The sequence below is a fragment of the Solanum lycopersicum genome, chromosome 5, assembly GCF_036512215.1.
Source record: "Solanum lycopersicum chromosome 5, SLM_r2.1".
In the NCBI taxonomy this organism is placed as follows: domain Eukaryota; kingdom Viridiplantae; phylum Streptophyta; class Magnoliopsida; order Solanales; family Solanaceae; genus Solanum; species Solanum lycopersicum.
The window spans coordinates 52757933-52902111 of record NC_090804.1 but is presented as its reverse complement, the minus strand read 5'-3'; positions in this window follow the sequence as shown (position 1 = coordinate 52902111).

The following is a 144179-nucleotide window of genomic DNA, read 5'->3' as shown; positions in this document are numbered from 1 at the left end:
TTAAAGCATCTATGTCTTCGTAAGGGTCAACTTATTAGAAAGAAGTTGTCAATAGTGAGATTGAATCAATTTAAACAATCACACTTGGGAATTGACTGATCTTCCTCCAGGGAATAAACCTTTAGGATCAAAATGGATCTTTAAAAGGAAAAAGAAACCTGATGGGACTTTTGATAAATATAAGGCTAGAATGGTAGTCAAAGGGAACAAAAAAAAGGAAGGTCTGGACTACTTTGACACATACACTCCAGTAACAAGGATAACATCAATTAGGATCTTAATAGCACTAGCAGCAGTGCATGATCTTAAAATCCACCAAATGGATGCAAAGACAACCTTCTTAAATGGAGAGTTAAATATAAGGCTAGAATGGTAGTCAAAGGGAACAAAAAAAAGGAAGGTCTGGACTACTTTGACACATACACTCCAGTAACAAGGATAACATCAATTAGGATCTTTATAGCACTAGCAGCAGTGCATGATCTTAAAATCCACCAAATGGATGCAAAGACAACCTTCTTAAATGGAGAGTTAGAGGAAGAAATTTACATGGAGCAACCTGAAGGGTTTATACTTCCTGATAAAGAAAAGAAAGTGTGCAAACTTGTGAAGTCATTTTATAAACTCAAGCAGGCACCCAAACAATGGCATGCTAAATTTGATCAAATAATGTTGGCAAATGGATTCAGGTTTAACGAATGTGATAAATGTTCTTACATTAAAAATGTTATGAATCATGAAGTCATTGTTTGTTTGTATGTTGATGATATATTAATAATGAGTAACGAAATTGATGATATAAAGGCTACTAAGCGCATGTTGTCCAGCAAGTTCGATATGAAAGACTTAGGAGTTGCTGATTTGATCTTAGGGGTCAGGATTATCAAAACTCCCCAGGGACTAGCATTATCTCAATCTCATTACAATGAAAAAGTATTGGATAAGTTCAATTACTTGAATTTCAATGTAGTCAAAATTCCAATTGATTTAAGTTGTACATTTATAAAGAATGAAGGTCAAAGTGACTCTCAATTGGAATATGCCAGAGTGTTGGGAAGTTTGATGTATATTATGAATTGCACGCGACCAGATATAACATGTGCTATTAGAGAACTGAGTCGGTATACTAGTTATCCGAATCAAACTCACTAGATGGCTATGAAACATGTGTTGGGTTATCTAAAATGGACACAACACTATGCTTAGCATTAAAATAAATATCCTGCTGTGATTGAAGGATATAGTGATGCAAATTGGATCACCGGGTCAAATGATGTAAAATCCACGAGTGGTTATGTATTCATACTTGGTGGAGGAGCTGTCTCTTGGAAATCATCCAAACAGACATGTATTGCTCGCTCCACAATGGAATCTAAATTCATTGCTTTGGATAAGGCTGGTGAAGAAGCGGAATGGATCCGGAATTTCCTAGAGGATATTTCATTCTGTCCCAAACCTATTGGACCAATTTGCATACATTGCGATAGTCAAGCAGCAATAGGTAGTGTAGGGAGCGTTATGTACAACGAGAAGTCTCATCATATACGACGTAGAAATAACACCATAAGACAACTGCTCTCTAGTGGAATTATCACAATTGACTATGTAAAGTCAAGCGATAATGTGTCAGATCTTCAAACGAAAGGCCTAGTGAGAGAGGCAGTTGAAAGATCATCTAAGCGAATGAGTTTGCGGCTTAGGACAAGTCAGCATGACGGTAACTCTATCTAGCAGACTGGAGATCCCAAGAACTAGATTCAAGGAGAAAAACAAAGTTGTGGCTAATGGTTTGACATTGTCAATTAACTCAATTCATTCTAATGATGAAGACAATGTTAAGGAAAAGGTTAAGACTTTAAGTCTTGTTAATGAGGTAATAAAGCCTAAATTTTTTAATGATTTGCTAAGTTTGGTTGATTTGAACAAATAGTGTATCTACGAGATGACACGGTTAGAAATCACCTATGTGAGTGTGAAGTGGAAGCCGCTTCAAAGAGAATTTTATGTAGAAAGCCTATTCTTTATACACTCATGAAACCAGGCGGTGTTCATGGCTGAAACGAACACAACCGTAAGAATCATAAACAGTAAAGGGTTAATTGTGTGACATATGGTTGTCTAGGTATACAGCAAAGTTCGACGGTTCAAATATATCACATCAACCGATTGACCGAGTATATCCGACATATGTTCACTACAAAAAGTCCAAAGGGAAACCTACTTATCCAGTTGCAATTAATCCTTGATTGTAAAGTACACTATTGTCCGTGAATTCCTATATTATAACTATTCCCCATCAATGTGGGGGATTGTTGGGTATGTAGCAAAAAATCATGGGAAATAGAGGGAAGGAGAGGAATTTGAAAAGTTTAGAACTTGAAAGGTTGGGACTTGAAAAGTCCTCTAATGCTTTAATGAAAAAGGCAATAGTCCCTCATCGGTAATGGAAATGAAAATAGGAGAGTTTAAATAAATAAACACTCCTATTAATTGTTAAAAGGGTTGGAAAGAAGGACCCCCCTCGCGCCGTCGTCGTCGCTCGCTCGCTTCAGCTACGGCTATGGCTACGACTTTGATAAAAGAAGTTAACCGAAATGTTTTCAACTTTTTAGTTAACCTGACCCGACTCGGATCCGCGCGCATGACCCGTTTTAAATTCCGTTATATTTAAAAAATTCCAGCCACTGTTCTGAAAGGTTGCAACCTTCAGGAACAGTCAATACCATTTGAAAGTTTGCAACCTTTCATTAATGGTTGTTTCAATTCTGAAAGGGTGGCAACCTTTCAGAATATATTCTTCTTGGCTATAAATACCATTCAGTCTTCAGAATATTTCCTAACGAATTTTCTGATCTTCCTTCTTCTTAAAAACACATATTTCTTTGTGTACTTTCCTGCTGTTGATTGATTAGCTGGCAGTAGAGTTTTTTTGTATCTATACTCTACTGATTAAGATCATTTTACCCTGGGAGGTTATATTCCAAATCAAACCTCGGATACTAGAGGGGAATAATTTTGTTAAGGGGACACTGTGAATTCAGTGGACTTGATTTTCTTCCTAAATTATCAAAAAGAGTATTCCCGATTTTGGTAAGTTTTACAGATTCATTTATTTTTTACAAATAAATTTTTGTTCATCTTATTTACTGGTTCTAAAAATCTCAGTAACATCGTGTTTTTGAATGATTTATTACAACCAGTAATTCTTGATTTTCATAACACAGATTGGCAACAGTCTGAATGCTCGAATGGTAGCTATTTTTATAAGAGAATTCATGAAGAGCAAGGTGATAATCCTAACTACCCTTGAAATTGATCACACAATCTCTCATCATGTCCTCTAAGAAGTGCGGGGTACACTCTACCTGACCATCAGTCTGTGGAGGAAATGTTTGCTAAGGTTAACCTGAGTACAATGACCTTTCTGAAATGACTTCAAAAAATGAGAGGTAAACTAAGGACCTCTATCTGAAATGATGGACAAAGAAACACTATGTAAAGTGACTATCTCATTGCATGGCTCCCTTTGGGTGATAGAGTTTGGCGTGGTCCTCCACCGAATTTGTAGTCTTAACTACCTAAAAACGTGAAGAATTAGTAACTCTATCCACTATCACCCAAAGGGAGCCATGCAATCTGCGAGTATGAGCTAAACTTGTGATGAAATCCATGTTGATCACTTCCCATATCCAATTAGGAATTTCGATATCTTGAGTCATACCTCCTAGTTTCTGATGTTGTACTTTGACTTGCTGATAATTGGGAACTTAGTGTAATGACCCGTAAGGTAATTTTTGTAAATTATAAATATTCATTTAACTAGAGTGAATTAATTAATGGTTAATTATTAAATAGTTAAATTTAGGTAAAGCTTAATGGATTAGGCTTTTAATTTTGTTTGATACCACTTGTACATATAGGAAAATAAATTATTAGGGTTGAGAATTTGGGATCATAATTAAAGAAAAGCAAAGAAAAGAAAAAGGGTTTGGACTTACCTGCGCTAGCGGGGAACGGAGTATAAAGGGACTGACTTACGTTCAGGTAACATTACCAAATTCCTTAATTATGCGATTGAATATATGCATTGACATAAGTTGTAGATATATCTATTATCATTATTATTATTATAATGAGTGGAAAAAAGTAAGAAACGAAATCACATTGCATACTTCATTAAATTCTCATATATAAATATATTTGTAAGTTAGCAGTGGTAGAGAATTTGTAATCATGTGATCATTACAGCCAAAACATGGCCATGTAATCATGACAACCAATAGAGGCATTCATCTAGACTTTTAAAAGTTGTAATTCGGCAATAATAAAAGAGATTAAGGCTTAAGTTTGGTTTTCACAATTTTTCTTATAATTATCAGGTTATAATTCAAGTTTTGATATATTGAGATATATATTTAATCATAAGGTGTATTGTATTATATGAATACAATAGAAATTATTTTATTTGGAGAAATTAAGACTAAATCCTAGACTTGAAATTTGGGGAATATCGAAGGAATTGACATATTAATTGGCCTCAAGATTAGGAACTAAATTATGTGTTTGAGTGAGTTCTAGAGATTCTAGACTAGGAACATAGTAATATGGGTGTTGTTATTCTTAAATTTATATTGTGGTCATTTATTTACACAGATTTCTTGACTTGGAATCTCAATGCAAAGGGAAGACTCAAGCCCCAAAGTGATTATTTTATTGGATAAGGCAAATGGATTTCTAAACCCCTGTTAAGCATAAGGAATTCGTGCATTTCTTTGAGTGATATTTGAGAATGATTTGAAGGATTTCTTGCTTATTTGTTGATGTTGTACTACAGTTTGTATTATTTGGAATTGTGCCCAATTATCAAAATGGTTATCTCCTCATTAGTCGTTTGAGCATGTCATTTTCATTGATTTTGACACATAGTGGTGCTAAATGGTACGCAATAAAAGAATATACCATTTGGAAGATGTACCGCGCGCCGCGATGGATAAAATTCTTCAAACGAATTATCACACATTGTGATGGTTACAATTATCGAGGATCGTATCGCACGCCACGATGGATGCATGGCTAAATGTCCCCTATGGGTCCCGGACTGAGAGACAACAGGTGTGTATCATTAGGTCAGACATTCATCGCTATACTTGAAATTGTATTTCATTATATTGCACTTCTTTATTAGTGGTGAACTTGATCTTCTGTGTTACTGATCTTGTGAGTGTCTTTCTGTAGACCCTATGAATGATGAATATTGAGCCTGTAGTTGAAGATGTTCAATTTTAGAGTGTAGTTGTTGAGGATATTAAATTGTTAAAGTGTTATTGCTGAGGATATGAAACTGCTAGTGTGTAGTCGCTGAGTATATGAAATTGTTAGAGTATTGTTGTTGAGGATATGAATTTGTTGGAGTGTTGTTGTTGAGGATATAAAATTATTAGAGTGTTGTATAGGATATGAAATAGTTTTAGTAAATTTGTTGAGTATATGAAATTTTTAGAGTGTTATTGTTGAGCTATGCGTTTTTTAAACTGTGAACAATTAGGTTATACTCATTTATGCATGATCTAGAATGGAGGTTCGAATAGGGTGTAAGGAGTACACGTATTATGTTCCCTTAGCTTGTGTTTAGAGTTTTGCTTGTTGCGTACTGTGTGGTTTGGTACTCACCCCTTGCTTTTACATGTTTTTGTAGGTTATAAGCCCGGATCTTCATGATACCTTCTATTCTTTTTGTTTCCAAGGCTTTCTATGGAGATTTTAAGGTAGTTGTTGTCATCTCAAAAAACCTTCTTAATCATGTTTATGGTTTTATTTACACTTGATAGACAATGTCTTTTCAGATTTGCATATTTTCTTTCAATTCTAGTATTTACATTTCAGGCTTGTGCATATGACAACTTAGTTTTGGGGATTAAATTAAGTTGACTTGTTTTCATAATAGAAACTATTATTGGACTTTTATTCTATTTCTGCACTTCGTTAGATGTCAGGTTTTATGCTGACTTTTCTTGGTTTAATAAGACGAATGACATCACGCTCATTTTTGGATTCTGACAAACTGGTATTAGAGCCCAGGTTCATAGGTCTCATGTGTATAATATTCGAGTTTACATAGAGTCTCAAGGAGATGTAAAAAAATGTCTGTACTTATATCTAAGAGACTATAAAGACTATTAGAAAACATTCTTTTGTTCATTTCTTCTCATCGTGTGTGGTTACCTTTTCATTGTACTGAGTTATTTCATAATCTATTGACAGATGAAGAGGATTAGAGCTAAGGTTACATCTGGTAGAGGGGAGGCACTTGATGAGATAGATGTTGAGGCCCTACCTAAGGGTAGAGGTAAAGCCCTAGATAGAGGTTATGCTCGTGGGACTTCACTAGCAAGAGGTCATGGACTTGGAGCCGCACCACTTAGAGGACGGTCTAGAGAGTTCTCTCCAGAGTTTTAGAATGAGGACATATAAGATAATATTCTTCTAGAGCCTGCGCTCACACCTTTGCCTTCAAGATACATTATTAAGGGAGCTAGGTGTTCTTGAGAGCTTTAGTTAGGGTGGTGGTGCGACTTCCATATCACATGACTCTTAGACTAGAGATGGGGCTCAGATACAACAACAAAATCAAGCTCTAGTTATTTATGATGCGGATCACACTGTAAAGAATGATGTTGCACGAGTAGTTGGGGATCAAGATTCCCCAATGTTTGTCTTGACAGAGGATGACTAGCATAGGTATGAGAGATTTTGAAAGATTGGCCCACCTCCGTTTCAGGGTGGGAAGAGTGAGGACGCTCATCAGTTTCTAACTACATGTCGAGAGTTGCTAGAGGTTGTTGGATTAGCTGAGTCACATGGTGTTCGATATGCTACACTCCAGCTTCGTGGGCCAGATAGAGAATGGTGGAGGACTTATTCAGGGACTTTGCCATTTGGATCTCCTCTAACGATTTTGGAGAAGTTTTTCATTGTCTTCCATGTTCGTTTTATCCCTTGGAGTGTGAGAGAGGACATTTGTTTACGGTTTGAGAATCTTAGACAGGACATCTTATTTGTTAAAGAGTATGAGACGCATTTTTTCCAGTTGTTTAGGCATGCTTTAGCCATTATCACAAACGAGACAGAGGGGGTTCATATATTTTTGAATGACTTACTTTCTCTATCAGATCGGCTGTTCTTAGAGCATCTAGAGAAGGGGCTTTTTTCAGTCCATTGTAAGCACCTCAAAAGAGGTGAAATCGATGGAGAGAGAGGAGTTTAGGGACCCTATGAGGTCCCGTACATCAGGTTAGTTTCATGGTGCCTCATCTTGAGGCAATGGATCAGATAGAGGGAGTGGTCAGTTCACCATCGGGCACCCGTTCACGCAACTATGTAAATTATGAGAGTTTTCAGATATCTCAAGTTTTGTATGGCTCGGGTCATAGCTCGTACGGTTCACAACTACGACCTATTAGGTGAGGCAATTATAGTGCGTTTTTAGGGTCTGTACAATAGCTCCTAGGTATGTCTCTTTAGTTGTGGAGATCCTGATCAGATGATCCGACATAATACTTCTCAGAGGGGTCGTGGTGAGACCCAACCTAATTCATTACTTTAGACCATACCACTAGTACCACAAGGTAAAGGTTGTGGTAGTGTTCAGTTAGGTAGAGGTGGTAGAGTTTCTAGTAGTGGTGTTGCAGGTCACCATAGTGGGGTTAGAGGTATCACCCAAGGTGAAGGTGGTCAAGGGGACACTGTTATGCTTTTCTGGGGAGACCTGAGGCGGAGACCTCTAATGTTGTTATTACAGGCATCATCCAGCATGCCATCAACCTGCATCTATATTATTTGATCAAGGGTCTACATTCTCTTATGTGTCTACCTATTTTGCTGCTGAATTTGATATGATATGTTATCGCATGACTGTACCTATTCGTGTTTCTACACCCGTGAGTGATCCCTTAGTGGTGGATCTAGTGTATCAATCTGGTCTTTTTTTTCCTCGGATAGGTATGACACTTGGGGTAGACTTAATCATTCAGGGGATGGTAGACTTTGATGTTATCTTAGATATGAATTGGCTTTGTCATTATCATGTTGTCCTTGATTGTAATGCTTGAACTGTGACTTTAGTAATACCTGATGTTCCGAGGGTTGAGTTGAAGGGTGTTAGTGGTTCTTATCCTAGCAATGTCATCTCTTTTATCCATGCTCAGAGATCTATAGAGAGAGGATGTTTGTCCTACTCAAATTTTATTAAGGATACTAGTGTAGAATCACCTTCCATGGACTTTGTTCTCATGGTTCAGGAGTTTCCCGATGTATTCTCTTTTGATCTTCCAAGTGTTCCTCCCAATAAGGCTATTGATTTTGCTATTTATTTGGAGCCTGGAACTAAACCTATTTCTATCCCTCCCTACAATATGCCTCTTGCATAGTTGAATGATTGAAAGGATAAGTTGCTGGATTTATTGAGTAAAAGTTTTATTCTTCCCTGTGTGTCACTTTGGGGTGCCCCTTTATTGTTCTTAAGAAGAAGGACAAGACAGGACTCCTTTGCGAATTGGGCCAGACATCAAATGATTATCTCCTCATGAGTCGTTTGACCATGTCATTTTCATTGATTCTGAGACATAGTGGTGATAAGTGTTATGTGATAAGAGGATGTATTACATTTCAAGGGATGTATTATGCCCAACGATGGATACTATATTTGAAGGGACGTATCACATGTCGCAATGGTTACTATTTCGAGGATCGTATCGCGCGCCGTGATGGATCCATTGAGAATTTTTCCCCCATGGGTCCGGAACTGAGAGATAACGAGTGTGTATTATTAGGTTAGACATGCATCGCTAATTTGACATTGCATTTCATTATGTTGCACTTTTTTATTATTGGTGAACTTGATCTTGTGTGTTACTGATCTTGTGAGTACCTTTTTGTAGAACTTGTGACTGATGAATTTTGAGCTTTTTGTTAAAGATATGCAATTGTTCGAGTATAGTTGTTGAGGATGTAAAATTGTTAGAGTGTTGTTGTTGAGAATATGAAACGTTTTAAAGTGTAGTTGTTGAATATATGGAATTCTTAGAGTATTGTTGTTGAGGATGTGAAACTGCTAAGTGTTGTTGTTGAGGATATGAAATTGTTAGAGTGTTGTTGTTGAGATATGTGTTTTGTAAACTGTGAACTGTTAGATTGGACTGATTTTATACACGATGTAGCGTGGAGGTTCTGATAGGATGTAAGGAGTATGTGTGTTCTGTTCCCTTAGCTTTTGTGTAGATATTTTATTGTTGGGTACCGTGTGGTTTGGTACTCACCCCTTGCTTCTACAAATTTTCATAGGTTATGAGCCTAGATCATCTTGATGTCTTATATTCTCTTTATTTCCGAGGCTTTCTGTGGAGATTTTGAGGTAGTTGTTTTTATCTCAACAAACCTTCTTACTTCTGTTTATAGTTTTATTTTTACTTGGAAGACAATGTCATTTGAAACTTGCGTATTTTATTTCAATTCTAGTATTTACATTAGAGGCTTGCGCACGTAACAACCTGGTTTTGGGAATTGAATTAAGCTGACTTGATTTCATAATAGAAATTATTATTGGAATTTAGTTTTATTTCCGCACTTTTGTATATGTTGGGTTTTAGGCTGACTTGTCTTGGTGGAGTAAGACGAGTTTCAGCACGTAAACTTTTGGGTCGGAACACATAGACACAAAATCCACTATATCCCTTTTCGTACAATTCGATTAATAGACTTTCCGCATATCATGGTACATAGTAGTGGCTCCTAGATGAATAGCATATCTGGAGTTATGGGCTTCTACAAGAATTTTTTGTCTCAACTCACCTCGAAACAAATAAACAACCCTAATAGTGAAGCACACAATCTCTCCCTTGGTAGAAAACCTCAACCCTCTCTCTAATAAATTGTATCCTTCAGTTGAATAAATATCATATCACTATCTTGCTTTTCCTTGACCTCCACTACCAAAAGACGATTTTGACCCATTCTAACCCTTTACACACCTACTTAATATGATTATAAGGCGAACTCCCTAGCGAGTAAGCGTGTGAGCATCCTTCTCTAGATCTTTTCTTTCTTCCTCAACATTTGGTACACTACCCATAGATAGTCTGTTAAGTACTTAGAATCTTCTTCTACTACTTTGTCCTTACCAGGATTGTAATGCACACTCATATAGTAGTCTTATAGAAACTCAAGCCATCGCCTTTGGGGAAGATTCAACTCTTTCTAGGTGAAAAAATATTGAAGGTTCTTATGGTGTGTGAATACATCTACATGAACACCATACAAGTAATGTCTCCATGTCTTAAGTTCAAACACCATTGCTACAAGCTTGAGGTCATGAGTTGGATAGTTCTTCTCATTCACTTTAAGCTTAGCCTGAAAACAAAATCGTGAGGTGTCGGTTCCGGTTCCGATCTGTATAGGTTTCTTCATAGTTTGCTTAGTTCCGGTTCCAGTCCTCATCCGTCCTAGTTTGGTCTGGTTTAACAAATTTTTTTGCTTAAGGTAAACTAGCCGTTGGGTAACGGGTTATGGGTCCCACCAACGGATGTTTCACCACCATTACTCCTCAATATATCCCCTACTCCCCCTAGCTTTATAATACCCCAATGTTTTAAAAGCTACATTTTTATCCCTTTTTATACCTATAAATAACGCAAATCATTCATTATTTTCCCTCATAAAATATTATCCTTTCAAGTATCAAATTTCACTCAAGTCTCTACTCTCTAATCTCTTATTCTCGTTAAAATTACAAACTTTTTCTTTAGAAATTGGATTTGGAGCTTTTATTATACACGTCTACTTTTTTAAGTACACGTTTGGTATTCTTTTCAAATTCCATCTCACTTTTTTTTATTTTGTTATTTATTTTTTTGCATTATTTATTTATTTTGTTAGTTAATATTTGTTTCCCTTACTTTTTCGTATCAAATATTATTTACTCACTTTTGATATTTGAATATGAATTCCGATAAAAATATTATTGAAAAAGCTAAAAAAGACATTGTTTAAAAGGTTTATAATATATTTAACTTGAATTCATTTACTAATAAAAAAAAGTTGTAGTTCTTCTAAATCTAACATAAAAATCTAGTACATTAAGAAATAATAAGAACGATTATACGTATGTTACTGAAACTGTTTTTGCTACTTATTGTAATAGTGGATTAGATCCTTATTATGATTTTTAACAAAGAAGGTTTGGTAATTTTGATGGGGAATTACTGGAAGATGATGAACAAGATAAAGTTAATGATTATATAGATAGTCTTGATAATAGTGTTGAAGAATGTGATGATGCTGAAAGTGAGTCACTAACGGCTACTAGTCCATCGGCTAACGCTCCATTTCATTGTCCTGCTCCCGTTCCCCCGTAAATTTTAAAAATAAGGTAGAACGCACACAAAAATTAGTTGTGTGGCAATTTATGACTCAGAATGAAGATAAAACACAAGCTATTTGCAATAAATGTAAACATAGAATGAATTATAAAACTGTAGAAAAATGGGGTTGGACGGAACATTTGAGTAATCATTTGATGTCATGTTGTTTAAATGAATTTTTCATTGCTGAAGTTGTAGCCGAAGCTAAAAAAATTGTACCACCCTTCCTGAAACTGTAGGAGTAGGTGACTCTAATATAGTTCAAACACAATTAAATATGTCTAATGTTTTTGTCTGTAGTATACAACAGTCAAATAATAGAGAAAAACATCTTGAACAATTAGCTAAAATAATTGTGGTTATAGGTTTGCCATTTAGTTTTGCTAAAAATCTCAGTTTTATTCATCACATTCAAATTTTATATAATCCACATTTTAAATTTTTTGCTAGTAATATAATTAATAAGGCTATCTTTGAATATTAGGCTCAATATTTTAAATATCTTCGTTGTTTATTTGCCTATAATATTTGTAAAATAGCTATTACTTCTTATATGGACCGTAGTGTAGATGGTAATGATTATTTCACTAATGTTGCACATTGGATTGATGAAAATTGGAGTTTGCAAAAAACAATTTTAGGTGATAAATGTTGTGAATTGCAAAAATTCGGAAGTTATATAGATCATACAATTATAAATGTTTTACAAAATATGAAATTTGTGAAAAAAAAACTAATGTCACCTTAGATAATGCTTCTAGTAATACATCTGATGTTGAAATGCTTAAACCGTCACTTTGCCCTGTTTATATTGATGGTTTTCATATTAGATGTGTTAAACAAATATATAATTTAATTGGTGGATATGGTATACAAATGTATAATGATGGTTGCATAAAAGTTGAAAGTGCATTTCATTTTATTTTTAAATATCAAGTGAAGTCTAGAGGTAGAGAATTTGAAAATCGTTGTTATGAATTAAACCTTCCACCTAGAAAAATTCCAAAGTCGGTGTGTACTAGATGGAATTCATTATATGAAATGATTGAGTCGCTTATGAATATAGGAAACATTTACAAATGGTTTGGAATGCTTATAATTCAAATATGACATAAAGACTTGATGAATATGATTGGAATGACATAAAAGAACTGATAGAATTCTTAAAAGTTTTTTATTTAACCACAAAAAAAGCTGCATTTTATTATCAAACGATTTTCTCTATTTTACCTAATGTCTGTGTTATTTCTAGTAATTTGTTAAAATTAAAAAATAGACCCAAATTTGTAGCACGATCCATAAATGGATGTGAAGGTACTCGTCTTATCCACCAAGACAAGCCATCCTGAAAATCAACCATTACAATGAAATGCGAAAATTTCATAATAAATTCAAAAACACCCCATAAATCTGGTTGTCACGTGTACAAGTCTCTAAAGTATTGTAATTGATTTAAAATAAAACACTATTCTCAAATGAACTTGTTTCTAGAATAGAACAAGATCAAAACTAAGGAGAAAGAAAATCCGGTGAGACGACAAATAACTACCTCATAAATCTCCAAGAAGTCTTAGAAAAGAAGAGAATGACAAGTACCAAACAAATTCAGGCTCGTAATCTACAAAAACAAATTATAGTAGAAAGGGGTGAGTAACAAACCACATGATACTCAGCCAGTACACCTATACGGGTACTCCTACCAGCCCAACCGAACCTCCACAACTACAACCTGCATAAAAATCATTCCAACCTAACAACTCACAGTTTACATAGCACATAACTCAAAAACAACACTTAGACAAATTACATATCTTCAACAACACCGCTTTGACAAATTACATATCCTCAACAAAAACACTTTAACAAATTACATATTCTCAACAAAAACACTTTAAAAAATTACATATCCTCAACAGAAAGGTCAGTATTAATCAACCACAAGTTCCACAAAAAGGCATTCACAAGATCAACAAAACACAATATCAAGTTCACTAATGATTAGTATGTGCAATGGAATGCAATATCAAGTATAATGATGCATGTCATGCCTAGTGATACACACCCATTGTATCCCGGTCCGGGACCCATGGGGGACATATCTATCCATGCATCCATTGTGGCGTGCGATATGACCTGCGATAATAGGAACCATTGCGGCGCGCGATAGGTCCCTCGATATATAGAATCCATCCTCCCTCTAAATAAATTATCCATCGCAGCGCGAGATACGACCCTCGAAATGGTACATCCTCTTTAATTTCTCATTATTTCTCAATGCACATAACACTTGTCACAACCATATCTCTAAACAACACAAATGACATGTTCAAAAAAATGACGAGGAGATGACCAATTTCATAACAGTGCACGATTCACAACAACATCAACAATGATTCAACAAGCCTTTCAAACAATTATCCATTATCAAAATGTCACACACAAGCAATTATTCACATTGATTTTTATTACCCTTTGTTTTCATTACTAGAATTAATCAATGTGGATAAGTCAAACCATCACCAAGTCCACTACTCTCAAACTTATGCCAAAAGGAAATATACGCATTCCATACACTTAACAAGAGTTTAGAAATCCACTTGCCTCAATTAGTTGAAAAATCAATTTGGGACTTGAGTCTTCCCTTTTTGTTGAACTTCCAACTCAAACTATTCAAATAAATGACCACGATAAGATTTCAAATCTAACAATACACATGTTATAATGTGTCTAGCCTTTACTCAAAAATTCACTCTAATGAATAATAAAGTTTCTAAATATTGATTCCAACGAATAGGTCAAATCTCATATTTTTTAATTCCAAATTTAGTATTAATTTTATTCAAACAATATAATCTAATATTTAATTACTTATATCAATATATAAATACTTGAATAAGAACATGATAACAAAATTATAATATTCAAATGGAAGCCACTGCTCTACCACCGAAAATCACATCGCAAGAGGAAAAGAAGAAAAACTCAAGAGGACATATCATTCTAGACATTTATAATCATAACCCTTGATCATCTAAATTATTCAAGGTCTTGTCATCATTGCATAATTATTAAATTTCAATTTACTTGCCAACAATTATACTAAAATAACCTATTACATCATTCTACCCGAGGTTATTAGGAATTCACTTTTCATTCTTTCCTAACTAATCAATATAATAATGTATATTTCACATCCTATAACAACTATTATATATGCAGAATCAAAAGGTTTTTACCTGAAGCGTGAAGTGGATCCACTCAACGCCAGCCGCAGCGAAGTTTCTTCCTTCTTTTTACTTTCTTTTCTAAATTAATTATGTATTAAAAGTAATAAACCCCTAACTTATTTTAATAAATATAGTTTTAAAGCTATAGGGTGTTAAATAAATCATGATATTGGCCCAATAACAACTAATTAAATAAATAAATTCTTTAATATATACCCATCAATCAGATAGTCGAGTTATCAAATTATACCAAATTTTCAAATCAATTCTATCAGCTTATTAGAAATCACTCCAAGCCACAATCGAAAGAGATAAAATGATAAGTTTACAAAAACACCTACCGGGTCATTACAATTTGAAGCATATATTTTGAAAATGATTGAAAAAATTTAAAAATATTTTATTCCTATTCCTTAAATTTATTTAACTGCTTATTTGGTAAACCCATATTACAAAGATTTAGGTGCATATCAAATGGTAGATAAAATATATTTTAATTCGGTATTGATATTGAAGATGAAGATGATGAAATACCTAATTGTCAACATGTTAAATCTAGTACTAAAATTGAAGCTAGAAAATTGTATGACTTGTAATCTAGTATTAAAATTGAAGCTAGAAATGTATGACTTGTATAATCTAATATAAGTAATATACTACGTAATGAAGAACCTCAAAGTTCTAGGTCTAAATATAATCATGAAGATGATATTGATGATATGTTAGATCTTATCTTGATCTTTCTGATAATGGTTGAAATGATTTTGACACATATATTAAGTAAATTAGAGAACCTACTTTTGATAATGTATAATGGCGGAGCAATCGATCAAAGGGATTTTCAATACTTCAACCGTTTTCTCGAGATGTGTTAGCTATTCAAGGGTCTTCAGTGGCTTTGGGAGGCGCTATTACTGCAACAATATTTCCAATTGAAGAGAATTGACATTCATTAGCAGGAGATAGCTTGGAGATATTAGTAGTATATAGAGTTTGATTAATGGAGAGAGAAGGAGTTATGGTTGTCCACCTTTACTGACCAAATTTGAAAGTGACGTTAATGAAATAATGCAAGAGTGTAGTTATGACGACATTGATTCAATGGAGAATATCTAATGAACTAATTCCCGGGCATGTTACTAGAGAAATGCTAAATGATTTAAGAAATGATTTGTTTGGTAGCATGACCTATTAAATTAAATATCTATTAGTATGAGTATGATAATTCGAGGTCTAATTTAAACAAAACTCTTCCTAGAATGTGGATGTGTAGATTAGATCTTTTAATACTCTACTAATTTTTTGTAACACAAATTGTACTAGTGTTGGATTAATATTATTAAAAGTTTATAGGATATTCGGCATAGTTTTTTCTATAGTTGTCTTGAATTTAAATATTTCAAACTTAAATTTGTGTGATATTTAAACTGTTATATTTTTATTATGTTTTAAATTTTGGAATTTTATTTTTTCAAACTTTTAAAGTGTGAAAGCAAAACTTTTATGCTTTTAAAGTTTGAAATTTAAATTTTCAAGCTTTTAAAGTGTGAAATTTAAACTTTGATACTCTTAAAGATAGACATTTAAATTTTCAAACTTTTAAATTGTGAAATTTAATATTTTATACTTTTGAAGTTTGAAAGATTGAAATATAAATTTTTATACCTGTCCGAGATGGCCATTTATATATTTTTCCGGAACTACCGATACGGTTCTGCTGCATTGATATCAATTTCGTGCCATTTCTGCTCTGTCCAGGACCGGTTGTCCGGGTTTCGGTATCGTTGCCAGACGTACCTTAAGTTATATATATTAATAAGTTATAACCTTACCATTCTTCATCAACACACAATCTATGAAAACTCTAGAGTCATTGAAATAGATCACACAACCGGTTGCACCTCCGTTAGAGTCAATATAGGAGTTGTAGTGAACCTAGTTTTCAGTTTTGCTAATCTCTTCTTACAAGAATCTGACCACTGAAACATATCATTTTTGAGTCAACATAGTCAACGAGAGGCTATGGATGAAAATCATTCCATGAACCTTTCATAATAACCTGCTAGACCCAAGAAACTTTTGATATCTATAGGAAAGGTAGGTCTGAAACATTATTTTACTGCTTCAATTTTCTGAGAATCTACTAGGATCCCTTCGCGAGACACAATGTGATCAAGGAAAGAAGAAAATTTAAACCATAACTCACATTTGCTAAACTTAGACAATAACTAGCTGTTTTTGAGAGTTTGCAAAACAACCCTAAAATGATTCATATGTTCTTCCTCATTCCTAGAGTGAATGAAAATATTATCAATAAAGACGATAACAAACAAGTCCAAGTATTGCTTAAACACTTTGTTCATCATGTCCATGAGAGTTGCATGAGCATTGATTAGTCCAAATGACATAACTGCGAGTTCATAAACACCATACTGAAATCTTAAGGTTGTCTTTGGAATGTCACAATATCTAATTTTGAGTTGATGATAACACGATTTGAGGTCTATATTTGAAAAATGACTATCACCTTGAAGTTGGTCAAACAAGTCATCAATCGTTCAGATGGTATAATTTTTGTTTATTGTGACCTTGTACATCTGACTATAGTCAATGCACACTATGAGAGAACTCTCTTTCTTTTTTACGAAAAACATTGGTGAACCCGAGATGAAATACTAAGTCGGACGAAGCCCTTAGCTAGAAGGACTTTAAATTCCTTAATCTCGTCCAGGACAATACTATTAGGAGGAATAGATATAGGTCAGGTATTTAGAAGAAGATCAATTCCCTAGTCGATTTACCTTTTGGGAGAAACTCTAGGAAGATTTTCAGGAAACACTTCTGGGAACTTTTTCAGTAGAAGAACTGACTCAAGAGTTGGGGTTTTGGAGCTTGAATCCTTAACTTTAAAAAAATAATAGAGATATCGCTTTGATATTAACTTTATGTCCATAAGGTACGAAATGAATTCACATATAGACAATAATATACTACCCTTCCATTCAAAAATTGGTTCATTTGGAAATTGAAAATGAATAATGCTAGTTCTACAATCGACTAAGGCATGACATGAATGTTAAAAATTCATTCCTATTATAACATCAAATTCTACCATTCATAAGTCTGCAAGATCTTCTGAGGTGACTTTTTAGGAGATCGTGACTTGGCAATTTCTGTATACTCATATAGTTTTAACTTAGTCACTAACTGGAGTAGAGACTAAGAAACGTTCTGAGAGAGTTTTTTTGACTAACATTGAACTTGATTGTTATTTGTGGAATGAAAAAGGAAAGAGTAGCATAAACATCAAGGTCAAAGACTCGTAACATACTAGTGACTACATCAAGCGATTCTTCCTTATCCTAGCGAGCCTGTAGAGCATATAACCAATTTTGGCACTGACCGCCACATGTACCAGATGATTTAACCTATTGAGTCGGGCAACCTGTTGGTGCTGCTGAAGTAATGTACAAAGATCTATTATTACTTCCTCCTTGACCCTGTTTAGAAGAAGAATCTCAATAGCTAACTAGACTGCCCACAGCCGAAGAAACCTTCTTTCCTTGCTAGGCATTGACCTGGAGGGTTCTTGTCATACTTACGACTTGTTGGGTAGGTTTTGGGCCCTGGAATTAGCAACAATGTGATGAGCATACCTTTATAATTGGGTGAACTTGAGCCCACACTCATGGACTATCATGCTACCTTGATTTAAGTTCCTAAACTCCTGATCTTTTGCTTTCCTTAGCTATTTAAGAAGAAGCTATTCGTAAAAGTTTCACCTAAGCAATCTCAAGTGATTGGAGTTGCATCAGTATCCCTGTTCTAATTCCAGCCACATCCTTAGATTAATAAGATGCTAACTGAACCAAATCATTCCTAGTTACCTAAATCACATCACAGATCTTCTTGACATCATTTATGAAGTTTTGGGAATCCTCACCAATCTTCCATCCTAAGAACTCAGGTGAATTCATCCTAACAAAATTTTTCACTCTAGATGCAGCTGACCCAACATTAGAGTTTGTTGGAATGGGAACCCTTAGATTCTTAAAGTTGGCAACACTCTGAGCCAACATTTGAATGGCGTTCCGAAATATAGCATTTTGAAACTTCATGATATGGGACTAGAGGAACTACGTTTGCGCTCCTGACATTCATATTTCTGAAATTAGATCTACGATGAGACATGATCTGAAATGTAGGAGGTCGAGTCAGGAATGAGTAATGAGTTCATAGCTTATGCATAATAAAACACTTTGTAGCCTCTCTCTCATTAAATTTGGTGCACTTCACACCTATGAAATGGAATCTACTTAGTGCAACTTTTTTGAAATCCTAGGACACATAAACCTAAGACTCTAATACAAAAATTTGTAACATCCCGAGGCTACCCCCAAGACGCTGACACAATACCTAGGATCAAGAGTGACCCCAGGCTAACCTTGTAGTCATAAAATGCATACTATGATAACAAAGCTAATGCGAAAGCTTAATCAAATATCATACTTAAAAAAGTAATGGGGAGTACACATAAGCTGAATATATAAAATATGAGAGTTTAATACAAAATAAATATCAAACTCAAACATTAACTTGAATCTAACTATGTCTAAAAATGTACTCTAACTAACTAAAAGTGTTGGGACAAGCCTTAAGTAAATCTAGCAAAATTGAAACTAAAAGATCGGAAAAAAAATAACATAACTATTGTCCTCGAAGAATGATGGCTCACCACTAGTGCTTCTAAACTAATGATCGACAATCGATGTAAGTGTGATATGGAAGTTGAGAACCTGGACATGCATCACGAGAAAATATAGTGTAGAGTATGCGTGAGTATCTGAAAGGTACTAAGCATGTTGATATAGTAAAACAGAAAAGTAACATTACTTATAGATCAAAAAAACAATAACTGATATGAACATGATAAAGAGAAGTAAATATACTGAACATGAACTAAAAGAATGCATTAACCAAGTTTATAACATGCTGAGACTGAATATTGTACTAATAACACAGTCAATGTAAAAGATTTTGATTGAATCATACGAGCTACTAATGACTGACATAAAACTACATGAGATAAATGTAGAGTCTTGTATATATGCCCTATTGAGAGGACACAATATACCCTGCCAAAGGTATATAAGCATGAATCTTATAGGACTTACAACCTATGGAGGAAGGTAGTTCTATGACTAGGGGCTGATTGACCCTAGTCCACTCGGTATTAATCTATTCCCAATTAATCATGTAAATAAGCAACACTATGACTGAAATGATTTAATACTGGATAGCTCAAAATACAAACATGCAGACTAAGAATGCAATAATTATACTAATATTGTGACATTCGTAAACTGAGGCATGTATGTGTATTTATGAATTTACCTGACTAGATACACATTTGATGAACTATTGAACTACATAGATATGGTTTTAAATTCCTTGCAAAGAATTAAGGAACAACATGATAATTTTATTTGGATCATACTAACAACTGAACTCGAACAAGTTCAAACATTCAAAAAACCCTAGGTCTACAAAATATCAAGGGAATCAAGAAACTAACTTAAATATAGGGACCTAATGGGTGAAATAAATCCACTAGTGAAATACCACGTACATGATTACAAATTCCATGAATAAACGTTTTGATTTCAGGGCTGGAACTTATTGAACCTTGTGACGTTCTTGAACTAGGTTTGGTCGCCTTTTTCTGCTCTTTATGCTCCATGTTTCCATATTTTGATGACAGATCTAACTTAGGTAAGTTCAAGTTATATTTTTATGCTAAAACTTACAAAAACCACTCAGTTTAGAGCTTAAACATCGTAGTTTAGGTGCCGACCAATAGGCAAAATACTGAAAGATCCCTAACATAAATAATGTCGGGGTCACCGACGGACAAGACTAACAAACCACTTGTCGACTGGTGGTCCATGCTGGTCGACCTTCAATGAAATTGAAGCTGGATTTTGAGAGTCTAATACACTGACACGGATCACGGTCCATGACCTGACCTACGTTCCATGGGTTATGTCGTGAATCAACACTTAGAGGGAGTTTTGGGTTGAGTCTTGGGAGGGGTTGCATATATGAACCACTGACCACTAGCACGAACTGTGGGTCACCCTATTGGCCATTAGTGGCAACCGAAGTTTGCACCTGCAATTTTTGGAAATCCACATTGAGGCTTGTTTTCAGATATAGGGTATTACAAGTTTTCTAATATATTTTGGTCAAAATAGTGAGGTGTCTCGTAATGATTGGATTTGGAGCTGGTTTTTGCTTGAAAGGAGAAGGAGGAGTAGGTAAAAATGGAGTGTTGGGGTCTTTTGTTGATAGAATCACTCGATTCCAGAGGAACTTCGGTAACTGTGGTATATAATGAACAATTAAAGAATATAAAAATCTATAAATTACATGTTTAAAATTTTTATCCACCACACTTTGACAATTTCACTTAATGAACAAGTTATTTAACATAGATGCATTTATATTTTAGTATACAAAGAGACACGACAAAAACATTTAAAAAATATTAAAAATTGTGCAACTCTTCATTTCTTAATTTTTTATGATGAACATTTTTAAATTTAGATGAAGATAACTCAACAAATTATTAGAGTATTTTTTCATGTATATGTTAAATGGTGATTGGATGAAAGAGATACTTAATTATTAATATAATATGGTATAAGATGTAAAACAATGAGATTAAACACATATAAAATTTGAGCAACTTCACAACATTGAAATAAAGTATTATATAATCATAAAAATCAAATTATACATTAAAAAATAAATGTTACCTCTAGCGAAAATTCAATTCATGAAAGAAAACAATTCCAATAAAGAATCACAAACTCGAAATCACAAAATCAAAGATCGAACACAACCTTTATTTGAGAGTGATAAAATATAAAGTGGGTGGTGATTTTTATTTTTCTTGTCCGATTTCAAAAATATTATGGTGTTCGTCACATCCACGGAGCACCCCTTAGATGTAACCGGTATCGTCGTCCTCATCGAGGACTAAGACTAACCTCTTAGCTTACATCATTATATTCATAGGTTAAAACACGGAAAATTTTAAAACATTTCTATATCTCTCTTGATGTTTAAATAGATTTCTCGCGTACACATAATATATATTCATACCGAGTATGCATAGACCCTTCGTATAAGAAGATTATATAATCATCTACTTTTATTGCACATAGATATATAAGATACATAACATAGTCTTAAACGGATGTATCATCTCATAACCATATAAAACAAGAGTATATGAATTGGGCATATCCCATACATCAATGTAATAGAGCCACATATAGGCTATACAATCTTTAGCACTCAAATGGAAAGGAAAGAACTAGAAGTCTTATAACTAGAACAACATCAAAAGCTTGATAGTGGTATTGCCCTCGGAAAGTAAGGACCTACCCAACTTGGATGAGTAAAAATTCCAAGTCTTACTTCAAAGTCGTCTAAAAAAGCCCTTCAACGACGGGAACCTAAAATGTTGGGGAAAAGGAAGAAAATGGGGTTCGTACACCATTTGTACTAAGTGTGAGACCATACGCACATACATCATAAAATAATGCAAAAGAGGGACATTTCAATAAAGTAAGAAATTTACTTTGAAAATCCTTATGCACATTCAAGAATAATTACAAGTCATTAATGCATATTCATCAACTCAAAACCATGTTCGTCATACTAAGTATAGCCAAGTCCACTATGCATACCAACATAATAAAACATATAATCAAGAAACTTTTATCATGAAGTTATAACATTGACAAGCATTAATAAAAGTTCATTACAAGATAATAAAAGATAGACAATTACTCATGAACCCTCATTAAGTCCACTAGTGCAATGACTAAGCAAATCCCCATAATCATACTCATTCAAGTAAATCCAATTACAACCAGAAGCAATGTCCAACTTCACATAGCATATCATTAAGAGTACATATCATCACACCTTAGGAATGGAGACCAAACATATATTAATAAGTGAATTCAACATTATAAGGTGCCATCAACATGTAAAATCAGCATATACATATAATTTACATATATAATTAGCATATACATACATAAGAACATCCTCCTAAGACTCCCTTCAAGTCTACCTAGTGCAATGTATAGGTAGAGTCTCATACCCCTACCTAGACTAAGCTAAACCCCTTAGGTCATCCTAGTTAGAGTTCATTCCTTTTGTTCATTTTATATTTAGGTAACATCTTTCTTTAACCGACATATACCACATATGCTAATCTGGAATGCGGTGTCATGGAACCTTACAACGAAGGAAGGTGGACTACTTGCAAAGGTAGTACCAAAACATGAACTTAATTTCTACGTGGATCCACTAGCTAGTATTCCTATAGGGAAAACATAGTTCAAGTATTAGGAGATATAGTTACGACCCTTTTTATGCTACATGCATAAGTCTCCTATATCATGAGTACATTAGTGATCATACCTTCCGAATGTGGGAAGGGACACTCGTCTCTCTAATTAACTCGGTGCTTAGCTAGAGTCCCTTTTGAAATGTATTGAATGCCTTTATTAGCATCATAACTTAATGTAGGTCATCGGGTATATACCTTATATAATCATCATCATAGCTCAATAAGAATTGCATGAGTATTTTCCTTTAATTTTAAATAATACATGTGAGGTTAGTAAAACTACATAATCATTCATGATAAGGCACATCGGTAAGTTATCACCATCCTTATACCATTTACATCATAACCAACAACTCAAAATACATAGTTCAAGACATTTCAATTCAACATCATACCAACCCTATCAATCTTAATATAAGTTATATTTCAATATAATATCATCATTTAATCAAAAGTTACCATAATTGATGTAAAGAATAAATATCACAAGACTTACTCAATCTCCTTCACAATGTCATCATCAAGGTCTTATCATCAACCATCCAAAAACCAAAAATGGTATAATATCATCACACAATAGAAATCAACATAATAGATGGGTCAACTGAATCATTATACAACAATTCATCATTAGTTCATAGCCTAGAATTTGAGACTTAGATCACGTTCATAATCTACTTCACAACTTAGGTCAATTACTTAAGAAATAGCGTAATTGGATTACATTATATCACAATATTATCATAAATAGCATTATAACAACATAGGTTAGTAATTTACACACTAACCGAGCAAATTGAGTCAACAATATACAATTCAATTCAAGATCAGAACCTATGATGAATAGGTCATCCTCCACAATTGAGACCAATATATCAATAAGTAGTATAATTGAATCATAATTCATGTTAATCTACTAATAATGTCCAAAAAAAATTATAAAAAAAGAAATTCACAAGATCAATTTCGTATTGGAAGAAAACCCACTTCAATTTCATACTTTTGAAATCAATTTGATGGAACTCTTTGGAGAAAGAAGTCCCAAAGGTGATGGGAACTCCACAACTTGTTGATTGATGAAGTTTGATGGAGAAACTTGATACTTTGAATCCCTATAATTAACCTCTGTCTTGATCTTCAATGGGGTTTCTTTGGATGAGACAAAGAAGAGAGAAGGAAGAGTAATTTGGTTTTGGGAATTATGAGGGCATATGTTAGTTTAATTAGGTTAGGGTTTTTATATAGGTCATTAAACAAATTAATTAGATATACTTTAAACCCTACCTAATTAAATATTTACATAATTAATTAATTTGTCTAACTTAAATAAATGCAACAAAAACAGTTATCACAGACGAAACCCTGACCCACGCCCCGTTTGTCAATCGACGACCAAGGGACTAGCCATCTTGTTGGTTCGTAGTTTGTGCATATAGAGCTGTAAAAATGACCCTTTTTCCAAATTGACTATGTGTCCATCGAAGGTTGACATAGACTCCCCATTGATTGGACCACGCCTCCTTAGTGGCCTTCGTCTGTGGACACTATCTCTTCACAGATTCTGCCACAAATTGCAAGGGTCCTCCTTAAGGGCCCTTGGTTGGTCCTTGGGGCGTCGTACCCAGACGTTCTGACTATAAACTAACTCTAATTCAGGTTAGACACCTTACCACCAAATTTCATCAGTTTCCAACTCTAAACTTAGTCAAATAGGCTAAGGCACACTAGCACCTCGTTGAACTAGTTTTCGAACGTCATAGACGTTCTTTGACGTTTGGATTCTAACATTATCTTAATGAATTATATTCATTATTTTTTACCTTAAAATAGTGACACAACCCTTAGACACTCTTGTTAGGATCTAGAACATGCCTTAGACTTTTATAGCATTAAAGTATTTTTGGATCCTTTGTTTTTCTTCTTTTTCAGTTTTATCATTGTTCAATTGATTTGTATTACTAACTATATGTGAACTACTTATTAAATTAATTGTTGAAGATTTATAACAAATATTTTGTGTTATTAGACATAATATAAGATGTTAAGATAATTTTAATTCAAGTGGATATATTTTTCCTACATTTGTTAGACTAGGACAATCATTTAAAAAATCACAAAGAACCAACAACTGAAAAAAAATGGAAAAAAAAATTATTAAAATTTAATTTCTAAACTATCCGCACAACGCGCAGGCATGACTACTAGTTTATACATAAAAATAATATTTATGTACAAAAAATGGTGTAAGACCATAAGTTCAATCACAAGTACGTGTCTACAGTTGTATGTTGATATTCATTTCCTAACATATTCATATTATTTTAATACAAGTTCATGTTGAAATTCATTGTTATCGGAAGTGTATAACTTTGTATGACTTAATTGTAAATAAATCATTACTCTTTATTGTAGAGGTACTTTTTTTTTCTTTTAATTATTTGTCAATGTTCATAATCTTAACATCATTTTTCTTCTCTTATATTATCTCTTGGTATTTTTGTAGAAGTTCTACTACAAGTTCTAAAGAATCAATGGAACGATATTTTTTTTTAACTGTGAATTTTTTTTCAATGTCAATACTTTATTATTTAAGAGGGATCATTAGCAACACTTTCAATATTTAGTAAAAATGTCAAAATTTTAGTTTGTTATGTAACTTATTTATGTTTTTATTATTTGTTTTTTTTAAAAGAAATACAATTTTTATATAACAAATCGGATGAATTTAGGGGAGAGAATTATTTTTAAAAAGGAACAAATGCTTATAAGTCTCTTTAGTTATTTTATCAAAATACACCAACATTCATCTCTTTCTTTTTCTTTCACCGTGTTCTAAAAAACACACCTTTCAAAATTGTTCTAAAAAAATTGATATCCAATTTTCTTAATCTTTTTTGTTTAGAAAAACTTTTATTTACCATAAATTATCATATTTGTGGCAGATTATTCTTCTAAGGCATCATTTTAAAATTTTGAATTTATAATTTATTATAAAAAAATGCCTAAAATTTTATGAATCTATTTGGCTATCATCGTTTTCTTTTTCAAGTTAATGTGTGATCGTATCACCTTTTAGGAAATTTTTCAGTATTCAGAATACAATACTCATGTATTAATTATAGGTATTCATCTGTATTATAAATGTTTTTTATATTGCTTGTTTGTATTTAAATATCATTTTGTATATCAAATAGTTTGTATTTAGATTTGATTTTGTATTCGTCTTAGTGGTATACCATAAAATTTTATATTTATATTTGATTTTGTATTCATGCTGAACTATAAATAGCCAAAATACAGTTTATTTGTATATTTAGTATATAAGTATTCAACCTAATTGCAACAATCAAATAGATTTTATATTTTATTTTGCTCATTATATATCTTACCAACTAGTTATCATTGATTTCGTATTCATTAACAATTTTTAAATAATAAAAATTCAAGTTTGTATTTTGATGGTTGATATAACGTGGTTTCAAGGTATTATTAATACTTTTTCCTTAAGTTTAGTGTGTCTAAAAGCCTTTTTGTGCTAATTTTTTTATAAGTTTCTCTTCGTTTTGCAGGAAATCTGTCCAAAGATGAATGCGGAGATTTTGAGCGAAGAAATGTAGAAGAGACCACCTACGGAGCTTATGACGGTCCGCCGTGCTTGTGAAGGTCCGTATGTGGCAGCGTAATGCAGCTGCTGAAGGAAGATGGGGAAGTCTGACCAAGTGTAGGATTACGAAGCTTGTAACGATCCGTCTTGCAGGTTCGTCGTGAAGTTCAGAGAAGTGATCCCAGTACCCAGATTACAAGAGTTAAAGTGTTTTAGAACGAAGACCCTCGACGGACCGTTATGCCTATGACGGTCCGTCATACTTGCCGTCGAGGGGAATTAAGAGAGCAGCAGAAGAAATTGCACAAGTGTGGGATGACGGAGTCCATGACGTTCCGTTGTGACCACGACGGTCCGTCGCGAGGTCCGTCGACCCACCCGCGTTTTGGCAGATTTCCAGCAATTAGAATCCTTGTTTAATTAGGTTTTTATTTTTTTATAAATAGTTCGAAAAACCTCGTTTTTGAGGTTAGACTCGGTATTGTTAGGCTCCATATTATTAGACTTTTGGATTGTTGGATTGTGGGAATTTTTGATTGTTGATTAGTGTTAGATTTTGAGATTCTTACAAGTGATTTTTGGTGATTAATCAAGTAAATTTTCGGACTTTATTCTTTCACATTGAAGTAAGTACATGAATTCTTATTTAATATATTTGAATATTGTGTTTATGGCTATGAGTAACTAAACTACATAACTAGGGTTGTGGGAACCATAGGCAAATAATGAGATAAACCCTAACTAAAATAACAATTCTAGAATAGTGTGTTGCATGTACTAATAGTTCTTTCGTTTAGAGGTCTTTTTAACGGATGGCCAACGTTAGAACTCGCCTTAATGCTACTTACCGGACCAAGGAGGTAGATAATAGAAAAAGAATTATTAACATAGATTTAGTGTATTCTATCTAATAGGCTAGTGTTGATTTGTACGAGGTATTAACTTAGTCAAATATCAAATATGATGCTTAATATGAGGTAAGGATAAGGGTTAGGATAGCAACACACGTAGCCCGACCAAGGTGCTGAGTGAGATTTTCTAGATGCCGAACCAAGGATTTAGAAATAGATAACTTATCACTTTGCATTCAAGATACTAGGAAAGAATTGTTATAGTTAGAGTTATCAAGTTATGAACCTGTGGGGAACACGTAAACCCTAGTTACTTTGATTAATTGATTAAAACAAAACATTAAAAGCTGTCAAGTGTCTCTTTCAAGTTCGTTATTTATTTTCACTTATTTAGAGATAGAAACCCCCCTATTTATGTTTTTACTTTCCTAGGAAGTTATTGACCAAACAATAGTAATAATAGGTTGAAGTTAAGTCTAGACTATTTTCCTCGTGGGAATAATCCCAACCTCACTAGTTGGGTTATTTACTTGACACGACCACTTTACTTCTTATTTGGGAAGTAGGTTTGAGCGTATCAAATTTTGGCGCCGCTTTCGGGGAACCTGACCCTCCAGCTTGCTAATTGACAACGCTTTGCGCCACAGGTTTGCTTCACCTACCACTCTAATATCTAGATTTTTTTTATGCATTTGAGACAATTGCATGCTTTTTTGTTGGGGATGGGGTAAATGGAAAGTGAGTGTTAGGGTGAAGTCTGAGTAGCCCAACTCACTATCCTCTTTTGCGGTTTTCTTGCCTGTGTTCTTTTTCCCTAAAAGACTAATTACTTTTTCTGTTGAACCTACATGTTTATATCTTTTGTATATAGTTTAACTCTGAAGTATGATGGCTAAAATGATATCCTGATAAAACTTGAAAATGTTGCATGACTACGCATAGTAACTGATAATTGTGTGGCTCTAAGCATGAAATAGAGTTACACCATTGCATTACCCTAAGTCTTCAATTCGAACTAGGTGTCTCATAATCTGGTATAGTGATGAGATGTCAAGTGAGTGTGAGGAAATCTGAATAGTCCACTATTGGTACTGAGCTAGAACTTGCCTTGTTAGTCCTGCTAAAAGTAAGCTGTAACAGACAATTAGGAAAGGATCATAGACATTTATTCAAGATAGCCCATTTTTAGCATAAATAAAAGAAACCAAATGAAAGTTATCATTCTTTGATCCAAATAATCTGAGCTTAAAATTAGACCTTCTTTTCCACCCCAACAGATCTTTTCTTGGAACAATATGTTTGCCGTGGTCCCTCCTTGGACATGTTCACCTCAGCTTATGTCAAAAGCATAAGTTGAGGGTGGCTAATACATAAAAAACCTTCGTTATGGACCTGAACCAACTTTGGGTATCGTGTACCTTGACTCATGGCAAAGCCATGAGTTGAGGGTGGCTGTTTTGAGGAATGGTCTGGAAAGTGGGGTTGAAAGAACAAAGAGAGAGAAAGAACAAAAGTAAAGTGACTCAAGAACTCGTTTAAAGAAAAGTAAAGAAAAACAGAAATATACAAGAATTACAAAAAAAAAAGAAAAAGAAAAGAGTCACTTACACAAATGAAGAAAGAAGGGAAAATAGTAGGGTGAAAGAATAAGAGAAACTGGGCGAGAGAAAATGATAGAAAGTGGAAGGTTTAGCCGAAATGTCAAGTAGGGCAAAAAGTCACTAAAGTATACCTAAATATACCCTACCTGACCCTAAGCCTTTGTTACTAGCTAAGAAAGTCCTATCGTGATCCTAAGGGTTGTATAGCGAACTCAAGGCAGTGAAAATAAAGGCAAGCTTATGGGAATAGGTATGAATGAGTGTGACTTTGTTTTGAGAGAGAGTATTGAAAAGTAATCCTTATACTCAAATTGAAATCATTGTGTGAAAAAGGGGGATTTTGTTTTAAAGTGAGGACACTAGTTGCAATACCGGAATTGTTAGCACCTCGGTGAAAAATTGAAGAGGATAGGCGTTAGTACAGGGTGAGACTGTGTCATGTTCTGATCCAACAAAATTCAAGCCTAATAGTGATAGCATGCGTAGATTTGATGAGATTAATCGGGATTGATAGCCAAATGATTGCAAAGGATAAAACATGGATACTACTGTACAAAGATTGTGTAGTGAGTCATAGTGCATCTGTAATGACCCGGATCCGAAAAGATCATTTTTGATAATTTTTAATTGTCATTTAACTAAATTAATTAATGTCGGGTAATTTATTTATTTTTAATAATAATAGGCCAAGTTTGAAATATTTAAATAGGTTATTAGAAAGTGTTACTTTTAATAGGTTATTAGAAAGTGTTACTTTTAATACATATATAATTTTAAAAATGGAAAAGGAATTAATTAAATAAATTAATAAAATAATAAAAAGAAAAGGGGCAAAGTGCCCTAGGCTATTAAAAATCCGCATGGCTTAAAGAAACAGAAAGAAAGGAACGATCTGGAAAAAAAATACGCAGGTAAGAAAAGAAAAGAAAGGGAGAAAAGAAAAAGAAAAAGGAGGAGACACAACGATATATTTATCTCGAGATATCAAGGTAATTATTCTTATCCTTTCTATTAAATTTTTGAGTAACTAGGAATAGATTTTTAGGTTAAAACGTGTATAATTTATACTAATATGTGAACTTGGGGTTATAAATGTGTATAAGTATTATGGTTCAATTATTGGACAATAATTAGTCCTGATCATTGGACAATGATTACTCCAAGATTAGGATTATTAATAGTGGAACGATAAATATGAATTTGAACATTGAAAATAAGTGGTTTCAGCAAATAGTTTTGTAGTCCGCCATTGGTGTGTTGGGCAGTTAGTTTCGGCTTTAATTATTTTCATTTGATTATCATATTAGGATTCAAGTTTTGATATATTGAGATATGTGTTAAATAGTGGGTGCATTATGATATATAAAAATCATTATAATTATGTTATTCGGAGAATTAAGATTTAACCCTAAACTTGAAATTTAGAAAATATGAGATTTGATCAATTGGTTGGAATAAAAATTTAGAAATTTTATTATAAATTTGGATGAGTTTTGGGTGTAAGCTACAGATATAGCAATATGAATGTTGTTAGTTTCGAAATCATATCGTGGTTATTTATTTGAATAGATTTTATTGGTTTGGAAGTCAACCAAAAGTGGAAGGCTCAAGTTTAGGAGTCATTGTTCGACTATTTGAGGCAAGTGGATTTCTAAACTCTTGTTAAGTATATGAAATGTGTGTATGTCCTTGTGGTATATGTTGGGAGTAACGGGATTGGTGATGGGTTGACTTGTCCACATTGATTAATTCTAATGATGAAAAGAATGGGGATAACAAAAGGCATTGTGATTAATTGTTTATGTGTGTTGTGTTGAGAAAGGGTTGAAGGCTTGTTGAATCATTGTTTATGTAACTTCATGTTTTTGTGGTTGTGAACTGTGCGATGTTCTGATAATGGTCATCTCCTTATTATATGTGTGAACTTGTCATCTGCATTATTCTGAGGCATTGGTTGTGGGAAGTGTTATGTGCATTGAGAAATAATGGGTACTTAAGAGGATGTACCATTTCGAGGGACGTATCGCGCGCCGCGATGGATACTATATTTCGAGGGACGTATCGCGCGCTGCGATGGTTACTATTATCGAGGGTCGTGTCGTGCGCCGCGACAGATGCATAGACAGATATGTCCCCCATGGGTCCCGGACAGAGAGACAGCGGGTGTGTATCACTAGGTCAGACATGAATCATTATACTTGTCATTGCATTCCATTACATTGCACATACTTATCATTAGTGAACTTGATATTGTGTTTTGCTGATGTAGTGATTGCCTTTTTGCGGAACTTGTGATTGTTGAATACTGAGCTTGTTATTGAGGATATATAATTTGTTGAAGTGTTGTTGTTGAGGATATGTAATTTGTTGAAGTGTTGTTGTTGAGGATATGTGATTTGTTGAAGTGTATTATTGAGGATATGTAAATTTTTGGAAGTGTTGCTATTGAGGATATCTAATTTGTTTAAGTCTTGATGTTGAGGATATATAATTTGTAAAGTGTTGTTGTGGAGGATATGTAATTTGTTAAAGTGTTGTTGTGGAGGATATATAATTTGTCTAAATGTTTTTGTTGAGTTACGTTCTATGTAAACTGTGAGTTGTTAGGTTTGGCTGATGTTTATGTAGGTTGTAGTTGTGGAGGTTCGGTTGGGGGTGGTAGGAGTACCCGTATTTCATCCCCTTATCTTGTGTTTAGTGGTTTACTTGCTGAGTACCGTGTGGTTTGGTACTCACCCCTTGCTTCTACAAATTTTTGTAGGTTACTAGCCCGGACTTTATGATATATTCTCTTCTTTTCCGAGGCTTCCTGGAGATTTTGTGAGGTAGTTGTTGGTCATCTCAGCATCCCTCCTTACTCTTGTTTATGATTTTGTTCTACTCTAGAAACAATATCATATGAGACTTATATTTTCTTTTGATCCGATTGTAATACTTTAGACGCTTGTACACGTGACAACCAGGTTTTGGGGTATAATGTAAGTTGATAGTAATTTTTCCGCATTTTTATTGTAATAGTTGAGTTTTAGGCTTACTTGTCTTGGTGGGATAAGACGAGTGCCATCACGTCCATTTTTGGGTCGTGACAAAATGGTATCAGAGCCCCAGGTTCATAGGTCTCACGTGTGTACAAGTTGAGTCTAAATAGTGTCTCGAGGATCGGTACGGAGACATCTGTACTTATCTTCGAGAGGCTATAGTGACTTTTAGGAAGAATCTTCACTTCTTGGATCTCTATCGTGCGTACTTGATTCCGTTTTGATTCTTATCGCTTCACTACATTTACTCTCATTTATGTTATGACTCGTGCGTAGTTCCACGTATTAATAATTGGTGTGTCGTGTATTGGCTGGATGTTAATTAAATCTGGTATTAAGGTGGAAATGATATATTTATGAAAATAATGTGTGATCATATTTGAAGGGGTTGAGTAAGGTTAGTTACCATAGTAAAAGAAATAGTACTTATGTGGTATAAACAATATCTGAAGTGGTTCGACAATAAGAAGTTAAATGTTCAAAGAGTTGGCTAGATAATGAATAGTGTCACTTGAAAAATACCATTGATATATTTGTCATAACATTAATGGGTTGCTTAGCGAATGATGTTGCATCAATTAAAGTCAGAATCTCTTTTGTGGTTCCATAGATTGAGTGTATACCAAAGAAAGTCATGATATGACTATTACAATGGTACTGATAGGTACATGTCTAGATATATGGAATGTGTTACTTTTGTTATCGACATGTCCTACGAAAGAATATATATAGCTTGGCTAGATATGGAACGAATTTGATATTATTTTAAAGCTATTAGATAGGTAGAAATGTGTAACCTATTTGGATATGATCCTCGGTAGGTATGATATGTTCTAGTGGTGGATGTAACGGACTTTCACGATGTGGTACTAGTGGTATATGAAAAACAGATATGTCAATTGTTAAACATGAATACTAACTACATAAGGAGTTATAAGTTGTATCACATGCTCATATAATGAGATTCGATGTTAAATTCATATTTGGGAAACCAAGTAGTTACTATGGACACTTGAGTTAAGCATTTTTATAAGAAAGCTTTTTGTGGTGGATCGTTGATACGATATTAATGTGTTGAGTTGAGAAGTGTATTTCAAAATGTCTTAATATGGACCGATGATTTCATTTTAATGTCCAAGGAAATAAATATATATCAAATTGACAAGCTTATAGGTAAAAGAAGTCTCAAGATATACTTCTGTGAAGGTAATTGAAGATTTTTGTACGGAAGTGCACATGAGATTGAGTTAGTTTGATTTTGATTGGTATAACTAGATTTAAGGTGTCATATTGGTGAAATGGTTGACTTCGTGGTGATGAACCGAGTTAATTGGGCATAATGGTAGTAAGAGTTCGTGATGGATTGTGAATAAGATGCAATTGTATGATAAGAATGGTTTGTTAAATAAGTATTGTATTACAATGATGACTTATGACTATCTATGTTTATGATTTTTTTTATTGATTAGTAGTTTGATTCTTGGAAAGTAGTATGAGGTGTTGGGGCACCACTCAAATTGAATTGAAATGAGCTATAGCCTTAACAGAATGAATCAATGATAGCGTATATAACCTTCAGGAGGAGGCAAGAATAAGGATATTTACTCAGATTGTAAGGGTCAAAGATGTATCTTTAGAGGAATTTGGAGAATTGGATTACAATAAATGATGTGTGAAAGATTATATATGGTTATGTCGAGGTAGATTGTTCAGAATGTGATAGGTAACAAATGGATGTTAAATAGTGTGGACCTACAATTTTACATGGTTAATGAGGATCGGAGGGGATTAAAAGTACTTTGTTGATGAGACAAAATAGATTGTTATAACGTGTTAATGGTGAGTAGAGGTTATGAGATTATAGTATACATAAATATTGGAGTGATCAAGGGTTTCTTGGAGTTATTGCATGAGGTAAATGATGGTGGTTGAAAATGGTATGTGAAAGTTTAGGTGAAGTTGACATTAAGTGTGACTTAATTATTTTACCCTGATGGATAAATATAGATTTGAAATTAGTGTTATCGGTTTTGGGTGTGACTTATATCTATCATGCTATGCTTAAATGGAAAGAGAAAGCGCCATAATTTGAAATTTTTTTTAGAGGCGATAATGTGTGCGCTAAGAAGACCTGATACTAGTGGTGGTTTGAGACTAAGGTAAATGGATGGTGTTGTTATGATGTTTGTTAGCATTAAGAGTGTTGGCTTTAGTGGAGCCTTGTGAGAGTATGTGAAGTTTGATACGTCGAATATGTGTAAGATTATAATAGATATCAGACTGGTTGGTTTTGGATGGCTAAAAATTAAGGGATGTAGTAAGATGAATGGAAATATTCAATATGGATATTATGGAAGAAGTATTTAGTTTTATTCGACCTTGGTTCTATACATCTTTATGTGATTACCTTCTTCATTTTAAACATGGTTTAGAGTATGATTCAATACATATACTCATGTGTATTTCACAACTACGGGTGAACCCCTAGTGGTGGATCGGATGTACCGATCCTCTTATGTCCTCTCGACAGAGTAGGATCCTTTGGCGGACTTAGTAATTTCAATTATGGAATATTCGGAGTTGTTTAGAATAGTTGAAGTATATTAGAGGTTGTACATTTGAAGTGTATCGCTTGTTGGGTGTTTACTTAATCTTATTTTTCTTCGGGTTGCATAAGTTTGATTTTCCATGATGACTACCCGATGTCTAAAGATCAAATTTTTATTATAACTTAAGTTGTAGAGAGGTTGTGTTGTGAGAAGAGAATCATAATAAGACCGGTAACAATTTGTGCATTGAGAGTGTGTGGTAGTGGGTTCATGTTCACTTTTTGTTCATATTCAGTATTGATTTAGAAGGTTATCTTAGTTATGTCAGGAAAAAAAATTCATCATGGTGGTTGTGTTAAGGTCCAATGGGTTTTAGTTTTAATTGGATTCATGAGTTAATTGTGGCTTGATAGTCTCTCTTGATTTATAGATTTTCCAAAGTTTGATTCAAAGGCTCAGTTCTAAGTACTCTATCTTGATGGAATGGTCTTAAGGAGGAGCGCACTTGGAGATATGAACACCAACTAGTAGATCATAATTCAAGCTTTTGATAATGTCAATTATTCTTTCTTCTTCTTCCTTATGTTCGGGGAATAACATGATTTTTAGTGGTGGATAATGTAATGACCCGGATCTGAAAAGATCATTTTTGATCATTTTTAATTGTCATTTAACTAAATTAATTAATGTCGGGTAATTTATTTATTTTTAATAATAATAGGCCAAGTTTGAAATATTTAAATAGGTTATTAGAAAGTGTTACTTTTAATACATATATAATTTAGAAAAATGGAAAAGGAATTAATTAAATAAATTAATAAAATAATAAAAAAAAAGGGGCAAAGTGCCCTAGGCTATTAAAAATCCGCATGGCTTAAAGAAACAGAAAGAAAGGAACGATCTGGAAAAAAAAATACGCAGGTAAGAAAAGAAAAGAAAGGGAGAAAAGAAAAAGAAAAAGGAGGAGAAACAACGATATTTTTATCTCAAGATATCAAGGTAATTATTCTTATCCTTTCTATTAAATTTTTGAGTAACTAGGAATAGATTTTTAGGTTAAAACGTGTATAATTTATATTAATATGTGAACTTGGGGTTATAAATGTGTATAAGTATTATGGTTCAATCATTGGACAATGATTAGTCCTAATCATTGGACAATGATTACTCCAAGATTAGGATTATTAATAGTGGAACGATAAATATGAATTTGAACATTGAAAATAAGTGGTTTCAGCAAATAGTTTTGTAGTCCGCCATTGGTGTGTTGGGCAGTTAGTTTCGGCTTTAATTATTTTCATTTGAGTATCATATAAGGATTCAAGTTTTGATATATTGAGATATGTGTTAAATAGTGGGTGCATTATGATATATAAAAATCATTATAATTATGTTATTCGGAGAATTAAGATTTAACCCTAAACTTGAAATTTAGAAAATATGAGATTTTATCAATTGGTTGGAATAAAAATTTAGAAATTTTATTATAAATTTGGATGAGTTTTGGGTGTAAGCTAGAGATATAGCAATATGAATGTTGTTAGTTTCGAAATCATATCGTGGTTATTTATTTGAATAGATTTTATTGGTTTGGAAGTCAACCAAAAGAGGAAGGCTCAAGTTTAGGAGTCATTGTTCGACTATTTGAGGCAAGTGGATTTCTAAACTCTTGTTAAGTGTATGAAATGTGTGTATGTCCTTGTGGTATAGGTTGGAAGTAACGGGATTGGTGATGGGTTGACTTGTCCACATTGATTAATTCTAATGATGAAAAGAATGGGGATAACAAAAGGCATTGTGATTAATTGTTTATGTGTGTTGTGTTGAGAAAGGGTTGAAGGCTTGTTGAATCAAATTTTATGTAACTTCATGTTTTTGTGGTTGTGAACTGTGCGATGTTATGAAAATGGTCATCTCCTTATTATATGTGTGAACTTGTCATCTGCATTATTGTGAGGCATTGGTTGTGGCAAGTGTTATGTGCATTGAGAAATAATGGGTACTTAAGAGGATGTACCATTTCGAGGGACGTATCGCGCGCCGCGATGGATAGTATCTTTCAAGGGACGTATCGCGCGCCGCGATAGTTACTATTATCGAGGGTCGTGTCGTGCGCCGCGACAGATGCATGGACAGATATGTCCCCCATGGGTCCCGGACTGAGAGACAGCGGGTGTGTATCACTAGGTCAGACATGCATCATTATACTTGACATTGCATTCCATTACATTGCACATACTTATCATTACTGAAATTGATATTGTGTTTTGCTGATCTAGTGATTGCCTTTTTGCGAAACTTGTGATTGTTGAATACTGAGCTTGTTATTGAGGATATATAAGTTGTTGAAGTGTTGTTGTTGAGGATATGTGATTTGTTAAAGTGTTGTTGTTGAGGATATGTGATTTGTTGAAGTGTGTTATTGAGGATATGTAAATTTTTGGAAGTGTTGCTATTGAGGATATCTAATTTGTTTAAGTCTTGATGTTGAGGATATATAATTTGTAAAGCATTGTTGTGGAGGATATGTAATTTGTTAAAGTGTTGTTGTGGAGGATATGTAATTTGTCTAAATGTTTATATTGAGTTACGTTCTATGTAAACTGTGAGTTGTTAGGTTGGGCTGATGTTTATGTAGGTTGTATTTGTGGAGGTTCGGTTGGGGGTGGTAGGAGTACCCGTATTTCATCCCCTTAGCTTGTGTTTAGAGGTTTACTTGCTGAGTACCGTGTGGTTTGGTACTCACCCCTTGCTTCTACAAATTTTTGTAGGTTACTAGCCCGGACTTTATGATATATTCTCTTCTTTTCCGAGGCTTCCTGGAGATTTTGTGAGGTAGTTGTTGGTCATCTCAGCATCCCTCCTTACTCTTGTTTATGATTTTGTTCTACTCTAGAAACAATATCATATGAGACTTATATTTTCTTTTGATCCGATTGTAATACTTTAGACGCTTGTACACGTGACAACCATGTTTTGGGGTATAATGTAAGTTGATAGTAAATTTTCCGCATTTTTATTGTAATAGTTGAGTTTTAGGCTTACTTGTCTTGGTGGGGTAAGACGAGTGTCATCACGTCCATTTTTGGGTCGTGACAGCATCGCTTGAGACTAAACAACGAATTTAAGTTGAGGGTGTTGATATACCGTGGTTTCACGGTATTATTAATACTTCTTCCTTAAGTTTAGTGTGTCCAAAAGCCTTTTTGTGCTAATTTTTATAAAAGTTTCTCTTTGTTTTGCAGGAAATCTGTCCAAAGCTAAATGCGTAGATTTTGAGCGAAGAAATGCAGAAGAGACCACCTACGGAGCTTATGATGGTCCGTCGTGCTTGTGACGGTCCGTAGGTGGCAGCGTAGTGCAGCTGCTGAAGGAACATGAGGAAGTCTGACCAAGTGTGGGATTACGAAGCTTGTGACTGTCCGTCTTGCAGGTTCGTCGTGAAGTTCAGAGAAGTGATCCCAGTACCCAAATTCCAAGAGTTAAAGTGTTTTAGAACGAAGACCCTCGACGGACCGTTGTGCCTATGACGGTCCGTCATACTTGCCGTCAAGGGGAATTAAGAGAGAAGCAGAAGAAATTGCACAAGTATGGGACGACGGTGTCCATGACGGTCCGTTATGACCACAACGGTCCGTCGCGAGGTCCATTTACCTAGTCGCGTTTTGGCAGATTTCCAGCAATTACAATCCTTGTTTAATTTGGTTTTTATTTTTTATAAATAGTTCAAAAAACCTCGTTTTTGAGGTTAGACTCGATATTGTTAGTCTTTATATTATTAGACTTTTGGATTGTTTTATTGTGGGAATATTTTATTGTTGATTAGTGTTAGATTTTGAGATTCTCACAAGTGATTTTTGGTGAGTACTCAAGCAAATTTTCGGAATTTATTCTTTCTCATTGAAGTAAGTACATGAATTCTTATTTAATATATTTGAATATAGTGTTTATGTCTATGAGTAACTAAACTTCATAACTAGGGTTGTGGGAACCATAGGCAAATAATGAGATAAACCCTAACTAAAATAACAATTCTAGAATAGTGTCTTGCATGTATTAATAATTCTTTCGTTTAGATGTCTTTTTAACGGGTGGCCAAGGTTAGAACTTGCCTTAATGCTACTTACCGGACCTAGGAGGTAGATAATAGGAAAAAAATTATTAACATAGATTTATTGTATACTATCTAATAGGCTAGTATTGATTGGTACGAGGTAATAACTTAGTCATATATCGAACTCGATGCTTAATATGAGGTAAGGATAAGGGTTAGGATAGCAACACACATAGCCGGACCAAGGTGCGGAGTGAGATTTTCTAGATGTCGGACCAAGGATTTAGAAATACATAACTTATCACTTTGCATGCAAGATACTAGGAAAGAGTTGTTATAGTTATAGTTATCAAGTTATGAACCTGTGGGGAACACGTAAACCCTAGTTACTTTTGATTAATTGATTAAAACCCAACATTAAAAGCTGTCAAATGTCTCTTTCAAGAAACCCCCCTTTTTATGTTTTTACTTTCCAAGGAAGTCATTGACCAAACAATAACAAAAATTTTAAATAACAAAAATTCATTCACAATATTAAATAACAAAAATTCAAGTTTTTATTTTGATTATCACTTTGTATTTCATCTTAATTTGAATACCAAATGGTATACCATGGGGTTTTATGTTGTTTAAAATTTTCAAGTGAAATTTGTATCGTATTCCATCTCAAGTTGACTTACAGTAAATTTGGATGACTTTATTATTACGTACAGTTCATAATTTTATGTCCTCACAATTTATATTTCAATTACATATTAACGTAATTACACATAAAATTATTTTTAAAGAAGTTCATCTGAGTAGATTTTAAATAATATTATATTTAAAAAGTTTAAAAAGTAAGAATAAAAAACTAAGGAAATTCAAAATTGATCAACATTTTCAGATTTATGTTCAAAAAAATCTAACTAAACAACTCATATACATAGTCCATCAGTTCTTTCACCTTAAAGCTCACGATATTCAGCTCTACTCTACTCTTCTAGTCCAATGGTTTTTCCGCATTTTCTTGATGCACTACAAATTTAAATATTGTGACATTTTGACACAAAGTGAGAATGAAATACTTGTACAATGTAATTATTCATTTGCAACATGACAATAATATCTTGCATAATTGATTTAAAAAGAACTAAGTTAATTAAAATTTAGAATATAAAAAGATGAACCATAATGGATATAAAATATTTCATATAATATATACAAACTAATTTACGATACATATTGAATACTATTAATTTTGGATATTAATTGACTGAAAACATGAAAGATAATTTAAACTAAATAAAATATTAAACAACTACATAATGAATAAAGCACAATTCTCCGAGGATACAACTATTTTGGGATACATAATGAAGCTAATAGAATTAAATGCAATCTTCTTCATCATTAATTCATGATATGTAATGTATCTAAAAGCATGACTACTTAAAATAGAGTTTCTAAAAAGTTCAAATCTTAAAACAAATCTTTTGAAGTAAAAAAAAAACATTATGCAAGCCAAAAATGAATATAATTATTGGTTAGATACAAAACATGATAGAAAATATAAAATTGTTTATCTCCGTTCAACTTATGCATAAAAACTAAATATGCAAAACAAATTTGACTACAAAAACAAAACATTCAAGATATTTTCAAATACCTTTGTGAAAAAACTAAATACTAAATGTTAATGTAAGATCTACTAAATCTTAAATATAAAAACAAAAAACAAAAACAATTATTTAAAATACTAAAAATCTGAAATAGATAAATATTTGATGAGTATGTCAAAAAAATCACATAAAAATAAAAAAAATGACGGAAAATTCGTAATACATACAATCCAAAATTCAACATAATTTCTATTTAGAAATTAAAATCTCATGAAATCTCAAAAAATAAATGTTGACTTCAAAAATACCTTTATTAATTGATAGATTTCTTGAATTAATTGATAGATTTGAACAAATTTGTATAACTAGAATAATGAGTTCATGTTCAACAATGAGGGAGAGAATAATGATAAGAATTTGATGGAAAAATGAATAAGAGAAAATGTGAATGATGGGGATGGTGAAAAATGAAAAGTTTATGAAACAGAGAAAAACTTAAACACGTCAAAGATGGAAAAAAATTAATGGTATTAAAGTCTAGAAAGAAGTGTAAATGGGTAGTGGATGTAGAATTTGATCCAATGTTGGAGTATCTTGAGAAATAAAATTTGAATACACATTATTTTTTTAAATATTGACATTTTTGCATTTTTAATAATTATCTTAAAGTGTACATATTTTTACTAATTAAGTTAGTGATTGTGACTAATATGCTAATTTTACCTATAGGGGATAAATAATAAGGAGAAAACGGTAAATTTAAAAGACAGGGTACACATTCTTTAATAGTTCCAGCAAATCTAGCTAGCTATTAATCACACATGCATACAAGAATTCAGAAATATTATAGAGTTATCAACAATAGAAAAATGGCATCATTAATACATACAAAGCATGTACCCCAAACATAACGATAAAACCTAAATGTATTAAGTTACATCACTCACATGAGAATCCAAAAGCTAGGATACGAAAAAGAATGAAAGGGGAGCAACATACACATGCATAAAAGTATTCCCTTAGAAGGGGGTCATTACAATTGATTTAATAAAGTTATTCCAAATATTAAGATAAAAACATAGCATATAAGTCAGATAAGAATTTAGAAAGTAGGATCTAAACATGAAAGGAATGGGAGCACCAAACATATATACATAACATTATGCCCTTAGAAGGGATTCATTAAGTGTATGCGAATCTATATTAGCACACAAAAACTTTCACCAAAGAGTTATAGGTGCAACGTCATCTTTAACATTCAATCATGGAGGTCAACACAAAATCAATTGACACATTACAAAGATAGGTCAGATCTAAATGGGGTAAGAAGCCTAAGCAAGAATAAGGAAGATTAACTTGTGGTCACTTTGGGAACTTCTAAGAGCTACCTTCATGAAGTCCAAGCATCGATGGAAAGCACATTACCTCCAAATCAAAGGCAGAAGAAGGTCAAATTGCAAGAAATGCGCAAGAAAGGAAGAATACTTACCTCTCAGTAGTTAATGTTCTTGTGTGTGGAGTAGATGACAGATAAGAAGAGGTACAAGACAAAAACAAACTACAAAAAGAGACGGCGAAATGTGTGGTTCTAGCGGCCGTTGGAAGGAAACTTCTCAAAGACAAGACTGAAAAGTAAAATGAGAAAAAGGCGAATGTTGTCTGATTATTTTCCTTATTATACGTAGAGGGTTCATTGTAGGCTGACTCCATTTTTCTGTTTTTTACATTTTTTTTAATTTTTTGGACCGATTGAATAGGTTAATATGTATTATAATGAATAAAAACAACCCACCATGACACAAAAATTTTGGAAAAAAAAATTCCAAAACATCAACATATATAAAGGAAAATAAGACAAATAAAAATAATTGTAATATGAATTTAAAATGACTTTATTAATCTTGGAAATATTATAAATGTACTTCAAACTAAGTAAAGTAATTCTAGAGGATAACACAATGAAATATATTAATATTTTCTAATCAAGTAAAGTCGTTTTACAAGATAATTCTACGATATTGTCACAACCCAAGTCTACACCCTGGACGTGACCGAGACTCGAAGACCATTGTTGGTCCCCAAACGAACTCTCATCCTAGATGGATTGGAAGACTAACTTAAGCATACAAAAAACTAAAATTGAAATGATCAACTTTGAATAAAATAAAAGTATTCCACTAGCCATAAAACAAGTAACTTTAGTGATTAAAACATTTAATAAAATCAATGATTAATACATAATCCTCAACTATACTAACTATTTATGAAGCTTCTAACTGATAAAGATGGAAATCGTGGAAAGACCTATGACCTCCTAGCAAAACTAAAAAGTAAATGAAATCCTCCGAATTAAAGGAGGCTCACCATAGCTAACTTAAACTCTGAGATGTATCAACAAAGCTCCTATTGATGATCCTTTATACCTTTGTCTGCATCAATAAAGCATAACATAAGTTTGATACTTGAACAAAAGATGGAAACATACTTAACTCTTCTCAAACTTGATACTGAAGAAATACTAAAGAATACTCAAGAATAAAATACTCCACTCCAAGATTAAATACTGAACTCAAATTTATCATACTCGACTATGGATACTTAACTCAATATACATAACTTTTGAAACTTAACTGCACTCATTGTGATATAAAGTAGTTTAAAACATGTGCAATATAAGGAAAAGTTGTTTAAAAATATGATGTTAACTAAAGATAATAATGTCATAAAAAAAATATGATGTTCCTTCTCAAAGTCCACTAGTGCAACGCATGAATGAAGTCCCATACCCCCCATTCATATTGTAACACCCCATAGAAAAAACAGACCAAATATTAGTTTTTTAGAAAAATTTGCAGGTGCTATCAACAGTGGCATGGACGGACTGTATCCTAAACCACGGTACATCCTGCACAACAATTTATAGGATCAGAAACACCAAAAAATTTCAGCCTAGAAAAATTTGTTAAGTCATGGACGACGAACGGACTTACGGTCCGTAGGCCGTGACCGTCGAACAAGACTCCCTTCAACCACTCTCAGACAAGAGCTATGGATGACCAACATGGTTCGTAGGTTGAAAATTTACAGCCAGTTAAGGGGAAATGCAGCTGGGTAAACTTAAAATGATCATAATTCTTAGCACACATTTAATTAGGTATACCATGACCTAACCATAAATACATAATTGAATTATTTTTCCATAGCCACCGACCTTGCAAAAATCAGACGTCAGAGTATAATGTTATGACCATTTTAGTAAAGGCCTGTCGAAAAGGTCCTCAAGACGGACCCAACGACGGGGTGTCGGGCGCAAAACGGAACGTCAGCGCTGGCCGTCGTAAGGCCCGACCGTAACCTTCCCAATGGTCTTTTTGACCTTTCCTGCTCTGTTTAAACCTTAAGTTACGTCATTTCGACTCTAAATCATCAGATTTTAGTTAGTTTAAGCCTAGAAAAATGATTAAAACATATCTAAGTCAAATCATTAAATCAACACTTAGAAAATTAGAAGCAAGATGATACACTCAAACATACTTCTCAAATAAGTAGTAAAGCGGTCGTGTCAAGTAAATAACCCAACTAGTGAGGTTATTTCAACCCCACTTTCCAGAGCATTCCTCATAATAACCACCCTAAACTCATGGCTTTGCCATGAGTCAAAGTACACAATACCCAAAGTTGGTTCAGGGCCATAAAAAGGTTGTTTACTGCATTAGCCATCCTCAACTTATGCTTTTGGCATAAGTTGAGGTGCACATGTCCATGGAGGGACCAGGGCCAACACACTATTCCCAGCAAAGATCAGTTGGGATGAAAAAGAAATGTCTAATTTAAGCTCAAATCATTTGGATCAAAGAAGGATAAATTTCATTTTGTTTTCTTTTATTAAGGCTTAAAATGGGCTATATTGAATAAGAGCCTATGATCCTTTCCTAATTGTCTATTACAACTTATTTTTTAGCAGGAATAACCAGGCAAGTTCTAGCTCAGTACAAACAGTTGACTATTCAAATCTTCCTCAAACTCACTTGGCATCTCATCAGTCTACCAGATTATCATACACCTAATTCAAATTTTAGACTTAGGGTTATGCAGAGGTGTACCTCTATGTCATGCTTAGAGCCACACATTTATCAATTACTATGCCTAGTCACACATCATTTTCCATTTTATCAGGATATCATATTAGCCATCATGCTCCAGAATTAAACTATGTACACAAGATATAGACATGCCGGTTCAACTGAAAAAGTAATCAGTCTCTTTGGGAAAAAGAACACAGGCAAGAAAACCCCAAAAGAGGATAGTGAATTGGACTACTTAGACTTCACCCTAGCACTCACTTTCAATTTACCCCACCACCAACAAAAAGACATGCAATTGTCCCCAAGCATAAAAAAATTTAAATATTAGAGTGCTAGGTAAAGCAAAATTGAGGTGCAAAGCACCAACGATCAGCAAGCTGGTGGGTCCGATTCCCCGGAACGGACTACCTCTGTAATCTGGACACCCTCAGTGGTGTCCTCAGCATCAAAAACACTATCAGCAGTTCCTCTCACTATCTCCACAGTTCTGGAGCTAGACGCCCCAATAACTAACTCTTTTGCTCTCATTTGACACGCCTCCTCATCAGCAAGCGAGGCTCTACTCGCAACCTCCATCTCACGGCGCTCCTTCTTTCGTGTTCGTGCCTCATCCTCCTCTCGACCCCTACGCCTCTTGGCATGCTCTTGAAGGGGAGTTGGTGGAATCTCTGAAGTGGCTAATATGGCCGTCATCACTGTGTCTTCAGCAAGCTCTACAGAAGGGGCCTTAGACTCCAGCACCCTAGCCTCTAAGATCATATCAATAACTGTGCGAAGACTGTCGATTGCAGCCTGAAGGGTCGACACATCCACCAGAGAGGCTGGTAGGGCTAGCACTCGCAACTCAAAAGTGTCCAAGCGCTGATGTACCTCAACGATCTTCCACTCAGTGTGCTGGACATTCTCCGCTCCAAACGCTATTTTGCCTCGGTAATAGACCTTTGCATCCAAAGCTTGATATAATGCAGAAGTGTAGCCATTTGTGCCTCTAATTTCTAAACCCTAGCAAGCGGGACCAGAGCGGGTAAAGGGGCTGAGCGAGAGGAGCTCGGGGGAGTGCTACTACCTGGGATAGACTCGACTAGGGTAGTGTCAGTTGAAGCCGGCTGCGTAGCCGTGCAGGCCTGTGCTACCGTATCAGCAAGATTGTCACAAAGTGGAGGCAGCTTTTGACGGGGCCCTCTACGTGGAGCCATCTCATTGGCCTCATCACTGATGAGGCCGATATCAACAATGCCCAGAGGGGTCTTGAGGTGATCAACATGCCATATAGGCACACCTGCGGACCTGCATAGAGAAAATATGATGCACGGGAATGGGTAAGTAGTTGTGACCATAAAAGACATCTCGTGCATGACCGCCTGTAGAAGCCACGCAAAATCCACCTCGAACTCGGCTATCATCGCCGCCATCAGTACTGCTCGGTCCCATGTGACTATATTATTAGATTCTATGGGGGAAAGGCAGTGGCGGACAATCAACCACAAAAAATTCACCGTGAAAGTCAGGTTGTCTTTCTTGATGGACCCCTACGACTGAGTCGCCCAGTCGGCACCCTCTCCATCAATGGACAAGTGCATGGCCATCCACCACTTGGTGGTCTCTCTCAGCGATGGATCACGCAGAAATTGGCCATCTCTGACAATCTGCCATCGGTAGTTAAACTCGGCAGTGAGAGGGTCCGATTAGCATCAACATTCTCGTTATGCAGAAACCGGAGGATAGCAGGCAGGGAGATATCAACCGGAATGCCACGTACTCGAACCTGCTCCACTGGGCCTGTTTGGCCGGGGCAGCCAGCTTGTCAATCGTCGATTAAAGAGTCACTACGTAGGATGCGTAGACCTCTCGGACCAGCACTTCATTATAACCTCCAAACGGACGTGCTGTCCACTCCAGTCGATGTCTGGTGAAGAGATTGTGGATCTCAGGCATCGTCGGGAGACTTACCATATGAACCCGCCACTCCAATGTAAGTGTCTGATTCATAACTCCTTTGTCATTCAGGAACTTTGCATTGGAATGGACTTGAAATTGCCCGTCGACACACCACCGGTTGGGCTGGTCGGTAACCGGGAAGAGAGCACGAGCTGGTGAACCGGGTGTGAATTCCGAACTGTCAGCCTCATAAGATGAGGTCGACGCTTCAACTGTGGCGGGTGTGAGAACCTCAATAGATCCGTAGGCTTCGTCTGACCACGAAACTCTTAAGGAGCCTGACGCTCCTTCTTCATTAATGGCTGACCTAGAAGGTGTGCCGGTCAGTGTGCGCTCCTCATGAGATTGGAAGGCAGTTAATACGCCAGACGCCCCCTTTTTTGTTGTAGCTCTGGCAGCACGTGCAGCACGGGATAGGGTGGAAGTGCCTAGGGGCACGTACTCGGGGTCACGCTCATCATCAGAGCCAATGACCAGGCGGGAAGACGGGGCGATAGACTTCGATCGCTCGCGTGCCAAGACTCGATCTTATTTTGGTGCCATAGTAGATAGTACTTGTAAAGGATCAATATTAGTACTAGAAGGGGAAAACAAGACAAGCAAAACCACACAAAATAAATAAAACAAATTAAAATAAAGTGAGATTTCTATAGTAACAGTGAAACCCGACGGGCCAGGTGACGACTCGTCGTGACTATGACAGACCGTCATGGGGTCCGTCGTGTCTTACTTAGACTTTGTTTATATGGAGAACCCTGAACGAGAGTCTCTTACAAGTATGAAGGCATGTACAGGACGGACCGTCACAGGTATGACGGTCCGTCGTAGGTTTCCGTCAGAGGACACTTGAAAAAAATTATGGAGACCCTTAGGAGAGGGGTTTCTGAAAATCATAATGGTCATGCAGGACGGACCGTGGTATCCTTTTTGAGTCAATTTAGTCAACAGAGAGGCTATGGATGAAAATCTTTCCATGAACCTTCTGTAATAACCTGCTAGACCCTAGAAACTTTTGATATCTATAGGAAAGGTAGGTCTGAAACATTATTTTACTGCTTCAATTTTCTTAGAATCTACTAGGATCCCTTCGCTAGACACAATGTGATCAAGGAAAGAAGCGAATTTAAACCATAACTCACATTTTCTAAACTTAGACAATAAGTAGCTGTTTTTGAGAGTTTGCAAAACAACTCTCAAATGATTCACATGTTCTTCCTCATTCCTAGAGTAAATGAAGATAATATCAATAAAGACGATAACAAATAAGTCTAAGTATTGCTTAAACACTCTGTTCATCATGTCCATGAGAGTTACATGAGCATTGATTAGTCCAAATGACATAACTGCGAGTTCATAATGACCATACTGAAATCTGAAGGTTGTCTTTGGAATGTCACAATCTCTAACTTTTAGTTGATGATAACATAATTTGAGGTCTATATTTGAAAAATGACTATCACCCTGAAGTTGGTCAAACAAGTCATCAATCTTTCAGATGGTATAATTTTTGTTTATTGTGACCTTGTACATCTTACTATAGTCAATGCATACTATGAGAGAACTATCTTTCTTTTTTACGAAAAACATTGGTGAACCCGCGATGAAATACTAAGTCGGACGAAGCCTTTAGCTAGAAGGTCACTCAATTCCTTAATCTCGGCCAGGATAATTTTATTAGGAGGAATAGAGATAGGTCAGGTATTTAGAAGAAGATCAATTCCCAAGTCGATTTACCTTTCGGGAGAATCTCTAGGAAGATTTTTAGGAAACACTTCTAGGAACTCATTCAATACAAGAACTGACTCAAGAGTTGGGGTTTTGGAGCTTGAATCCTTAACTTGAACAAAATAATAGAGATATCGCTTTGATATTATCCTTATGTCTATAAGGTAAGAAATGAATTAGCATATAGGGACTAATATACTACCCTTCCATTCAAAAATTGGTTCATTTGGAAACTGAAAATGAATAATGCTAGTTCTACAATTGACTAAGGCATGACATGAATGTAAGAAATTCATTCCTATTATAACATCAAATTCTACCATTCGTAAGTCTGCAAGATCTTTTGAGGTGACTTTTAAGGAGATCGTGATAGGGCAATTTCTGAATACTCATATAGTTTTATCTTAGTCACCGACTGGAGTAGAGACTGAAAAAGGTTTTGAGAGAGTTTTTGGACAAACATTGAACTTGATTGTTATTTATAGAATGAAAAAGGAAAGAGTATCATAAACATCAAGGTCAAAGACGCTTTACGTACTAGTGACTACGTCAAGAGATTCTTCCTTATCCTAGCAAGCCTGTAGAGCATACAACCAATTTTAGCACTCACCGCACAATGTACCAGATGATTTACCTTACTGAGTAGGGCGACCTATTGGTGTTACTGAAGTAATGTACAAAGATCTATTATTACTACCTCCTTGACCCTGTTTAGAAGAAGAATCTCAATTGCTAACTAGACTGACCACAGCTAAAGAAACCTTCTTTCCTTGCGAGGCATTCACCTGGAGGGTTCTTGCCAAATTTACGACTAGTTGGGTAGGTTTTGGTGCCTGAAACACCTTTCTTAGACTTAGGGCCTCATGCCTTACCTTTATGATCAAGTATGAACTTGAAGAATGAAACACTAGCTCATGAAGGTGCTGGAGCTTAAAGTTTTTGTTGACCCAAAGAGAGATTTCCTACACCCTATTTTAGTTGAGCATACTCATAGTCCCAATCCTAGCCTTTTTGTTCTCCTTACCCTGCTCCCTAGGCTTATCTCCCTCATGCTACTGAGCATGAGTAATGAACCTATAGATGTTCATATTTTCTAGCAGCATAGAATTTCTTCACTCTATTTTCACCGAGTTTTACACTCCATAAAGAAACTTGATCATTTGGTTCCTGGAATAAGCAACCATGTGATGAGCATACCTTTATAATTGGGTGAACTTGAGCCCACACTCATGGACTATCATGCTACCTTAATTTAAGTTCCTAAACTCTTGATCTTTTGCTTTCCTTTGCTATATTAAGAAGAACCTATTCATAAAATTTTCACCTAACCAATCAAAGTTATTGGACTTGCATCAGTATCCCTGTTCTCTTTCCAGCCACATGCTTAGGTTAATAAGATGCTAATTGAACCCGATCATTCCTAGTTACCTAAATCACTTCAAAGATCTTCTTGACATCATTTATGAAGTTTTGGGAATCCTCACCAATCTTCTATCGTAAGAACTCAGGCGAATTATTCCTAACAAAATTTTTCACTCTAGATGCAGCTGACCCAATATTAGAGTTTGTTCAAATCGGAACCCGTATATTCTTACAGTTGGCCACACTCTGAGCCAACACTTGAACGGCGTTCCGAAACATAGCATTTGAAACTTCATGATATGGGACTAGAGGATCTACGTTTGCGTTCCTGACATTCATATTTTTGAAATTATATCTACGATGAGACATGATCTGAAATGTAGGAGGTCGAGTCATGAAAGAGTAATTAGTTCATAGATTATGCATGATAAAACACTTTTTAGCCTCTCTCTCATTAAATCTGGTGCACTTCACACCTATGAAATGGACTCTACTTAGTGTAACTTTTTGGACATCCTAGGACACATAAACCTAAGACTCTAATACAAAAGTTTGTAACATCCCGAGGCCACCCCCAAGACGCTGACACAATACCTAGGATCAAGAATTACCCCAAGCTAACGTTGTAGTCATAACAAGCATACTATCATAAGAAAGCTAATGCAAAAGCATAATCAAATATCATACTTATAAAAGTAATGGGGAGTACACATAAGCTGAATATATAAAATATGAGAGTTTAATACAAAAGAAATATCAAACTCAAACATTAACTTGAATCTAACTCTGTCTAAAAATGGTCTCTAACTAAATAAAAGTGTTGGGACAAGCCTTAACTGAATCTAGCAATACTGAAACTTAAAAATTTAAAAAAACAAAAAATAACATAACTATTGTCCTCGAAGAATGATGGCTCACCACTAGTGCTGCCAAACTAATGATCGAGAATCGATGTAAGCGTCATATTGAAGTTGAGAACCTGGACCTGTATCACGAGAATATATAGTGTAGAGTATGCGTGAGTATCTGAAAGGTACTAAGCATGTAGATATAGTAAAACAGAAAAGTAACATTACTGATATATCAAGAAAACAATAAATGATCTGAACATTATAAAGAGAAATAAATATACTGAACATGAACTAAAAGAATGCATTAACCAAGTTTATAACATGCTGAGACTGAATATTGTACTAATAACACGGTCAATGTAAAAGATTTTGATTCAATTATACGAGCTACTAATGACTGACATAAAACTACATGAGATAAATGTAGAGTCTTATATATATGCCCTATCGAGAGGACACAATATACCCTGCCAAACCTATAAAAGCTTTTATCTTCTAGGACTTACAACCTATAGAGGAAGGTAGTTCTAGGACTCGAGGCTGATTGACCCTAGTCCACTCGGTATTAATCTATTCCCAATTAATTATGTAAATAAGCAAAACTATGACTGAAATGATTTAATACTGGATAGCTCAAAATAAAAACATGCAGACTAAGAATGCAATAATTATACTAATATTGTGACATTCGTAAACTGAAGCATATATGTGTATATATGAATTTACCTGACTAGATACATATTTGATGAACTACTGAACTACATAGATATGGTTTTAAATTCTTTGCGTAGAATTAAGCAACAACATGATAATTTTCTTTGGATCATACTAACAACTGAACACCAACAATTTCAAACATTCAAATAACCCTAGGTCTACAAAATATCAAGGGAATCAAGAAACTAACTTAAATATAGGGACCTAATGGGTGAAATAAATCCACTAGTTAAATACCACGTACATGATTACAAATTCCATGAATAAACCTTTTGATTTCTGGGCTGGAACTAATGGAACCTTGGTACGTTCTTGAACTAGGTTTGGTCGCCTTTTTCTTCTCTTTACGCTCCAAGTTTCTATATTTTGATGACAGACCTAACTTAGGTAAGTTCAAGTTATATTTTTAAGCTAAAACTAACAAAACCACGTAGTTTAGAGCTTAAACATCGTAGTTTAGGTGCCGACCAATAGGGAAAATATTGAAAGATCCCTGACATAAATAATGTCGGGGTAACCGACGGACAAGACTAACAAACCATTTGTCGACTGGCGATCCATACTGGTCGACCTTCAATCAAAATTAAAGCTGGATTTTGAGGGTCTTGTACACTGACACGGATCACGGTCCATGACCTGACCTACGTTCCATGGGTTATGTTGTGAATCAACACTTAGAGGGAGTTTTTGGTTGAGTCTAGGGAGGGGTTGCATATATGAACAACTGACCACTAGCACGAACCGCGGGTCACCCTACTCTACATTAGTGGCAACCGAAATTTGCACCTGCAATTTCTTGAAATCCACATTGAGGTTTGTTTTCAGATATAGGGTACTACAAGCTTTCTAATGTATTTTGGTCAAAAGAGTGAGGAGTCTTGTAGTGATTGGATTTGGAGCTGGTTTTTGCTGGAAAGGAGAAGGAGGAGTAGGTAAGAATGGAGTGTTGGGGTCTTTTGTTGATAGAATCACTGGATTCCAGAGGAACTCCAGTAATTGTGGGATATAATGAACAATTAAAGGATATAAAAATCTATAAATTATATCTTTAAAATTTTTATCCACCACACTTTGACAATTTGACTTAATGAACAAGTTATTCAACATAGATGCATTTATATTTTAGTATATAAAGAGACATGACAAAAACATTTTAAAAATAATAAAAATTTTGCAACTCTTCATTTCTTAAATTTTTATGATGAACATTTTTAAATTTATATGGTAAATGGTGATTGGATGAAAGAGATACTTAATTATTAATAGAATATGGTATAAGATGAAAAACAATGAGATTAAACACACAAAAAATTTGAGCAACAACATTGATATCAAGTACTATATAATCATAAAAATCAAATTAAACATTAAAAAATGAATGTTAACTCTAGAGAAAATTCAATTCATGAAAGAAAACAATTCCAATAAAGAATCACAAACTCGAAATAACAAATCAAAGATCGAACACAACCTTTATTTGCGAGTGATAAAATATAAAGTGGGTGGTGATTTTTCTCTTTCTTGTCCGCGTTAAAAAATAGTATGGTGTTTGTCACGTCCAGGGAGCACCCCTTAGATGTAACCGGTGTAGTCGTCCTCATCGAGGACTAAGACTAACCTCTTAGCTTACATCATTACATTCATAGGTTAAAACACGGAAAATTTTATAACATTTCTGTATCTCTCTTGATGCATAGACCCTTCGTATAAGAAGATTGTATAATCGTCTACTTTTATTGCACTTAGATATATAAGATACTGAACATAGACTTAAACGAATGTATCATCTCATAACCATATAAAACAAGAGTATATCAATTGGGCATATCCCATACATCAATGTAATCGAGCCACATATAGGCTATACAATCTTTAGCACTCAAATAGAAAGGAAAGAACTAGAAGTCTTATAACTAGAACAACATCAAAAGCTTGATAGTGGCATTGCCCTCGGAAAGTGAGGACCTACCCAACTTGGATGAGTGAGAATTCCAAGTCTTACTTCAAAGTCGTCTCAAAAAGCCTTTAAACGACAGGAACCTAAAATGTTGGGGAAAAGGAAGAAAATGGAGTTCGCACACCATTTGTACTAAGTGTGAGACCATACGCACATACATCATAAAATCATGTAAAAGAGGGACATTTCAATAAAGTAAGAAATTTACTTTGAAAATCCTTATACACATTCAATAATAAATACAAGTCATTAATGCATATTCATCAAGTCAAAACCATGTTCGTCATACTAAGTATAGCCTAGTTCACTATGCATACCAACATAATAAAACATATAATCAAGAAACTTTTATCATCAAGTTATAACATTGACAAGCATTTATAAAAGTTCATTACAACATAATAAAAGAAAGACAATTACTCATGAACCCTCATTAAGTCCACTAGTGCAATAACTAAGCAAAGCCCCATAATCATACTCATTCAAGTAAATCCAATTACAACCAGAACTAATGTCCAACTTCACATAGCATATCATTAAGAGTACATATCATCACACCTTGGGAATGGAGACCAAACATATATTAGTAAGTGAATTCAACATTATAAGGTGCCATCAACATGTAAAATCATCATATACATATAATTTACATATCTAATTAGCATATACATACATAAGAACATCCTCCTAAGACTCCCTTCAAGTCTAACTAGTGCATTGTATAGGTAGAGTCTCATACCCCTACCTAGACTAAGCTAAACCCCTTAGGTCATCCTAGTTAGAGTTCATTCCTTTTGTTCATTTTATATTTCGGTAACATCTTTCCTTAACCGACATATATCACATATACTAATGTGGAATGCGGTGTCATGGAACCTTACAACGAAGGAAAGTGGACTACTTGCAAAGGTAGCACCAAAATATGAGCGTAGCATCTACGTGGATCCACTAGCTAGTATTCCTATGCGGAAAACATAGTTCAAGTATTAAGAGATATATTTACGACCCTCTTTATGCTACATGCATAAGTCTCCTATATCATGAGTACATTTGTGATCCTACCTTCCGAATGTGGGAAAGGACACTCGTCAGTCTAATTAACTCGGTGCTAAGATAGAGTCCCTTTTGAAATGTATTTAATGCCTTTATAAATCATCATAGCTTAATGTAGGTCATCGGGTCTATCCCTTATATAATCATCATCATAGCTCAATATGAATTGCATGAGTATTTTCCTTTACTTAAAAATAATACATGTGAGGTTAGCACAACTACATAATCATTCATGATAAGGCACATCTGTAAGTTATAACCATCCTTATACCATTTACATCATAACCAACAACTCAAAATACATAGTTCAAGACATTTCAATTCAACATCATACCAACCCTATCAATCTTAATATAAGTTATATTTCAATATAACATCATCACTTAATCACAAGTTACCATAATTGAAGTAATGAATAAAGATCACAAGACCTATATATGAATAAGTAGTATAATTGAATCATAATTCATGTTAATATTCTAATAATATCCAAAATAAATGATAAAAAAAAATTCACAAGATCAATTTCGTTGGATTAAGTCTTGGACGACGGACGAACTTACGTTCCGTAGGTCAAACGACGGTCCGTAGTCCGTTACCGTCGATCAAGACTCACTTCAAGCACTCTCATACAAGAGATATTGATGAACAGCATGGTTCGTAGGTGGACCTACATTCCATAGGTCTGACCGTAGGTGGAAAATTTACAGCCAATTAAGGCAAAATGTAGTTGGGTCAACATAAAATGATCATAACTCGTAGCAAAAAATGAATTAGGTCCCCTATGAACTACCCACAGATAGATAATTGAATTATCCATAGTCACCGACCACGCTAAAATCAGACCCATGAGTAAAACGTTATGCCCATTTTACTGAAGGACTGTCGAACATGCCCTCAGGACGGACCCAATGACGGGGCGTCGGGCGCACGACGGACCATTAGTCTTGCCGTGGTGAGGCACGACAGCAACCTTCCCGTTGGTCTTTTTTAACTTTCTCACACTGTTAAGCCCCTAAGTTACATCGTTTTTACCTTAATCATCTGATTTTAGTCATTTTAAGCCTAGAAACATGATTAAAACATATCCAAGTCAAATCATTAAATCAAAACATAAAATATTAGAAGCAAGAGAAGAGAAAAAATCTCAAGAACTCTAGTTCAAGAACACCACAAGCTCCAACAGTTCCAGCCCGCAAACTTAAGTATTTTTCTAAGAATTTCATCACCAGGTATGTGGGATATCACTAGTGGGTTCCTCTCACCCATTAAGTCCCTAGTTTTCAGTCAGATTCTTGATTCTCTTATCGTGATTAAATCTTGGGTTTCTAGAACTTTGATAGAACTTCATGATTAGTTGGATATAGGTTCCAAATCATATAATCATGTTATTAGTAAGATTGTCCCATGAATTTGAGAACCCTAGCTATGTATTTCTTTAGTTCCTGAATTACACATGCTAGGTCATATATTTCAGACACTTCAGATATGCATGTCTCAATAATAAATGCATATTTACCAGATTAATTGTTGCATTCTCAGTTTTCATGTTCAGTTTTGAGCTATCCAGTATTTACAGAAATTCAGATATAATCAGTTAATTCATAGAATTCATTGGAAGTAGCATAATACCGAGTTGGACTACGGTTTATCGTACCCTACTAGCCAAGTACGTTGTAAGTCCCCTGTGTGGGCAATCAGTTTTGTGATCACGCCAACATGCCTTTAAGCCTTTGGCCGTGAATATTGGGTCCTCTCGATGAAGCGTATATTCGGACTCCCTGTTTAGCTCATGTGATTTTATTATCGGTTATTAGTAGCTCCTACAGTTAAGTCAGACTCTTTGCATTGACCATTTATCAATATATTCAGTATTCAGTTTCAACATGTTCTAAATTTGTCATTGCATCCAGTTAGCTTAGAAATCAGTGCATCACATTCAGTTAATTATACTTGATTTGTGTTTGTTAAGTTATGTTTTATTTTAACTTTACTCTATCCTACATGCTCAGTACCTTTCAAGTACAGACGCATGCGTGTGCTACATCTTCACATGATGTAGATTCAGGTTCTCAGCATCCAAATAACACTTAGATCAATTTCCTATCTCCAATTCAGTAGACTTAGTGGTGAGTCCTCATTTTCCGAGGACAACAATCATGAGTGTCATTTCAGTCTTTAGTCATGTAGTTTGAGTTTTTGCTAGATATAGCTGGAGGATTTTCCCAGTATTTCTACTCTAGTTTAGAGGCAATTTTAAGACAGAGTTCGACTCAGCTTAGTATTGAGTTAATACTTCTTTTGTATTAAACTCATTGTCTTCAAATATCTCAGTTATAGAATGTGGGTATTCCCCTACTTTTCATTTTATGTATGATTTAGCTTCCGCAACAGTTTATTATCTTTAGTATTCTTATGATCATTCTAGCAGGGTTAGCTTGGGATCACTTGTGGCCCTAGGGTCCGTGTCCGTGTCTCGGGGGTATCTTGGGGCGTGACACATACTAGGCAGAACCCCTTGAGAAACCATGTAACTAATAATATGAGAGTTTTTTTAACCGACAACCATCACTTTGATCCTAAGTGATGATACAACATTTTACCTCTCTTTTCCCAAGGACCATCCTACACCTTTCAATCGGTATAGGACCTTACTTAGCATAGTAATCCACTAGATAAACTTACATGATCATATAAAAAGTATGATCCATCGATTCCCATGATGTCTTCATGGTTTACATGGAGACTTGAGCTAATATGAACTCTCATCCCCACATCGGTACTCAATAATAATTCTAAAACATACTTTAGCTTATACTTTTAATAAACTTTCATTCCTTTGGGTTGAGATGATTTACTAAACCCTTAGCTTAAAAAGCTCCTTTTTGGAAATCAATGTTCCTCTTTTTGTTCAAAATTCTTTTAGAACTCTTAGTTTTATCTTAACTCAAATATGAAAAAATTTATAAAACTTTAAGGAATACTTAGTTCCCTTAGAGCTTTTGACAAATGGACTCAGCTTCTACTCTTTGCTTAACTTGAATCTTAAATCATAGGGAATACTTAGTTCCCTAATAACTTTTGAGAATTTAACTCAACTCTTTACTCTTTCTTGACTTGAACTTAAGTCTTTAAAATAATGTTAAAACATTTGGGAAATACTTTAAAAAACTTCATAAACTTTACTTTGACTTGCTTTTTACCATCTAAACTCCACTCTTAACTTTCCTTGAATTGAAGTATGGATTAAAGTTTCATGATCACATGTGGATTATTTCATGATTTTTAACTTTGAGGGTTCATGTGGAATTATGATTATGAATTACTGAAATCAAGAACTCAGTGATACTCCTAAACTCAAGATTGTTTGACTTATAGGACTCATGCAAAATTATGTACTTGAACAATTCCACTTGAAGGTCGAAGTAATTAGATGAAACTCATATTTATGACTCTCTCATTCTCTTATTTATTTCCTCAAATCCTAGTTTAAATCAATGATGGATCTCATAGAATTCACAATTTAACTTGAGATTTTCTTGAACTCTACTCTTAACTCTCTCTTGAATGTAATTAATTCAAGAGTTTAACTTCATGACATGTAGGATGTAATCATTACAAGGTAGACTCATCAATAAATTTTCTTCATCCTTATACTAACTTACATGAGTCTTGAAACAAGTTACTAGATGTTGTAGAAAACGCATCAATACGACTCAAAATTACTTTCTTAGAACGTTTGAAAGAATCCTCAAAAAAATTACTATCAAATCTACCTTGAATTTTAACTATGAATTCAAGGTTATGATAATGTTAGGAATGATTTTAGGTGTTTAGAAGTAGCTTAGATTAGTTAGAATCAAAAAGAAGTGAAGGTGCACTTTAAACGAACTCAAACGGAGCTACCGGAGGCAAGATGGACTAAGAAGAGGAGCCTGTGGATATGGGTGGCACCAGAGCGCCAGATATTGATTGAAAAATAGGGTTTTGTTGCGGTTTTCCAGTCGCACCGCGCCAGGCTCCAACCTAGAAAATTTTCCCGAGCACTTTTGCTCATTTTCTCACCTTAAATCGCTCAACTTCAAACGGTTTCTTCCCCCAATAATTTGGATTCAATTACTTAATTTAATTACAATCGAATATACTGGAAACAACACTAAAATTACTCAATGTTATCTCAGTAAATCGTGAAAACTCCAACACAACAAGATTTATAATGAATCTCAAGAACTCAATTCTTTAAATATTAAACATAAGATTTTGCTGAAAAATTATATGATTGGTGTGTGGGTGAACTTAACAAACACTATGAAATCTTACATACCTATTTGAAATTAGAACAATTGCAACAATTCGCAAATAGACTCAAGAACGTCGACGAACGCCTTCATCCTTGTCTGTTTTCTCCTCTCTTTTTTTTGGCCTCTTCTTGAACTCTCAACTAAAACCCTAGGTGTTTATTATAATTTTTAAAACTTAAACGAAAAGTATTATACCCCTAAAATATGACAAAATGAGTTAAATCGGATTGAATAAGGAAAGGACCAAAATACCCCTTACTATATTTGGCTATATTTCCTTAACTGGACAGCCTAACTTCAAAGGTCTTATCTCACTCATCCAAAATCAAAATATAGCAAACTTGTCGGATCTGGAAAGATAATTCAAAGATATTTCCAATGGTATCTTTAATCACACATTAAGTAAAATTGTACTAGGAGTTATGGTTGTTTAAATTTGACCCAAAACTCATACTTAACTTAACTCTCAAAATTTCAATTTTTTGTTATTCCCAATTTATTCTTTTTGGAACTCTTGGTGCTAAATCTAGTGAACTTACATTAATAATTAAGAAAATTTTAATTCCTTGTTTAAATATCATTAACCACGATTAACGACTCAAATGTTAGAACGAATAAATTTCTAGGTTGATACAATATCTCCCCTTGGTATCATTCATTCTCGAGTGATGACAGGACTTGGTACATAATGAGTTAATCTTACTATGGTCTTAAACTAATGGTGTTCACTTACTAAATTAAAGCTTAACCGAAATCCTTATGTTCGTAATATACACCTCTCTATAGAGAATCACATCCCAAAACTATTACTCTTTATCACCATATTGCTCATCTCAACAATACACCTATTGTTTGGCAACACCACATTCAAGCTTAGTACTCTAACAACTCCAAGGATTCCTACTAACTAGCTGCTTAAGAAATTCTCAACACTTGACTTGTTTTCTCATCTTATCATCTCTCCCTTAGGTCTAAAACTAAAAATTGTAAGCTATGGACATATTCCACATTGACAACTCAAATATGCTATCTAGGCACACATGGAGAATTATAACCTAATTGGAACCTCATTTGGTGACATACCATCTCGGCACACCTCTTAATGCTCTTATTACTTTTGTGACTTAGCCACACTTCTCTTTTCTATCTAAAGGTTATGTTCTCTACTACTCACATTCATTGCAACAACCATCTCAATTCTTCACCTATTATATGTCAAATCTACCATATCAAATCTCAAGATTAACATCATCACCCTTTTGTTGTCATTCTTTTGGATCATGTAACTTATCTCAAATCAAGTTTAATGTGTATTACTAAACCCTAATATAAATGTGATTGTTCAGCTACTATGTCATAACTCATTACTACTATGACAATTTGGAAACACTTGCCCACTAGGACTTCATGACAATTATTTAATCCTTACGTCTCATTCTGCATACTGTAATTACCATCAAATTCTACTTAACAACTTAAATATTTCTTACTCACTTTCTTCACATCATCTCTCAGATAACTCTATCATTCTCTTAATAAGAGGTTCTTCTTTAAAAAATTCATAAGCCTATATTATATCTATCACCTAATGAATAATGTTGCTCTTCTATTCAAAGTTTATACTTGGTCAGTACTAACACAAATAACACATCATCATAAACACTTTTAGCTACAACACACTCTACCTCCTATGGTGGGATCTTCCCAACTCACCGCTTCTTAGTCTTACTTATAAGGGAAAATTCTTCATTACTAACTCTCTAGGTACATGACTGTAGTATTGCTCGTGATCTGATAACTTATGCTACTCCTTCGGGTGAAAATTAAAATACTTCTCAAAAAGGACCTCAGGTGAAACAAGGCTTAAGGAACAAGTTGCTTTTGGCTCAAACGCATGATTCATATAAATATGGGTGCTTTCCTCTGAAACATAACATTTAACTTACTCTTACGATTCTCTCAAGCCCCTTTGGAGTCCCATGAATTTCTCGAGAATCTTTTTAAGAACAACTCATCAATAAATATATTTAAACGCTACGTTTGAACAACCTCTAGTATGATGAGTAGTCAAATGAATAAGAGAACACATGAGTTAGAGTAGATCTCTATGGCTTAGATCTGTGGCACGATTATGAGTATGAAATAAGGGAAAGTCTTCTTTAATGTATTAAGTCCCTCATTTATAAAACAGGGGCCCTCAATACCATAAATTAGATCCTATTGACAACTCTTCATAGTTTCCCTAGGACACTTAAACTTTTGCTCAGATATCAAGTTTGTCACGATCCGACTCTACATTGTGGATGTGGACGAAACTCAAAGACCATCGCTGGTACCCAAGCGAACCCTCATCCTTGCTGACCACAAGTGGAAGACAAACTTAAGCATACCAAAAGCTTAAAACTGAAATGAACAACTTAGAATAAAAATAATATATTAAACTAGCCATAAAATAGTCAACTTTAGTCTTTAATAAATTTAATAAAATAAATAATTTATATAAACTCCTTAAATATAGTGAATATCTTTGAAGCCTTTAACTGATAAATACTTAAGTAGGGACAACACCCATGACCTCATAACTAAACTAAAACTTATGAAATCTTTAAGAATTAAGGAGGCTCACCATGGGTAACTCAAACTCTCGAATGTATCAAGGAAGATCTTATTGATGATCTTGTATACCTATGTCTGCATCATCAAAGGATGCAGAACAACTGGCTCAGTAAGTGGAATGTACAAGCATGTATGGAAAATTATAAAGCATAACATAAGCTTGATACTTGAATAAAAGATGGAAAACATGCTTAGCTCTTCTAAAACTCAAAACTCAAGGGATATTCAAGAATACTAAAGAATAAGATAATCAACTCAGAGATAAAAATGCTAAACTAAAACATATGATAGTCGACTATGGATACTCAACTCGGTATAATTAATTGAACTCATTTCGATATAAAGCAATCTAAAACAAATGCAATATAAAGAACCATTTTTTCGAAACATGATGTTAGCTTAAAATAAAAATATATAAAAATATATCATGCTCCCTCTCAAAGTCTACTTGTGCAATGCATGAATGAAGTCCCATACCACCATTCACACTAAAAAGAACCACTTGAGGAACCAAGTAAATAATAATGTCGAAGTTTCTGTAACCGACAACCATCACTTTGAGCCTAAGTGATGAGACAACATTTTAACTCACGTTTCCCAAGGACCATCCTATTCCTTTCGATCATCGTATAGGACCTTACTTAACTTAGTGGGTCCACTAGATAAACATACGTGATCATCGAAAAAGTATGATCCGTCAATTCCCATGATGACTCCATAATTTGCATTGAGACAAGTTTTAATATATACTCTCACCCCGACATCAGTGCTCAATACTACTCACAAAACATACTTTATCTCATACTTTTAGTAAAAACATCCTTCCTTTGGGTTGAGATAAATTGTTGAACCCTTAGCTTTAGAAAGCACTTTTTTGGAAATCAATAGTCCTCTTTTATTCAAAACTCTTTTAGAACTCCTCGTTTCCTATTAACCTTAATGTGAAAATATATATAAAGCTTTAGAGAATATTATTCCCTTATAGCTTTTGAAAAATGGACTCAACTTTTATAGCTTTTGTGAAATGGACTCAACTTTTACTCTTTGCTTAACTTGAAACATACCTCTTAAATAATACTTAGTTCCCTTATAGCTTTTGAGAATTTAACTCAACTCTTTACTCTTTCTTGAATTGAACTTTATGTCTTTAAAACAATGTGAAAATGGTTGTGAAAGACTTTAAAAACATTATAAACTTTACTTTGGCTTGCTTTTTAGCTTCTATACTTGATTCTTAACTTTCCTTGAATTGAAGTATGGATTCAAGGTTAATGATCTCATGTTGATGATTTCATTATTTTCAACTTGGAGGATTCATGCGAAATTATGAGCATGAAGTAGTGAACTTGAGAACTCAATGATACTCCTAAACTCAAGCTTGTTCGACTTATAGGGTTTATGTAGAACTATGGACATGAATAATTTGACGTGAAGGTCTAAGTAACTATATAGAACTCACATATATTATTCTCTAATTCTCTAATTTGCTTCCTCAAAATTTCCTTCAAATCAATGATGGATCTCAAAGAATTCACAATTTAACATAAGACTTTCTTAAACTGTACTCTTAACTCTCTCTTAAATGTAATTAATTCATGAGTTATTGTTCACGACATGGAGGATATAATGGTTACAAGGTAGACTCATGAATAAATTCTCTTCATCCTCATACTCACTTGCTTAAGTCTTGAAACAAGTTACTAGAAAGTGTAGTAGACTCATCAATTGGACAAAAAACTACTTTTTTAGAACGTTTGAAAGAATATCTTAAAAACTTAAATCTCAGATCTACATTGAATTTGAATTATTAATTTAATGTTATGATCATGTTTGGACTGATTTTAGGTGTTTAAAAGTAGCTTAAATTAGTTAGAATCGAAAAGGAGTGAAGGTGCACTTTAAACGAACCCAAATTGGACTGGGCAGACAACCCTTGGGCTATGTGTGGCATAGATCTCTATCCCCTGACGGAAAAGGTTGGGTTTGGGATGCTCTGCAAGGCACGCCATGCCAGGCCCCAACCCAGAAAATTCTACCGAGCACTTTTGTTTGTTTTCTCACCCTAAATAGTCTAAATTCGAACAAATTCTTCTCCAATCACTTGGACTTGATTATTAACTTAATTACACTCTAATATACTGGAAAAAGCACTAAAATTACTCAATTTCATCTCAATAAATCATAATAACTCCTAACCAACAAGATTTGGAATGAACCTCAAGAACACCTATCAAAAACTCAAATCTTTAAACATTAAGCATGAGATTTCACTTAAAAATTACATGACTAGCGTGTTAGTGAACTAACCCAACACTATGGAAGCTAACATTCATATTTGGGATCAATCGATGGCGAAAATCAACAACTATACTCAAGAATGTGGACGAACGCCTTCATCCTTGTCTCTTTTCTCCTCTTTTCTTTTCTTGCCTCTTCTTGAACTCTCACTAAAACCCTAGGTGTTTATTATGATTTTTAAAACTGAACCATAAAATGATTACACCCAAAAATATGACTAAAAGTGCGTTAAATCAGATTGGGTAAGGAAAGGACAAAAATACCCCTCAGTATTTTCTACTAACTTATCCTAACTGGACAATCTAACTTCAAAAGGTCATATCTCACTCATTCACATCAAAATTTAGCAAACTCTGTGGTTGTGGAAATATAACTCAAAGATATTTCCAATGGTATCTTTTAGCGAACCTAACTCAACCTGTACCGGGAGTTATGATCGTTCAAAGTTGACCCAAAACTTATACATATCTTAACTCTCAAAATTTCAGATTTTTGTTATCCCATATTTATATTGTTTTGGAATTCTTGGTGATAAATCTAGAGAACTTACCTTAATACTTAAGAAATTTTTAATTCCTTGGTTAAATATCACTCACTACAATTAACGACTCATGTCTAAGTTCGAAATTTTTTTTGGGGTGTTAAAGATATATTTCAAATCAAGTAGAATACACACTATAATAATTTTAAATTTCAAATGTCATAAATTGCACTTCTACATATTTTAATATAGGGAAAAGTTACAAAGTAAACCACCAAACTTTGAAAAAAATCTCATCTATATCATCTTTTAAATGTTAAGCTCATCTCTGTCATTGTCTTTCAACAAAGTGTAAATTTTTGGTATTATACTTATCATTTCTATAGAATTTTTTTTTGACCATTGCCTCCGGTACAATAACTTTCAATTTCACAACTGCCATATACCTTTTTGGGACTATCAATTTCTTGACATACCGAAATCAACCATCCAGAATAGGAAAACTTGTCAGATAAACAATTCCAGTCTTCATATTCAAGTACAATTGTACGTAGCCACATCTAGTGTCCTCCATTAACCTAATCCTAATGTGATATTGACAATTTTTTTGACGTCTAATAATTCTTTTAAAACTATTTACAAAAGGTGGGGATCAAGATTGGGGGAGGGGTTGACGAGGATGAAAAAAATTTGAAAATACTTTTTAAAAACAAACTAAAAAATCCTTTTATTGGAGGGGGTGAGAGCTGATGGGAGGTGGAGGGGCGGTTTAGGGTTGGGGTGAAATTAAAAAAATAAAAAATTGAAATTAGCAATATTACTGAATGTACTTTTATTAATTAATGGTAAACCTGCATGCATAACGATTTGCAATGCACTAATAAATACTTTCACTTTTAATCTCTGCCTTATATCTTCTCCCTCTTAGTACTCTAATCTGAATTCATTTATTGATTTAACTTCATCCCAAATATGAAAAGCGATCAGTCAAACAATGAAGTGATCAAGATAAACCAACATTTCTTGTCGCTACCCAAAGAACTGTCCTCTCTTGATAATTTCAGGTGACTCATTTTGTTTTATCTACTTTAAGAAATTATTTTTTTCGATTTCACCAAGTACATATGTTTTTGTTTTTATGATTTGTATATTGAATTTTCACAACATCACATATATATATATATACACACACACACACACACACACACACACATATACATATATATATATATGAGATTGACCCTTTTATGCTAGTTGAGTCCGGCTTCCCAATAAATTATGCTTATACGTAAAATTATTCAATAGGAATTATACTAATATATATAATTCAGCTTCACCCGGAATAACGCTATAAAAAGATAAATCAACAAAAGTATTGTATTCCATTTTCATTAAAGGAGCATGATGTCTTAAAAATTCACTTTTTTTAAACATAACACATATAAATATATGGATACACATCACAATAGCAAGATCATATGTACATGGTTAATTCAAAAAATAATTTCTTAAGGTAGATAAAACAAACCGAGTCACCTGAAAGCATCATGAGAGGACAAATACTTGCGAAGGGAAAAGAATTCTCTATTTGTGTTGATCGCTTCATAGTCTGACTGATAACTCCTCATATTTGGGATGAAGATCGATCAATACATGAATTTTGATTAGAGTACTGAGAGGGATAAGATATAAGGCTGAGACTAAAAGTGAAAGTAATTATTAGTGTATTGTAAAATGTTATGTATGGAGGTTTACTATTAGTTAATGGAAGTACATTCAAAAAGATTGCTATGATTGCCCATTGGTCACTTATATGCCCACATACTCCTGTTATAAAACTTGTAATTATAATTTGATTTTGGGAATTTGACCCTCCATTTTCATTCAAGGATAAAATTGTACCCTAAAATACATTCGACCATCAGGGTAATGGATTTCACTCATTATAAAGCCACAATTTGCCTGTGGATTCAACATTTAAGTGTTATTAAAAAAAAGCAAAGAAAAAACAAAAATTCTAGAGACATTATTATAATGTATTGAAACGCAAACTCGATGCACTGAATCCTCCATTTTTGCATGAGGTTGTTTCTACGGCTAAAATCAATTAGAATTAAAATCACATTCATTCTAGTGGATCTTCATTTTCCATATTCAGTTGAAAAAGTTAAAAAAATAAAGAAACTATGCAAGCTATGGTTAAAATACCTTTTTGATGGAGATAACGCACCTTCCCTATGCATACTAGTAACATGAATCGTAGTTGGACGCATGACTGGTGTGTAGGAGTTGTTGACTTCGATCCTCAACATATTATTTTTTATGAATTTAATTTCTTGAAAACGTTTTGTTAAGAGTTGCAGTGGTTTACTTAATTTATGTTTATTAATGTCTTAAATAGTTTGTAATAATATAATGTTATATTTTTAATTTTAAATGTCAACACCGCTAACACAAAATCCTTCGTACGCTACTAGTTATACATCACAACCTACATATGTAGCCCCCCAAGTGTTAATTCTAGGATCGTTTCCTAAATGAACAACATCATCTGCATTTATTTTGAGTAATTCAAAAGATTTTAAACATCTTGTTGGAGATGTTCTGTTGTCAATTCAAAGAATAAACCAATTTTATGTAAACATAAATGATTATAAGAAAGTGAAAATCTTTTCATTCATATAAAAGTTATACAGGTCCTCATAGTACTCAGTGTCGATACAACAAGGCGAATTGAGATACATCAAACCCAAAATTAATGAGCATGTATATAGTGATACAACATTATACTATGTATCAAGTGACACATGTTTGGAGCACGAGTAGAGTAGAAGTAAGAACTTATAATTTGAAATCTAATATAAGCAATATGTATGTGAGATAATGGATGTGTAAATAAAACGGAAGTCACTAGATGATACTGGGAAAAGTTAAAAAGCATAAGCTTAAGTCATGGTAAGTATTAAAATACTAATAATGCGAACCTTTTTGAGGAAGTGATGGAGGTTCTCGTGTGATAACAGCAGCTTGTTTTGGAAAAAAATGGTTCTGCATGAAGATGATGTTGCTTGCATAGGCTAGTTACTTTGTTTGAGTTGGAAGTTAATCTACAACCACTATAAGGAGAAGCAATATTGTGTAGTTAGAAAAAAGAAATTCAACAGTAATTTATACAGAGCAACAAGTACTTTAAAGATAAGTAAAATCCTATATACAAATTTATTAAAAGTAAAATGGCTAAACAACAAAGAGACAAAAAAACACAAAAGTAGAAAATATATTCTTAGGACAAAAACTCAATGCGTTGATATCACACAAATTAGGTATTTAAGTATTTACTTTGGTGCATCTCTAAGATAAAAATAAAATCATGCTCAAGACCAATGAAACAACAAAATTCAAGCATGCAAAGTAGAGAGAAAATTAAAATTAAAAAGGGACCAACTTAAAAGATACTAACAAAGGTTAGTCCTTGTTCCATTATGTTATATTCTTAATCCTTAATGGTAGATTTGTTGTAAATTTCAATTTTTGCCTACGTTTTAAGTTGGGTGAGTTGAGTTCAAGATTTAGTGCAATGAATGTGAAAATTTAATCTTTAGCTATATGTTTGTAGTTATAATTTTGTCTATGTTTTTAATTGGTTGAGTTCAAGAATTAGTTCGATTAATCGAAAGATTAAATATTTAGTTGTTTTATTATCAAGTGTAATGTGACCTCCCGGCCGTACAAAGTATATCGCTTCCGTAGAAGCAGGTAGTAACCTAACCTTTAATTTTTTTAAAAGAAAATACCGTCTAATATATCAATAGAAATATCTCATTGTGGCTTGATAAGGAAACCTATAAAAGATGGATTGAGACTCCGTCCACCATCAATTAACAGAAAGATTGAATTTTTAACTATAATTTTGCTTAATAGCGTAATATTTGTCATTTTAGTGGCATGATGGAGACTTGGAAGAGTGACACTGATAACAAGGCATATGATTGGAAAGATTATAGGTCTTCTAAAATAACTTTTTGATTTTACGTCCACTGCATTTACATATAAATACATAGTGATATCAGTAGGAAGGAGAAAACCGACTCATCCTCAATATGCCCCTTCAACTTTTTATTTATACGAAACAAGATGAAAAGTTTTTTATTCGGGCATACTTAGAAATTGATGATATGCGGATTAATCTATCCCACTTCTTCTTATTAAAAAATACAACACTGCAGTGACAAGATATAATCGTATTAAAATATAAATTTATGTTAATTAAGGAGCAACTTGATATAGAGGATGATGACCCATGACATAAAATTCAAATTTGCAATACCTTTTTTCAACATCACCTCTTATTCGATGTACACAAAACCAAATTTAATCTAGCTCACCCATAACCCATTCGAAATTCATACTTGGTTTACTCAAAAGTGTACAATAAGGATGTTCCAGTCTAATTTTGTGGCGTGGACCTCTAATAAGAGCCACATAGAAAAATGATATTGCAAAACTTTCACGCCCCGAGCCTACACCCTGTGCGGGATTGGCTCTCGAAGATTATTATTGATTTTAAGCGAACCCTTGGCCTGACATACATAACCTAGGGGAAGACAACATGCAAATCAATGAATATCAATACCACTTAACTGAAATGAAAAATATAATAAATGAGAATGTTTTTAAAGATTAAATATTTAACTTGGCCAAAAGTGGCAATCCAAGTCTTAATTATAAGAAATGAAATGAAAAGACTCATAACTAACAGCCTAACTACCTATAAAAACCTCTAAAATAACTGAGAATGTATGTTGGGACCATCTACAAAACATCTAATGAACTAAACTAGAAACACAAATAAAAGAGTCCTCCAAAATGCAAGGAGGCTCAAACACTGAAACTGGAGTGCTCAACTGGATCAGTGGTGCAATTAATGTTGATCCTAGTTATCTGTGTCTGCATTATAATATAATGCAGGCAAACTGGCAACAATATATTTAATTTATGAGTATGTTAGTTGAAATGCTAAACAACATAGGCGTGAAAAAGATTCTTAAAGACACATATACCTTGCCTCTGCTAAACTCATGAATACTTACTAAAATCATTTCATTATAAAATAGTTTTAAACAAGTGAAACATAATACAAAAGTTGTGTAAAACATGACGTAAACGCTGTGTATATACAAGGATACAACATAACTCTGAAATATATATATAAATACAATAAATTTACGTATATTAAAATATAATGATTCTATGAGAGTTTCTATAACCAACAACCACCACATAAAAGACATAGTGATGAAACATTGATCTACCTCATGCTGCCAGAGCATCCTATACCCACCAAAGGTATAAAACCTGAACAGACTAGTGGATCAACTAGTCTACTGTGAAAATGATTCATCTAAAATGTATGACCCTTTTCTACCCTGGCTACATGGTTTTATGGAGATGTGACTTATCTAAACTAATGCTCGTCCTCAATTCGGTGCTTAATACTACTCCAAAAATATACTGGCTTTTATGTTTTTGAATCACACTTTTTTTGTTATTTGAGATTAGTTCTCAAAAACTTATCTTAAAGTCTATCTTGGAAATCTTAGTTTCCCATCTTGCTTCTTTTAGAAACCTATTACTCTTTTATGAAAACTAGCCCGACGGCTCTTTAGAAATCTGAATGTCAATTCTTATTTAAATGTAAAGAACATTTTTATACCTATTTGAAAATACTTATTCCTCATATACTTCTTTGAAGAAAAGACTTCAACTTTACTCTGTACTGAACTCAAAACATAAGCCTTAAAAGAAACTTAATACTTTTGTAAAAGACCTATGAAAAATTCCAATGAACTTCTCTGATTTGGATTTTAACTTCTCTTGACTTTGATCTTAATTCTATTGACTTGACCCTAAACTGTTCCTTTAATTAAATTATGGATTCAAGTATTAGGATTTGTGTTTGCAAAGATCTCATGTTGTTTACAAATGATTATTCATGCCTAAACATGAGGAAAGACCGAAAACCCATATTTGGAGGTAGGCCCGCGACGCAGAGGCATGAAAAAAATTTGGTTTCAAAAACGTCTTTTGATGCAGAAACGTCTTCTCAACTCCACAAAGAGGAGCAGAATTTTAAATTTTAGGAACAGGTCGCGCAACGCGCTCACATATCAAAATTTTGCCCATCAAAAATTGGTTCTTTTTCTTATATTACATTAGATATAGATGCCCAACAAATGTACCTCTAACCCAAAACGACTTTATCGCAGAATGTAGAGAACACAAAAAGATCTCAACTCAGGCAATTCAAGAATAATATATGAAATCAAGAAGCAAGCATAAAGATCATCAATATTCAAACAATTTTTGGACGAATCCAAACTAAAATAATATGCTTGGCACATGAGAGAACAATCCCAACGTTATGGAAGCCTCACATACCTAATAGGATAATTTCTTGGCAAAAATCCCGGCTATCTTTATTTATCTTGATGAATTTTCCCTTTTTCTCCTCCTTCTATACTCTTGTCCTCTCTCCTTATCCCTAGTGTGAAATTCCAAACTTCTGAAACTTTCTATGTGCTGATTTGACATATGTTAAAATAAAAAAAATGGATTATATTACCCCTTAAAATTTTAGATTTGAACATTTCCTAAATCCAAGAACCTAACTTATAAAGAACATAACTCACTCATACAAACTCAAAAATTGCAAAAACGTGGTGGCATCGGAAAGATTGTGGAATAACATGAAATACACCTAACTCATCCTGAACTAGGAGTTATAATCGTTTGAAGTTGACCCAAAACTCACTTTGAACTTGCTTAAAATTTTCCACATTTCCTTATTCTTTCAAAAAGTAACTATTTCCAGATTTTACACTTCCTTCTAGTTCTTTCTAGTTGCGACATGTTAAAAACCCATATATATTTTTAGTGAAAAAATAATGGCATAAATGTCACACTGGGAACGACAATGGCATGGATGAACACAACTTTTAATGGCTGACATAAAAAAGCCTTTTTATCAAAGTTTGATAATATATTTCACCTATCAATAGAATTGTAGCTTTCAAGGTTAAAGCATATAACCTATTGAAGCATCTGATAATGTAACTAACAAGTCAAATGTAATTACGTGAGTACTATAAAAGAGTACTATTTTGAGGATGCATTGTAACTGTAATGAGTCATTTGCCATGTTTTAATGTTGTTAGTTTAAATTTCCAGGGATGAATTGGCAATAGACTAGTCAACATATTTAATATAATGCTTTTTAGAGTTACGACATCATCTAACTTGTAACGACCAGAGAGAACACCCTAGAGGTTGCATGGTGTATTCAACCTCGAAGAGGTCCTATAGAAGCCCTTAGAATTTCATCACATAAAATAATAGGAAATGCGAAAGAATTTAAAACTTTCTTTGCAAACAAATTACGAAAACCATTTCACAAAAGCGGAAGTCTTTATAATATGTGTCTCAAAACCATCTATGAATACATGAGTAATAATGTCTTTGTACGTGGTCCAAAAAAGTCTAAAACATAATAAAAGACATAGAGAGAACATAAGGGTTTGTCCTCGAATGCTATTGTCACAACCGGGGAGAACCTCCTAGACGTAACCGGCATCGTCGTCCTCTTTGAGGTTTAGGACTATCCTTTTAGTTTACATCATTACATTCATAGGTCATAATTAGCGGAAATTTAAAACTTTTCATTAATTCTACATTGAGGTTTACATAGACCTCCAAATACACATAATATTTATATCGAGTATAAAATGACCCTTCGTAGAGGAAGATTACTTAGTATTCTACCTTCATTACATAGATATATAAAATATGACATAGTCTCAAAAGAATGTATAATCTCATTACCATCTAACAAGAGTGTAGTAATTTGGGCCTAGCCCATATATCAATATAACAAGACCACATATAGGTCATACAATGTTTAATATCCCAATCAAAGGAAAGAGCGTAAGAGTCTTAATACTAAAACAACTTCATAAGCTTGATCTCGGAAGGTGAGGACCTACCCAACTTGGATGATTGAGAATTCAAACTCTTCTTCAATGTCATCTCAAAATCCCTTCAAACGACCGGAACCTAAAATGTTGGGATAAAGAAATAAATGGGGTTAGTACACCACAGGTACTAAGTATGAGAACATATACACACATATCTTGAAATCATGCTAAAAGGGGACATTTCGTTAAAAAATGCAATTTACTTGGAAAACCTTTATGCACATTCAACAAGACCATATTAATCAATAAGACATATTTCTTATGTCATAGGCATATACATGAAAACAAAAACAATGCAAAGTCTAATCAAGTCAATATGCATCTCATGTATTTGAAAACCTAATCAAAGTAACTATATCCTCAAGTTATAATGGCAAAAGGCATGATAAGAGTACATTTCAATATAACCAAAGCAATACCATTATTCATCTCCCTTTTTGAGTCCAGTTGTGCAATGACTAAGCAAAGCCCCATAACATTACTTAATCAAGTAAACCTAGCAAGAGCTACAACCAATGTCCAACTTCACATAAAATATTATTAAGAGTACATAATATCATACTTTAGCAATAGAAACCAAGTACATGTTCATAAGTGAAATCAACATCACATAGTATAATTAACATGTAAGACCATAATATACATATCATTTACATTTATATACATAAAAACAACCTCCTAAGGATTCCTGAAGGGCAAATTAGTGCAACGCAAAGGTAGAGTCCCATACCCATACCTAGGCTAAGTCAAACATCTCAAGTCACCTTAGTTGGTTGATACTTCATTACTTCATTTTAATTTAGGTAACACTTACGTTAACCAACATTAACCACAAGAGCTAAGTGTGTTGTAAAACCTTAAACCCATTTAAGGTGGTCTACTGGCAAAAGTAAAACAAAACATAAACGTAGCTTTCTAGGTGGATCGACTAGCTAGTCTTCCTATGGGGGCAACATAGTTCAAGAACTAAGAGATAGGTACAACCTCTCTAAATGCCACTTGGAAATCGAAGCCTACTCTCATGGGAATCCATAAAGTGAGTATCCATTATAGGGGAGTCAAAACCTCATGTGAAACTATAGGGTGAATCTTAATCTATAGAAAGTCAACACCTCTCATAGTTAAGATCACTTGGTGCTAAGATAAGTCCCTTTTTGGAATTTCCTCATTACCTTTATTAATAATCACAGATTAATTTGTATAATCATCATCATCAAGATCAACAAGATTTGAATGAGTATAATCCTTTCATTATAATTTATAAATGTGAGGTTATCACATTTACATAGTCACATCATATTAAGGCACATTGGTAAATCATAACCATCCTTATAACATTCATGTCTTAGCTAAAACCTCACAAACCATAGTCAATACATTTCAATTCAACATCATACCAACCCTATCAATCCTAATACAAGACATACTTCAATGCATCATCATCACATAACCACAAGTAACCATAATTTAGGTAAAGAATAGGTATCACAAGACTTAACAAGTTTCCATCATAATCCATCATCAAGGTTTTACCATTAATCCTTAATTCAACCTAATAAGGATGTAATATCCTCATAAAACAATAACCAACATAATAAATAGGCTAATTGAGGCACTACATCACAAACCATTACTACTTCATGGCTTAAGATAGAAACTTAGGTAAAAGTAATAATCTAGATCAATTACTCAAGAACTAGCATGATAGGACTATAATTTGCCCTAATCTATTCATAATTGATACAATGTCATCATCTAGTAGTAATTCGACCAATAACCAATTCAGTTGAACCATCAATACTCAATTCATATGAATATCATAAGATAGGGTTAAGGGAAATAGGTCATCTTCTAAAAACAAGACTAACCCATCAAGAAATAATATAATTAAGTTAAATGTTAATAAATTCATAATATCCAAAAAAATCATACACAAACTAATTCATGCCACTTGAAAACCCAACTTTTGAAATCAATTTGATGGAACCCTTTGAGGAAAGAGGTCTCAAGGTTAAAAATATTTCATACCTTACGAATTGATGAATATTAATGTAGAAATTCGACCCTTTGCATCCCTTGAAACAACCTCTAGCTTGGTCTTTAATGGGGTTTCTTTGGGAGACAAAAAAAAGAGGAAGAGAGTTTTAGGTTTGGGAATTATGAGAGATTAGATTCGTCTAATTAGGTTAGGGGCTTTATATAGGTTTTTAAATAACTTAATTAGACATACTTTAACCCATAATTAACCTCATAACTAATCCAACTAATTAAATGACTTAAGTGAAAACTGCAGCAAAACCAGTCGTCATACACGACACCATGATTGACAAAATTGTGGGTCCATCAATGGTCACTGTGCACCTCCGTGCTGCACATCCGTTGATGAGTTAATAAACTATGCAAAATGACCCTTTGGCCAAAGTTAATAAGTTTCCATCGACGCCCCATCGATTGGACCACGCCTCGTTATTGGCCTCTGTCTGTGAATACTGTCTCTCGACAACTTTTGCCACCTTTCGCGAAGGTCCTCGTCAAGGGCCCTTAGTTGGTCCTTGGGGAGTCGTGCATTGATGTTTCAACAATGAAATAACTCTAATACGTTTTATACACCCTTACACCAATTTTCATAATTTTTTAACTCTTAAAAGCTAGTCAAATAGGCTAAGGCATGCTTGTACCTCATTGAACTAGTTTTCAGACGTCATGGATGTGCTTTTATGTTTTGATTTCTAGAGTTACTAAATGACTTATATTCATTAAAATTTACCTGAAAATAGTGTCTAAACCTTATTACCCTAATTTTAGGCTCTAGAAAACCTCTTAGATTTTCGAAGTGTTACAACAATGAGGACTCACAAATCGTCAATTTTCTCCAAACATAAGAATCTATCCTCCAAGCACTCACCCTTCCAAGGGACCCTACATTTGAATAGAAGTGTAGGCAATACTCGTTAGTACAAAGATACTAAGTATGAAAGCTAACATATAAAACATAACATATCTTTGGCAGTTTCTTGGCAAAAGTTAGGTTCGTCCTTGAGGTTCCATAGGGTGGTCCTCGGGGAGTCGTACCCAAATGTATTGACCCTAAACATGTTAATATAGACACTAGAGTGACCTCCACAGCAATAATTAGGCCATGGGGACTCATTTATTTTCCCTTGTGGTCGGCTTATACACCCTCTAATCCTTATGCTTAAGATTATTAGGATAACCTTGTCCAGAAAATTTTTATTGATTCTTAGAAAGACCATGCCCATCAGATCCATAGTTTTCCACCCTAGTACTCTTCTTATACTTTTTGAGTTTTGGCTCCTCTATTTGTTGGGCAAACACCATGAGGCGTGAGATATGAATATCATCAACAAGAATTTCCATACGACAATCTTCTTCTACTAGTTTAGTTACCCCCGTCATGAACCTATTCATCAAATCCCTAGGACTTTCTACCGAAGATGTGTCATACTTAAACAAAAGAATAAACATTAAAGAATACTCATTGACACTCCTACTTCCTTCCTTGAGATTTATGAATAATTTGAAATTATTCTCCCTCATATCCCTAGGAAAGAACCTATCAAACAACGTCGACTTGAAAACTTCCCACTCTATAGTACCCGCCTCTACCGGCGTAGAATCCTTCCATTGCTCATACGTAATTTGGGGGAAAATATTTCAATTCATAAGTAGCCAACCCCGCTTTTTTTCTATAAGTTATTCCCATAATAGCAAGTGTCTTATACACCTTATCTATGAACCCATTTAGTTCTTCCTCCACCTTGGAACCACTAAACTGTGGAGGGTTCATCCTCAAGAACTCCCTAATCCTATAAGTACATATTCCTCTAATACGGTTTGATGGAGAAACCACCTCTCTATTTATTTGTGTCATTAAGGCTTGAGCCAACAAAGTTTGAACTCCTCTAGAGTGACATTCCCCATTGGAGGGTCACTATGAACTTGAGGAGGAACTTGATCTTGGACTCAGGGAGGAATATCTTGATACCCATTGCCATATCCTTCCCTCCTAGCATTAACCCTAGTGTTTGACATAACCTAGAAAAACCATAGGTAAACATTAGAAAAAGGTCTTACTACTGCCAAACTCTATGCCACGACTAAGAGAAAGAAGAAGTGAGACTTTTCCTAAGCATCCCATAGCCTCCTGATCATAGATGTGTCATGACTCACACCAATGAATAGGACTCTACTAGATCTGTATTGATAAATCCAAAGATTATTCAAAACCTTATGCTTTTGGTACCAAGTTTGTAATGACCCAAGAGCACATCCTAGCCATTACATGGCGTATTCGATCTCTAAAAGGTCTTATACAATCCCTTAGCATTACATTACATAAAATCATATAAATTATAGAAGAATTTAAAACATTCTTTCAAAAAAGAGTACGAAAACCATTTCATAAAAGCAGAAGTCTTTCTAACATCTGTCTCAAAATCATAAACGAATACATGAGTAATAATAATATCTTTGGACGCAGCACATAAATGTCTAAAACATAATAAAAGGCATAAAGGGAACATAAGCGTTTGCCCTCGAATGGTATGAGGACTAAGCCAATATTTAATCTTCTCTAAGAGTTTGTCCTTGAATGCAATAAGGACTCACCAATCATGAATCTTCTAAAAACTTAGTTACCTAACCTCAAAGTTCTCAATTTTCCAAAGGCCCTTTATTTAGTTAGAAATGTAGGTAAGATGTGTTAGTACAGAGGTATTAAGTATGAAAGCTAACATATAAAACATAAGATATCTCAAAGTGTTAGTAAATATAAGACATAATCAAAAAGAGAAAATAACATAATCATAACATGAATATCATATAATAATAAATCAACATAATACTTACATAAGATCATGCTTAACCTTTAGCCTTTCCTAGTTAAGTGGACTACTTCTCAAGCCACCTCCAAGTATATGTATGCAAGGACACGGTAGCATCCCATACTAAAACTTAAGTTAAGTACCTCTCTTTGGTCCTTCTTAATCATAATTCACCTTCATAGTCAAGACTTAAGTCCACATATCATAAGAGTACTATACCCCTAAGCCACCTCAAGGTAGACTTGTGCAATGCATGTGGGGCATTTCATAATACCACAAAAACTAAGCATATCTTGTAGTTACTCTATTGATATAAACTATATTTAGGCTTCATCTTGGACCTACTTCATATTTACAAGGAACTACAAACCTAAGTCAATCATATCATGGAAGGCAACTAAAGCAACTATCCGAGATAATCATACATCACGTAAGAGATCATTTCATAAGTAGGTTTAAGTCATACTTGTTTCATGTATGAATGACATCCCATTCTACCATTCATATTAATTATTTCATTAGTCTAACCTAATCCAAGCTAACATATCTATCATTCTAGTTTATTAAGTTTAGCATAATAACATAATATACTTACTATCATAGGAAAACATCATAACATAGAATCTAAGATAACAATGGAAGGATATATTCATGTAGATGCAAGCTATCCATTGAGGAACATAAGTTCTCAACCCTAAATTATTCATAGGAGAGTGTAACATCTCAATCCTAATCTACTATGAAGTGTCTTTGCCTTAACGAATGAAGATTCCTCGAAGGAATTCTTTACATGCTACACTAAGAAAGCCCTTGAAGAGTATCACTCCTCCATTATAGGCTACCTTACCTACTATTAATACAAGATACCATGAACAAACATTATACGAAACGCAAGACCAAGATTAATATGAGAGATCTTACTTACTCAATCACATGCTACCATGAGATCCACCATCCCGTGCTACATAATACAACTATCCATGAGGGAATCTACAGGTTCAATCCCAAGCTATTCTATTCTAACAGGCATGATTCATTTTAGGTGATTCACCTGTCACATTCTACATACATGCAAGCTACTCATTATATTGGACTCGTTTAATAGGCCCTACTAATTAACATTATGACTTCAAGCCCTACATTCAAGCCTTACTTCATAATCATCATACTAGTCTAGATTTTAAGACACATTAGCCATAAACCTTAATCATAAGTCAATTCTAAGCATAATTCATCATAATATCATGATTCTAATAATCTCAGCTTATTTTCTATAATACATGCATACAACTAGGTAAATTCAGAATCTCATAATTCTATTCTTTATGAAGTCCTATACATATTAACAATTCAGGAGAATCTAACAAGAATCATCTATTTTTCGTTCAAATCTCAAAATTAGGGTTAATAACGAATTAAACATAAGTAATTCATAATCACATGAAATCATCATCAACTTAATTATTTGTGGGCGGAATCCAACTTTTAAAATCATACCCACTTGATTCTCATTCATTACAATCAACCTACCTTCATTGGGGTTCTTCTTCACAAAAAAAAGGGAAATATAGAGGACTCTATGGGTGGAAAACCCCATAGATGAAAATCTTTACATACCTTTATTATCTTTTGAATACAAGCCTTCGGCAAATTCCCCTTTGTTCTTGACTCTCACTCCAACCCTAAGCTTCTTTTTCAAAGGAGGTTTTAGGAAAATTTGGAAGAGAGAAAGATTTTGCAATTTTAATTTCTAATTGGAGTATTTTGCTTTTGATTGGGGAATGGGTGTATATACCCAAAAAACCCCTACACTATTTGGACGTCAAACTAAAAGTTAAACTTGGCTTTAAAAATGATGAGACCAATTCTAGGTATCTTCTGCGCGACGCGCAGGCACTTCCAAATCTGCCTCATGAAAATTTTTTTGAGGAAGAGGACTTCATGTCAAGAACGCGTCTCGGGGAAAAATTTGCCTTTTGAGTTCTTAAGGCTTGACGCGCCATGGACCTCAAAAACAAGCTGCCAGCATGCTGCCTTGGCAGCTTCTTTGCCAAAGTTTGGGACCTCCTTGAGGACCCTTAGGGTGGTCCTAGAGAGTCGTACCCGACTGTATTGACCCTAAACATGTTCATCTAGATACTAGATGCACCTCACTTATTTTAGACTCCTAACCATACATACAAACTTGCACAACATACTAGAACACACCAATATGTAAAAGGGTAGTTTTCAAATGTCTTGGTCGTCGTCCCTTGACTTTTAACCTCCAAACTCTTTAAAACTGACTCGAAAAGTTATATTCCATCATTTTAATAAGTTATTAACTAATAAAATGGATTTGAAGATCTAGATAATCCTATTTCATTTTGAGGATTGTTACAAATTGAGGACTTTCCTCAAGTTGCTTGCACATATTAAAACCAAATATTCTATCTTAAGAAAATCATTGTCATAGACATACAACTATGAAATGTTGATGTTGTCCATATTTAAATATTTCAGTTCACGAGATTCTGAATCATTCACTTCCCTTTGATTCTCGTGAGTTAAATCCTTTTTTTCTTTTCCCATCTTTGGATATTTTTAGAGAAATAATCCCCCGGTTGTTACTTTTGTTAAATCTACCGATAAACTCAAATTAAACCTCCCTAAATAAGTATAAGCGATCATTATCGAGTAAAGAACCCAATATGTAGTTTAGTTTTGATCCCACGAGGAAAATTATTTAGACTTAAACTTAACTAATGATTATATTCGTTGAGCCAATGTATTTCTCAAAACAAGTAATAGGAGAGATTTGTGAAATAAATTTGGAAATTTATTTATGTAATCAGTGAGCAAGATTTAAACTTTAGTTGTTACCAACATCAAAAAAATAACCCGGGCATAACTGTTCCCCACAAGCTAATAACACAGTAATCCTAGTAATAGCAACCCTTTATTACCTACAAAGTAATAAGTTAGGTATCTTTAAATATTTTGTCCAACATCTAAAGAATTTCACCCCGTATTTTGGTCCGACTACATGTGTATAATTTACTAACTCTTGCAATTACCTCATATTAGACATCGCATCGATGTATGGCTTAGTTTTCACCCTCGCACCATGGGTATTAGACTATTAGAAAGTATCACATGAACAAGGAAAAATCTAACATTGGACAACATAAAAATACTTCTAGTTGAAAGCGCTTAAATGCATTCATACATTGGTAGTCGCTTATGGTTCCCACAACCCTAGTTGCGGATTTAGTTACCCATATAAGCAATAATACATGTCATATTTTTAGATGGAACAATCATGAACTTACGTAATAAGAAGAATAAACCCAAATCTCAACTTGAATTATAAACACAAAATCATCAAAATGTACTTTATATATCAACGTTTATCACAATATGCAATGTTAATCTCCAATAGAAATAACTGAACAAGAATAATAATGTCCAACCACAAGAAATGAGGTTTTACATGCCCAACAATTTGTACCTAACATAAAACAAAATAAGAAAATAAAGTTTTCGAATGCGTCTACTATCTATGAAACTGACCTACTATCCGTAAGTCAATCTACATACCTTAGGTCCCTTCTGTGGCTCAGGACTTAGGCAATTTTTCAATCTTCAAAGTCTTCAAAATCTTTCTCACAACCGATGATCAAAAAGTACGGACAATTATTTAATCTACGGTGGGTAACTCCTTTGTGAAACTCTACATTTAGACTTTCTAGCATCAGGTACTGGAACCAAATCTCTGATTTATTTGATGGAGCAATATAAGGGCCCGTAGATCAATCTACGGTCAGTAAATTGTAACTGTGGGTTCCAATCTTGGTCATTACTTCCCTGATCTTCAACAATGCCTTGCCTGCCATCTACGATTATCTTTACGAGGCGTAACTTGACCTAATGTCCACAGGTTGCTTTCATAAATACCTTTTTCTGCACTTATCTCAAATCTATCTCAAATTCTCTATGTCTAATCTTACTTGCAGCAAGAAAATGAAAAACACATAAAAAACAATGCAAAAAGGCTCTAGACACACAGAAATCTTAAGTGAAATGTATTGAAAATATAGGAAACTTACAGTACATCAACACCCTCAACTAGAAATCGTTGTTTGTCCTCAAGCGTGCACTAACACTCTAAACAACACTTGTACAGAAGCAAGCAATTCATATGGATTTCTAACTCAACTCTTTTTTTGTTTGAAAATCTTCTCTCACGAACAAAAATAGATAATTTGTATGGATCAAAATATAAAAAGGATCTAACACTAACACACAACATGTACTCTTTTATTCTAACTAAGGTACAACCTTTCCGACAATGTCATCAGTGCCCTTACTGCAAACGAAATCCCCTTTTTCACACTGTCAAAATTATTTTGAGCACAAGCGTTTTTTCAACATTCACTATCATAAGTAATTTCAAGCTTCATTTAGTGTTCAATACCATATGCTTTCCCTTATTTTCACTACTTATATTCTCCAAACTAGGTTTTAAGATCACTATAGGACTTTCTTGGCTTGTAACATATGTTCAGGGTCATGTGACTTTTAAGTACTTTTAGTGACTTTCTCCCTTCTTGTCAATGCCTTAGACTTTTTAACCTCTTTTTTTTTCCTATTGTCGACATCACACCTTTTTTATTCTCTTTATCATGATTCCTTTAGACATTGGATGTGGATTTTAACTTTGTAAATCTTTTATTTTTCACTTCTTCTTTTTCATTCATTTTCTTCCTTAATTTTTCTCACTTTCTTTCACAAAAAGTCGTGTCCTCTTGGTTCATTTCTTTTTCAATGCTAAACTCTTTCCATACCCATTTTTCTTTGGATTTCGCCTTTCATAGCCATCATCAGCTTACAAATTGTCCGTTAGTTGAGGTGCCAAATATCCGATGTCAGATTAGGCATAAAATTGAGGCTACTTTTGGATTAGCTTAGGTTTTTTCCTAAGTCTAGTTGCACATGTCAAAGGAATGACCAGGGCCAACATTATATTATTGAAAGGTGAGTTAGGGATTAAAAAAATGGTCTTTGTAAGGATTAAAGCATTTTAATCAATGGGAAAATTTACGTCATTGGGTTGGTTTCTTTGAGGAATTTAGTGGGCTTTTAGAACAAAAGCATATGATCATTTCCTAGACTCTAAAGTGGATTATCTTCGTAAGACTAACTAGGAAAATTCTAGATTGGCACAAAATTGTTCGAACAATCGATTAATCTCATACACTTTTTGCATATGGTTCCATTATCGAATTATTAGATTACCCATTTCAAGTTGGAGCTTAAGTCATGAAATAAAGTTGGTTCATTATCATGTTATACTCATTGCCAAAACATTCAACTCATTCTAATCTACCGATCTTAGCACATATCTCAGATATTTTCGGATGGGTATCACTTTCATATTCAACTCAACTTATCCCATCATGCTTTATTATTTATCAAACTTCAACACATACAATCCTAACAGATATCAGTTAAATAGAATTAAGTAGTCGCTTGGGGAAAATGAACAAGGGCAAGAAAACCTTATGAGAGGATTGTGAGTTTGGTTACTCTAAATTCACTGTATCACTCACAATCCATTTAGCCCGCCTCCAAAAGACATAGGTGCAATTATCACACAAAAACAATAAAAAGTCATGGATTTGGGTGAAGCAAACTTGTGGTACATAGCGTCGATGAATCATCAACAAATGCGTGGTTCTGGTTTCCAAGACTACTCAATAGAAATAGAGGGGCCACCCTTAGTAGTGACCACATCTTAAGTCATAGAACCCTCAGTAATGTTGTAGTGTGGTCTCACCAAACCCTTAGTAGAGCTCACATCATCTGCCACAACTTACAAAACCTCAGAAACGGGCATAAAACTTGATGCCCAGCAACCATCTCAAGGGTCGTGTGCTGCCTTACCTGCTCATCAATGGCATAGTCTTTCTTTGCGTTCTTTCCTAGACTGTGTTGCCTCTTTCTGAGATTTCCTCCTTTGAGAGATTAGTTTTGAAACAAGATTAGTGCCTCATAAATCGGGCACATGAAGGATCGGACTGCTCTTCCGTGTCATCTCCAAAGAATAGTTCACCCGGGACTGTATCATTGCCTATTGCAAAGGGTGTAGCTTGTGTCTCAACTGTTTCTGTGGCAAGGATGGTGTCAACAACAGCCCAAAATTAGATAGCTCGGTCTAGAAAGAGGACATATTAGTAGTAGCAACTTGCCTCTTTAAAACTCTCAACTGAAATGCATCGAGCCTCTTTTGAGCTTATTGGACCTTTTCGTCTATTTTGTCCTCCATCATCTTTTCTACTCTCTATTCAGACTCAGCAGTAAACTTTCGCATCCATGGCTTAACATGGTGAAGCAAAGTGGCCATTTGTCCCTCTAATTTCTAGATTGTGCCAGTGGTATAATATTGGCCCCAGAATGCGGAGTTAAATACATGGGTATCGGGCATGGATATCAGCCTATGAGAAGAAAGATGGTGCATAATCATTGTGCGTTGTAGGTGTAGTCCTATCACCCTGCATTTTATCCATAGCATCTACCAAATCATTTCCAATGGAAAATCGACTTCAGGCCCTCTGCGTGGTGCTGCCACATTTTTCGCATCCTTGATTACTCAAATTTCTAGAGTCCCTGTTACATGGACCAACTTGTCATAGTCCAGATTTGCACTCCAGCATCCTGCATAGATTAAAAATCATACGCTGAAACAAGTAATTAGTGGAGGTCTCAAAGGCCTTCTAATGTATCTCCACCACTAGCATGAATGCGAAATCAATCTCAGCCTCCGTGACTAATCCAACAACCATGTTGGCCCTATCCTATATAACATGAATGCAAAATCAATCTCAGTCCCCGTGACTAACATAGCAACCATGTTTTCTCTATTTTATATAACTAGGTTGTTAACCTTCGTCGGTGAATACCTTACTGGGTTGAAGAAACCCTTTCTACTTTCTCCCGTCCAGAGCCTTGTGCCCAGCAAACCACAATAGGAAAAATCCATTTGTTCAACATTACGTGTGAAGAGTCCAATCTGCATGATATCCCTCCTATAATAAAAGTCAGTCGTGTTGAATCCCAAGGGTGATAAGGGTCAAGACTGTAGAGGATTCAGATGATAGAGACATGATAGATGTCCACCGAGAAACCTTGGACCGTGGTGGAGGAGATAGTATCCGGGTATATGAGCTTGGACCACTTATAAATCGACCCTCTAAGAGTGTAAAATAGGAAGTATAGAACTCCCGCAAAAACTCCTCACTATACATCTCGGAGTCTCGAGCCATCCACTCACATATCTGCCGATGAAATATATGGTGGATCTCTAACATAGTGTGTAGACTCTCGGTGTGAAGTCTACACTGTTCTCGTCGTGTTATGTGCCATATTCTGTTTCGCATTAATCACTTTGGCCTCTAAGTAGATTTTCCATTTTGCCTCAACGCACAATTAGTTTAGCTCCCCAACTACCGGATCAGGTTCATACTTTTGTGGGGCTGGACCTCTTTAAAGCTATTAGTCTCATCAAATTGATCTCGGTCACTTGAACCTTATCGGATTTTGAAGCATACCCAGCAAAAGAGATTGTCGAAGAAGCAAAAGTAGAGGTTTCCATTTACTCGTCAGTGTATCCTCTTTATCAGACTAAGAGGAAGTGACTACATCGGTGTGCACCTTCGTGGGCTGGTTACAATTAGCCTGTGTTTCTGTGGTTTGAGTCCTTTTAGTGGTGGGGACATACTCTAGGTCTTTATCACCCTCTGGATTAGTGAAAATGTAACAGCCCTCAAAACAAAATAGGAAAAGCTAGAGATTATCACCAAATTCATAAGCTAATAATGTGTTAAAATTATGAATAGTAGCTTTAAAAGTCAGTTTGAATAATCTTAAATTCAAACGTCGAAAAACGACCAAGACGTTCAAAAACTAGCCTTGTATGTGAGCTAGTGTGTTCTTTTTTGTTGTGCGTGTTATTAGGTGTTTTTTGTGGTCTAAAATTAGTGAGGATAACCCTAGTACCTAGAGGAACATACCTAGGTTTAAACTTTTGATAATGACTCCCCAAGGACAAACAAAAGGAACCTTGAGGAGGACCAAAGGCATGGCAATAAGGCTGCCAAAACAGAGTGAATGTGACACTTTCTGCGCATCATTCATCATTTACTTAGACGCAGAAATTATGCCCTTGCGACACAAACTTGTCGTGAACCATTCTTTCCAAAAATTAATTGCAGAACCAAGATTTGGAGGTGTCTGCACGACGTGCAGCCATTTCCCAAATTTGGTCGCATCATTTCAAAGTCAAATTAGAATTTGTTAAAAGGTCCAATGATTATAGGAGTCGTTTGGGTAATTTTTATTCAAGGATATTTTATGGGTTTATAGGTATTTTAATTTGGTTTATACCCCTAAGACCTAAATTACACTTCACTTTTCATTAGTCAAAACCTTTCTCCTGAAAGAAGAAAAACTTTCTCAAGACTCCATTGAAGCTTTAACTCAAGGTAGATCTAGGATTGAAGATTTTAGTAGTTTCTTCACAAAATTTCATGGGTTTTCTATCAAATAAGGCATGTTAATTCATCTTTTATTCTTCTCTCATTCAAGGAGTCAATACAAGGATTTTAAAAAGGTTTCAAACTCCTAAATTTTTTTATTTTTAACTCTAAGCATGAGTCTTTGCATAGAAAGGTTTTAACAGATGTATTATGATGTTTTAAATATAAAGTGATGGTTTTCTGATAAAAAAACTCAAAAAACCCATGATCATGCAAATTCTCAAATTTTTACTTATGAATTGGGTTTGATGAATATGATTAGATATTGTTAGAATTGTGTTTTCTGATGTTGTATTGTGAATTATTTAATGCCAATTATGATTAATTTTTTGATAATTGAGTAAAGGTGGTCAAGGCTTGGATGAAGGTTAACTTTATCGATGTTGACTAGTTCTTATTGAGTTGATATTGAGTGGTATGGTCTACTTATGATGGCAGTGTTTTCTTCATATATATGAATGTATATGTGAATAGTGAATATGTTAATGAAGGAATTGAATATGAAATAAAGTGATGTTATGAAGTATATGTATAGAGATTTTCTTATGAAGTTATGAATGTGTGTCTTGGAAGATACAATGTCGAATTGAAGCATGATGTGAATGTGAAGTATGTTTTTATGTGGATTATGATGAATATAGTATGATCATAATTAGGAAATAGTGTTATGAATGATGGTGATTATGTGAAAAGCTTGATCACATATACTCATAGACATAATGAATGAATGAATAAAGCTAATGAAAATCCAACGAAAGAGAGTCTACTGAAAGGGTTTTCTCAATAAAACTTAATGAATAAATGAATGACTTAATGGATGATTTGGGGTAGACACTCTTTTGAGTATATATTTAGTGCCTACTACAAACCTTAATATTCCCAAGAACTCTAACGAATAAATAGGGGAGGTTTCTTGTGGACACTCATCGTGATTTGAGATGTAGTGACTAGTATCAACCTGACTATTCCTAAGAGATTTTCAATGAATGAATGATAGGTTGAGGGTTGGATACTCTTCTTGATTTGAGATGTAGTATTCAAAAGCAACCTTTACAGATTGGTACTCTTTGTGAGTTGAGATATAGTATTTAATAAATCTCTTAACCTATAGCTAATGAATGTAATAAATATCTAGAACTCGATGGGAACATAATGCTTAGCACCGAGAGGATTCGAAGAAGGGGTGGATACTTTTTGTGAGTAGAAATGTTATAACTAATATACCTCTTGAGATGAGTACTCCTCGTGAGTGTAGATGTAGTTCTTCGAAGCAATCTCCTTAGCCCTTAACTATGTGCCAACAATGGTTTAAATATGGGAAATCCATGTGAAGGCTAAAAGAACGACCCTACCTTAGGCAAGTGGCGATCCCTCTTCTGGTAGGGCTTAATACTAGGATTTCATATCATGCTCTCATGGTTTATGCCGGTTAAAATTATCTCCCAAAAAAATGTAATTAAGTACGTATTCTTAAGGGTGTACTACCAAGGGAAGAAGGTGGAACGGGACGCCATCTATCCATTGCACAAGTAGACATTTGGAGGAAGTCTTGGTGTGTCTTTGGTATGTATAAGTGTTAATGAATCATATCTAATGTATGACTAGTGTTAATGAAGAATGTTGATCTTATGTCTAATGTTTATGAAGGATTTGTAAATGATTGAGTTTGATGTCCCTAATCTATGGTGATTCCTAAGGAGAACCTATGTGGAAGCAGTAGTATGGGATGCTACATTCACATTGCACTACTTTAACTTTGGGTTTGTCTTAGAGGATGGTTTTTATGTGAATACCTTTAATGCATCATTGTTTCTTCTAAGTAATTAATCTTGATTTGTTAATAACAGGTGAAGTAATCTTGTCTTTGGTAATTTTAAGAATCATCTAGGTGTGTATTGAAGAGGATGTATGGGTGGTCTCTTCATGTCTTACCTAGGTGACTCGTAGGATAACTTTCGATGGGCTTTCTAAATAACTAATGGATTTCTTAATGAAAACGGCTATGTGTTGATAATGGTTGTATGATGTCTTATACACTTGATTCATGAAGGATTCCAAAGTAGCTTGAAAGTATGTTTCAATCCAAATGTCCTTTTTAAGCATGTTTTTCCATAATGCCATACAACCTTTGTACTAACTCCATATTCTTCTATATTTCTAAAAGTATAGGTGGAAGTCAAGTGAATATTTCTAGAAGTTGAAGCTTGGGAAATAGAGTTCTATCAAGTCTCGTAGTACATCATCCTTTGTTCGAGGAGGAAGATATTATATTTAGTTTTCTTTCTATTAATGACATCTCTAAGAGGCTTGTAAAAGGCCTCCGAGAGGTCGAGTAAGTCGCGTCACGTATAGGTGGTGCTCCCTGGTCGTAACAAACATGGTATCATAGAATAAGATTTTTTGAAGGTAGTCATAGGGTCCAAAGTTTCACAAGCCACATCTAGTAGAGTCTTGTTCATTATTTTGAGTTGTCACACATCTATGAGAGAGAGGCGATTGGATGATAAAAGTTTAACTTTCTTCATTACTCTTGTGTCGTGTGATAAAGCTTAATTGCATATGATCTCTCTTTTATTTCCCTTGTCCAGAGGTCTTTAGATGTTATTAATTGGATGAGGTGGTGTTGCAAGGTTTGACGGATAAGAAGGTGATTTTTTGTGCTTACTATAGTTTGTGACTAGATGAGTATATGTAAATATGGATTAGGAAGATTTGATGTGATGTCATTTATGTTTATGTGTGATCTATGAGATTGTAAGCATCATGATGGGAAATTGTGTAGTGAGGTTGTTTTAGCTTAATAAGATTTATAATTGTTGAATGAATTCCTTTTTGGGGACAATAAGTCACCTTATGGTTAGGTGCAATGATAGTCAGAAATTATAGAGTAGACTCGAGGAGTTTTGGAGGAATCTGGTAAATAGTAAGAGTTGAAAGTTTCCATTTTAAATGGGTATTGTTTTATAGTTTTCTCTGTGTTGAATTGAAGTTCTTGTATAGACTTATTTCTAAGAGAAACATGTTATGCTTAGCTAGTAAGTTTGATTGGTAGCCGGATGTTCATGAGTTAGGTTTGTATGAGTGTCGAGCTTATGATAGTTATAGTAAGTTATGAAGTATAAAACGTTGAAGATGCTTGGTAAGGTTCCTAACAATATTTGATGAGAATAGGCTAAGAACATATCCAGAATAAAGTCCCCGGTGAGTCATACTTCATTATGGTTTTTTAATTTCTTTTTAGATGGGTTTACCCTAAATGGGGGAGAATGAGTTGATTAGTAATGTGGTTGATACCTATATATTTTCCTTCTATTCATACTCAAGCTTGAGACAAAAGTTCTTAGTGGTTTGACTATGTTGTGGAGCCTTACATATAAGTATAAGTTGCATGTCTCCTTATGTTATGAGTCCCTTGGTGATGTAATGTTTTGCATGCTCTTGATTATATTATAGTTACATGGGAATATTGGAAATTAATCTATATTTCTCATGTCAATGTGCATCTAATGATAATTGCCTATTTGGTTAAAAAGAATGTTTTGTTTATATTTAAATGTGTGAATTGAGAATTATGGCATGTTGATATTTATAATGAAATGATGAGCATGTCTAAAGTTGTAGAAGGTAGTTCCTTCATAATGTAATGAAAATGATGAAGTATGTATACACTATGAATTGTGGAAATAGTACCTAATTGCTTGTGTTGCTTAGAGTTGATAAGAATGTGAAGTCAGCTTCCTTGTAAGTGGGGTTCATTGACTATGAAATTTTATGCATAACAATGTGTGTTGTAAGCTTCTAGTGAAGTCTTTTAGTCCTTGAAGGTGTTTTAGTGTCATTTGGGACGAATGTTATCTATGTGGAGAAGAACGTAGCAAACCTCAAAACGAAATAGCAAAAACTAGATCCTATCATGAGTTTTATTAGTTAATAAGGTGTTAAAATTTTAAATAATAGCTTTATAAGTCAGTTTGAAGAGTTTGAAAGTCAAACGTCTACGAACGACCAAGAGGTTCGGAAACTAGCCTTGTGTGTGAGCTAGTGTGTTCTTGTTTGTTGTGCATGTTTTTAGGTGTTGTTTTGGAGTCTTAAATCAGTGGGGATGACCATAGTTACTATATGGAAATACCTAGCGTTAAAACATCGGGGAACGACACTCCAACAATAACCAAAGGGTCCTTAAGGAAGACCCAAGGAGTGGCAAGAAGGCTGCCAATGTGGCACTGCATGCGCGTCGCAGCTGTCACTTAGAGGCAGAAGTTCTGCTACTGAAACAGGCATTCCACTAACTTTTCTCTCCAAATATTAATTCCAAAACCAAGATGTGGAGGTGTCTCCGCGACTCCCAGCCATGTCCCAGATTTGGTCGCGTCGTTTTTAAGTCAAACTAGAATTGGTCAAAAGGACGAATGAGTATATGGGTCTTTTGGGTAATTTGAGGATAAAATATTTGTAGTTATTTTATGGGTTTATACGTATTTTAAGTTTGTTTATACCCCTATGACCCATATTAGACTTCACTTTTCATAAACCAAAACCCCTCTCCCAAGAAACTCTTTCAAGACTCCATTGAAACTTGAACTCATGGTAGAACTAGGATTGAAGATTTTAAGTGGTCTATTCACCAAATTTCGAGGGTTTTATATCAACTAAGGTATGGTTATTCATCCTTTATTCTTTTCTCATTCAAGGAACCAATCCAAAGGATTTTCAAAAGGTTTCAAATTCCTAAGTTCTTCTATTTTTAGTTTTAAGCGTGGTTATTTGCATGGAAAAGTTTTAATGGATGGATTATGATATTTTCAATGAAAAGTTATGATTGTATGATAAAAAAACTCAATGAATCCATGATTATGCAAATTATCAAATTTTGACTTATAGATGGGGTTTGATGAATATGATTAGATAATGCTAAAATTATGTTATCTTACGTTGTATTTTGAATTATCTACTGCCAATTATGTGTAATTATGATGAATTGTTGGAGAATTGAGTAAAAGTTAGTCAAGGCTTTGATGAACGGTAAGTTGATCTATATTGACTATTTCTTATTGAATTGATCTTGAGTGGTGTGGTCCACTTATGGTGGAGGTGTTTACATGATGTATATGAATGTATATGTAAATTGTGATTATGGCCTTGAAGGCATTGAATATGAAGTAAAGTGATGTCATCAAATATATGTATAGAGATTGTCATATGAAGTGATGAATGTGTGTCTTGAAGATAATCTATCAAATTGAAGTATGATGTGCATATGAAGTATGTGTGTAAGTGGATTATGATGAAAATAGTATGATTATTATAAGGATACAATTTTATGAATGATGGTGATTATGTGAAAAGCTTGATCACATATACTCACACCCAAAATGAATGAATTAATGAAGCTAATGAAAATGTAATGAATGAGAGCCTACCGAAAGTGTTTTCTCAATAGAACTTCAATGAATGGGGGATTTGGTGTAGACGCTCTCGTCAGTAGAGATGTGGTGTCTAATACCAAACTTAATATTCCCAATAACTCTAACCAATGAATAGGGGAGGTTTGAGGTGGACACTCTTTGTGAGTTGAAATGTAGTGTATTTTCTACTAGAATCCTCACTATTCATAAGAGCTTTCCAATGAATGAATGATAGATAAGGGTTGGATACTATTCGTGAGTTAAGATGTAGCATTCAAAAGCAACCCCTAGAGATTGTCACTCTGTGAGTTGAGATGTAGTACTCTATATAATCTCTTAACCTATAGCTAATGAATGTAATGAATGTATAGAACTCTCTGGGGACTTAATGCTTAGAACCGAGAGGATTCGAAGAAGGGGTGGATACTCTTCATGAGTAGAGATTTTGTATCCAGCGTACCTCTTGAGATGAGTACTCTTCGTGAGTTGAGATATAGTACTTTGAAGAAATCTCTTTATCCCTTATATGTTCCTGCATCGGTTTAGCGATGGGAGATCCATGAAAGGCTAAAAGAAACACCCTACCTTAAGAAAGTGGGGATCCCTCATCTACACAAATGTAATGAACTAAGTCTTCTTAAGGGTGTACTACCTAGGGTAGGTGTTGGAATGGGACGCCATATATCCACTGCACAAGTAGACATTTGGAGGGAGCTTTGGTGTCTCTTTGTAATGTATAATGTTAATGAAGCATATTTAATATATGATTAGTGTTAATATAGCATGTTGATCTTAAGTGTAATGTTGATGAAGGCTATGTAAATGTTTGAATGTGATGTGCCTAATCTAGGTTGATATATAAGGAGCACTAAGTGGAAGTAGTAGTTTGAGATGCTGCATTCACATTGCACTATGTAACCTGGGGGTTGTCTTAGAGGATGGTTTTTATGTGAAGATCTTTAATGCATGAATGTTTCTTTTAAGTAAAGAATGTTTACTTGTCGATAAGAGGTGAATTATCCTTGTCTTTGGTAGTTTTAAAGAGCATCTAGGTGTGTATTAAAGTGGTTGTATGGGCGGTCTCTTCATGTCTTACATAGGTGAGTCCTCAGATAACCTTGGACGGACTTTATAAATCACTAATGGATGTCTTAATGAAAATGGATATATGTTGAATATGGTGAAAGTATTACGTTGTATGCTAATTATGACTTGTATGATGTATTGTTCACTTGGTTTATAAAGGTATCCAAAATAGCATGAAAGTATGTTTAAATCAAAATGTCCTTTTAAAGCATGTTTTTACACAATGTGATACTTAGTAAAACCTTTGTACTAACTGGATATTCTTCTATTTTTCTAAAAGTAATGGTGGAAGGCAAATAAAAATTTCTATAAGTTGAAGCTTGGGAAATAGAGTTCTCTCAAGTCTCGTGGTACATCATGAAATGTTCGAGGGTGAAGATATCATATTTAGTTTTCTTTCTATTAAAGACTTGTATAATACTTAGTATGTTTCTTTTCAATGTAAAGAGTAGTGACCTTATGATATTAAGACGTGTCTAAGTTGACATGTGATGATGATATTTGTTCCTTAGTTTTATGAAAGAGTTTTCTTATTAGTTATGATGTGAAAAGAATTAATTCCGCACAACTTTTCATACCTATGTAATGAATGAAATCTTAAAGGCTTGTACAAAACCTCCGAGAGTTCAAGTATACCGCGGTGCATCTATGTAGTGTTCCCCGATCATGGTAGAAAACTTATTTACATGAAGGTAGAGGTTATTTGGACCTACCCTTAGTGATTTGGGCCTTCTTGATTGCCGTCGTACTTGTGGAGGAGTTGTTAAACCCAAAATAAATCTACGAACACACCCGAAACTATTTTAGAACTATAAACAAAAAATTAAAAAGTGTTGGTAGTCGATTACAGTGGATACCTATGTTCCACATGTAGACTCACGGTCTGTAGAACCCCTTCATGTATTAGAGGTACAAAACATATTGTCTCTGATTGAAACTACATATATGTATTTTTACACTTGGTGAATTTTGCCATGTTCTTCTATCTCTGGACGTGATCTATTGTCCGTAATTTGACTTATGGTCTGTAGATAGGGTGTCATAGATGGGGTCTGTGCCAAGTCTAATATATGACTTATTTTGAAACCCATTATGAAGCTAATTGCAATAATATCCTAGTCTAATCATGCATTTCGACATAACTCATGCTAGTTTATCAATTTAAGGGTTCCAATGACTCAATTTTATAATTATTACAAAACAAGATATGGAACCCTAATTGAAGCTTAAATCTAAACTATTTATTTGCATTGATTTTATGCTATAACTACACAATCACTGACCATCGTCCCAAGGGTGTTTTTACTTCATAATTCTAATGCATCTATAGATGAGTAACACCCCAAGGCCAAGACCCAACTTACAATTTTTTATATAAATATATGAACCAAAATTCAAATTTAGGGAATATGGAATTACCTTACAAGCAATAAGGAGTGGTGTTATTGTGTGACGACACTATGATTCAAATACCACCAACAAAAATAACTTATTTGAACCATACCCCGACATCCGAGTCTTTGGGGAATACAGGAGCAATTCAAATTTAGACAGGGGAAGAGGATATGGGATTGTGGAATAAATAATGGGAATGGTATATGAGTGAGTGATGGTTGATATGGAATCTTTGGAACGGTTGTGTAAGAAAAACTAGGGAAGTGAGAGTGATTTTGAAATGGGGGTTTTATAAATAGGAGGTTTCGGGTCAAGTCGGGCAAACTAGAGTTAAGACCTACAAGACCCCGCTTACGCTCCATAGGTAGAGACTGTACATCTCCCTCAAAATATGACTGTACATCTCCCTCAAAATATGAATAATTTGTACACTTACTTGGGATCTACGGACACCATAAATTGTGCATAGATTAGAATACAGACCGTCAATGGGGTCCATAGACTTCTGCACCATAAACTTTTCTGGAGGTTTTTCGTTGCGCACATCCACATGTAGAAACCATTAGGAAATTTTTTTAACATTTTCAAGACATTTTTTAGGCACAGACCCTATGCTATATCTAGCCAACACTAGAACAAAAACTAGAAACTTCTCAAATTGAGTACAGAAAATATAAAATAAGCAAACAAAACTACAAAAATGAAATAAAAAATCTATCGTTGGCTAGATTTTACACCTTGAGTTACCCACAAAGCACTTCTTGATTTAAAATCGGCCACGACGCAAGACACTCGATTACTCGACATTCATCCATATAGTATGGATCAATCATTTTTTACACATTCTCTCTGTTTCCATGATAAATCTTTATTCTCCGCCCATTCACCTTGAACCTTGTTCCCTCACTATTTACCAGCTCCACTGCTTCATGTGGAAACACTTTCTTGAGTAAGAATGGTCGTTGTCCATTTGGACTTGATCATGGTCGGAAATAAGCGCAACCTATAGTTGAATAGAATAACAAGATCCGCAAAACAAAATGACATTTTTCAATCCATTGATCATGGTACTTGTTCATATTCTCTTGATACAGGGCTGCACTTTCACAAGCTTTTAGGCAAAATTCATCGAGCATATTCAAGTCATTCACTCTTTTATTTGATGTGGTGCCTCAATAAAAATTCTACTTCTTCATTGCCCAAATACCCTTATTATGTAGCTCTACTCTCAAATGGCAAGACTTGCCATATACAAGTTGGTATCGAGACATACTTATGGGAGTCTTATATGCAGTGCGATAGGCCCATAAAGAATCATAGAGCTTCCTTGCCCAATCCATTCTATTGGTATTAACAAATTTCAACAAAGATCTGCTTGATGTCTCTGCTCGACACCTCAACCTGTCCACTAGTTTGTGGATGGTAAGTAGTAGCGGATACAAAATTTCTCAAGTTCTTCTTTGAATAACTTATTACAAAAGAGGGAAACTCCGTTGCTAATACTCGACCTTGGGGTATCAAATCTGGAGATGAAATTCTTTTTCAAGAATGCGGTGACACTCTTATCTTCATTGTTGGGGATCACAATTACTTCCACCCATTATGATACATAATCAACCGCGAAAATTATATACTTCATCAAATATGAACTTACAAATGGCCTTATAAAATCTGCGCCATACATCAACAAACTCAATTAAAAATATTGGATTCATATAAAGCTCTTGCCTCTTTGAAATTCTACATTATCTTTGGCAACGCTCACAAGACTTGGCAAAGTCCTGAGCATCTTATTGGATAATAGGCTAGTAGTGTCCACACAGCAAGATCTTATGCGCATTCTGAATACCACTATGGTGCCCACCAACAAGTGGTGAATGACACGCTTAAAGAAAACTCAACATTTCAACCTCGGGTACACAACAACGGATAATCCTATCAGCACAACTACGATACATGTAAGGCTCATCCAAAGTGAATTTCTTCATATCATGCATAAACTTCTTCCCTTGGTGAAAAGACAAATCCGGAGGCATCAAATTGCTTGCTAAATAGTTAGCAAAGTACGCGAATGATGAGTCCTCAGATTGGACTCACCTAGGGCCTTGTTTTAATGTACATACAGTCCTCAATTGTGTATTTTATCTTAATATATAATGAAAACATCTAAGTTTAAGGTATCTGAGGATTTGGTAGGATCATGGACACTTAGACGGAAAATGGAAAAAAAAGGTGATGATGCAAAGTGTGGGTCGCCAAGATCATTTTGTTATACAACATATTGAAAAGTTTTCTTTCTGTTACAACAAGTAAGACCTGAAGGAAGTAGATCAAAAGGCAATAAAAAGGAGTAGTCAGTTCTTCGACAAATACTTTCCGAAAGAAGAATTATTTTGCCCAATATTACAACATGAATGGATATAAAATCAAGACACAAACAATGATGAACTAGAGAAAGGGAGAATCACTCGGCGATTCACGACCAAAGACGCCGAATGGATACACAAGCACTAAATCTGAAGTTTATAATTACTCCACTCTGTTATTACTTAGGGGAACAGATTTTAGAGGATAAAATAGAACATTAATATTTTTTCCATGTTTTAGTTAATCGGTTTGGAGTATTTTTCTCTCATATTTGGAGAGGGTTTTTGAGAAGCTTGAAGAAAGAAGTTCTTCTTCAAATCTTCAAAGTGGATCTTCTCGATTTACTTTATTTTTGCTTCTTTTAAGGTTTGATCTCTTATACCCACTTCATTCCTATATAGTTTTAAGTAATATTTGATTATTGCTTGATGTGTGGTTAAAAACCTCCATTCTTGGGGGTTGATTTAGCAAATATGTGTTTATATTATTGTTGGGTCTTGCTTCCTAAAAGGACTAGATGCATTTTGATGGTGATTTCACCTACTGCTTTTGGTTTAATTTTATGGTTTTGTAGTTTCAAATACAAAACAACCCATGTGTTTTTGAATTACCCGAAAGGAAGGTCATAAAACCAAGACAACTAGACTAATGGCCTAAGGAGTGGGTCAACTTGAGGATCAGCCCGAGTGGGTGAGCCCTAGTCTCATATCCAAGCATACTCTATCGAATGGTCAATGTCTGGGTAAGGCATAGGTTGGTTAGTTTAGATGAGTGGGTGTCATAGAGGAACTCATTTCATACTGGGGTAATTTTCCCGAGAGGGAACTTACTTTCACCTAAAGATTATCGTAGTAACCATTGGCTTGCAAATTTTTCTATCGAAATCATGGACCCATTAGTTTGTGTCAACATATATTGCGGTCACACCCCAAGAACTTTCTTCCATACTTCTTTTCTCCTTTTCTTTTTCCAATTTTACTTCTTATGAAAAAAAACTTCTTAATATTTTAAACTTTGGTGTGACAAATTGAATTTAATTTTGTTCAACTCAAAAATTTTCTAAACTCTCATTATTTCGTACAGAATTCTATGTAGTTACAACTTTCACTCCACTTCCTTGAGACACGACCCCAACCCTTGGTTGGTTTCCTTTAATAGCTTCTATTCACAGACACTCAAACAATAGGTTAGTGTCGTTAATCACGAAATATAAAAATATACGCATATGGAAGCATCAAAATGATGACGCTACCGGGGAGTGGTGTCACATAAAAATGTATGTACTTATATTTTTTAGTTTCATGTTGTATTGTTATATTAATTGAACTTTGTCTTAGTTAAACTGTTTATGTTGAGAACAGGAAAAATGAGAGCTCATGATTTTACCCATTTCCACGAGAACATCCCTATGGTCACTAATCTACGATGAGATGAAGTAGATGATGCAAACAGTGCGTATGATTCAAATGTGTATGGGTGCAATATGCATGCCTAGGGTTAAGGGAATGAGTCTTTTGAAGTTGCTAGCATAACACTCTATCTCATATATTCTAAGGGTATATATGGAAGGTTGGATAATGAACATTCACTGGAACACATTCGAAGATTTGTAGAATTGTGGACTCCTTTGTTTTTCAAAGATTGGTCACATAAAGTACTCAGACTCCATTTGTTCTTATTATCATTGTAAGTAGGAGTGACTAAACAGTTGTCTGAACTACCCAACAACCCCATAAGATCATGGAAATAATAATCTCGGCCTTCCATAAAAGGTTTTTTCCACCCTCAAAAATGATGGAGTTAAGGGATGACATTCAAAATTTCAGGCAAAGGGAAAGTGAACCAATCCATGAGTCACAAGTCAGATTCAAGAGATGTTTGCGTAAATGTCCAACACATTGGTTGCCTACTGAACTACTGCTCCAATATTTTTATTGTAACTTAGATTCAGTTAACAAATGTGTAGCCAATCAATTATTACAGGGTAGAATAATGTTCCAGTCCTTTGAAGTGGCCTCATTCCTCTTAGACAACATGACCTAAGTGAATTAGGCATGGTACACTTAAAAAGACCACATCTCTCCATAGTGTTTTAAAATGGCACAAGAGTAACTCCATAAATAAAAAGAGAGAAATAAAAACATAAAGAAAATTTTGACTCAAATGGTGATACTGCAAGAACAAATGAAGGGGAGAGGTGTAGTGTTCCGTCTTGGGGAGGGTTCTTCATCCGATTATTTCTGACTGTAAGACAATCAAGGTTCGAACGACAGATGGATTGAGAAGAGTTTTCACACTCGCTATCAACAGTAGGGTAAGAATGAAGGTTGGAACTACCTAAATGGCGAAGAACCTATGAACATGCGTCAGGATTGGGCAAAGCATAATGAGAATGAAGAATATCATATTAAATAGAACGACAATCCGAAATCAAGGGTCAATGCAGATAGTCCTAGAGTAAATGACTTGCTAACAAGAATCCTTACAAAATTTGAAGGCTCACACGATTTGTTAAAAGGAATGAGAGATGAATTTTTTCAATTAATATAGCAAGGTGAATTCACATGATATAAAATAAAGATGCTAGAAGGTCAACTAACTTCCCTAGCAACAAAACTAGAATCCAATAGAAGGATGGAAAACATAGACAGGGAGCTAGCGGTGGTTACCTGCAGCGCGAAAGTAGTTAAAGGAAAACATGTTGAAGAAGAAAAGCTGAAAGACTACTCTAAGAATCAAGGTGGGAAGGAAACACAATGTCCAATTCGCCAAAACCTTAATCAAGAAACCTCAAGAGTAATGAGACAATATAATGAAAATGAAAAAGTGGCAATGCCTATGCCCAAAATACTCCCACCATTTCCCCATCGATTGAAAAAGATTAATGAAGAGGAAAAGTTCGAAAAAAATCAGTATTTAAGAATTCGTCTATAGACCTCCCCTTGGTGGATGCTTTGTTGGAAATGCTTAGGTATGCCAAATTCATGAAAGAGATATTCACAAAGAAAAGTGCTCTGGATTCTGAAACAATTGAGATACCTCGTTGTTGCAGCACGATAATAACTAAGGAGTTGATCACAAAAAGGAAAGATCCAAGGGCTTTTACCATTCCTTGCAACATTGGAATTCTCTATGTGTTTAGCTTTCGGGGTTGCATCCCATCTTCTTAGACTTGTTGATTGATAGAGTTTTTGTACGTTAACTTTTAGTTCTAGTGGTTGACTTTTATTCTTCCTCCCAAATATAAGTATTGCGTCTTCTATAATGCCAATATTTTCATAAACTTTTCTAAAATGGCATCCCTCATCTCAACTGCTTCATGCATTTTGGATCCCAATAGCTTGAGAAGATACACCACTGATAGATTTTCCACGTTGTACTTAAGAATACTTGGCACTGATTCTTCGGTTGAATTTAAGTCCTAAGCAAGATTCATATATAACTAAAATCACACTCAAGTAACAAATATGCTCCTATTTTCATCATCATCATATGTTAAATTTTATTAAATGCATTGTCTATTGGATGAATGATATGAATATCTCTGATTATATTTGTATGGACAAAAAAATATTTTTCAGGCATACCGCAATTAAGTAATTAGAATTCACAAACACATACACATAGACATACGAGCATTAGCACCATTTATATCATCTGAAGGTGTTGGACAACGCTTCTTAGAATATTCTTGTTGTAGAGATCTTGGGGTCTAAAATGAAAACTTTTCCAGCTTTACGCCTTGTGATGCATACTCCGAATGTTGCTTCAAGAAACTGGGAATAAATACCATTATAAGTCAATATGGAGAAAACATAAAAGACAAATGAAGTACATATTTTAAATTATGACTTCAAAAATTTATACCAACCCAAGAAAGGATTTGGAAACTAAACGAAACATGTTTTGTCAATCAAATTGAACTTGAAAAAATTAACATACCTTTCATCTTCTGGTATGGAACGAAATCCTTTTCTAATAGGCGAATCATAATACCTGAAAATCATGAAAAAAAAAATTAAAGAACCATGAAATATATATTTGTACATTAGTCTAATTGTTCTAGGACACATAGGCAAAAATGGTGCCTCTTGTTCTTATTTTTACAATTCGTTTCCATCCTAAAGGAGGCTGAGGAATACTAGGCTTATCAAATGCCCATTGTTTTTTTTCTTTCTGAGTTATATCTGGTATATCCTTACATGATATACTAGGATGCCACTCACAATCATCTTCATAGTAGAAAGGACATTCCAATAGGTTCTCCCTTATTTTTTCATACCTCTCTTCTGTAGGTATGTAGAGCCATTTGAAACATTTAGAGCACTGCACGGCAAACTCCATTTCATCTGCAACCTTGTTTTTGAGGTGAGCATCTTGATCTCGCTCCATCCAGACAACTCTTATTGGATTTGACTAACCAGAGGACAAAAAATATAACTTGTATTCATTAGGGAACTCCAAGAACATTTTCATATGGTACAACATAAAAGAATCTCTTTATCCTATTTAATCATATATCTTAAAAGGTTTGATATGTGTTAACAATAAAAGAAGGACCGATTGTTTGTATATACATATATAAGGTCTGGCCAACTAAAAACTAACCCCTTATAGAACTTAAGGAAATTCTTGAATTTTAATGTCAAGTAAAATATAGAAGATGTCAAACCAAAAGTCCTAAATAATATAGTCAGGTAGAGATGGTGAAACAATCTCCACATCTAGATTTTTTCCGGCTAATATAAGGAATGATAGGTGAATCTACATAAATGTAAAGGCCCTCTAAACCACACTGAGGACAATGACTAAAAACCAAGTGTAATCCCAAGTTTGATCTTGTAAGAGTAGCATGTACACAAACCTTAGCTACCTTTTGTGGTGTTGAGAGGTTATTTCTGATAGACATTATATTCAAAAGAAGGAATCAACACTTGTGATATTGTCACGACCTAAGATGTGGTGTCACTCATCTTATCTCACTTAGATTAGTCAGCCTAAAACTCAACTATTAAGACAAAGTACGGAAAAAAATAAAATTAAAAGTTAAACAAATTATTACCAATATGAATAATATGTCAATTGACTAAATTTCTAATACTTGTTAGTCTCGTTTATGAGCCTCTAATGTATTCAATATATTTGAAAGAAGTAAACAAGTCTCATATGATGTTATCTCTAAAGTAGGACATGATCATAAATAGGAGTAAGAAGCACCGTTGAGATGACAAATATCTATCTCACAAATCTCCATAGTAAGCCTTGAAAAGTGAGGGCAATGGCCAAGGAAGGGAGCTTGGGCATCCTAGACTTCACCAAGCACTGCCTACCTTCCTACGACCACAACGATGGTTCGTGTGAAGTACCACGAGTTTAGGTAAGGTTCCTTAATTTCTAGGTAGTGTCTAGGCTACACTGCACCCAAAAGAAGACCCTTCCCACAAGCCACTAGGCATATTATGTAAGCCATCACGATCATGGGAGGGGTCGTGGTCCTAACTTAGTTTTTTATGGGGTGGCAACCTATCCACTAGTCCAATACAATAGAGGCCACCACCACTCGTGGTAGGGACCAAGGCTTGTGGAGCCCCACATGGTTGTGAGACAATCCACTGCTAGTTGGGGGTTAAATGGGTTTTCCCGTTTTAATTATGTTAAATCTATGTTGTTTTACCCAAGCCTAGGACCCCTATACAAGTCATTTTAACTCCAAAACTCACCAATTCAAGTCTTTAATTCCAAAACCCAAAAGAAATCCCAAATTTCTTCCTCTCAAATATTTCTCTCTCTAGACTTAAAGAAGAAGAAAGGGCTCAATCTACGATCAAGGTCAAGCCTCAATTCCTCCATCGAATTTAAGCATTAGGATTTGAGATATGATAGTTTCACCAATGGATTCCTTTAATCCATAGAGTTACCAAATTTCTCTATTTTCAATGTTAGAAATCCCTAATTGAGTTAAGGTTTTCTTCAATTGTCATGGGTTCTGTTCAAGGTTGATTTAAATGATTGAGTTATGATATCTTATTCATGAATTGATGAAATATGATGGTTTTCTGATGATTAACCATGAACCCATGTAACCCCTATGTTTTCACGTTTTGAATCATGTTGATTGTAAATAAAGAGTTTTATGAAATTCAGCATGTATCGCAATATTTACATGGAATTATGATTAAATCAATATTTAACCTATGTTTTCTATGTATTGAAGATTTAAAGTGAGTTTTAAACCTCAAGAGGTAAATTATGGCTTTATGCATTTTCTTATGAAATCTATGCAAATGTTTTAAGGGTGTTTTGAGAGTAAAGTACTAATGATACTGATGTTTTCGTATTGTTGAAAGGATATTCTCGTCTTATCCCATCAAGACAAGTCAACCTAAACTTCACAAGCATATACCACTAGGATATACACGAATTCCACACACTTAATAAGGGCTTACAAATCCACTTGCCTCAAACAATCAAACAGTAACTTGAGACTTGAGCCCTCCCTTTTTTTTCAGCTTACAAATCAATGCAATCTATTCAAGTACATATTGACAATATGATTTTAAAACTAACAACAACCATATTACACATCTCTAGCCTAGACCCAAAAACTCACTCAATTTATAATCAAGTTTAATATATCAATTTGCATATTTCAAAATTTCAGGTCGAAGGTTAAGTCTTGATTTCTCAAAATATAAAAGTTAATTGATAATCAAGGAATACAATACACTAAAAGAAGGACCCTAAAGAAAATGAGAATCAATAGCTTAAATCGTTACAGAAAACAACTATACATTTATACTTAAAATACTATACTATCAACCTTTATTTTATTATAAAATAATTATCTAATATTTATCTAATCATGGACAATTAGTGTCATCACGATGATTGCCCAGTTAACTGACAAAATGTGTTACTATTAATCTATATTCCTCTCTGACCACATAATTATTGGTTTATGATTGTACTTAATTTTACACAAAAAGAGTAATACATGTAACAGTAACAACAACAACTAATTCGCTTTGCTCTTCGCCAATAATATAATATTATATTTCCTCTACAATCAATACCTAATTTGTTCACATCCTAGAAATTATAATACACATTTAATGGATTGAATTTTTTAGTTGAAGTTCTCACCTGAATGCCGCTGTCGATGCCGCATATAAGTCTTGACCACTTTTATCTTTTGTAAATTATGAACTTAAAAAAAAACTTAACCCTAATAGTTTGATTTCATATATAGGTCAAGTAAATTATAAAGTTGACCCATTAAATATTAACTAAAAATTGTTATTTTATTATATATGAGACAAATAGTATAGGGTCTTAAATAAATTAACACTTTAGACCATTAACTATCGATTAAGTCATTTATTTACAATTACCCAAAAACTAGTTAACTATAGTTAAAAGAATAGTTTAAAATTCTCAAACCAACTTCACTACTAATTATAAGTTACTCAGAAAAACTATCGGGAGGGATGAAATGGTAATCTTACAAAAAAAATTTAAAATTGACTTTCCAGTTCATTACATTATCCACCAATAAAAATTATGTTCATCCTCGAACATAAGTAACAAGAAGGAAGAATAATTGCTTACCAAAAGTCTAAGTTATGACCTATCAGCCTTTGTTCATCTCTCTAAGTGAGCTCCTCCTTAAGACCAATCCATCAAAATCCTATACAAAGAATTAATCTTTAAAATTAAACTTTGGAAGGTCTATAAATCAAGAGTTATTAGTAAGACACAGAATAACCCATGAACCCAATATTAACTGAATTTCGCTGGACCTTAACACCGTTATCATGGCGAATCTTTTCTCGGATAACCATGTTGATCATCAGAATCAATACCGACTACAATCATAAGTGAGCATTAATCAACTACGAGACACTCATAACGCACATATTATCCCATATCTTATCATAATTTATTTCACATCACAATCTATTCACGAACTCAAGTTATAAAAATCTGATCTTTAATAATATAGTACCCATCAAGGGAGAATCAAACTTATCTAACCTAGAGAAGGAAATGAAAATAAACACCCAACAAGCGATACACTTCAAAATATAGAACCTCTAACTACTCTCTTAGACAATTATAACTCTTCATAGTAGCTCTTACATAAGTTCTTAAAACCAAGGTTGTGTCTGTAAACATATTGAGATACGCAAATTTAACATAAATAAAATGACCAAGTTTATAAAAGGATTCTACTCTATCAAGAGGACATTATATAATTGGTACATCCAATCCACCACTAAGAATTCACCCATAAATGTAAAAACACACGTGGACATATGCAATGAATCATACTCCAAATCATGTTTGGAACGAAGTAGATGGTCAACAGAAGAATATACGGAATCAAAGTCAAACAATAATAGATACTTTCTCAATAATGCCCATATCAATATTTTCATTCATGTGATTGCATCCCTCAATTTTAAGTTTTTTTAGCCACCCAAAATTAACCAGTCTAATCTCCATTACAATTTTACATACACTGAATTTACCAAACCCTGCATACTTCTCACAGTACTTTACCAAAGACACACTCTTAATACTAACAGATATCATAACCTCACCAACCATTTTCCTTACTTTCACACTGTCACTAGTATCAAGGTCTTCTTAGCAAGCACGATATAGTCTCCAAGATTTCTAACTATGGTTTCTTAACTTTCCATTTAAGCTTCCCATGATAGATACTAATCACACTTAAAACTGATAGAACTAATTCCAAACTAATAGTACTTTCCAGTGGAGGTACAACATTGAATCACACCCAAAGTCAACCTCACACAAACTTTCACTAAAATATTACAACTACTGATTTCAAATTGTCGTATAAGTCATTCTAAAACTCATAGAAATTCTTAGTCACTCCAATAATCCTATATATACGATAAGCTCATCACCTCTACTCACCATCAAACGCTTATGTAATACATCATAATAGTCTATGTAGTCTCATCAATGAAATAGTTTCAATTCCCTCAAAATTTTCATTGATATTTTTGTGCATTCATAAGCCACCTACGATAATTTGAAAAATCTAGCCCCACATAATAATGCAGAATCTTCCACTTGGATTGTTTGTCACCCAAACAAAAATCTAATTATCATAAAGTCACTGATAAATCTATGTAAGTTAGCGTCGAACAAGTTCACATCTCTTAGTCATATCTGAACTCATAGGCAAAAATTAATAAATCTTTCATCTACAAACCAAGGGTTAATATAAAAGTTATTATTCCTTCACTTTTCTTAAATAATATTTTTTTTTCATGACACAAATTTCAAATACCTTGAACTTTTCAATACACCAGACTCTTCTCCCTTTTGATTACATGCTTACCAATCTTATCATTTGATCAAAAACCCATAATATTTCTACCTTATCCTCTATACCAAGACATTACGTAAAATCCCCCTTTAGGTATAACAATTAAAAGTAATCTAATTTACTAATCAAATTATTTTAAAGCCTTTTCAAATGTTTCATACTCAATACAATCGATCATTTCCTATCTTACCAATTCATACCTTGATAAAACACGCTATCACAATCCTAAACTCATCCTGAAAAACTTGAATTTTAAATCCAACTATGTAATCCTGTCTCGTTATCTATCAATATTAGCTCATAAATTCAAGATTTTTAGGAATTAATGTATTTGACCGCCTCTCCATCGACCGTATAATATTCTTTGCTTAAAATAGACCATACTCATTATCAAACTCAAAACCATAAAAGAACTTATCATCACACTAAAGTCAAATGTCTTTACACTTGTTTCTTAAATTTTATCAAATACTATTTAACAAATATGATGAACATGTTACACTATTATCATAAGTAGAGAAAAATAGATGAAATTACACGTCTCTAAACTCCATTTTTTACCATCTGAAGATACATCATTCGTACTTGCACTTAAAGTGATAACATGGGCATAATAGATGACACTAACATGAGTGGCATGTACCCATCAAGACCATTCACAAAGAGTCAAGCAAAGAATCTCCAAGTCCTACAAGCAATGTTCATGAAAAGGTAAACATTAGAGGAGATTGAAGGTAACCATAGAAGGACATACAATGTGTTTACGTTACATCAAATTGAGAAGGAAGAAGGAAAGAGACCATGAACCTGGGGCTCTGATATCATGTTGTCACACCCCAAAAAAGGACATGATGACACTCGTCTTATCCCATCAAGACAAGTCAGCTTATACAAAAATTTTATAATAAGCTCAAAAATACCTCCAGAATATGGTTATCATATGTAAAAGCCTCTAAAGTATTACAATTGATTCAAAAGAAAACACTAGTCTCAAATGAACTGGTTTCTAGAATAGAACAAGATCATAATTAAGGAGAAATAAAATGTTCTGAGACGAAAAACTTCTACCTAACAAATCTTCAAAAAGCCTTAGAAAATAAGAGAATGACAGGTACCACAAACATCCAAGCTTGTAACCTACAAAAAATTATAGAAGCAATGGGTGAGTACAAAACCACACGATACTCAACAAGTAAATCCCTAAACACAAGCTAAGGGAACAAAATACGAGTACTCCTTACAACCCTTTCGAATCTTCACAACTACATCCTGCATAAAATTAGTCCAAACTAACAGTTCAACAGTTTGTAAAACACATAGCTCAAAAGCAACACTCTAACAATTGCATATCTTCAACAGCAGGCTCAATATTCCTTAGTCACAAGTTACATAGAAAGGCACTCACAAGATCAACAACACACAAAGATCAAGTTAATCAATAATAAGGAAGTGCAATGCAATCAAATGTAATGTCAAGTATAATGATACTTGTATGACCTAGTGATCCACAACAACTGTCTCTCTGTTCGGGACCCATGAAGAACATATTTGTCCATGCATTTATCGCAGTGTGAGATACGACCCTCGATAATAATAACCATCTTGGAGCGCGATATGTCCCTCGATATAGATTATCTATTGTGGCGTGCGATGCGTATCCCGAAATCTAATATCCATCGCAACGCGCTATACGGTCCTCAAAATGGTACGTCCTCTTTAATTTTTCTATTCTTTATGATCTGATATAACACTTGTCACAACCGTGTCCAGAACAATGCAAATGACATGTTCACACAAATAATGAGGAGATGACATTTTCATAACATTGCACAATTCACAACAACACAATCAAGATACAATATCAACAATGACAACAAGCCTTTCAAACCATTCTCAACACATCACACAAAAATTTAATCACATTGCCTTTCACTAACCCTTTTTCATCATTTGAATTAATCAATGTGGACAAGTAAACTCCTCACCAATTCCCATTACTCCTAAGCATATACAACTAGGACAAACAAATTTCACACACTTAACAAGGGTTTGGAAATCCACTTGACTCAAACAATCGAACAAACACTCTGAGACTTGAGCCTTCCCTTTTTATTGAGATTTCAAATCAATGTAATATATTCAAGTACATATTCACAATAAGATTTTAAAACTAACAACACTCATATCACATATGTCTAGCCTAGACCCAAAAAGTCGTTCAATTTATAATCAAGTTTACTATGTCAATTCTCATATTTCCAAATTTGAAGTCTAAGGTTAAGTCTTGACTTCTCAAAATATAAAAGTTAATTGATAATCATAGAATACAATACACTAAAATAAGGAACCTAAAGAAAATGAGAAATCAGTAGCTTAAATCGCTATAGAAAGCAACTATCCATCCATACTTCAAACACTAAACAATCACCCTTTATTTTATTATAAAATAATTATTCAATATTTATATAATCATGGACAATTAATGCCATCACGAAAAATGCCTTGTTAATTGACAAAAGGTGATACTTAATCTATATTCCTCGTTTACCACATAATTAATGGTTTATGATTGTCCTTAAATTGCATGATCATGTTTAACCCTTAATTTTACAGAAAAAGAGTAGTACATGTCACAGTTACAACAACAATTAATTCACTTTGCTCCTCGCAAACATTATAATATTATACTACCTCTAAAATAAATACCTAATTTGTTCAAATATGATACGCATCTAATGGATTGAAAATTTTATTCTAAGTTCTCACCAAAATGTCGTCGTTGATGCCGCATGTATGGACTAACCCCTTTTCTCTTTCTAAAATTAGTTATTTCATAACATATGACACAAAAAGTATAGGGTCTTAAATATATAAAAACTTTAGCCTATTAACTATCGATTAAGTCAATTATTTACAATTACCTAACAACTAATTAACTATAGTTAAAAGAATAGTTTAAAATTCTCAAACCACTTCATTTACTGATTATAAGGTACTCGAAAAAAACTATCGAGAGGAATAAAATGGTAATAGTAAAAAAATTTGTAATATTGACTTTTCGGGTCAGTACAAACTAGTATGATGTGAATGATTTTCTCACATAATATAAATTCTTAGGTTGAAAGGTTTTTTCTTAGCTTGGATTGGTTATCCTAGGATACCTTTCCACGGATTAAAGAAATAAGTCAAGACTTAATATCTACTCCATGGGATTTATGCTAAGCACCGAGAGGGTATTCAGATGGAAACTCTCACATTGGTAAAGCACGAATTCCTAGAAGCAATCTCCTTATCTCTTACCTATGTCCCCCCATATGATTATTGTCTCAAGATACATTATCTAGTGGATCCACTTAAGCTATAAATTCACGGTCATTACCTTTGCATAAAGGATAACTTTTTTTGGTGCGATAGACACGGGGAATGATGTTATACCTCATATGATCTTTATGTCTGTTAAGGCTAATCCCCAAATTAATAATGAAATATGGTTACTTCAAGAAGTATATCATATGTGTTCAAAGGTTTAAAAATGATTAGTTTGTATTTCCCTTGTTTTATGAAGTTTGTTCCTAACCTTCTTATATCATGTTTTAACTTGGTCATTTGTATGTCATGAAATGAAATATTTCTTTTAGATTGTTTTAAATGTTTTATGCATGTCTATCATACTTTGTAGATCATTTTGTACTAATTCATACTCTTTCCTACATCTCCCCCATATAGGGTCCGACAATCAGGGTCATCAGATTCGTGGCTAGAGGTTGACTTAAGATATTTTTGGGCTTTGGTGAGTTCTCATGCTACGAGGACAAACTTTTATTGTTTTAATTTCCTTTAATATTTTTCACTTTTGTACATGATGTCTCAATTTAACTCTATTGTATTAAAATACAATAACGAGACAAAGAGTTAAGATTTCTGCTTTATAGTGTTTGGACTTGAAATATGATGTTTTACTCTTATTGTCCTATTTTTTATGTTATGAGAACAGAGTGGCTTGTATGGAGTTGTCCAGGGTTCTATTCACCATGTTATATATAGGGTGTACCTCTGGGTCATGACATCATAACAATGTACAATTCACAACAACACAATCGTGATACAACATCAACAATTAATCAATAAGCCCATCAAACTATTTTCAACACATCACACACAATTAATTAATAACGTTGACTTTTACTACCCTTTTATATTATTATAATTATTCAATATGGAAAAAACAACTCATTACAAAGTTTCATTACTCTCCAACACATACCACAATAAAATACATGATTCTATACACTTAACAAGGATTGAGAAATCTACCTGCTTCAAATTATCGAGCAATTACTCAGGGATGTGAACCTTTTTTTCCATTAGACTTTGAAATCAATACAATCTATTCAAATAAATAATCACAATAATATCTCACACCCATATTACTATGTGCCTACTCTAGACCAAAAAACTCACCCCTATCTATAATGAAGTTCTTAATTTTGATGCCAATTAACATGTCAATCTCATATTTTCCAAATTTGAAGTCTTGGGTTAAGCCTTAATCCCTCCAAATAACATAACTCAACTGTTACTCATATTATACAATATACATAATATTTAATTACATATATAAATATATCAAAACATAAATCACAATATGATGACCATAAGAAAATTTCAACCCAATTTGGATTAAGCATCAATAACCTAAGGACTATAAAATAAACCAGCCAAAATTGACCTATATCATAACAAAATCTAAAGTTTTCAATGATTTTACAGCCAACCAATCATTGCTCTTATATCCAACATTTTCCAATACTCCTATATCCAAGTTTAAAACTTATCCAATCTCATTTAATACAAAATGAGTTACACTGTATATATGCGGCAATAAGAAAAACATATGCAGGCACAAATCTTGAAGAATTGCTTACCATGAGTCATTTTCCTCTTGGCAATGCCACATAAATATTTTTTCATTATACTCCTCTCGCTTCTCAAGTTATTATGTATATAATTTTTTAACCCTAATAACTCATTTTCATGTATGGTCTAAGTTATAGAGTATTAAATAAAGTCATTATAGAAGTGGCCCATTAACCACCAACTAAGTAAATTAATTATTTGATAAATATCCATAAATTAAATAACCGCAGCTATCATATAGTTCAAAATTCTCAAACCAATTTCATAAAATGATCAAAATGACTTTGGACAACTATCAAGAGGGGTAAGTTGGTAAATTTACAAAGATTTTCCCAAAATGACCTTCTGGTTCATTACATTATCCATCACGAAAAATTATGTTCGTGCTCAAATATAAAGAAGACGAAAAAATAATGGATGTTACCAAAAGCTTGAGGTATGATCTTTCAGAGTCGGTGTTTATCGCATTAAATTAGGTTGTCCTTAATTCCATTCCATCAAGATCAACTACTAAGAAATGAACTTTCGAATCAATCTTTGGCAACTCTAGAAATCAAGAGTGATTACCAATCTATAGACTAACCCATGAATTCACTTAGAGCCGAAAACCACTAACCAGGATGAATCTTTTTTATAACCATGATAAAATTCGGAATACTTATCAGCTACAATCACAAGTGAAACAGAACCAACTACCACACACTCATAATGGACAAATTATCACATGTCATATCAAGATATGCTCTTCACAACACAATTTTTCACGATCTTAAATTATAAAAAATTTATCTATAGACGTCGGTCAATCATCAAGGAGAATCAAACTCATCTAATCCAAAGAAGGAAATTATCGAGTAACCACCTAGCGAACAGTACACCTAAGCATACAAAACCACTATCAATACTAGTATATATGCTAGATCAGTACCCGTGATTGTAGACAACTCTTAAGAATGGTACGAATATACTAAGTGGTTCCCACCATCAATCACACATAGCCGAAATGTGACCTCGATGAAGAGACGAATATTAAGGCTGCGTACCACTGTAGCTACTCATAGTAGTTCTTCTATAAATGCTGATAAGAAAAGGTATACATTACCTATTGCAAAGAAGACCAAATCTTCCATAACTAAAATGACCAAGTCTGCCCAAGGATGTCACCCTACCAAGAGGACAATCACTGGATCGATACGCCGGATCGCAACTAGAAATTCACCCATGGATGTGGTAACATACGACATAAGCAGTGTATTATACTCCAAATAATTCATAAACGAAGAAAGTGGTCACATAAGAATGTACAAAAATAAGTTTGAATAACACAAGATTTTCCTTCCATAGTTTGCATGTAAAAAATTCAATTTATATGACCTCATCTATCAACTTTATCCACCCACAATCAACAAGAGCGATCCCCATTACATTTTTACTGTAGCACCCCGTATCTAAAAAAGACCAGAAATTAGCTTTTCAGAAATTTCAGGTGCAATTGACGATCACCATTGATGGACCCGTAGGCTGACCTACGGCCCGTACTGCAGGTCCGTCGATTTCCACTGCAGCCCCTCACAAACTCAGTTCAGAAAATTTGGTTAAGTCCTGATCGACGAACGGACCTACGGTCTATAAGTCAGACTATGGTCCCTATTCTATGTTCATTGATCAACTTCAAATGGTCGTAACTCCTAGCATAAAATGAATTAGGTGTCCCGTGACTTATCAAATGATAGATAATTGAATTATCTTTTCATAGCCACAGAGTTTGCTAAAATCCGACCTCTAAGTAAAACGTTATACCTGGTTTAGTAAAGGCTTGTCGTGCAGACCCAACCTACATATGGATATGATGGACCATCGATTGAACGACGACCCATCAGTCCAGGTCGTCATTTGGTCTGACATCAATTAACTCAGTTTTTTTTTTATATTTTCCCGCTTCGTTTAAATACTAAGATATGTCGTTTTGACCCTAAATAATCAGATTCTAGTAAGTTTAAGCCTAGAAACATAACTAAAACTTACCTAAGTCAAATCATTAAATCAAAACTTAGAAAATTAAAAGCAAGAAAGGAGAAAAAGGTCAAAAGCCCTAGTTCAAGAACGCAATAAGGTTAACTCAGTTCCAGCCCCGAAATCTAAATATTTCTCCGTGGTTTTCATCACGAGGTATGTGGATTTCACTAGTGGGTTCCTTTCATCCACTAGATCCTTAGTTTTTAATCAGTTCTTGATTCTCATATCATGATTTAACCTAGGGTTTCTAGAATTACAACAGATCATCATAAATTAGTTAAAATATATGTTCCAAATCAGATTCTAAAATTATTATTTAGTTTATCACATGGATTTCAGAATCCTAGATGTGTATTTTGTATTTCATGAATTACATATGCTAGGTCAGATATTCAGTTACTTCATATATGCATGCCTCCGTAATTAATGCATAATTATCAGATTAGTTGTTGCATTCTTAGTTTGCATGTTTAGTTTTAAGCTATCCATAATTTAAAGAAAATCAGTCATAATGTCTTAATCACATTACTCATTGGGAGTAGCTTAATACCGAGTTGGACTAGGGTTCAACGTACCTCTGGCAGTTTAGTGATCGCGCCGGTATGCCTTTATACCTCGGACACGATATATAGGGTCCTCTCAATGGGGCGTATACATCAGACTCCACATTTAGCTCATGTGGTTATATTATCAATTATTAGTATCTCCCACAGTTTAGTTAGACTCTCTATCATTGACCATATTCACAGATTAGTTACTATTCAGTCTCAACATGTTAGAAATTTGGTCATTGCATCTAGTTAGGTTAGAGTTCAGTATATCATGTTCAGATTATTATACTTACTTTATGCTTGTTCATATATGTTTTATTTCAGCTTTACTCTATTCTACATACTCAGTACCTTCAAGTACTAACGCGTACGTGCGCTACATCTTCTTGTAATATAGGTGTAGGTTCTCTGCATCCAGATCACGCTTAGATAAATTTTCTATCTCTAGTTCAGCAGATTCAGTGGTGAGTCCTCATTCTCTGAGGACAATAGCCATGAGTTTCTTTTCATTATATGTTTCTTTAGTTTTCAGTTTTTTCTAAACTTAGCCGGGCCCTGTCCCAACACTTCTAGTCAGTGGAGAGGCTATTTTAGACATAGTTAGTTTCAACTTGGCATTGAGTTAATAATTTTTTTGTATTAAACTCATTAGTATTTCATTTATCTCACTTTATAGAATATTGGTATTTCCTATCTCTTTTGTTTAAATTATGATTTAGCTTCCGCATCCATTTTATTATCTTTAGTATGATCATGATTATCCAAGCAAGGTTAGCTTGGGATCACTTGTGATCCTAGGTTCCGTGTCCGCCTCTCGGGGACAGCTCAGGACGTGACACTTACACATTCTCAATTTATCAAACTCAACATACTTCTCATAATATCTATTTTATTAATGCCAACATTTTTATGCAAACAAAAATAATAACCCCACCGATCATTGATCTCACTCTCAAACCGTCACTATTATCAAAGTCTTCATACTAAGCACATTGTAGCCTCAAAAATTTTGAACTATGGCTCCCTATCATTCCGTTTAAGCATTCCATGAGAGAGATGGGTCCAACCTAAGGTTGATAACATTAATTTTAAATTTGAAAGTACTTTCTCATCTAGATAAATCTATTGAATCATGTCCAGTGTCAATCCCTTTGAAGTCCTCAATAACTATGTAGATTTATTGTTCCATACTGTTGCACATCCATAAATTATCTATCATAATTTGAACAATCTAGACCCATTTAAGAACACAAAATTTTTTGCACTAATTTGTTTGTCACCCAAACCAAAACTCAATCATGATAAAAGTCATTGATAAATTCCTAGTAGGTTTGTACCGAACCATTCCACATTGGATAGTCATTTCTAAACTCTAACGCAAAAAACCCTACTATATTCAACTTCAAATTAAGGTTCTATCATGAAATAAAATTCAAATACCTTGAACTCAACCCTACACCACTCTCTTGTTCATTTTAATAGATCATTTACCAAGCTTATCATTTTACAAAAAACCTATGACATTTAACCTTATCCTCTAAACCAAAGCTTTACCTGAAACCGTTCCTTAGATCCTTTAACAATTAATAGTAACAAACTTTACTGTCCAATGCAAATCATCATTTCTTACCTTACCAATTCATACCTTGAACATAAATACTACCACACATATAGGCTTACAATGAAAAACACAAATTCTGAATTCAACAGGATGACCCAATCCACTTAAGTCTCAACTTTAGCTCATACCTTGAAGATTTTTATGATTTCACGTATCTTAGCTATTCATTGATTTCCTTCCATAAATCTTATTATTTTCTTCACTAAAATTTTTAATTGTATACGTTACCAAACTCGAAACTACCCAAGAACTTATGACCAAACATGAATCAACCGTCTATAGACTCTTTTGTAAAATCTTACCCAATAACTTTTAACCCATATGAATGACATTAACACTATCACAATAATCTGGGAAAACAGATAGAATCATGTGTCTCGAAATCCAATTATTCACTCATCCTGAAGATACATCTTTGATCCTTACAATCAAAGTAAATATCTTTGTTCTTTTTTGTCCATCTGAAAGCTAAACTACATTCAACTATTTCTTTTTAGTTATGACTCTATCTCCTTTAAATTCTATTCCAACGGTGTCTCAGCACATCCTACCGCTTTCCATGTGACCACGCTACTAACCAAATAGTATCAAACACAACCTTACTACTCACAAGCCATCATTACAACTAAAAAATGTGTTTAACCAACAATCTTTATTATATTGATGAATCTCAATCACAATCCATCGTTAACTCTTATTACCATCATATTAAGTTTGTCCTTGCCATCATCTCGAAGTCTAACTTATCATCGACCTGACACTTTAAACCCAATCATACAAACCAAATTCAAAGAACTAACCCAATTTTATACACATTTTTTGTTACTAAAATCCACAATTGCCTTCACACAAGTATACTCGTTGGGACTTTCTTTACCCATAGAATTTTCATTCGAAAATTGATCCACACCTTAAAGCTTTTGACTAAATCAACACTTACTATTTAGATCCTCGTGACACACTTATAACCTAAACACATTAATATCATACCAAATATGAACCATTAAAAGTTTCCTTATAAAAAAAACTTAACTCGTCCATCCGTTGTAACAAGCTAGTTGGTTTCTTAAATATGAATGCAACATTGAATCTCATTATATGAGCACATGATACAACTGAGAACTCCTTAAGTAGTTAGTTTTCACGCTTACAGTCGGTGTATCTTTTTACATATGCCACTAGTACTATATCATTAAAAGTCTATTAGATCAACCACTATAACACATCACACCTATCAAGAAGATGTACCCAAATATCCCACACATTTCTACCCATTGAATAGTTATAGAACATTACAAAATCTATTTGGTCTCTAGCCCAAAGCATTATACATTCTTTCATGGATCAGGTCAATAGTCGAGTGAATACTCTATAATTCTAACCAAGTAAGCATATGTACCCTTGTAGTAGTCATTACATCACCCTCTTTGACATACAATAAATTTATTAAGCTTAAGTAGAGATTCTTACCTCGATTGGCATAAAAATTCTCATCATTTGCCAAGTAACCCATATATGTTGTGATAAATCTACTAAATATAGTTTCCAAAGTCACAATATGCATTATCTAGCCGTACCTTTAATAATTCCTCTTCCATTTGTCGAACCATTCCAGTTATCATATACACCACACAAATACTCTTCCAACTGTTAGATAAAACCCCCCAAGAAAACATGTTCATGAAGTCCCTCAAACCAATGATTAACCTTATCATTCAAATATCCTCATAATTCTTTACCGAACACTTAGCTAACTCAACCCCTTAGAGTCACTGAATATTCTTGATTTGACCACATACTTTTCCATAAGTCTCTCACTTTCAAACATAATCTAGCTTCCGAACCATACACGACAACAACTGCTCAAATGAGAAACTATGCGTGAGACATCACATAAATGAGAAAGAATCAAATAAATTGATAAACATCTAAACAAACAACGAATGCAAGATAGAAATTCAAGAAGTAAAAATTTTCCTTAAATCTCCATAGCCCCTCGAAGATAAGAAAATGATGTCTCTGCGTCGATCCTCCAGACTCTAATAGACTTGGCCTATAAACACGTGATACCTATGAACATGGGGCTCTAATACCATTTTGTCAAGACTCAAAATGGATGTGATAGAACTCGTCATATCCCACCAAGAAAAGTCAACCTAAAACTCAACCATTATGATAAAGTACGAAAAATAAAAGTTAAAGAAATAATTACTAATAAGGATAACAAATCAACTTAACTAAATTTCCAAAACTTGATTGTCATGTGTACAAGCCTATAATATATTGCAATAGATTTAAAACAAATAAACAAGTCTAAAAGGATGTTGTCACTAAAATTGGACAAGATAATTAATAGGAGTAAGGTCCGTTGAGATAAAAAGTAGATACATCATGAAACTCTACAAGAAGCCTTAAAAAAGAAGAGAATAGAAAGCAACAGGTGAGTATGAAATCACATGGTAATAAAAAATTAAACTTCTAAACATAAGCTAATGGAATAGAATATGGGTACTCCATATACCCCAACTAAATCTCCACAACTACAACCTGCATAAAAATCAGTCTATCCTAATAGTTCACAATTTACATTAACACATAGATCAATAACAACACTCTAACGATTTTGGATCAATAATACACATGATCAAGTTAATAAATCACAAATTCCACAGAAATGCACTCACAAGTTCACAAATATTATAGATAATCAATGTACTGAAAAACAATGCCAAGTATAGTGATACATGTCTAAGCTAGTGATGATACGCACCAAGTTCCATTATTTCCCAACACATACCACAAGGAAATACATGATTTTATACACATAACAAGGGTTGAAAAATCCACTTGCCTCAACTAATTGGGCAATTAATCCGGGACATGAGCCGTCCCCTTTCGTTCGATTTCTAAATCAATATAATTTATTCAAATAAATAATCACAATAATATTTTAATGCACTCAACACCCATATTACTATGTTCCTAGTGTATATAAAAAACTCACCCCAATCTATAATCATGTTCCTAAAATTTTATGTCAATTAACATGTCAATTCTCATTTTTTTCTAGTTTCATGCCTAGGGTTATGTTTTAATCCCTCCAAATAATATATCTCAAATGGTATCACATAATAACATATACTTAATATTTAATTACCTATCTCAATATACAAAAACCTAATTTATAATATGATAACCAAAAGAAATTTTTAACCCAATTTGGATTGAGCATCAGTAACCTAAGGACTAAAAGAAAATGCCAAACTTGACATATATTATACCAAAATCAAAACATTCTAATGGTTTTATACTTTTCCAATCAATACTCTCATATCCAATAATTTCCGTGATTACTTTATTAAAGAATAAACTATGTTTACCATTAATTTGACCAAAATAATGCCAAACAATATTAACATGTCTACTTATGGTCTGCACTATTTGGATTAAACCGAAAAACCAAATAAAATCAAACCAAATTTTGATTTGGATTGATTTTTTTGGATTTTTGGTTTGCTTTTAGATTTATAGTTTACTATGTTAGTTTTTTTTGGTTTCTAATTTAGAAAAAATGAAAACCGAAAAATCTAAGAAACCGAATAATATATATATATATATATAACTTTGTTATGTTTCTAATAATTGACATAACCGATTGGGTTACACTTCTTCAAAACCAAAAATCAAAAACTCAAACCGAATTGTACAAAATCAAATCGAAAAAAACGAATGCACACCTCTAATGTCAACACTAATGTGACACCCTGATTTCTCTTTTGAACTAAGACTTGTACCATCCTTCATAGTGAGTAAGTTTTACCAAGGACTTTAAAATTTATTAAGTATTAAGGTCACTAGATGTGAATCTTGAGTTTTAAAAATAACTAAAGAGAGTTTATTCAAGTCATTCTTAAGTTCTTCTAAATATTGGGTCAACTTCAAATAATCATAACTTTAAGTACATGATGATTAAGGTGCCCCATAAGAAATCAGATAAAATGTCTTTGAATTATCATTCCAACTCCACCGGGTATTTTCAGTTCAAGTTTGAATGAGTGAGATATTCCCTTTATAAGTAAACCTGGCCATTTAATGAAAGTTACCAGAAAATATGAGGGGTATTTTGATCTATTCCTTACTCCAGTCAGATTTAATTATATTCTAGTAAGGTTTTAGCGGTCTAAATGATTAGGTTCAGTTTTATAATCCTAATATGCACTCAGGGTTTTAGTTGAGAGTTTAAGAAGAGAAAATAAAATAAAAGAGGAGAGAGAGAAAATGATCAAAGTGTTCATAAAGATTCTTAAGTTTTATTGCAGATTTTTCATGGGTTTAACCCTTAGAGGTATTTAAGTTTCATAGTGTTGAGTTCGTTCGCTCACACACCAATCATGAGTTTCTTTTACGAACTTAATCCATAAGTTTGAGTATGTTGAGTTCTTATAAGTGTTCTCTAAGTTTCATTATAAATGTTGTTTTGTTGGTATTTTTAAGAATTCGTGAGATAAATCCTTGGAATTTGAGGGGTTTTTAGTAGATTTGTGTGTACTTTGTGTATCTAAATCTAAGTGAATTGGTAAGAAACATTCAAATCTAGACAAACTAGGGTGAGAAAATGAGCAAAGAAATTCATCAGGTTTCCTGGGAATGGGTTGTCATGCTTCCCCATTATTGTTCCATAAGATTGTGCATATAGGATGAGGGTTGATGCCCTGCCCCACTCAGTGCGCAACGGTAACCTAACCCCACCCCTTCTTGGTCGTTTTTCCGTTTGAGTCCTTAAAAAAGGTAACTTCAAGCCCTATCAATGCTAACCACTCCAAACTTATTATAAACATTTAGAAATCATTCATAACATAAATAATAACCTTGATTTTATCATTAAAATTCAAAGTAGGTCTAAGACTTAAGTTTTGAGAGTTCTTTCGAACATTTTGAGGATGTCCTTTTGAGACTTTTTAAGGAAGCTTCTACAACTTCTAATAATTTATTTCAATACTCGAGCAAATGTATATGAGAATGAGGATAATGTGTATATTCTTGATCCTACATTTATCTTCACAAGATCATTCATATCATGAACTGTAACTCTTGAATTCAAATTCAAATTCAAGAGAGAGTTAATAGTAGAGTCCAAGAAAGTCTTTGACTTCAATTGTGAACCTTTGATATCAACTATCGATTTGAGATATATTTGAGAAAGTAAGTGTGACACTGAGAAGAGTCTATCCATGAGTTCCATATTGTAATTTAGACCATCGATCAAAGTCCTTCATGCCAATAATTCTGCATAAACATCATAATTTGAGCATCTTTGAGGGGAGTAGTATCTTCAAGTTCTAAGTCTTGAGTACTGAGTTCCTAATCCATTTTGAATTATATTCCTAATCATGGGAGTATTACATATTATCCATGAAGTCTTTGAGTTGAGTTTTTCATGCCCATAAATTCTGTATGAGCCCTATGAGTAGAACATTCTTTATATGAGTAGTATCACGAAGTCCATGAGTTGATTAGTTCATGACTATAATTTTTCATGAAACCTCTGAGTTGAGTAGTCTTAAATTGAGTAGTATTAAATTGGGTAGTATATGAGGTTCTTGAGTTTTGAGTTTTTGAGTTTTTAGTATTTAGTACTATGTATGGTATTAAAACCTTCTATTGAGTCATTCATATCCATAATTTGGCATGAACCATATTTTGAAAAGTCATTTACAAAATTTTCTAAACTTGTTTTAAGAATTGAACATTTGAGTTCAACAAAGAGTAAAGTTGCATTCATTTTATTTATAATAATATACAGGAACTAAATATTCCCAAGAATAAATATTTTCACATTTAAGCAAGAAAGGAAGCACCAATTTCAAAAAGTGTTCATGAGAAGCTTTAAGTACCATTTCTTTTAAGAGAAGCATTTTTGACTAATAATCTTAAACAACCGAAGAGAAAATATTTTATTTAAAACATAATAGGCTAAGTATATTTTGGGTGTAAAACCCCGTAGCCAAAATAGACCAAATATTAAATTTTTAGAAAAATCTGCAGTGCTACCAATGGTGGCATCGATGGATCATAGCCTGAACCACGGTCTGTCCTGCACAACCGTAGATGGGATGAGAAACTCCCAAAACTTTCAGCCTAGAAAAATTAGTTATGTCTTGGACGACGGAAAGACTTACAGTCCGTAGGTTAAACGACTGTCCGTAGTCCATGACCATCGATCAAGACTCCCTTCAACAACTCTCTAACAAGAGCTATGGATGACCAGCATGGTTTGTAGGGGGACCTACGATCCGTAGGTCTGATCGTAGGTGGAAAATTTGCAGCAAGTTAAGGGGAAATACAGTTGGGTCAACTTAAAATAATCATAACTATTAGCACAAAATGAATTAGATCTCCCATGACTTACCCACAGATATATAATTGAATTATCTTTTCATAGACACCGACCTTTCTAAAATCAAACCTCCGAGTAAAAAATTATGCCCATTTTAGTAAAGGCCTGTCGAAAAGGCCCTCACGACGGACCCAACGACGGGGCATGGGGCACACGACGGACCGTCAGTCCTGGACGTCGTGAGGCCATAAGGAGTTGAATCTTTGCCAAAGGAGATGGATTGATTTTCTTTAAGGATTATGATATGAGTGTGAATTATCATCTTGGAAAGGCGAATGAAGTGGCCGATGCTCTTAGTAGATTATCTATGGGTAGTGTAGCCCATGTCGAGGATAAAAGAAAAGACAGTGGTGTAACAGGTCAATATGGGGTAGAATCGTCTTTGGTAGTGGAGGTTAAGGAAAATCAAGAGAGTCATCCGATCTTTCTTGAACTAAAGGGTGCAGTCAACAATCAGAGAGTGGAGGTTTTCTTTCAAGGCAGATATGGTGTACTTCGCTACCAAAGTAGATTGTGTGTTCCTGATGTGGGAGAGTTGAGGCAGCATATTCTTGCAAAAGCTCATAACTCCAGGTATTCTATTTATCCATGTGCCACTAAGATGTACCTCGATCTGCGAAAAGTCTATTGGTTAAATGGCATGAAGAAGGATATAGCAGACTTTGTGAGTAAGTGCCTCAATCGCCAGCAAGCCAAGGTAGAACATAGGAAACAAGGAGGTATGACTCAAGAGAATGATATTCCTACTTTGAAGTGGGATGTGATATATATGAATTTCATCACTGGGTTACCGCGTACTCGCAGACAGCATGACTCAATTTGGGTGATTGTTGATAGGTTGACTAAGTCTTCTCGCTTTTTGGCAGTCAAGACTACATATTCGGCAGAGGACTATGCCAAGACTTACCTTACTGAAATTCTGAGGTTGCATGGGGTTCCTTTGTCTATCATCTAATATAGAGGTCCTCAGATAGAGGTCCTCATTTTACCCCTCATTTCTGGAAGTCATTTCAAAAAGGTCTTGGTACTCAAGTTAACCTTAGTACAACATTTTTCATCCACAGACGAATGGGCAGGCAGAGCGTACCATTAAGACCTTAGAGGATATGTTGAGAGCTTGTGTGATTTATTTAAAAGGTAGTTGGGATAATCACCTTCCTCTTATTGAGTTTGCCTCAATAATAGCTACCATTCCAGCATTCAGATGGCCACTTATGAGGTTTTATATGGGCGTAGATGTAGATCTCCTGTTGGTTGGTTTTAAGTAGGTGAAGCAACTTTGATAGGGCCAGATGCAGTCCTTTATGCTATGGAGAAAGTGCAATTCAATAGAGATAGACTTAAGACAGCCCAAAGTAGTCAGAAATCTTATGCAGATGTAAGGAGAAGGGAATTAGTGTACCAAGTTGATGATTGGTTTTTTCTTAAAGTCCCACCTTTGAAAGGGGTGATGAGATTTGGAAAGAAAGGAAAGCTAAGTCCAAGGTATGAAGGTCCCTACAAGATCTTGAAAAGGATTGGCAAGGTGGTATATGAGTTAGAGTTGCTAGAAAAATTAGCAGCAGTGCATCCGGTCTTCCACATCTCACTCTTGAAGTAGTGCGTGGGTAACCTAACCTCTATAGTGCCCTTAGAGAGTATGGCGGTGAAAGATAGTATTTTTTATGAGGACGTACCAGTTGAGATTCTTGATTGTTAGGTTAGAAGGTTGAGAAATAAAGAAGTCACTTCAGTCAAGGTTTTGTGGAGGAGTCAGTCCGTTGAGGGAGGTACTTGGGAAGCAGAAGCAGCCATTAAAGCCAAGTATCCTTACCTTTTTCCTTCCGATTCTACTCCAGCTTGAGGTACTAGTTCCTCTTCAGTTTTACAGTCATTCATGAGTAAATTCAGTTTTAGAATCATGCTCCATCCGTTTGTACTTTCATTTTTAGCATAATTGCATGTACTAAAAACTCAATTCAGCCATAACTCAGTTGTTAGTGTTTAGTAGTGGGGTTTGCATCTCTCTCCCTCTATTTCAGCTAGTTTAGTCTTTATTCGAGGATGAATGTTTCCGAGGGGGAAATAATGTTACACCCCATAGCCAAAACAGACCAAAAATTAGTTTTTCAGAAAAATCTGCAGGTGCTACCAACGGTGGCATCGACGGACCATAGCCTGAACCACGGTCCGTCCTGCACAACCGTCGATGGTATCAAAAACTCCCAAAAATTTAGCCTACAAAAATTGGTTAAGTCTTGGATGACGGACGAATTTATAGTCTGTAGGTCAAACGACGGTTCGTAGTCCATGAACGTCTATCAAGACTCCCTTCAACCACTCTCTAACAGGAGCCATGGATGACCAACATAGTTTGTAGGTGGTCCTACGGTCCATAGGTGGAAAATTTGCAGCCAGTAAAGGGAAAATACTGTTGGGTCAACTTAAAATGATCATATCCCTTAGTAAAAAATAATTGTTGTATCCCATGACATACCCACAGATAGATAATTGAATTATTTTTCCGTAGCCACCAACCTTGCTAAAATCAGAACTCCAGGTAAAAATTTATGCCCAGTTTAGTAAAGGCCTATCGAACAGGTCCTCACGACCGACCCAACGATGAGGCGTCGGGCGCACGATGGAACGTCAGTCAAGGTCGTCGTGACGCCCAACAACAACCTTCCCACGTGTATTTTTGACCTTTGCTACTCCGTTTAAACCCTAAGTTACGTCGTTTTGACCTAAATCATCAGATTTTAGTCATTTTAAGCCTAGAAATATAATTAAATATATCCAAGTCAGATCATTAAATCAAAACATAGAAAATTAGAAGCAAGAAAGGAGAAAAAAGCTCGAGAAACCTAGTTCATGAACTCCATAAGCTAAAGAAGTTCCAGCCCCGAAACATAAGTATTTTTCCGTGCATTTCATCTCCAGGTATGTAAGATTTAGCTAGTGGGTTCCTTTCACCCATTGGGTCTTTAGTTTCAGTCAGTTCTTGATTCTCTTATCATGATTAAACCTATGGTTTCTAGAACTTTGTTATAACTTCATGAATTTATTAAATATATGTTCCAAATCATATTATCATGTTATTACTCAGATTATCGCATGAATTTCAAAACCCTAGATTTTTATTTCTTTAGTTCTTGAATTAGACATGCTAGGTCATATATTTCAGACATTTCATATATACATTCCTCAGTTATAAAAGCATAATTACCAGGTTGATTGTTGCATTCTCAATTTGCATGTTCTATTTCGAGCTATCCAGTATATACAGAAATTGAGATATAATCATTTAATTTACAGAATTCATTGGGAGTAGCATTATACCGAGTTGGACTAGGGTTTAGCGTACCCAATAGTCCAAGAACTACTAGTCGAGTAGGTTGTAAGTCCCCTTTGTGGACAATCAGTTTAGTGATCACGCTAGCATGCCTTTATACCTTTGGCAGCGTATATTGGGTCCTCTCGATGGGGCGCATACATCGAACTCCACATTTGGCTCATGTGGTTATATTATAGGTTATTAGTAGCTCCCAAATCAGTTAGACTCTCTGCATTGACCATTTATCAGTATATTCAGTATTCAGTTTCAGCATGTTATAAATTGGTCATTGCATCCAGTTAGCCCAGAAACCAGCACATCATGTTTAGATTATTATACTTGTTTTTGTGCTTGTTCAGTTATGTTTTATTTCAGCTTTACTCTATCCTACATGCTTAGTACCTTTCAAGTACTGACGCATACGTGCTACATCTTCTCGTGATGTAGGTTCAGGTTCTCAGCATCCAGATCACACATAGATCGATTTCCCGATCTCCAGTTCAGCAGATTCAGTGGTATGTCCTCATTCTCCGAGAACAACAGTCATGAATTTCATTTCAGTCTTTAGTCATTTAGTTTCAGTTTTTGCAAGATTTAGCTGGGGTTTATACGAGGATTTCTAGTCTAGATTAGAGGTTATATTCAGACATAGTTAGATTACACTTAGTATTTAATTAATATTTCTTTTTTATTAAACTCATTGTTTTCAAATATCTCAGTTATAAAATATGGGTCTTCCCCATCTTTTCATTTTAAGTATGATTTAGCTTCCTCAACAGTTTATTATCTTTAGTATGCTTATGATCATGCCAGAAGGGTTAGCTTGACATCACTTGTGGTCCTAGGTTCCGTGTCCACGTGTAAGGGGTAGCTCGGGGCATGACACATGTGATGATACAAATAATGTCATTCAACTAGAAAACCAATTGTGGAATACTAGGCTTATTAAAAACTCATAATTTTCTTTCTTTTTATGAGACATCATGTGTATCGTCCAATCATATATAGATCTCAATCATGAGAGCCTTCATACAAGAAGGGATGTTCTAATATATGTGCTGTTATTTTCTCATACCTCTTCTTTGTAGGTATGTACCTCCATTTGAATCATCTTTCACACTGCACAGTGAATTCATTTTCATCTACGACTTTCCTTTTGAGTTTAGTAGGTTTATAACCATGCATATTGTTATGATGTATCTTTCTTGGGGGAAAATCATTTTAATGATTTTGCTACATCCAACCAACTCTTAATGTAATTGACCAATCCGAGGACAAAAAATACAATTTGTATTCATTATGAAACTTCAAAGATAGATACAACATGGAACTCTTTATCCTATTCAATAATATATTTCCAAAAGTTTGATATGTGTAGTGGTAAAAAATGAAATTAAATTGAGGAGTGTAATTTACATTATTATGCTATTATATATATTTGTGATCAGAATAAGGCTCTCATTGCTCATATTTCTAACATTTTCCCTATTATAATTGTTACTCTAACTTTATTATTGTTATAATTATCATCATTTTATGATTATTTTCATTATTTTTAAAATTATATTTTTCATTCTCGACATTACTATTATTACTTATTGTTGTTTTCTTTAAAACGAATGTTGCTGCTTTATTTAAAATTTCTTACATATGAAACTTCTTATATAATATACAAGGTATTAAATTATAAGCTCAAACGAATTAATGTAAAGGAAAAAATGAAAAAATTCGGCAAAAAGAGTTCGAAACTATTCGATCTATTGGCCCATGTTCTTTTTTAAAAAACGCAGCCCAAAATTTGTCCAAAGTTAGGCCCAACACCTAGAAACCCTATAGAATAAGGTTATATTAGATTTCTCAAAACAAAGCATCCTAATACCTACTTCTCATTAGCCTCTACAATCCATCTCTCTCCATGGCTTCTTTGAGAATATGTTCACCCCTATCTCAGTATTGGCAGGCTATGCATTGTTGTTTTATGCAAAAATGTGTTGCTATGTTCCTCTATATTTCCTTTTGAACTTGCCAATCATGAAAAGATGACAATTTTTTTTTTGAAATTATGTTTCTCTAATATAAAAAATAGATTTTCAGATATTCGAACAACTTTTATTCAAAATTTAAATAGATACTTTCGATTCCCTGTCAAGGAACTCTAACTCTATGTTTGTCCATTAAATACTTGAATTTGGATTTCATTTTGGACATGTTCTAATACGCATAAGTAGTATCATGAAAGTCTTAAATTTTGATATCTTATTACATCATCATTAAACTACTACTTTAAGCTTTTATTTCTTTATAAGTCTTTATTTTTATTTTATTTTTGTTTTCTGTCCATAATAGAGACATTTAAATTTATTATAGTTCAAAATTTGTTCTTTAGGAGATAGATCCGAAGCTGGTACTACCTAGTTAACTGCCAAGAAAAAAATCTATCTGAAATTAGGAACTAAGGGATTTGTTAGAATTTAGGAGCTATGGGATCTGTTAGCTAATGTTACGTTATAAACTCTTATGTTATATGTATATATCGGTTCTACTTTAGTTATAAACACATGTAAATTTTATCGAGACATATGCTTAAATAAGATAATAGACTTTTTTATGTTGTGCCTTTTTTAATTGTCGTTGGAGTTCCCTAATGAATACAAATTATATTTTTTGTCCTCGTGTTGATTTATTAGAAAAAGAGATTGATGAATGGAGTTTTCACCCCTAGAAAGATAAATCAAAATAATATTCATGATATTGAACCTGCAAACCTACAAAAACAAGTACTAGATAAAGAGGAATTAATTGTGTTGTGTGTTATATTTTTCAAATGAGTATACGTACCTTCAAAGGTGATATATGAAAAGATATGATCCACATGCTGGAACATCCCTTCTATTGTGAAGACACTCATGAGTGGCGTGCTAATATATCATGTGATGATACACATGATGTCATTCAACTTGAAAGCTAATTGTGGAACACTAGGCTTATCAAAAGCCCACAATTTTCTATCTTTTTGAGTGATATCATGTGTATCGTCCAATCATATATAGATGTCTCTCATGAGAGACTTCATATAAGAAGGGATGTTCCAATATATGTGTTGTTAATTTTTAATACCTCTCCTTTGTTGGTATGTACCTCCATTTGAATCCTCCATTTGAATCCTCTATGACACAGCACAACAAATTCCTTTTCATCTACCGTCTTTTTTTTGAAATTAGTAGGTTCATAACCATGTGTAATGCTTGATGTATCTTTCTAGGGGGCAAACATTTTAATGATTTTGCTCTATTCAACCAACTCTTAATGTAATTGACCAACCCAAGGACATTAAATACAACTTGTATTCATTATGAAACTTCAACGATGGTTACAAAATTAAACTCTTTATCCTATTCAATCATATATTTCAAATAGTTTGATAGGTTTTGATGGTAAAAAATAAAAATTCAATTTCATTATTATGCTATTATATATGTTTGTGATCTGAATAAGGCTTACATTAGGCATATTCTAAGATTTTCCCTGTTATAATTGTTTCTCTAATAGTATAATTCTTATAATTTATCTTCATTTTATCATTATTTTCATTTATTTTTAAAATTATATTTTTTATTCTCAACATTAATATTATAACTTATTGTTGATTCTTTAATTCAAATTTCTTACATATGAATCTTTTTATATAATATTCAAGGTATTAAATTAGAAGCTCAAACGAATTAATGTAAAGGAAAAAATGACAAAATTCGGCCAAAAGAGTTCTAAACTATTCGGACAATTGGCCAATCTTCTTTTTTCCAAAATGCAGCTTAAAATTTGTCGAAAGTTAGACCCAAAACATAGAAGCCCTTTAGAATTCGGTTATATTAGATTTAACAAAACAAAACCTCCTATAACGTACTTTTCAGCAGTCGCTACACTCCATCTCTCTCTCTCTCTGTCTTCTTTGAAAATATATCCACCCCTATCTCAGTATTGGCAGGACTATGCATGATTATTTTTGTGCAAAAATGTATTGACAAATCCTCTATCTGTCGTTTTGAACTGGCCAATCAAGCAAATATGAAAATGATTTATTTTTGGTGAGATTTTGTTTCTCTAATCTGGAATATTGATTTTCAGATATTCGAACAATTTTTATTCAAAATTCAAATAGATACTTTCGATTCCCGCTCAATGAATTCTAACCCTATGTTTGTCCTTAAAATACTTAAGTTTGGATTTCATTTTGGTCATGCGCTGATAAGTTCAAGTAGTATCATAAAAGTCTTAAATTTTTATTTTATCACATCATCATTAAACTACTACTTTAAGCATTTATTTCTTTATATGTCTTCATTTTGTTTTTGTTGGATTGTGTCCATAACAAAGACATTTAAATTTATTATGGTTCAAAATATGTTCTTGATGATATAGATCCGAAGCTTTGCTGGTACTGCCTAGTTCACTGCCAAGAAAAAAGGTTAGATTTATTATGAATTCTTAAATTTTTATAGAAATATATCTGAATTTAGAAGCTACTAGTTCTGTGAGAATTTAGGAGCTATGGGATCTATTAGCTAATTCTACGTTATAAACTCTTATATTATATGTATATATCTGTTCTACTTTTATTATTAACACATTTAAATTTTATTGAGACATATGATTAAATAAGATAATAGACTTTTTTATGTTGTGCCTTTTTTAATTGTCGGTGGAGTTTCCTAATGAATACAAATTATAGTTTTTGTCCTCGTGTTGATTAATTAGAATAAGAGTTTTATGAATGGAGTTTTCACCCCTAAAAACATAGTTCCAAATTATATGTATGATATTGAACCTGCAAACCTACAAAAAAAATGGTAGATTAAGAGGAATTCACTGTGTTGCGTGGTAGATGTTTCAAATGAGTATACGTACACGCAAAGGCGATATATGAAAAGATAAGGATACACACACTGGAACATCCCTTCTATTCTGAAAAACCTCATGAATGGCGTGCTAATATATCATCTGATGATACACATGATGTCGTTCAACCTGAAAGCTAATTGTGGAATACTAGGCTTATCAAAAGCTCACAATTTTCTTTCTTTTTGAGTGATATCATGTGTATCGTCCAATCATATATGGATGTCTCTCATGAGAGCCTTCATATAAAAAGAGCTGTTCCAATATATTTGCAGTTATTTTTTCATACCTCTCCTTTGTAGGTATGCACCTCCATTTGAATCATCTATGACACTGCACAACAAATTCCTTTTCAACTACCATCTTCCTTTTGAGATTAGTAGGTTCATTACCATGCATATAGTTTTGATATTTCTTTCTAGGGGGGAAACATTTTAATGATTTTGCTCTATTCAACCAACTCTTAATGTAACTGACCAACCCGAGTACATAAAATACAACTTTTATTCATTCTGAAACATCAACGATAGTTAAAAAGTTAAACTCTTTATCCTAATCAATCATATATTTAAAAAAGTTTGATATGTGTAATGGTAAAAAATGAAAATTAATTGAGGAGTGTAATTTACATTATTATGCTATTATATATGTTTTTGATCTATATAAAGCATTCATTGCGCATATTCTAACATTTTCCCTGTTATAAATGTTACTCTTACTTTATAATTCTTATAATTATCATTTTATCATTATTTTCATTAATTTTTAAAATTATATTTTTCATTCTCAACATTACTATTATTACTTATTGTCGTTTTCCTTTAAAAATATTGTTGTTGTTTTATTTCAAATTTCTTACATATGAAACTTTTTAGATAATATACAAGGTATTCGGTCAAAAGAGTTCTAAACTATTCGGTCAATTGACGCATCTTTTTTTTTTCAAAACCAAAATTTGTCTAAAGTTACGCCCAAAACATAGAAACCCTTTAGTATTAAGTTATATTAGATTTCTCAATACAAAACCTGCTAAAACCTACTTCTCATCAGCCGCTACACTCCATATCTTTTCCTGTCTTCTTTGAGAATATGTCCACCCCTATTTCAATATTGGCAGCGCTATGCATGATTATTTTTTTTGAAAAAATGTGTTGCTATGATTCTCTATCTTTCGTTTTTGAAGTGGCCAATCAAGACAAGATCACAATGTGTTTTTTTTGACATTTTATTTCTCTAATCTGAAGAATTTATTTTTAGATATTCGAACAACTTTTATTCAAAATTCAAATAGATACTTCCGATCCCCACTCAAGGAACTCTAACCCTATGTTTGTCCTTTAAATACTTGATTTTGGATTTTATTTTGGACATGTTCTGATATTCTCAAGTAATATCATGAAATTCTTAAATTTTGATATCTTATCACATCATCATTAAACTACTACTTTAAGCTTTTATTTCTTTATAAGTCTTCTATTTGTGTTTGTTGGTTTGTGTCCATAACAAAGACATTTAAATTTATTATGGTTTGAAATCTATTCTTGAGGAGATAGATACAAAGCTTCGCTGGTATTGCCTAGTCCATTTTCAAGAAAAAATGTTAGATTTATTATGAATTTTTAAATTTTTGTTGATATCTGCCTCAATGAGGAGCTATGGGATATGTTAGAATTTAGAATCTGTGGGATCTATTAGCTAATTCTACGTTTTAAGCTCTTATAATATATGCATATATCGATTCTACTTTTGTTATAAACACATATAAATTTTATTGAGATATAGGATTAGATAGGAAAGTAGAATTTTTTATCTTATGCCTTTTTTAATTGTCGATAACATTTCCTAATGAATACAAATTATATTTTTTGTCCTCGGGTTGATATATGAATGGAGTTTTCACTACTAGAAAGATAGATCAAAATAATATGCATGATATTGAACCTGCAAACCTACAAAAGCAAGTGGTAGATTAATAGGAATTCATTGTGTTGTGTTGTATATGTTTCAAATGAATATACGTACCTGCAAAGGTGATATATGAAAAGATAACCATACACATGCTGGAGCATCCCTTCTATTGTGAAGAAACTCATGAGTGGTGTGCTAATATATGATCTGATGATACACACGATGTCAATCAACTTGTAAGCTAATTGTGCAATACTGGGCTTATCAAAAGCCCACAATTTTCTTTCTTTTTGAGTGACATCATGTGTATCGTCCAATCATATATAGATGTCTCTCATTAGAGTCTTTATATAAGAAGGGATGTTTCAATATATGTGTTGTTATTTTTCCTACTTCTCCTTTGTAGGCATGAACCTCCATTTAAATCATCTATGACACTGCACAACAAATTTCTTTTCATCTACCATCTTCCTTTTGAGATTAGTAGGTTCATAACCATGTATATCGTTTTGATGTGCCATTCTAGGGCGGGGAAATATTTTAATGATTTTCTTCAATCAAACCTACTTTTTATGTAACTGACAAACCCGAGGACATAAAATACAAATTGTATGCATTATGAAACTTCAACGATAGTTACAAAATTAATCGTTTTATCCAATTAAATCATATATTTCAAAAAGATTGATATGTGTAGTAGTAAAAAATGAAAATTAGTTGAGGAGTTCAATTTACATTATTGTACTATTATATATGTTTGTGATCTGTATAAGGCTTACATTGCGCATATTCTAACATTTTCCCTGTTATAACTGTTACTCTAACTTTATAATTTTTATAATTATCATCATTTTATCATTATGATCATTAATTCTTAAATTATACTTTTCATTTAGAACATTATTATTATTACTTATTGATGTTTTACTTAAAAGAATTTGTTGTATTATTTTCAATTTCTTACATTTGAAACTTTTTATAAAATATATTAGATTAGAAGCTCAAAAGATTTATTATAAACAAAAAATGACCAAATTTTGAAAAAATAGTTCTAAACTATTCAGTCAATTGGCACATCTTCTTTTTTACAAAACGCACCTCAAAATTTGTCCAAAGTTAGGCCCAAATAATAGAAGCCCATTAGAATTAGGTTATATTAGATTTATCAAAAGAAAACCTCCTAAAACCTACTTCTCATCATCCGCTATACTCCATCTCTTTTCCTGTCTTCTTTGAGAATATGTCCACCCTATCTCAACATTGGCAGGGCTATGCATGATTATTTTTATGGAAAAATGTATTGCTATGATCCTCTATCTTTCGTTTTGAAGTGGCCAATCAATAAAAGATGACAATGAATTTTTTTTTACATTTTATATCTCTAATCTGAAGAATCAATTTTTAGATATTCGAATAACTTTTATTCAAAATTCAAATAGATACTTTCGATTCCTACTCAAGGAACTCTAAACCCAAGTTTGTCCTTTAAATGCTTGAGTTTGGATTTCATTTTGGACATGTTATGATAAGAACAAGTAGTATTATGAATGTCTTAAATTTTGATATCTTATTGTGAAGTACACTTTCATCATTAAACTACCACTTTAAGATTTTATTTCTTTATATGTCATCATTTTGTTTTTGTTTGTTTGTGTCCATAACAAATACATTTAAATTTATTATGGTTCGAAATCTTTTCTTGAGGAGATAGATCCGAAGCCTTGGAAGTTCTGCCTAGTTCACTGCCAAGAAAAACGGTTAGATTTATTATGAACTCTTAAATTTTTGTAGAAATTTATCTGAATTTAGGAGCTACGGTATCTGTTAGAACTTAGGAGCAATGGCATCTATTAGCTAACGCTACAATATAAACTCTTATAATATATGTATATAGCGGGTCTATTTTTATTATAAACTCATAAATCTTACATAGATATATGATTAGATAGGATAATAGACTTTTTTATGTTGTGCCTTTTTTGATTGTTGGTTGAATTATCTAATTAATACAAATTATATTTTTTGTCCTCAGGTTGATTGATTAGAATAAGAGTTTGAAAAATGGAGTTTCCACCTCTAGAAAGATAGATCAAAATAATATGCATGATATTGAACGTGCAAACCTACAAAAACAGGTTGTAGAATAAGAGGTATTCACTGTGTTTTGTGGTATATCTTTCAAATGAGGATACATAATATATGAAAAGCCAAGGGTACACATGCTGGAACATCCATTCTATTGTGAAGAAACTAAACAGTGGCGTGCTAATATAGCAATGTAACACCCCGTAACCAAAATAGACATAAATTTAGTTTTTCAGAAAAATATGTATGTGTTACCAACGGTGGCATCGACGGACCGTATCCTGAACCACGGTCCGTCCTGCAAAACCATCAATGGGATTAAAAACTCCCAAAAATTTCAGCCTAGAAAAATTGGTCAAGCCTTTGAAGACGGACGGACTTACGGTCCGTAGGTCAAAGATGGTTTGTAGTCCGTGACCATCGATCAAGACTCCCTTCAACCACTCTCTTACAAGAATTATGGATGACCATCATGGTTCGTAGGTGGACCTACGATCCGTAGGTGGAAAATTTACAACCATTTAAACGGAAATGTAGTTGGGTAAAGTAAAATGATCATAACTGTTAGAACAAAATGAATTTGGTCTCCCATGACCTACCAACATATAGAAAATTGAATTATGTTTCCATTTCCACCGACCTTGCTAAAAATCAAACTTCCGAGTAAAAATTTATGCCCATTTTAGTAAAGGTTTGTCGCACGAAGGGGCAACGGGCCCAAGACGAACCGTCAGTCCTGGCCATCGTGAGTCCTGACAACAACCTTCCCAGGGGTCTTTTTTACCTTTCCCACTCCGTTTAAACCCTATGTTACATCGTTTTGACCCTAAACCCCAGAAACATAGTTACAAATATCCAAATCAAATCATTACATCAAAACTTAGAAAATTAAACGCAAAAAAGGAGAAAAAAGATCAAGAATCCTAGTTTAGATTAATTGTTGCATTCTCACTTTGCATGTTCAGTTTTGAGCTATCCTGTAGTTACAGATTCAGATATGATCATTTATTTTACAGAATTCATTGGGAGTAGCATAATAACGAGTTGGACTAGGGTTTAGCGTACCCAATGGTCCGAGAACTACTAGCCGAGTAGGTTGCAAGTCCCCTATGTGGGAAATCAGTTTAGTGATCATGCCAGCATGCCTTTATACCTTTGGCAGGGTATATTGGGTCCTTTCGATGGGGCATATATATCGGACTCCACATTTAGCTCATGTGTTTTATTATCGGTTATTAGTAGCTCACACAGTTCAGTTAGACTCTCTTCTTTGACCATTTATTAGTATATTCAGTATTCAGTTTAAGCATGTTATGAATTGGTCATTGCATCCATTTAGCTCAGAAATCAGCACATCACGTTCAGATTATTATACTTGTTTTTGTGCTTGTTCAGTTATGTTTTATTTCAGCTTTACTCTATCCTACATGCTCATTACCTTTCAAATACTGACGCATACGTGTTCTACATCTTCTCGTGATGTAGGTTCAAGTTCTCAGCATACAGATCACACGTAGATCGATTTCCCGATCTCCAGTTCAGCAGATTCAGTGGTGAGTCCTCATTCTCCGAGTACAATAGTCATGAGTTTTATTTAAGTCTTTAGTCATTTAGTTTCAGCTTTTGCTAGATTTAGTTGGGGCTTGTCCCAGTATTTCTAGTCTAGTTTAAAGGCTATTTTCATGAAGTACATGCACTTTTTTGCTCAATTTATTTTTGTAAGGGTTATTCTAAGTTTAAAAATTATTACATTTTAAAATATCCACATAACGCATGAGTAGGTATACTAATTTTATATAATATGTGAAGAAAGCACACAGTATTATATTAATTATAGCCTACTCTTAAAGTTTTACCTCAGCAATAAGAAAATTTTACATACTTTAGCTAGGATCAGTTTTAAATCATGGCAAAACATTACTTATTAAGATTTCACTCCAAACCACTGGGCAGCTCAAACGGGTTCTTAAGCTTAAATTGTTTATAAATATTATATAACTGATTTCTTCTAATTTTCAATTGATAATATAACACTTATAATTTTAAATTATTTTTCATGAGATATATCACTCAAAATATGTCAAATTTCTTCATTTCTAATGAAAATTTACTTTTTCTATAAATAGTATTCAATATTCACTTATAAAAAATAAAACTTATAACTATTCCCTTACATTTGGGGGCCTAACACATGTCTTTTTCTTAACACTGTGATGTCGCCCCTGCCAAACCAATACAACTTTCCATGGTCAAGTGATATAGGGTGTGGGGTGTGTTTGGTACGACGGAAAATGTTTTCCTGAAAAACAAGTAGATTCATAACTTATTTTCTCATTTTGGTTGGTGAGTTGAAAATATTTTTAGGAAAATATTTTTAGTGTTTAATTTATGAATGAAAAATATTTTTGAGAAATGTCCTTTATTTTTACTAGAGTAGAAAATAAATTTTGAAATTGAAAATTTTTTCTTATAGAAAAATTAATATTTTTGGGGAGGACGTAGGGGGCTAGGGGATAGGGGTAAAAATATAAAAACTTAAAGTTGAAAATATTTTTATAAAATACTTTTTTTTGGGTGGGGGTTGCAGGGCAGGGGGCGGGTAGGGGTGAAATAACTAAAATTTGAAGTTGACTATATTTTTAAAAAACTAACTGAAATTTTGTATTGGAAGGTGGGTGTTTGGGGGCAGGTATCGAGGTAGGGGAGAAAAAATAAAAAATTGAAGTCAAAAATATTTTTTAAAAAGAGACTTAATTTTTCGGGGGGGGGGGGGGGGGGGGGGGGGGGGGTCAAGGGTAGTTTTTTTGGGGTGGGGGGTGGGGGTTTGTAGGGGTGGGTGGGTGGGATGAGCGTAGGGGATGATGAAATGAAATTTTGAAGTTGAAAATATTTATCAAAAATAATTTTTTTGGGGGGTGGGGGTCTAGGTGAAAAAAATAAAATTTTGAAATTGAAAATGTTTTTTTAGAAATCGATGTTTTTTTTAAAAAAAATATATATAATTTGAATTTGGACGAGAATATTGGGAAATGTTTGCCTTAACTTTTGAAGGGTAGTAATTTTTCATAATTTTAAACAAAATGAGTTGATTTGGAAAAACATTTTTCAAAACTTTTGTCCCAACCAAACATGAGAAAATTGAAAAACATTTCCTTCATACCAAAACACCCTTAATGAACTAAAAATATGAACATGTTGCTTAACGTGCATGGTTAAGTGAAAGAAGTGTATAATCAAATACACGACTTACATGTATTAGCGAATAAACTTTTACTACGAAAAAGATACACGTTAAATGATCAAAGGCAGAAAGGGGAGAAATTAATCTATGTGAAGGGGTATTGAGTATGAAAATTATACAATGTATTAAAGTACTGATGCAAACATAAATAACCATAATTAGCTAGTATCAAATTTTCATCAATACCACTATTCTTCAACAACAAAAACAATCCTTCTATCTTTGGACAATATTTTCATTTTCCAGCTAAACTTATACACATGAAATAAGTTTTTTGAAAGACTCATAAATCCTCTCTCTCTCTCTCTCTCTCTCTCTCTCTCTATATATATATATATATATATATATATATATATATAGTCATAAGAAACCATATTTTTTTGCTTCAGGCATCATAGACATGAGCTCACAGAAAAGAGATCCCATGAGTCTAGATCTCTTCGAAGAGTCACCAGCCGATACATGTAGTGGGGCTGCATCAGGTTCACCAAGAAAGAGCTACTTTCATTCAGAGAGACACTTGAGATAGGATTAACTGTCACAATAATAGATCATGATATACAAAACTTGTCCCAAGATATTTAGAACACATAGTAGATATGTCAAACTTATAATCCAAATTAATCATATAAGTGTTATGTATATTATATAGAGCTAGAGAGGGAGTAAAAAAAAGTGTCCTAAATGATGAATATTTATTCTTTTACCTTTCTCTCAGACAACATTTGAGATTGGTAATATTTAGTATTCCTCAGCATTGAGGGCTATGCTGGTTATCTCCAAAAAGTCGTTAGAAAAAAAATAAATATCAAAGATTCTTACAATGCTCCTATTAATACACTAGTTGAATCTCTTCATCTATATCCCAATTCTTTTTTTTTTCATATGGTCCACCAGGTACATGTTGGAATTGATCGATCTGCACTATCTTTTTAACTTTACATGTCTCTCCTTCTAATCCAACAACTTAATAGATTTATTGTTTCTTCAAGCATGGTCCATCAAATGTTCCCAAGGAACCCACTTATCAGTTTTTAGAGCTCCACCGCCTCACAAATTTCCTAGCCATTAAGAATTCTTTAGGAATAGGTTCCACCTCGTAATGACCTGTTTCCGTCAATATGGAAAATCTAATAGGGAAAAAATTTGGGCAAAAAAACTTCTGAGAAGTAACTTGGAAATATCTAGCTTAGGCTAGAATTGGACAAAATTTGAGTTAGGTGAGGTCTACGGTAATTCGGTAATTGATGGGGGATTTAATTATGAGTTTGATTATGTGAGGGATATTCAAGATGTTAAATAGCTCGTATGGTTTAACGGAATTGAATTCGGGCAAGCAGTACACCTGAAAGTAATCTTGGCATGAAAGGGTAGTTTTTTAACATCCAGGTTTGAAGGTGTGTTGTAATATGGGAGCTTGGAACTCAAATTCCGAGTTTCTATCTTTGTGCAATCCGCTCGGGCAGGGATATTTACACCAGGGCGGGGACGCTGTGGCGGGTGGGTCCCGCTGTGGTGGGACAGTCGCGACTTTAATCTTGGAAAAATCGTAAAATTGCTATTTTCAACAAAATTTTATTCTTAAGAGGGAAGGGACAACCCATGGTCGTTTCTTGTCAAATTCCCACGATTTCTAACGCTAAAGGTAAGATAATTACTTCCCTAATCTGTAAATCAATTCTTAGAACTTAGAATCCTTGTAAATTATCATTAGGGTAGGGTTTTTGCCCGAGGATTAATGATTGGAAAAACCATAGTTGAACATTAGGATCATTGGTTTGTCCTTAGGCTGATATTTTTGATATAATTTGGGTAAATTAGGCCTTGTTTATTGATCCTTCCATCAATTACTTGTTTTAGATGTAGAACAAGATGAAAGACTTCCGAATGGCAAGACTCAAGTGTCCTAGGATTATTCAGGCTTGGTTTCGAGGTAGGTGATGGTTCTACTTCTTGTTATGTTATATATGCTTGTTAATTGCTTCATTGTATGCATGTGTGTATGTGGAGAGGGAGACATGAACCGAATCTAGAGAAATGAATGTGCACAGATAATTAGATGCCATGAACTTGTTGCTTGACTGTGTTATTATGTACACTGTTTTTATGGGTGTGATTGTGCTGACTGGATTGGGTGTCACATATCAAAATATATAATGGACCGGGTGATGCGTTCTGCAACATATATTTGATAACACGAGTTGCTTATATTACGCTTACTGAAGTAGCTGCATGATCCTACCAGTATACTGTTGTTTTGAGTAGTAGTATTGCACTTGCTCTTTCTTTGTTGAGTATAGGGCATCTTTAGGTGGCTACTGGCTAGACCGGATTCGAAGGTGAACGAGTTCTTGGCTTCCATTGATCCTTCATCTTTTTAGTCCATTCTTTTCGGACTCGGACTAGACGTTTAGGAATTTAGTTATGTTTAACTTTCGGGGTTGCATCCCATCTTCTTAGACTTGTTGATTGAGAGAGTTTTGGTACGTTAACTTTTAGTTCTAGTGGTTGACTTTTATTCTTCCTCCCAGAGATAAGTATTGCGACTTCCATAATGCCAATATTTTCTCAAACTTATCTAAAGTGGCATCCCTCATCTTAACTGCTTGATGCAGTTTGGACTCCAATAGCATGAGAAGATACACCATTGATAGATTTTCTACCTTGTACTTAAGAATACTTGCCACCGATTCTTCGGTTGAATTTAAGTGCTAAGCAAGATTCATATATAACTAGCATCACACTCAAGTAACAAATATGCTCCTATTTTCATCATCGTCATATGCTAAATTTTACTAAATGCATTGTCTATTGGATGAATGATATGAATATCTCTGACTATATTTGTAAGGACAAAAAAATATTTTCCAGGCATACCGCAAATAAGTAATTAGAATTCACATACACATACACATAGACATACCAACATTAGCACCATTTATATCATCTGAATGTGTTGGAGGCGTTGGACTACGCTTCTTAGAATATTCTTGTTGTAGAGATCTTGGGGTCTTAAATGAAAACTTTTCCACGTTTACGCCTTGTGATGCATACTCCGAATGTTGCTTCAAATAACTGGGAATAAATACCATTATAAGTCAATATGGCGAAAACATAAACGACAAATGAAGTACATATTTTAAATTATGACTTCAAAAATTTATACCAACCCAAGAAAGGATTTGGAAATTAAACGAAACATGTTTTGTAAATCTAATTGAACATGAAAAAACTAACATACCTTTTAACTTCTGGTATGGAACGTATTCTTATTCCAGTAGGCGAATCATAATACCTGAAAATCATGACAACAAAAATTAAAGAACCATGAAATATATATTTGTACATTAGTCTAATTGTTCTAGGTAGTGAAGAAAATGCAAGACTTACACATCAGCAAAAATGGTGCCTCTTGTTCTTATTTTTACAATATGTTTCCATCCCGAAGGAGGCTGAGGAATACTAGGCTTATCAAATGCCCATATTTTTTTTCTGAGTTATATCTGGTAAATCGTTACATGATATACTAGGACGCCACTCACGAGCATCGTCACAGTAAAAAGGACATTCTAATAGGTGTTCCCTTATTTTTTTCATACCTCTCCTCTGTAGGTATGTAGCGCCATTTGAAACATTTAGAGCAATGCACGGCAAACTCCATTTCATCTGTAACCTTCTTTTTGAGGTAAGCTTCTTGATCTCGCTCCATCCAGTCAACTCATATTGGATTTGACTAACCCGAGGATAGAAAATATAACTTGTATTCATTAGGGAACTCCAAAAACATTTTAATATGGTACAACATAGAAGAATCTCTTTATCCTATTTAATTATATATCTTAAAAGGTTTGATATGTTTTAACAATAAAAGAAGGACCGATTGTTTGTTTATACATACATAAGGTCTGGCCCACTCAAAACTAACCCCTTATAAAAGTTAAGGAAATTCTTTAATGTTAATGTCAAGTGAAAGATATAAGATGTCAAACAAAAAGTCCAAAATAATATAGTCAGGTAGAGATGGTGAAACAATCTCCACAGCTAGATTTTTTCCGGCTTATATAAGGAAGGATAGGTGAATCTACATAAATGTAAAGGCCCTCTAAACCACACTGAGGACAACGTCTAAAAACCGAGTGTAATCCTAAGTGTGATCTTGTAAGAGTAGGATGTACACAAACCTTTTAGCTACCTTTTGTGGTGTTGAGAGGTTATTTCTGATAGATATTATATTCAAAAGAAGGAATCAACACTTGTGATATTGTCACGACCTAAGATGTGGTGTCACTCGTCTTATCTCACTTAGAATATTCAGCCTAAAACTCAACAATTAAGACAAAGTACAGAAATAAAATAAAATTAAAAAGTAAATAAATTATTACCAATCTGAATGATAAGTCAATTAACTAAATTCCCAATTCTTGGAATTCCCGTTTACGAGCCTCTAATGTATTCAATATATTTGAAAGAAGTAAACAAGTCTCAGATGATGTTATCTCTAAAGTAGGACATGATCATAAATAGGAGTAAGAAGCACCGTTGAGATGTCAAATATCTATCTCACTAATCTCCATAGTAAGCCTCAAAAAGTTAGGGCAAAGGCCAAGGAAGGGAGCTTAGGCATCCTAGCCTTCACCATGCATTGCCTACCTTCCCACGACCACAATGACGGTTCGTGGTAAAGACCACAAGTTTTGCTGAGGTTCCTGCAACCAAAAGAAGACCCTTCCCACGAGCCACTAGGCATATTATGTAAGCCATCACGATCATGGGAGGGGTCGTGCTCCTAACATAGTTTTTAAGGGGCGGCAACCTATCCACTAGTCCAATAACATAGAGGCCACCACCACTCATGGTAGGGACCATGGCTTGTGGAGCCCCACATGGTAGAGAGGCAATCCACTGCTAGTTGGGGGTTAAATGGTTTTTACCGTGTTAATTATGTTAAAGATATGTTGTTTTACCAAGGCCTAAGACCCCTATATAAGTCATTTTAACTACAAAATTCACCAATTCAAGTCTTTAATTCCAAAACCCAAAAGAAATCCCCAAATTTCTGCCTCTCAAATATTCCTCCCTCTTAAACTGAACGAAGAAGAAAGGGCTCAATCTAGGATCAAGGTCAAGCCTCAATTCCTCCATCTAATTTAAGCATAAGGATTTGAGATATGATAGTTTCAACAATGGATTCCTTTCATCCATAGAGTTACCAAATTTCTCTATTTTCAAAGTTAGAAATCCCTAATTGAGTTAAGGTTTTCTTCAATTGTCATGGGTTCTGTTCAAGGTTGATTTAAATGATTGAGTTATGATATATTATGCATGAATTGATGAACTATGATAGTTTTCTGATGAGTAACCATGAACCTATGTAACCCACATGTTTTCACGTTTTGAATCATGATTATTATAAGTAAAGAGTTTTATGAAATTCAGCATGTATCGCAATATTTACATGGAATTATGATTATATCCATATATAACCTATGTTTTCTATGTATTGAAGATTTAAAGTGAGTTTTGAACCTCAAGAGGTAAATTATGGTTTTATGCATTTTATTATGCAATCTATGCAAATGTTTTAAGGGTGTTTTGAGAGTAAAGTACCAATGATGCTAATGTTGTCATATTGTTGAAAGGATATTCTCGTCTTTTCCCATCAAAATAAGTCAACCTAAAATTCCCAAGCATAGACCTCTAGGATATACACGAATTCCGCACACTTAATAAGGGCTTACAAATCCACTAGCACAAACAATCAAACAGTCACTTGAGACTTGAGCCCTCCCTTTTTTTTGAGCTTTCAAATCAATGCAATCTATTCAAGTACATATTCACAATAAGATTTTAAAATTAACAACACCCATATCACAAATGTCTAGCCTAGACCCAAAAACTCACTCAATTTATAATCAAGATTAATATATCAATTTGCATATTTCCAAATTTTAGGTCTAAGGTTAAGTCTTGATTTCTCAAAATATAAAAGTTAATTGATAATCAAGGAATACAATACACTAAAAGAAGGACCCTAAAGTAAATGAGAATCAGTAGCTTAAATCGCTATAGAAAAAAAATATCCATCCATACTTCAAACACTAAACAATCACCCTTTATTTTATTATAAAACAATTATCCAATATTTATCTAATCATGGACAATTAATGTCATCACGAAGAATGCCCAGTTACCTGACACAATGTGATACTATTAATCTATATTCCTCCCTCACCACATAATTATTGGTTTATTATTGTACTTAATTTCACACAAAAAGAGTAATACATGTTACAGTAACAACAACAATTAATTCGCTTTACTCTTCGCCAACAATATAATATTATATTTCCTCTACAATCAATACCTAATTTGTTCATATCCTAGAAATTATAATACACATTTAATGGATTGAATTTCTTAGTTGAAGTTCTCACCTGAATGTCGTCGTCGGTGCCGTATATAAGTCCTCAACCCTTTTATCTTTTGTAAATTATGAACTTAAATTTTTTTTAACCCTAATAGTTTGTTTTCATATATAGGTCAATTAAATTATAAAGTTGACCCATTAAATATTAACTAAAATTTGTTATTTTATTATATATGAGACAAATAGTATAGGGTCTTAAACAAAATTAACACTTTAGCCCATTAACTAACGATTAAGTCATTTATTTACAATTACCCAACTACTAGTTAACAATAGTTAATAGAATAGTTTAAAATTCTCAAACCAACTTCACTACTAATTATAAGTTACTCAGAAAAACTATCGGGAGGGATGAAATGGTAATCTAAAAAAAATTAATATTGACTTTCCGGTTCATTACATTATCCACCAATAAAAATTATGTTCATCCTCGAACATAAGTAAGAAGTAGGAAGAAAGGAGTATGATTCATTGCATATGTCCACGTGTGTTTTTACATTTATGGGTGAATTCCTAGTGGTGGATTAGATGTACCAATTCTATGATGTCCTCTTGATAGAGTAGGATCCTTTGATGAACATGGTCATTTCATTTACGATAAATTTGTGTATCTCAATAAGTCTACAGACACAACATTGCTTTTAAGAACTTATGTAAGAGCTACTATGAAGAGTTACAATTGTCTAAGAGAGTAGTTAGAGGTTCTGTATTTTTAAGTGTATCGCTTTTTGGGTGTTTATTTTCATTTCCTTCTTTGGGTTAGATAAGTTTGATTCTCCCTAGATGGGTACCCAATATCTAAAGATCAGATTTTTATAACTTGAGCTCGTGAATAGATTGTGATGTGAAAAAACAAATTATGATAAGATATGGAATAATATGTGCATTATGAGTGTCTAGTAGTTGATTAAGGCTGAATTATGATTGTAGTCAGTATTGATTCTGATGGTCAACTTGGTTATCTGAGAAAAGATTCGCCATGATAACGGTGTTAAGGTCCAGTGATATTCAGTTAAGATTGGGTTCATGGGTTAGTCTGTTGCTTACTAATAACTCTTGATTTATAGACCTTCCTAAGTTTAATTTTAAAGTTTATTTCTTAGTATTGGATTTTGATGGATTGGTCTTAAGGAGGAGCTCACTTAGAAAGATGAACACCGACTGATAGGTCATAACTTAGACTTTTGGTAAGGCAGTTATTATTCCTTCTTCTTACTTATGTTCGAGGATGAACATGATTTTTATTGGTGGATATTGTAATGAACCGGAAAGTCAATTTTAATTTTTTTTGTAAGATTACCATTTCATCTTTCCCGATAGTTTTTTTGAGTAACTTATAATAAGTAGTGAAGTTTGTTTGGGAATTTTAAACTATTCTTTTAAATATAGTTAACTAGTTGTTGGGTTATTGTAAATAAATGACTTGATCGATAGTTAATGGGCCAAAACGTTAATTTGTTTAACACCCTATATTATTTGTCTCATATATAATAGAATAACAAATTTTAGTTAACATTTAATGGGTAAACATTATAATTTACTTGACCTATATATGAAAACAAACTATTAGGGTTAAGATTTTTTAAGTTCATAATTTACAAAAGATAAAAGGGGTCAGGACTTATACGCGGCATTGACGACGACATTCAGCTGAGAACTTCAACTAAAAAATTCTAATTCAATCCAATAAATGTGTATTATAATTTCTAGGATATGAACAAATTAGGTATAGATTTTAGAGGAAATATAATATTATATTGTTGGCGAAGAGCAAAACGAATAAATTGTTGTTGTTACTGTAACATGTATTACTATTTTTGTGTAAAATTAAGTACAATCATAAACCAATAAATATGTGGTGAGGGAGGAATATAGATTAATAGTATAACATTTTGTCAGGTAACTAGGCATTCATCGTGATGACATTAATTGTCCATGATTAGATAAATATTGGATAATTATTTTATAATAAAATATAGGGTGATT